The sequence below is a fragment of the Poecilia reticulata genome, chromosome 3 (assembly GCF_904066995.2).
Source record: "Poecilia reticulata chromosome 3, P_reticulata-male-v2, whole genome shotgun sequence".
In the NCBI taxonomy this organism is placed as follows: Eukaryota; Metazoa; Chordata; class Actinopteri; order Cyprinodontiformes; family Poeciliidae; genus Poecilia; species Poecilia reticulata.
Genome location: NC_088832.1, coordinates 20,976,236 through 21,091,367, shown reverse-complemented (window position 1 = coordinate 21,091,367; position 115,132 = coordinate 20,976,236). Strand labels below are relative to the sequence as shown.

General features: G+C 39.9%; 7 protein-coding genes across 15 annotated transcripts in view; 5 read left to right on the top strand and 2 right to left on the bottom strand.

The window, feature by feature from the left end:
- Positions 1-2,090: 2,090 nt before the first annotated feature.
- On the top strand, positions 2,091-36,857 carry LOC103462873 (chromodomain Y like 2). The gene is made up of 7 exons (XM_008405901.3): positions 2,091-2,460; positions 20,668-21,274; positions 26,510-26,727; positions 33,333-33,505; positions 33,586-33,796; positions 33,905-34,048; positions 34,141-36,857. The coding sequence occupies exons 1-7, from the start codon at positions 2,437-2,439 to the stop codon at positions 34,297-34,299; spliced, it is 1,536 nt and encodes a 511-aa protein (XP_008404123.1). The 5' UTR covers positions 2,091-2,436; the 3' UTR covers positions 34,300-36,857.
- Positions 36,858-39,195: 2,338 nt separating this feature from the next.
- Positions 39,196-41,991, bottom strand: cmc2 (C-x(9)-C motif containing 2). Of its 5 annotated transcripts, none has more exons than XM_008405902.3 (5): positions 41,693-41,991; positions 40,349-40,409; positions 40,079-40,149; positions 39,930-40,001; positions 39,196-39,815 (listed from the first exon to the last, which is right to left on the bottom strand). In XM_008405902.3, the coding sequence occupies exons 2-5, from the start codon at positions 40,383-40,385 to the stop codon at positions 39,735-39,737; spliced, it is 261 nt and encodes an 86-aa protein (XP_008404124.2). In that variant the 5' UTR covers positions 40,386-40,409; positions 41,693-41,991; the 3' UTR covers positions 39,196-39,734. The 5 variants fall into 5 exon arrangements, with proteins under 5 accessions (XP_008404124.2, XP_008404125.2, XP_008404127.2 ...); XM_008405903.3 differs by having other exon boundaries at positions 41,854-41,991; XM_008405905.3 differs by lacking the exon at positions 40,349-40,409 and having other exon boundaries at positions 40,079-40,187; positions 41,854-41,988.
- A 592-nt stretch (positions 41,992-42,583) lies between these two features.
- On the top strand, positions 42,584-45,989 carry cenpn (centromere protein N). 2 transcript variants are annotated; one of them, XM_008405907.3, is made up of 10 exons: positions 42,584-42,950; positions 43,110-43,155; positions 43,806-43,865; positions 44,241-44,314; positions 44,400-44,573; positions 44,646-44,747; positions 44,922-44,976; positions 45,080-45,189; positions 45,307-45,430; positions 45,726-45,989. In XM_008405907.3, the coding sequence occupies exons 1-10, from the start codon at positions 42,780-42,782 to the stop codon at positions 45,818-45,820; spliced, it is 1,011 nt and encodes a 336-aa protein (XP_008404129.1). In that variant the 5' UTR covers positions 42,584-42,779; the 3' UTR covers positions 45,821-45,989. The 2 variants fall into 2 exon arrangements, with proteins under 2 accessions (XP_008404129.1, XP_008404130.1); XM_008405908.3 differs by lacking the exon at positions 43,806-43,865.
- Positions 45,990-46,866: 877 nt separating this feature from the next.
- Positions 46,867-56,720, top strand: atmin (ATM interactor). Its single transcript, XM_008405909.3, has 4 exons — positions 46,867-47,274; positions 50,199-50,324; positions 51,272-51,471; positions 51,571-56,720. Exons 1-4 carry the CDS (start codon positions 46,972-46,974, stop codon positions 53,330-53,332), a joined length of 2,391 nt encoding a protein of 796 aa, XP_008404131.2. The 5' UTR covers positions 46,867-46,971; the 3' UTR covers positions 53,333-56,720.
- Positions 56,721-57,827: 1,107 nt separating this feature from the next.
- LOC103462880 (uncharacterized) lies at positions 57,828-60,537 on the bottom strand. 3 transcript variants are annotated; one of them, XM_008405915.3, is made up of 3 exons: positions 60,411-60,537; positions 60,068-60,267; positions 57,828-58,694 (listed from the first exon to the last, which is right to left on the bottom strand). In XM_008405915.3, exons 2-3 carry the CDS (start codon positions 60,173-60,175, stop codon positions 57,921-57,923), a joined length of 882 nt encoding a protein of 293 aa, XP_008404137.1. In that variant the 5' UTR covers positions 60,176-60,267; positions 60,411-60,537; the 3' UTR covers positions 57,828-57,920. The 3 variants fall into 3 exon arrangements, with proteins under 3 accessions (XP_008404137.1, XP_008404135.2, XP_008404136.1); XM_008405913.3 differs by having other exon boundaries at positions 60,357-60,535; XM_008405914.3 differs by having other exon boundaries at positions 60,068-60,303; positions 60,411-60,535.
- On the top strand, positions 60,522-65,843 carry LOC103462879 (protein phosphatase 1 regulatory subunit 3E). 2 transcript variants are annotated; one of them, XM_008405911.3, is made up of 2 exons: positions 60,522-60,606; positions 61,023-65,843. In XM_008405911.3, the coding sequence occupies exon 2, from the start codon at positions 61,286-61,288 to the stop codon at positions 62,168-62,170; it is 885 nt and encodes a 294-aa protein (XP_008404133.1). In that variant the 5' UTR covers positions 60,522-60,606; positions 61,023-61,285; the 3' UTR covers positions 62,171-65,843. The 2 variants fall into 2 exon arrangements, with proteins under 2 accessions (XP_008404133.1, XP_008404132.1); XM_008405910.3 differs by lacking the exon at positions 60,522-60,606 and adding an exon at positions 60,757-60,885.
- A 26,211-nt stretch (positions 65,844-92,054) lies between these two features.
- gse1b (Gse1 coiled-coil protein b) overlaps positions 92,055-115,132 on the top strand; it is a 182,426-nt gene continuing 159,348 nt past the window's right edge. Inside the window, exon 1 of the mRNA XM_008405919.3 lies at positions 92,055-94,956. Within this exon, the coding sequence (XP_008404141.2) occupies positions 92,446-94,956 (2,511 nt within the window). The 5' untranslated portion in view covers positions 92,055-92,445. The remainder of the gene's footprint in view (positions 94,957-115,132) is intronic.

Below are 115,132 nucleotides of genomic sequence, written 5' to 3'. Positions count from 1 at the left end.
GTTGCAAGACACCGGCCCTCGCATTTCATAGACATAGAAGAAGCACCAGTGCCAGGTACTGTAGATTGATGATAAAACTTCTAAATCTCTGCCCTCCACAATGTAACAATAAACATAATGTATTGGAGCATAAAGTACCTGAGTAGCTGACAGTTTTGAAGTATTTTCTGTCATGTTAGTATATTAATACTTTAGTTTGATGAGGAAAAAAAATACTGATTTTAGTTCATACTTTCCACATGTACGTGAGAAAGAGTATTGTTTTGCTTATATCCAATAGAGTACAGACAGACAGATTTGCAGTTATTGTCAAATGAAATGTAAAAACAAAACAAAAACATCAGAGAAGCTTCTCAAATTGTCTTCAGATTGTTTTAGCAACTACTTTGGAGGTTGGTATTTTGACTTTGGTCTCATACGGAGAATTAGATACGTGTGTTTTGCAATTCTGGAGGCTTGTAAAGTAGGAGTATAATATTTTCTGCAAGCTTATTTGCACAGGTTTCTGTAGTGAAACCTGTTCAGCGTAGTGAAACAAGTTTGTTTCTCCTAGACAGAACATTTCCTGAAACCCGCTGCTGCATTTTTATTATTTTTTTTAACTATGTCAAACGAAATAGGTTCGTGTTAGGATAGGGATTGGGATTTAGTTTTTTTTCATAATTTATTTATTGGTTAAGGCAGAGTGGAGAAGAAAGTGTAAAATATATAACAGCTCTAAAAGACAAGTCAAATTGCTTTGTGAAATGACATACTTAATACCTGCCTAAAAGTTATTATTTTCAAAAGGTACTTTTAATCAGACAAACAAATCTCATTGGAAGACACATTCTATAACTCTATAATGAACATGACTGATAGGTATTTGCTGGGTGATCAAGCACAGTGACACCAAAAGTCAATAAACATGGTATTGGCACTTTCGGCAGGAAATACGGGTGCAAAGTCCTTCTTAAAGATTAAATCATCATCTCCTGATCTCCACAAAGCTTGCCAGCAGAGGAAAACATGACATGCTCGAAAATCTCCTGGGAAGGTGTCTGCACTGACTTTAAACTTTAAAACAAACTGAACCAACATCAGTCCACGTGTAGAGAATATCCCCCAAACTCCTGAATGGGCTTGCTTAGCAACTCTCTGTAGAAATGTGATCGTACCTATTCATTGTACAGCTTTTGGAGCTACATGTTTTCCTTCCACTCAATTTTCCATTCCTGTAAGGAGCACACTGTGAACCCCCAGCTTCTTTTGCAGTTATTGATTACAGTTTACCCACCTGGTGGGTGTTACTAGCTGCATGTTGGACTATCTTCAAGTCACCAGTCCAGCCCATATTGTTGGATAGAACATAACATGGCCATAACATTCTCTGTATTAAACATCCTTTATATTGTCATATGTAATCTAATTTTGTGATTAATTAAAGCTGAGATTTTATTGGGTGTAAAAGAGTTTCACAGAGTGAAATCCACCCCCCTGTGATTTTCACTTGTTGAATTGAATTGCTGAAATAAAATAATTTTTTATTATAGATTCACCTGTATGAGCTGCTGAATTTTGTACAGGTATGTTTTAAAATACGAATAAGCAAATAAAAATTAAAACAATCTTTGGATATTTTATTTTATGTATTTTCTTTCTCTTAATATATTTCCTGTACAATCGGAACACATAAAAAGTAATCATAGTTCAGTTTTTTTTATTATTATAGAAGGTAAGGTAAGGTAAGGTAATTTTATTTAAATAGCACATTTTCAGCAACAAGGCAATTCAAAGTGCTAACAATACTATCACACCCCACAAACCCCCAGTGATCTCACTCATATCACTGAAATAAAATGACCAACATATTTACATACACTTAAAATAAAAAAAATGAGATGGGAAATTTTTTAATTACTGATGCACATGTCACTGAGCCAACATGGGTGGTCTGGTTCCCATTTGGCCACCAGTCACTGCACCCAGCATAGTTACTTCAAAAAAAAAAAAAAATTAATATCAGGTCAGAAAAGTGTACAGGTAGAGTTAATATTAGGAAATTATCTTCCAGCTGCTGTGAGTAAATACAGAACATCTAACATATCCCCCGCTGAGTAGTTGGACTGCAACAGAGCTCGGATGAGCTTGGTGCATGCAGACCATCAGTGCTGTGCATTCTTTAGCCGGGGACTAATTTCCAGACCTCCACTTGGGTCTGGGTAAACAGCACCGCCCCGATGGTTGTTTGTTTTAAGTGTGGAGCGATCCGTCGCACAGCGCCGGGCTCGATTGACACTGTCTGCTATCTGCTACTGCGGATTGCTCAGAATAACAAGGCTGCTCGCTAATTCCCGTCTATCGGGGCTTTCGCCGAAACACCGAGAGAGTAGGGTCCAAAAAAAAAATCCAACAGGGCAGGCAAGAACGCCGCGCCGCCGTTGTCCGCACCCCAGAATGGCTTCAGGAGATCTTTACGAGGTAGGATAAAAGCACGTCCACGGAATATGCTCTGTAATATTGACGAATAATGGAATTAGGAAGTAAAGGGAAGGGCGTCACGTATGTAAAAAGCGGTGTCCTAAGCCCTTTAACAGGCGAAACTAACCCTCTTCACGCTTTACAAACACGGGGTTGGCTTTTTTTAATGCTTCTACTTAAAGTCGCTCCTGATATACTTTAGCATGATTCTTGTCGGCTGTGGTAAATAGGATGTAATAGAGGGGCTGAACTCCTCAGTGTGTCGCCGAGTTGAAAGTCGTGGTAAAGTGACAGCAGCAGCGCTGAGCGGACGGGCATGGTGAGCTACCACAGACTGAGTGATGGGCTCTCAAGGTGCGCATATAACATACCAAAAATGTATTTTGTCATGGCAGTGTTTATTGGTTGGGTGAGTGTCTGGCGAGATCAAACAAAACCAGGCGGCAGTTTACATTTAGCGAGCGCTGAAAAGTGGTTGGAGTGTGCGGCTGGCCGATGTCTGTATTTGTGAAATAGTGACTCTCGCAGCGTGGGGTGGAAAAGTTGCCCCCAAATTGGAAGGTCACGCTGCCCCTTCGTGCGCGGCAGCATCACTCTGGAAACGGTGCCAGAAAATACCCAAAGTCCTGGCACTTTAGCCTCATTATCCTGTTATGGTGTCAGATGTTGCAATTCACAGAGATGAAGGTTTGATTACACGATGACGTCCTTTTAAGACAAACAAGCATGCCTTTTCCATCGTTTATTAGCCTGTATGTGATGTGGTGCACATTGTTTAGACTTGCCTCAAAAAGTCCAGCAGATAGCTGGGGCTCTCCCGATTCTCATGTAGATAATCTCTTAACTCCATAGAAAATACTGCAGGATGAGTTAAGGACAATAAATTAGATCAAAAACGCTAGGTTATAGTTTTCACCTTGCTATTTTTTTAAAATGTGCATTTCAATGTGTGTTTCATGTATGAAACCGTAGAAAAATACCACTTTGTTCTCAGTTATGTGTACTTTGTTATCCACTTTTAATGTAGACGAGATCAATTCAATTGTAGTTTATTTTGTGAAAAAATCTTTGCCTCAGTGATGTGAGCAGTACTTTTAATATAACTTTCATAGTTCTATCTGCGAAAATTAGATAGCTTCTTGCGCGACAAACACTGGTTTTGATGGTTTTTGATAAGAAATGGGTATTATTTTCATTAGCCATATGAAGTATGCTTTTTGTTTCTCTGTTTTTAAATGTGTGATTTAACCAAATGCATGATTTAACCAACGCACTCAAAACTAACTGAGGGAAGGTTTGGTTTGAGTTGTTTCTGTTCCAATATGATTTGTTTAGAATGAGAATATTCTGGAAGTGTATAAGTAGAAGACATATGCGTCGCAAAATAAACTAAAAGTATCTGGGTCACCAATAACATAATTTTAAAAATTTTACTTTTAGAGCTTATTTAAAATGTAAAATGCCTATTTACCATTACATCTAAAATAATTTGGAATATGATGAAAATTCATAATCCAAAATTGAATTTATATAGATTAAGGACACAGAGTGAAGTACGGCATATCAAACCTTCATTTCTTGTAACTTTTCAAATTATGGCTTTCAGTTAATGAATAGTCAAAATTCAGTGTCTTAGACAATTTAAATATAATTGAAATGAACACAAATATTGAAATGAGTGACAAAAGCATATATAACTTTCTCACAATATAATTTTTTTTTTCAAATGTGTCTGTATATTTAAATATGTGCGGCTAATCCATATAAGTTATATTCCCTACCTGTCTGTCTGTCTATTATTATAATTTTATCGATTCTACAATATTTATCAATATTTTTTTCCTCAGAAAGTAGCGATTTTTCATCCTCGAGTATCGATACATTAAATCGTACTTTGAGTTTTAGGTCAAATCCACATGATTTAAATGACAGCTATCACACGTGACATTTTTTTTACCCAGTTGCACATGTACATTAAACTGTTATAATTAATTAAATAATAAAATGAAATTGAAAAAATTACACTATCTAATATATGTGAAAAAGGCGGCAAATGTTATTTTTCTTCATAACCAAATACACAAAGCCACACAATTAACATTTAAACAAAGCAAATGCATAACAGAAACATGTATTACACCATCAGTTCAATTAATTCAATCCAAGTCTATGGAACAGTCACAAAATGGCACCAAAATCACCCTGTCAGTCTAAACTCTTTCAGAAAAATCTTAAAAATGTATAGTATCGTATCATTTGCTGAATATCATGATGTATATCATACCGTGAGCAGAATATTGCTCATTGCATTGTATTGTGAGATAAGTGTATCGCTGCAGCCCTACTGTCTATCTAGTTTAATTCTGTGTCTCAGTTTACTGCGGACAACACAGGGGTATTTGAGGCCAGGTTTAGATGCTGCTCTCACAAACATTAGTTGCAATGCTTACTTTTCCTTTAAGCACTTCTGGGAGAAGCAGTTTTGAAAATTCCTTGAGGGTAACTTCCACTTGTGTATTAGGCTAAAGAAATATTTTTTCTTGCACTAAGAATGTGCCTGAAAGCCTGTGTTGCTTGGTAAAAGTTGTTTATTTTTATGGCTAGTAAAAGACAGTGTCCATCCAAAATGTTGTGATTTATTTTTTTATTTGACTGGGAGTTTGTAAAAATAATAATAATAAAATAAATTAAAAACAGCTGCTGATTATTCCAGAGTTGGATGAGTTCTTTGATTCGGGACCATACTTCTGCAAGTATGGTTCCTTCATTGAAGGCACCTGATTAAAATAAATGTGTCATTGGGAGGCTCGTGTAGGTCTTGTTAAGAGGCTGAAGATATAATTCTTTCGCATGTTCATTGAAGCACAGACATATAAAATGTATACTTATATTAACCCTTTTGCAGTACTCGCACACACGTTTGTTAAATGCCAGTTTTAGTACTTAGCCAACTAATCCCACACTTATATCTGGGTCAACAGCTGCCCACCACCTCTCACTTACTTCCTCTAATGCTAAATGTGTAAACTACCAGGTCAACTAGTTTCCCCTTGATGTTCTGAGATCAAATTAAAAAGTAGAGGTGACTGAGCATCCGGTGTGGCTGCCCCAAGATTGTTGACATAGCCATATTGTTCAAACCATAGAATCATTCAAATATTTGCTAGATTATTTGAGTGTTTTTTTTTTTTTGGGGGGTGGGGGGGTTACCTTTCCTTGAAAGTTATGTGAGATACTAAATAGTTTTTAGTAATCCTGTTTCTTTTACTGCATTCTGCATGTTTTATTGTTTGTTTGGGAACTGGTTTTGTGATATGCGAATATACATTTGACCTCAAACTCCCACTTTTTTCAGTCTGTAAACACAAAATGTATTATAATGTATTTGTTTTCCCCACGTAGTAAATTTTCATGTTTTATTCCTCTGAAAAGCAATGGAATAAAATTGAAATTAGCAGATGAGACTTGGGGGGGGGGGGGGGGGAGCACAAATTTGGCATAAACTAATAAAAGCTTAATTATTGCATTTTTAATACTTATATAAATAGAGAAGTAGGCCTGGGCGATATGGTCTAAAATCAATTTGATAACCTTGATACAGTAACGATAAATGGACTTTAACACATTTTATCAACCTCCCCATCTCTTTCACTTCTTGCTACAAACTGGATAGGTCACATGACTCCAACTTACAGACTGTACATGTAGTGCAGCGTCGTAAAAGGACATGAGCATAGCCTATGTTAGCTATGCTTCGCTTCGTACAAAGGGTCTGAACCCCTGGCTATTGAGAAATGATTGCTTGCTGGAGGCATGGACGTGGTTGAAGTCTTATATTTTACCCAGTCACTAACATTTGTCTGTGGCTTATGACCAGGTTGATGCTATGAAGCTTACTGGAAATTTCCCGCACTATAAACAACCATCCTCCACTGCGAAGAGAGAAGTGCTTAGCCAAACAAAATGGCTGTTGATGCCAATTCAATATTGTAAGTGTTGCCAACACGGACTGAACAGCTTTGTTCACTTCTTCGAAAACTACAGGCAGACAATAATCCTGCAACAGCACAGAAAATTAACATTATTTCTCATAACCTGTCTTTCTCTTTGCTGATTGGACCGAATACTGGAGGAATCCTATTCAGTGGGAGAAAGCCCAGATGAAGCATTGAAGAGAGATTAGAATTGAGCGGAGACTGGCAATGGCCAGGCTAAGCCTACCTATGCACCTTTACACAGCCAAAATGACAAATAAGACTTCTTTTTGTTCGTTACAAATACCAGAAACACCGACATGGGCAAAATGATGGAAGTCATTGTCAGAATTTTTGGTGTCAGTTAATTTTGAGTTCATCACCAAGGCTTATAGCGGATAGTGTCCTTTGAACTAAGCCTTCTTTGTTGCACATTATGAAAGGCTTTTAGGTCTTTTTTAATTTGAAAGGTCCTTATGTATAGCTATGACTCACCAGCAGAAGCATGAACGACGCTGCTGTCTTGTATCTTTTTCTACTTTAAGAAACGATTCATGAAAAAGGCTTTAAAGTGTGTACAAACAGACTTCATAATTTCACTGTTGATACTTTATTACTCAGGCATGTGTTTTGTAAATTGTTTTGGATGAACATATATATTGTTACTTTAACACGATATTTTTTGTATTTTCGCTGTACAAAATGAATTCTGTCTTGCTACAGAAGTGAGATTTTATTTCTGGTTTTGTCATGTTTTTTTCTTTACCGTCACAAGGATTCATCGCTTGTTTCATTAATATTACAAAGGAGCTTATCTGATAATGCCATTAACAAATGAACATAATAATGCATAATAATTGATTAACATGCAATGATGCAAATGCATTTCCAAAAGCACTAAGCCAGTGGGGTCCGTTTCCAATTCTCGAGGGCCAGTTTCTTCCTCCAACAGAGTGGATTTAAATGGTTGAATTGGCTCATCAACTCGCTGTGAAGTTCTGCAGAGGCCTGGCAAGGAAACATCCTTTCATTCAGATGTGTTGAACCAGAGAAAATATCTAGATTATATTTGCCCCAAGGTCTGACATTGAACACCACTGCTGTAAGCCCTTCATTTGAGACAGATCAGTGGCTGCTCATTTTTTCCCCATAGTTGTGCTTAGAACCTCTTTACTTGTGAACTTTACTTTAAAAACATCCTTTAGCTTTGTCAGTGCGTCCTTGTTAAATTAAGTTATATAATTGAGCACTTAAGTTATATAATTGAGAAAGTGCAACAATTTGTCAAAGTTTTTCACTCCTGCACACTGTAGAGAGAACTTGGCCCTTACCTGATATGGCACATTTTCAGTTGTTGCCGAGATTTTCCACCAGACTACATTTTGCTATAAAGTTTGCCTGAACAGCAACTTTGGAGGGTAAAGGTGAAACCTAACTTTCCAAAAGTACTCCTGTGTGTGTGTTTGGTTTATGTTTGTTCCACATTGTTTATCTGAATGGTTGATGTTTGCTATTTGACTTTAAAAAATGCACATATACTCAGATGGCACATATACCTTGCCTGACCTTTCAAGTCAGGCAAGGAATAAGGTGGAATATTTTGTACAAGAACATCTTGAATCAACGGAACTCCTCAAAGGAGATTGGTAAGCGTTAACTTTGGGTCATTAGCTGTCTTTTTTGAGCTCTGTCATTACAACGGCTTCAATAAGATGTAGTCAAATGGATGCAACTTAAAGACTGAAGGAACTGAGATTAGCCAGGTCTTGAGAGAGAGATCATGGTTAAGAATTTGACTTGAACACTTTGTTGTCACTGCATGAAATTTGGAAAGAGTTCAATATTTGACTTGAGACGATATATCCAAATTCCATACCGAGTGTCTCATGTTGATTTTTTTTGTTTTCTATGTGGAGTACTCCACAAATGTCACTTATGAATTTTTTAGCCCATTGTGAAGAGGCTAGAAAAAACAAAACTTATTTCACAAAACATACGAAAAAATATGAGATTTATTTTGTGTTGTCCTTAAATGAAACTTGGAACACCAGTATGCCATGCCTTTTCGTAGAGCTTAGTGCCATGGCGAGCATGCCGTTCTGTTTGCTGCAAACATGTTAAAATAATTTTTAGATCAGCACCATAAATCAAATTCCAGCAGTTATAGCAGAATTAAAGTATGCAGTACTTCAGTTGTAAATGACTGTTTGGGTGGGTGGGTTCTCTGGTAGGATATCCCTATGACCACCACCATTAAGCCATGCATACACATTTTTATATCCTCAACTCAATACTGAGCAACAAATGTTATCCTAATATAAAGCCTTGTTAATTTTTATCTAGCGCTCTGTATGGATACTATATTACATGTGCTGAGTTGTGCACTGCAGCCCTAATAATCTTCCCAAGACCTGGTTGAGATGGTGTACTTTATGGCTAGTTTCAGTGCAGTCTAAATCTAGCATGAAGAGGATTCTTCTAAATGAGATTTAACTTGGAAAGCTACAAAATTGACTTTTGTAGCTTTATATCATAACGTAATGCCTCCATCTAAAACGTACAAGGAGTGTTGCTTTCACTCATTCATCCATGTTTGAGAAATCCTTGAATCTCCTGTGGCAGCCATTCAGAGATGCCTATAAACCCCTATTTATACAATGTGCCACCTATTTACCTGAGGCTCCACCTTGGAGCTCAATCCTCGGACAAGTTTCCACCCCACAGAGCAGTCCTCCCCTGCAAGAACAGAAAGAAAGTAGTTCTTTCTCTCATGGATGCATGAACAAAATGACAATCTCTTATTGCACCCAGACCTAGGAGTTCTTGTAGCTTTTTTCACACATCTTTTAAACAGAACCTTTTTCTTGCATGGTATCTGAAAACTAGTATATACAAATGCCATAGTTGGGGGAACCCTAAAAACTTCAGTTCTTGTGAGGTATGAAATGCTGTGGCAGGAAATAACTTTGCTCTGGTTCTTGCCATCTCAAGTAAAAGAACTAGTTTCTGCTTTTGAGGAGCATATTGGGGTTAAGACAGGTGGAGCAGCTCCATAAGGTCTATAAGCACACTGCAGACTCATTTCCATACTTAAACATTTGCTTGTATTCAGAATAGAAATCAAAATTACAGAGTGATCAAGTAGGCATAACTTTATTCCTACTTGATCTGGAGAAAACGCACCATTAATCACAGCATTAGTCATCTCATTTGTTGAGTTCTGTGGCTCACAAAGCCAAAATCTTAAGCTAATAAAAAAGCTTTGTGTCATCTCGACAATTTCTCTCCTTTGGTGGGTGGTGTAAATCAGATTTTAACAAGAAAAAAATAAAACTATATTTTGAATAATGGACCACAGCAAAGTAAGTAGTAAGTACATAAAGTTTATTTATTAAGCTATTTTCACTGACAAAAGTCACAAAGCACTGTTCAGCATAAATCACAATTAAATTGCACGACGTTTAAAAACAAGCATCAGAAGTACAATAAAATCCTAACAAAGCTCTCCTTAATTCCATGTAATAAGTTCTTAACTGATTCAAACTGTTGTATTTTGTTAAACAATTTTAGGAATTTATGTAATAATTATAAAAAGATTTTATTTTAGCGATCCTGCTGAAGCCCATATGCTACTGGTGGTGTTGATCCAAACCAGAGTAATGACTTCCAACTTACCCAGGTAGATATGACCAACATCCTGACATGCACTGACTGGAAATTAAAAAAATAAATCAAATCAAAATAAACCAGAGGAAGCTTTTAAAATTTGTCCTTAGTGCTCATTGTGTTTTTTACGTGGAGCTCTACCCAGTGGTAGAAGATTCTTCAATGAATTGTTTTCATCATTTTATGACCAACTCCATCAAGAATGGCTAAGAATTATTAGAACGTCTACATTTAGCATTTTTTTTGCTAATAAGGATTTCAAGTAGCTTTTCAGTTTGTTTGCTTATTGGCCAAAATGAGTAATGCAACAGGTGACTCCCATGGTGCTTTCTGCTAATCGTTTGCACTATGTCTTTGCAGCAGGGAATATGGGTGTTTTTCTCAGTGTGAAGAATAAATTATCATTTGTAGATTTTGACCTTTTCTATCTCCAGTATGGCCAAATATTGCACTAACGAGTTACAAGGGACCATTTTTCTACAGATGCGAAATATGCAGAAAGCTTCATATGCAGGAAGCCTCATAGTAGTGTATTGTGGAAACATTAGAATTGTGTGTTTTCTTTCTCTTACTGTTTACACATAAACAGTAAGAGCCTAGTGACTGCAATTGTCTTTTACGTTTGCTTTTGTTTTTGCAAAAGGGATCCATATATATATATTTTTTTTTTTCCACAAATAAGCATTTCAAAGTGCAGTGTGCATTTGTGGTCAGCTCCCCTGACTCTGTGTTTAGTGGAAACAGATGCAGCCGCAAGATTTTCAGGTCTGTCTACCAGCTTTGCCAGCATTTGAAGAAATTTTACACACATTCTCAATCTTCCCTTCAGATCTGACCACTTGACACTTACTTGTTGTAAAGAAGCATCCACACAGCATGATGCTGCCTCCATATTTTTGTTCTGGTGATTATGTGTCTTCTATTCCCACCACATAAAGTGTTTTATATATAGGTCAAAAAGGTTAGTTTTTATTTCATCTGACCAATGTCCCCACTTCCACATATTTGCTGGGGCCAACCGCCAGATTGAATTTTTGTGTTATTGCAGGTTTTCTTTTTGCATCTCTTCCCATTGAGACATTTGCTCCGTGCATGCAAATAGTTTTCATGTCAACTCCTCTCAACTATCCTACCTGTGCATGGGAAGTAAATCTCTTCACAAAACTAAGATTATACTAAGATTAAATTACACACAGGCAAATTGTATTTGCTAGCTGGGTGACATCTGAAAGTAATTAGTAACTCCATGGTCAAGTGCAAGAAATCTTATTGGTCTGATGGGGCCAACATGGAGCTTTTTGACACATCAGATAAGACACTTAAGTTTGGTGGACACCAAACACTGCACATCACCACAAACACACCATCCCCACTGTGACGCATAGTGGTGGTACCGTCATGCTGTCAGGACGTTTCTCGACAGCAGACCCCGCAGGCTTATAAAGGACTTTAATTTGACACGTTTTCCAATATTTTTGTAATAATATTCATAAGAAACATTAACAAACTTTTCCAAATTTTATTAGAAAGCAGAACAAATTGATTATAACTACCTAAAATAAAAGACCAGTCGTATACCTAATATTTTTTCTTGGTTGTAAATTAAATAATATTTTGAGATCAGGCTTTGAGTCATGGAATATTTCACTACTGAACGAAGTTCAAACAACTCACAGTTGGGTAATGGCAAGCATGAATCACCAGTCTTTGTGCTGCTTGGACACCTTGTCACTGATGAAACATTAAAATGTGTTAGAGTTTGATTGAATTGTTTCTCGTCTGTATTAAACAGATTACTGGCAAGTTCAAACTTCAATTTCTGAGATTCCCTGTCAGCAAATCAATTTGTGCAATCAGTACTAAGTAGGCTGAGGTTTTAAATAAACAAAAGCAGATCTGCTTCTGTATTTTCAGATTCTCTTTGTTTCTGGCTTTTCACTTGGTAGTTTAAATGTTCATCCAGGTTTCAGCTTGAAATGCTTCAAAGGGCAAACACTGGGATTGCATGGCTTGACCTCATGCTGTCCAAATGGATTTGTAGTTTAACTGAGGGGCCGTTATGGAAAGTATGATACAATAAACTACCGTATTTTCCACACTATAAGGCGCACCTAAAAACCTTCAATTTCCTCAAAAGCCGACAGTGCGCCTTATAATCCGGTGCACCTTATATGTGGACCAATATTGAGCCACAACAGGTCTAGCAACTACGGTAAGCAGCCGCCGACTTCATTTTCCCCCGTAGAAGAAGAAGTGCGCGGTGCATGCTGGGAGAGTTGTCAGAATGCTGTTTTGTTAATAAAGTTTGATAATACATTTAAAGCCAAGGGGGAGGGGCGGGGGAAGAGAGACAGAGACTGCGGTGGCAGCGTGTTGGTTGGTCTGTGTTACCCAGAAAGCAGTTGGGCACAATATCGCAACACCGTGAGTGAAACAATGACTGGGGCAGCCTACTATATAAAGTACTGGGGACCACTTGTTTACAATGTGGATGTGTAATAATAGAGTACGGAACAAACTGGCAACCCAAACTGAAGCGTCTATTCTATGTGCCTTATAATGCCTTATATATGAAAAAAGTTTTAAAATAGGCCATTCATTGAAGGTGCGCCTTATAGTGCGGAAAATACGGTAGTCAAAACTGTAATGCTGCTCTTGAGGATTACATGTCTGTTACAAACTCTTAACTTTTCGTAAAAGAATCATCAATATTTCTCATTGACAATATGCTCATGTGGCTGACTTATATTGCCTTTGATTAGTACGTCAGGTCAACCTGCTACCGGTCTTGCTTAACTTTAATAAGCTGTGGTGAAGAAAAAATACATTGTTTGACTTTTAATGTTGTTTTAGCACAACTCCTGTCTTTTCTTGTTTTAATTGTTGATTAGATGCACACTTATTCCGGTTTTCAACTCGCACAGTATGCTTAATATTTTTTCACAATAATTGATTATAATTACTGTAGATATCAAAATGCATGACGTCAAGTACTAGGCAATTGGATACACAGAACAGTAGCAGTGAATACGTTTTCTTCACGTAAGTCTAATGCAACACTGAAGTTGGCCGTAATGACAGTTGCTTGATGTTTACGTTGTTTACAATAATTTTGCATGTAGGGAGAAGCTACTTCCTTTTCTCACAAATTTTAGTGCTTGTTCAGTAGGGTAGTGTAATGATTGTGGTCAGAAATGTGTTCAGCTACACATGTAACCACACCCACAAAAAATATGTCAGCTATGTATGTTATGAACCCCATGCATCTATAATGGACTTTTTGTAACCTCTTGATTTGGGGTGAAATTTGTGCAGGTGAGATATGATAACATCAATAATTCCAGCCATATTTCACAAATAGATTCTATTTGAACTTTTTCTAAACTGTTCTTCCAAAGTGTGGCACACTTTGTTTATGAACATTACTCTGTTAGGCTTCTGTGTGACATTGGATCTTTTCTACTGAAGTTCTTGGTTTTTCCATATTTTGTCAACAAAGCTTTTTACTGCTTTTACTGTGCACAAAGCATCTGAAAGCATAAAGTATTACTACATGCATGTCACATTTGAATAAAAGAATAGACTGAAAACTGTCACCACAGGAATGGAAATTGTACTTTTCGTTTTATCATCCAAGTTGATGTAGGAAATAATGCAGAGATTTCAGAAAATCAATTCATCTGAACATTACAAATTTGGGATGGAAATACTATGCATTTATTCAAGAGAATGAATAGAGAATGAGATCTGTAATCCAAAACCTTCCCCAAGTGCTAAATACTAAGTCTCACAAAAGAGCATAAGAGAAGCCAGTGTTTGCCACATCAGTCAGGAATCAAAATGCAGAATATGCTGAGATATATCCAGAGACAGTCTGACACGTTTTAGCAGGTTTAACATGAAGACAGGTACAGTGAATTCTATAATCTGGAACAGTGTTCAGGAAAAGTTGTGCCAAACAGTTATATATATGCATTTATATATCTCATGGTGTACCTTGAGTTTGGATACCAGTCTCAAGGTATACCATGGTTTAAAAAAAATCTACAGTTTTCACAGTATCATTGTTTTCAGTAATTCCATTCAAAACCAAATAAACCGCACATGACGCTAACATGTTTGGTCCTAAAGTTTGTGGTGTACAGCTACACAGCAGAAGCAGCACACTACACACAAATCGATTTCACTCACCAACACTTAGATGACAGTCGGAAAATCTCGCAAAACCTTTTGAGACCAAACGTGACTTCAGAGTAAACAATATGGCGGACTAAGGAAATGTGATAGTTCATCGACTATATTTAACAGAGAAAAAGCAATAAAAGATGTCTCCAATGTCCACTGGACACTCTGGTGCACCATGGCAGTTATTTTATCTCCGCTCCACCACATAAAGGACTCCACATTAATACACACCAGTCATAGTCAATGAGAACTTTACACTGTCTCTGCATAACTGCCATGCGCAACACCTCCACATCACCATCTGTCTAAATTAGAATAGATCTTATTTTTGCCAGACACCAGAACAAGTCCGGAGTCGATCTTCAAAAATCACACCACTCCAACAGGAGAATGCACAAGTACAGAATCCGTATTTTCAAAATAATTCACCAAGATAGACTACGTTTTCTCAAAATACTAGCCACATTAACAAAAATATGGGTACATTTATACTGTCAACATCTATTATCTATGGCTATGCATACACGCAAAAGTATATAATTCTGAAACCTATTAAGTCAAGTTCTCTTGCTCAATTCAGTGTAGAAGTGTCAGAACACATGAAGTTGTCACTTTGAAAGTTGAGAACTGCAGTATTTTATGATGACACTCATCCTTTTTATCACTGGCTTTATCATACAATCTCTCGTTTCCCACACATGCTTCCTGGAGGACTTCTGAGGTTCGCAGGGGAGCCGAGTCTCACATAGTGTAAATTACAGCAGATCCGTTCATGATCACCTCATCAGCAAAGTGTGCAGCAGAACAGAGACGCATGCAGTGTAAATCCAGGCTTAGAATATGTTTTAAACTTTCAAATTTATACATTCATGATAAACGACCAGATTAGGATTTTTCACTGCCTTTTTGGTTCTGTTGGTACATTTACCCAATACTAATCTGTACATATGAATTTTAGCATCACTTTCTGAATACAATGAAACCTCAAAATATAAATCACATTTGGTTGGACAATTACTACAATTACTACTCGTATCTTGAAAAATTGTATCTGTAAACAAGTTAACTCATTAAAAATATTTAAGCATTCTGCTAGTTTGTTAGATCAACCAGCCATAGCATACCCAGCATCCAGTCCCTATATAACAAGCAATAGATGATGAAATATTAATGAAACGCAAAGAATAAACACAATGAGCACTGTGCCTGTGGGACATCCACCTGTTTGACATGAATACAGTTGAGATGTTGTTTTATTTTTATTTTATTTTATTTTTGAAGGAAAACGGCTATTTGATTAAAACATCAAGGAATATATCAAGATTCCATCCTACATTTTGCACTGGAACCATAAACAATCATTTAAAAAGAAACTGCTTTCTAGAAACGTCCAGCTGCCTGCATTGACGTTGGACAAAATGACTTGGCTCACCAGCCCTGTTTTAATTCATTCCAAAGGTACTCAATCAAGTTTAAGTCAGGGCTTTGTGCAAGCCACTCAATTTCCCAAATCTGTTCATCCATATGTCTGTGGAGCTTGATTTGTGCACCGGTGTGCAGTTACGTTAGAGCTAAAATACAATAATATACACACATACAAACTTTAATGAAGATGCTGTTTTGCTCTCTGTGATACTTTTTGTTTTAATCTTGTATGACACACCTTTAAAAACAGAGGCAGGAGACATGTATGCACTAAGGTGGCATCACATCGGTCAGCAGACGTGAGCTTTTGCTGAGCTTTCCCAAACTAGAACCGTTTGTAGTCTGTTAACGTGTTAGCTAACAGCTGACAAGCATTCTGCTAGTTTGTTAGATCAACCAAATAGTTCATTCATGAACCCATTATCTAAACCCGCTTATCCTGGCAGGGTTGAGTGGGGGCCTTTTCATGAAGGTCCCTGGGAGGTTGGAGGGCATGTGAGCCCTCTTAGGGTTCAAAGAGTTTTATTCTCCAGATAAGTGACAAAACAAAGGCAGTGACAGATGAAACAAAGACCCATGTAAGCTCTGTGGTACATTTAGGACCACTAACTATCCTAGAAAAATGCTTTTTAACTGTGAGATGAAGCTGGAGTACCTTAAAAAAGCCCCACATGTACAAGATGAGCACACAGGAATTTAAATCTGTAATTTTCTTGCTTGTTGGGTGACAGTGCTAACCACAAGAGCTCTAGCAGTTCTTGGTGTGGTTTCTCATGCTGTTATGATTTTTCTTGTGCATCAGATCTAAGCTAAAGGATTTCTTAAAGCTTCGAAGAATATCTCAGAAATGACTCCAATTTACACAGTGAATTTGAAAGGATGCCAGATAAAGATGTGTGAGATCTCTAGCGATTCCTTGCTTAAAGCAGAAAATAAATGGTTGAAAATATGTAGCACCTCTTTAAGCAGTAATTGCTTATCACTCTAAATATCACATCTATTAGATTATGGGGATCTTGGTCCTAACTCCAGAGAAAGGAGAAGCTTTGATCATGACAGAAATTAGCTCAGAATATTTTTCCCAAGAGAAGGATGAAAAGATTATTTGGCTTGAGAAAGAAAATTTAATTATTGGACAGCCACACAGAATTTCTTTCAAGTCTAAATTAAAGAATATAAAAATCTGATATGGTGACAAACAAGTAACAATGACCAGCCTGGTAAACACTGGAAATTAATTAGATAATTGCTAAGAATATTGGCATTTTTTAACATCATTTAAAAAATCTCTCATTCGTCGATGTTTTAGCCTGCTTCTAATTGCATGAGGGTAACCATACTAAAACTGACCATTTGAAATATTTTTTTATTGAATATATAAGCAACCTTCTAGTTGTGAACTAAGTTTTCAGCATCATTTACCTTTGCGATTCTCAGGAAAAGCTCCTTGTAGGGACTATCAGAGCAGCGTGAACCCATTGGAGGGGGTAGAGAGAAAGTCAGTCAAGCTATGATGAGCTGTCACAGCAGCGTATCCATCTATCTCAGATGTCTGGTGAAACATCAAGTGAAAAAATAGGTGTCTGTAGTGATTCTCCATTCGTTTTCTTCATGATTCCGCAAAAAAAAAAAAAAAGAAATCAGTAAATACTGACCTAGTTACTGCTGTAACTACAGTTCCCTGAGGATGGGTGTGATGGGTTTGGACAGACATCACTCTTTTTTTAGTGTTTTTCAACTATTAAGCCCTCTTCAGATTACATGGGGCTACATGGTATTGATTTCCACCTGGAAAATTTGGTAGGTGTAATTTGGGGCATGAGATAAATTGCTTCAAACAAAGCATTTTAAACATTCCATAAATGTAGAATCAACCATAAAATGACCATACTCTTACAGTAACATAATTAACATGTCATCTCTGAAGGTTGCGTCTGTTAGGATTTTGGCAAGCACATGTTGGTCTTATCAGTTCTGAGCAGAGGAATCAGCAAGCTGCACACTTTACAGCACAATAGCTGATCTAAATGTCTGCCAATGGAGTAGAAGAGATGGGGTCCAATATGTGTCACCTCCACTCATTCACATTCTCTAGAAAATCCAGTCGGCTCTGGTTCTGTATCAGTTTGTATTTGGTTTTTCTTTAACAGTTTTTTCAGAAGACTGCTGGTAGCTTTTTTCTGAGTTGTCTTGCTGCAGTGAAAGGCTGCAAAGATTTGATTAGCTAGGTCTCTTGAATAACTTTTTGCTCTGGTGGCACTAATGTGCCTAACGCATTTTTAAGGTGCACCCAAATTTTCATCTGTTTTTAACATTGAATTTTTACAGGTCCCCCCTTCATGTCCAATCAGGAAAGGGGGGAGACACTTTTTGTTTTATTTAACAATGTAGGAAACATAAAGTGTCCTTACCATGCCCAATAAATATCCTTATACACGAGGTAAAGATAAAGCAAACAAAAACACGTGTAATACGTGATAAAAACGTATTAAACACAAGCAGATGAGAAAATGGGTAAATAGAAATTCCAGCTGAAGAGGATGTAGCAGTGGAGCTTCTTCAGCTACAGCTTAGACTGTCATAAAGCGTTCTGCTGCAGTGATCGTTGCTTCCAGCAGGCCCATAATGAGAGAAAATCAGAGGATCTCCGCTTGTCCTTCTCTGGCCCTGTGGGTCGATGCACATTTATGGGTCGGCCCAGAGCTGTCATAATTTAACCAAAAAGTATGTTGAAAATAATTTTTTAATTGATATTCTTGAAAAACGTCCAATAAAGTCTCTCAGCCCTCATTTGTATGCTTTTCTAACTCATGCCGTGGTTCGTTCTGGATTCTTTCCACTGCTCTTCATTTCAAAGTGCTGATGTTTGTGTTTCATATAGTTCTCTGAGGTCTTTTCTGGTGAGATTCTGCTGTAAAATGCTCTGTTACTTGTGGTCTGATATTAGAGAAATGATAGCGCCTCACAGCTTTTCTGGGCTCCAGTGTGCTCACTTATCTTTCCTTGTCAGAGGGCTAGCTCTTATCTTGAAATTGGCAGATGTTGCAAAATGTACCTCAACATTTTGTCACTTCCCGGTTAGACTCATAATGGAGTACAGCAGAACATTTGTCTGTGTTTGAAGGGTTTTAGTAGATTTGTAATTTTAAGAGGGTATTACTGATATTTAAGCTGTTTGTAAGCAAAAAAAAAAAAAAAAAAGGTGCAAAGATCAGATCCCAGAACATGCCCTGTGTAATGTAACGTGATTAAATGGAGGGCTACTTCCCCCCTTCCTGGTGGGTGTGGTGGGGATAAAATATGTTAACAACATAGCAACTTTGATAAAAACAGTTTTTTTAAGTCTGCTTGATTCAGATTTGATATGCTTGTACCACCTTTTGCAGGGAATGATGTTATAATGGAGTCAGTAAAACCAGAAGGTGACTTTACATTCTTACATTCAGAGTTTTTGTCTTCTAAGGATGGAAAGGTGCAACAGATGATGCTCAGAGCTGTTTTTATTATTCTTCGTATTGCTTTCCTCTTCATAGCCAAGCAGCCAGCTTCGCATAGCTACACAGATGTCATCGCAGTCTTCAGTGGTGGACTGGTAAAAGCTCAGCAGGTTTAACTGTTTCATTGCTGCACCCTGATGTGCTACCTACAGTAAATCACTGCCATCGCCTTGGTTCCCCCAGACAGTGTCTCTGTGACATATGTCCTCCAGGAACCTGAAAGATGACGCTCTCTCCTCAGTTTCTGTTCATATGGAGTCATACAACATCCTGCCTTTGTCTCCTAAAGTCTACCTATATCTATTTGGCTTTGCTGGTGTTGAGCAGCAGGTATAGAGTGCTGCTGTGCCAGTTCCTGAACCTCCTTCATGTGTGCTGAGTCATCCCCTCCAGTAATAAGTCGCACCACTCTAGTGTCATCTTGGAATTTAACTCTCTCGGATGTGTCAAGCATCAAGGTGAGGAAGCAAAGTGGGCTTGCTTTACCAGCTCGTGGGTAGCTGGTGAGGAAGTCTCTAATCCAAGCTTCAATGAGGATAAAGGAGATATGTGTTTAACGGTCAATTCGTAAAAAAGTATCCTAATGTAGTTCTCTTTGTGTTTTTAATTAACCACTCAGTTCATCAGTGTGCCTGGGTTCTCTGTATATTAGCTGGGTTAGACCAAGTTTAGGCAGACCTTATGACAAAGTGAGTGTCGCAGATTCAGTGGTTCATCGATCTGACTCTTCATTTATCAGCATCTGTCACCATACCCAATAACTCTTTTCATTACACCATAAAATAGACATGTTTATACCAGGACATGCCTTACACAGAGGAACATAGACTTGCTGTGATTAGCCCCTAGGGTTGGCCTGGTGCAGAATGTTCACATTATTTATATGTGTTGTCTGTGTATTTATTGTCTGTTTGGGTAATTGCTACACATTAGCTAGCATCAAGGATTACCAGCACCGTTTGGCCTTTCTTGTTTGTCAGCCTAATCAGCAAAGTTCCTCAGAATAATGCTTTTGCTTTTGCTTTTGCCTTTATGACTAAAGAGGTAGCTATGCTACCAGAATTTTTAAACTTCCAGAAGCAGCTCACCGTTGGTTCTAATGATAGTTCTGTCCCCCTCTGCAAGGAAGTGGAGGGGCAGATTGTCTGTCTCTGCAGTGCTCCCCAAGCTATTTTCATCTTGGCGAGATGAAAATAGCTTATTTTCAATATACTCATTTGTGTCATAATCCACACAAAGAATTCGTTTTTTTGCATCAGTCATATTGAAATATTAAATACTTTGATAACCCTTTGCTGTTCTCCAAAGAAGTTGCTGTTGTTGCCAGCCTAATATTAGCACCATGTGATGGGAAATGTAGTTTTCATGCACACATGAGCCATCTTGAATGGTTGATGAAATATTTTAGCCAACCTTTTCTTGTATCCAACCCTAATGTGCTTTATCTGTGCTCCCCTCAGGTGGAGCGGATTGTGGACAAGAGGCGAAACAAGAAGGGCAAGTGGGAGTACCTGATCAGATGGAAAGGTTACGGGCGTAAGGAGGACACCTGGGAACCGGAGCATCACCTGCTGCACTGCGAGGAATTCATCGACCAGTTCAACAGCTCAAGATGGCATTCACACAAACGACCCAAGGTCCCAAAAAACCACGGGGAGCCGCTCACAGCCAGCCAGCACTCAGCTACAGAAAACTCCCGGGCGCGGTCTGAAGCCCGTAAGAAGAAAAGGACTAGCGGACCAGCCGTGGGGATGAGAGTTGGACCCGTTTTAGGAATTGGAAGTGGAGGGTCGGGACTCTCTCATAAACAGAAGAAAGTAGGCGCTGGAGCTGGGAAACCTCCTTTGGGGGAGAGAATGAGCAAAGCCATGACATACAAGGCTCATCCATCAAGTGGGCCTCACTGTGTTGCCCTGTTGAGGGTTCCTCATAATGGACTTCAGAACGGAGAGATGGAGCCTCTTGTGTATAGCACAGCACCGAGGTCACATAGACTGCCTTCAGATAGGGGGGAAACAGAACTAGGACAAAAAGATACCACTGGATCACAGTTCACTACTGAACTAGGTAAGATGTTAACTGAGCAAATTATAAGGTATGCCCAGATATTAAAAAAGAAAGTTGATGTGTGACAGGTTTCACAAAAGAGTCCCCAACACAAACACAACACTGCCCTGCTGGTGGTTAATGCAAACAAAAAGAAAAACTGTTTGCCTATAAAGTAGAGATGTCATTGTCAGTGGCTAGTGTCCTGCATGTTATCGATGTTTCCCTTGTTCAAGGCTCCTGAAGGAAGTTAATGGTTCACTTCCAGGTCTCTCTGGAGCTTGACAACATGCCGAGTCATGTGAATTAGATGTGTTGTAGCAGGAAACGTTTAAGATGTGCAGAGAAGCCCGCTGTTGAAGAATGGAGATGGAAAGCATTTATATAAAGTTATCGCTCAATTGTAGATCCTTAAATGTTCACATTAGTTTCAGCCGCTTACTGTTTTATATATGGAAATTAATGCTAAAAATGGATTCAGTAAATATTAGCCAAGTAAAAAACTGTCCTAAATCACTTTTAGTAAAATTGTGCTTTTGAAATATGTCATTCTTTTTTCACACAGTTTTACATAGTCTAACATAAAACATAAATTAAAAGTGTTAGTTTTTTACTGAACTTAACCTTTTCCAGGAAAATAAAATGGTTAAGCTCTGTACTTTGACAAATTACACCTAGGAAAGATTGTGGCGAAAATATTAAGCATCCATTTTTGCAGCTGCTGGTTTTTCGCTTTATGTCACAGTTCATCATCCCCTTGTCATTAATGATGTACAAAACACAGGTGGGTGTAATATTTTGACAGATAGCTCACTCCACCAATTACATTCAAAGATATGGCTGTAGTTAGGTTCACAGGCTTTTAAAATTCCCTGGGAAAGAACTGGTGCACAGAAACAGGATATATATTCACCAGGATACATTCAGAAAATTATGAGAAAGAATATGTGGGCACTGATGCTTGTTGGTAGTATACTAAGGGTTAAAATCCCCACGGTGATCATGGTGGAGCTGCAGAAATTCACAGCTTAGGTGGGAGAACCTGTCAACAGGACAACAATGCAGCTCACAAATCTGGCCTTTAAGGAATAGTGGCAAGAAGAATGCCAGTGTTGAAAGAAAACCTAAAAAGTCCAACTTGGAGTTTGTCACAAACTATGTGGAGAACACAACTGGAAGAAGGTGGTCTTGTGAAAGGACACCAAAATGTGGACATTATGGTCCACATGCAAAACGGAAAAGAAAAGTAACTCTCCATATCAGCCTAAATACACCATCCCAACAGTAAAACAACAGCATCAGACATAAGTTTGATACTGTGGGGAGAGGGAAAGCTGGTAAGAGTGTAAGAATGTGGACAGAGTTCAAATACAAATAAGTCCAGAAAGAAACCCGTAGCAGGCTCCAGGAGAGTCGAAACTGTATGACATGCCTTTCTACTATAAGCTTTATGATTTGAATGAAGCTCTGCTGCTGTTCTGGAGTTCTTTATCCCTTTAACTGTATTGGTGAGTATTTTTTCACAAAAAGTACAGAGCACAGACTGCTTTCTCTGAATGGTCCAGAAGCATGGTAAAACATTGCCAGCTAATTTAATTTGGGGGATATGAGACGTTATTTCTTGGGTTTCTTGAATTAACGTCATTTTTATTATTTTGTTTCTAGCTGTCAGGACAAAAACACATATTTTAACCCTTGGAAGAATTTCCCTCTAAGCATTTTCATGCCATCAAGTCTCAATTAAAGGCTTTCCAGAACTGTGTTTAGCTCTGTTGCTTAAAAGTTGACCAAGTCAATACTTTTCACAAATCTAAAATGAAGAAAACTTTAACATTTATATGTACCCAAGTTATTAATCTCATCCCCTCTGTTTGAATCCAACTACATGGCATGAACGTCCACATAGACCTAAATGCTCTGAGTAGCCTGATCGATAAAGAAGCTGAAAATAAGACAGAAGTAGGTTATCATTTAAAAAAATCCTTTAAGTATCACATATTTTCCTCCAATTATTGCAATTTAAAGCTGACATTTCTAAAACGCTTTTTCTCTATGACAGAGTTTTCCTATGCCATGATAATCGATGTACTGTATGATAGAGCTTAGTGCTGAATACTTTAGCAGCCTCATATTTATAATGTAGAGAGTTGTGGTTTTACACACTGGGGCTTGTTAAAGCTCCCAATGAGAGGTGATAACACCTTTTGAATTGGGTCACAGTCCAGGGTCTGATCCATGGTAGTTAATCATTACTGCTGTTTTGAACAAGTCTGTTTTTTGATTTAGCAAAAAATCTGTATCAACAAGGATTCTTCCTTTTTTATTATTATTTGTATTGATGTGTAAAGGAGAGTCTGGACAATTTGTTATCTTTCTATTTCTTGGTGCTTTAACTTTGAAAACAAAGAAATAAAGTAAAAACCTAGAGATTGGATTTTTGGGGAAAAAATGACTAAGGTAGTTAATTTCCCAATTAGTGAGATTTCCCCTCCAGGCCCATCGCTAACCAAAATGTATATAGGAAAAGACATCAGTTCAGGCATTTACCATCTAGCTTATTTTCCCTTTTAATCATGGAATCATAGCATTAATATAACTGTCAGCTAAATAAATTTTCTCTTCAAGGAAGCTTAAGAGGTCTCCTTTAAGATCAAATAGTTTCCATATCGTTACTCACCACAATGTGAACTTAAACATGCTTTACAAAGATAAATATTTTAACTGTCAGGTGTTTATCCATTTAGCATTCTATTTATGCTAACAGCAGGTTCACATTATTATGTTGTCTTATAGCAATCTGTCACTCTGACAGCCACTATACATCCTAATCTCCTAATCCTCAGAAGAATACTTCACTCATCTCATTCAACAACCTCAGCTCCGCTCATTAATCCTCTGCAGTATGTAAACAGTGCCACGCTGTATATATTTGGTTACCAATACTTGACACAAACGTTCCAAATCTTTAAAATCACAACAAATGTTTATTATCAGGAATGAGAATAGACATTAACATATCTATTTCTCTATGAATATCTAAATGGAAGCTGGACATTTAGATATTAGACAAGTGAGGTGTTAAAAAGAGCATGTTTATGGAGAATGTCCAATATTTTCCTTATTGTTTTTATAAGGACTATTCTCACCCAGTCTTTGTCAATAATCTCATAAGTTCTCAAAAACTTTGCAGCTTCAAAATAAATTCTCATGGGCAATAAAATTTCATTGGTTTTGGTTCAAAACTTAAATCCACTAAAGTACATTATTCACCAATTAAAGACTCTTCTGGAAGCACACTACTTTTGCCACAAACTATTGAGGGACCAGTTCACCGCCAGCTGAACACAACCATTTCCTTAACAGTGCTGTCAATTTTAAAAATATTCTTAAAGGACTTCAGAGGTGAAATCAAATCATTATTTCTTATATAAAAAAACAGGTCTGTCAAAAACATGCTTTTTAAAGCCATCCTTCTGAATGTTGGATGAATTGGCAGTGCAGTGAAAAGGCCTCACCTCATGGGTTGTTGTGAAGGAAGTGGTGGTTTTTTTTTTTCTGAGTGACTTTTTGCTCTTGTGCTATTGTGTACTCCCACATCATGTCAAGATGTTCTTGGATAAGACATGTATTCCTTGCTAAACTTGTTCTTTGTTTTGTTTTTGGTTTTTTTATGTCATAAGCTGAGGTTGTGCTTTTGACGGAAAACCTTTGCTCAGTGTGACTGCGCTACAAATCAAGGTTGCAACTCTTAAATATTAATGAAATCAGGCTGGAATTCACTGAAGCCCTCCATGAAACCTCAGAGAATGAACTGAGAAAAAGCCTTCAGATGATGCAGACGTGCTATGAAGTTCATTCAGAAGTGACACAGTTTCCTCCCAAGTTCTTGCATAATGTTAGGCTGAAGCCGAATCCCCCAGATGTTGTGTATTTGAGACACAATGAGATCTATGTTATGAAAAAGAAAATTAAAGAGAATCATAATGGAGCTGAATGGATAAGAAATAACATATGAAATTGGATGATTCTGTTCAACATTTACATTAAAATATAGGACACCATGCAACACATGTGTATCCGTCTAACATATTTGGACTTATGAACATTTAATATCTATTTCAACAACAATAAAAAAAATTAATTTACATAAGCAAAGAAAATTCAAAATATTAATGAAATTTAAAAGAAACTCAATATATTACATCTGCTCCACATGTATTCCCACTTAGAGTAATTGAAATTACACACAATTTTATCACATCAGGTGCATGTGATAGCCCAAAATATACCAGTATTCCACCAAGGGTTGGCTGGGAATATAAAAAGGCAGAGAACTGTGTGGAGTTGAACCCCAGATCTTGATCTAATGGAGATGCCATGGGGAGACTTGAACCAGGCTGTAAACTCAAAAGATCTCTTAAAAATCTCACAGCTAATAGTGAGGAGTGGGACACTGTTTCTAAGACTAATGGTAGAGACTGTAGGTCCCTATAAGAAGCATCTCATTGAGGTTATTTCAACCAACTATATTACACACTAGGGAGTGTTATCTTTTTTTCCCGGTTAGAAAACACACTTGGTGGTTGGTAACTCTCTTTGCAGCAATCCCTCTTCCTAAAGAAGCATGAAGCGACAGGGGACGGTTTATTGCATTGTGTCATTACTTTGGTGGAATACATCATTGTGAGTGTGCAGGTGCTGACAGTTTCTATGTTAAAGACAAGTTTGAAGCAGGAGTAGCTCCTTTTGTGGCTTCATCTAGGAGAGACGCAGTTAAATATATAGAGGCTGATCCAGAAGTAAAATACATGTCATGAAAAGACAGTTACTCACAAGCAATGCTCCTTCACTTTGTTTGTCTAAGAGATAAACTCAACAGAGGGTGAAGTAAAGTTCAGTAGAAAAACAAATGGTCAATTTTTGTCCTTAAAACTGCAGGTTCAGATAACAATGATTCTTTATTTTATTTTATTTTATTTTTTCTGAACACAAAGCTAATTTCTGCTCCAGCGTAGATGTGCAAGCGATTTTTTTTATTTTTTTATTTTTTATTTTTTGTTACAACAAAAATTATTCTGTGAACTGCTTTTTTTTCTCCACTAATTTGAATGTGTTTGACAAAAATCACACGAACAGAGCTGACGTCACACTGAGCTGCAAAAAAGAGCAAATGGAGTTTAATCATAAGTTGTCAAATACAAACTCCCTGAGAAGGAAATACAAATGATCTTTTCTGTCATCCCTCATCCGTGTCAGGCTCCCCTCTCGCCAACGGGAAGATGCATCTGCACAGCTCAGTAAAGAGGAAGTTGGCGGAGGAGAAAGGCTACGTGTTTGACAAGCGGCTCAGGTACAACGTGCGACAGAACGAGAGCAACTGTCGATTCAGAGACATTGTGGTCAGGAAGGAGGAGGGCTTTACGCATGTCCTGCTCTCCAGCCAAACCACAGACAACAATGCTCTAACGCCAGAGGTGAGAGGAAAAACTTTCTTCCTTTTTCATTTGTCTTGTCCCTCTTGGGGGTATTGTTCAGTGTTGTATTGGTCAATAAAGTTCAAGGCAACTTTTAAATGCCTCACATTTAGTACTGGGTTGCATTTAGGAATAATCGCTGCGCTGTGATGTAAGCTTATTTCTGCAGCACCATTCCTACAAAAGGCTGTTCAAGGATAATGCATCAGAGAATTGCAGTAAAAATAAGAAATATGTAGAAAAGCTAATCAGTGCCACATATTACAAAACGGATTTCTATCCATTGATTTTTTTTTCCACATTTCGTCAGATTGCATCCATAAACTTCAGTGTATTTCACTGAAAATTTACTGGGTAGGCCTACACAAAGTAGTGCATTTCTGTGAAATAGCACAAAACTACTTATTTTGCAGATAAAAATCTAAAAAGTGTAGTACAGTTGCATTCCTCCCTCTTTTCTCCGATAGCCCTCCCTAAATCAAACCTAGTCCAGTCAATCACATTCCTGAACAGACACCACCTGTGTGTAGTTAGTATGAATTCAGTTGTTCTCTCCGGACCTCAGATCTTTGCCAGAGAATATTCATGAACAAACCAACATAGAGAATACCAAAGAACACACCAGACAAGTCAGGGATAAAGTTGGAAAGTCATTTAACCTGTTAAAATCCTTAAGACGTGGCCACCCACAAGAAACGAGGCGAGAGCAATAATCAAGAAGCTCATAGTGGCTTTCAAGTAGTTGCAGAGATTCACAGCTGAGGTGGGAGCATCTGCAAATCTAAGCGGTGTGAGTTATTTTTTTGCAAGGCACCGTAACCACTCCAACTGAGGTTTTTAGGTGCCAAATCGAGAAACAGCAGTTTTGTGTGACATCCGCCCAGTGTGATGGTGTCAGCTGCATAAAGCTGCCATTAGCGTACTTCTGGAAAAAATGTCTTCTGCCTCCTGCCAAAGCCAGCTTCGAAAAGTTTGCTATGAGGGCTACAGGCCATTTAATCCAGAGTTCAGCCATCTGTTTTCACAGAGGCAAGATGATACTTGAGCAAGTGAAAAGACTACGCTGGTGATTCAAAGAGGAAAGAAGCTTGCAATTGCCTTTTGAGAGAAGTGCAGACCCTAAAGAAGATTTCCAGTGTTTCAACTGATCTGTTCAATGCTGCGCATACATTCAAGTATTTCCAAGAGGACCACTCTGATTACAAAGATATATATGTTTAGTTTTTTTTGCAAATTTCCTTAGTGCAGGAGCATCTTTAAAAGCAACAAAATTTTTTTTTTGGCAAAGACTGAATGCATTGCAACCACTGGTAGCGGGGTCTCCCTATTTTTAGAAGCATTTCTGATTAGGTCTGGTGTACCAGCTGTGTTCTCCCTACAGGCATAAAAGATGCAAAATCTGCACCAAGCTGCGTTTGCCTGTATTTTCATAGTCTCCTCGATCACCTGCTGACGCTACGTCAGTTAAACTCCCTTCACAAAATCAACCTGGAGCGACAGTTTGAACAGTACAACCTGCCTCCAGAGGTTTCTCCCTGACTTGATCTGGTGTCAAATAAAGAAATGACTCTCTGAACACTGAGGATAAATTCTCTCAATGAAACAGCATTCAGTTCTACAAACTGAATTGTTAGTGGCGGTGAAAGTAAAAAAATATATAAAAAAATGGATGAGTGGCAATTCAGGATATCAGGTAACGGCTTTCCTCTCAGCTGCTGCACACGTTGTAAACTGGCTGCCTGCAGGATTCCACCAATATGAGATTGGATGCTTATTTCCACAATCAGTCGGCAACAAGCTGCTGCCTTTCCTGTGGATTGATTAGGTTACGTGTTTTCTAGCCACATGCCAGCAACTCTTAAGTTGTCGTGGGGTTTTTGATTTTGGGAAATGTTTTACGGCAAAAGTTTACACATACAAGTTAGTCTATTCTTGAGCCTTTATCTCTTTCTTTTCATTTTCAGCATTGCTTTAATACGCTATTCTAGAGCTCAGGGTTGGGCAGATGATGATGCGGTGGATCACAGTCATCCACCTCAGCCTGATAACTCTGAGCAAACGGGTTTTTCTGCTGCTCACATGTTACTCTGAGCCTTCACACAGGACTGTTCTCGCTTTGATGCAGCGTTGTGGGCAAGGCGGCCTGTACCTCACAGGCACTCAAGTGGCCTAAGCGAGGCTGTGTTTATGTGTGTGTGTGTGTGTGTGTGTGCGTGTGCGTGTGTGTGTGCGTGTGTGTGTGTGTGTGTGTGTGTGTGTACTTTTATGTGTGACAGTAAGCCCATAAGATGTGGGCTTATCAAACAGCTCTGATATGTCCTTTTGTGCTTCTCGCTCTTTGAAGCTGCAGAGACAAGACAATCTCTGGATGTGCTTGCTGAATGGGTTCACTTTAGAAAATCTGGAAATTTATCCCGGTACATTTTTCCCAAGCGCTGCTTTAGAGGAAGAAAAATCTTTCCGAGGCCTTAAGTCGAGCACTTTTTCCTGTTACAGAAGCTAATACGTCATAGCATTCCTATTTTCTGTGCTGCTGCAGAAATCATTGCTTTTAAAATCATTTCTTGTGAGGTTTTAAGGTGGTTTGACTATTACTTGCAGGATAGATATGTTACTGTGCTTGTTGGCAAGTCTGTGGTCCTCAATGAAAATGATCTTTGGAGTACACCAGGGATCCACTCTTAGAATCCTCCTGTTTTCTTTGAACATATTGTCATAGCATTCATTTTCCCTCTTATGCATCTGCATATCTATTTATTCCCTTCTAAACTCAATTTTACATACAATATCAACTGCTGGATGGGACTGAAGTCTTAGCTGTAAAGTCGGACCTATTCTTTTAATTTATTTTTTTCCAATAATCACTTTATCATGTCAGTTGAGTTTTAAAAAATGTAAATGCAGCTTTTGAGTGTCACGAAGGTCAGTTAAAGTTAATCAAATAATGTACTGTGTCTTGAGATAGTGATTCATGCAAAATTTAGACTGTTGTGACTCAGTGTATCTTTATCTGAGCCAAGAAAGCTTACACTCACTACAAATGGCTCCAAAGGCTGCAGCCAGACTTCTTTCCAAAACCTTTAAAAAGAGACCACATTGCTAGAGGACCATCAATAACTACTCTGGGACCTCCTTTGAAGAGTATCTCAAATCTCCAAACCTGTCTCCCACCTGGCTAAAAAGGTCAGCTCAGCCAAAACTCTCCAGGCCACACCACACATTCAGCTGAGGTTGAGGTTTTTCGGTCAGGGAATTGATTTTCCTGAGTCTCCGATATGCAAACACATGTTTATCTTCAAAATGTATTTTAAAAATGTAGTTTATATGCAGGTATCCCATGCCTTATATACAGTAAGCTATGTTTTGCATGTGTTCTAAGAATTTTTGTTTTTCTGATATTTCATTTTGATTGCAAGTTTAATTTGCTGCTTTCGCTTGTTTGTCCTCTTAATTATTTTTAAATCTTGCATAGCACTTTGCGACTTCTGTTTGGAAAGGTGCAACATGAGTACTTTATTAGTAGTAATTGTAATTTTGTTTTTCTTGTAAACTAATATTTTAAGACGACCTCAAAGCGATAGATCTGGTAGTCTTTTCTACACAATATGCACCAATTTTACAAGATGTTTTGAAAGCCAGTTCACCTGTGTCTATTCAATAAAACATACCCTGTCCCTGGCCACATACACACACAGAGCAAAACTCAAAGCTGCTGCAGCACCATTAGGGGTAAATGCTTGGTTAGAGTCTTTTATGAAAGTCCTTCAGGCAGTGGAAGTATTTCCAATCTTTGATATTTCATCTATTCACTTTGAAAAGCTCTTCAGTTGCTTTGGCAATGGTTGCTGGCAATTTGGCTGCTTGCTGCGTTCCCCATTGCCATCTTAAATGCTCACCAAGGAGGTGGGGGGCGACGGGAGATTCTGAAACCTAATAGATACTTCCTGGTTATTATTATCGCTTTTTTTGTAAGTGTAGCAATCTTTCCTGTTTTGTTGTTATTGTTGTTGTTTTACCCTTCCTAATGTCAGGTCGGAGTCATAAGCATCCCCTCATGATCAGTTATTTTGAAAGTAAAGAGAGTGAATACAAAAGACTTTCCTTTACTGACGGCGATGAAATGCAAAGTCTAAAGCAGCGGAGACGATTGTTTGGGACGTACATATCCCTGAGTTTTCACTTCCAGGAAGCTGTTGTTCGTAGTTTCTGAATCGGTGCCATATTTGTTTGTTTCCAAACACCCTCAAGATGTCTCCTGGCTGCACTTGAATGTCACTTCGACAGCCCTCTTCCGTCTTTCACACAGAGCTGATCCAGCATCTGTTCGTCTTTGCTTCGTGTTTGTGAGCTGGGTTTTAATTTGTCTCGCTAAAATGCCATCATTTGTTATGGAACAGAGAAAAGCAGCTGTTTTTTTCCATCACTACCAGCAGGCATTACGTCAAATCAGATTAATTTCCTGTACACTCGTGCTACTGCTGAACATAAAGCCTCTTCTGTAACCTGAGTTGTTTTACAAACCATCAATCTGCATTCATCATACTCTCGATGTGTTTGTCAAGAGGGACAGGTCTTTACTTTGTCTGTGAAAAGGCTTACATCCCTGCAACATAGAGAAAATATAAGCTCAGACTGAGGTCACGATCAATTGGACAGGACAGATTATACGCTTGATGAGACATGGAGAATTAAGTTCAATTTGAGGTTGGATATTTAATATAGGTCAAGGGTGATAATCTGATTAAAACGCGTTATCAGGATGCCGATTGACTTTAGATGGTGAAGTGGGTGGGGGAGGCAGTTTCTAGGAAACCAATGTCAGCCCACTCTGGTCTTGACTGCATGAGACAAAGGCCAAAACATCCAAGTTGATACAAACACTTCTATTCTCACTTTAAATGATTTCTGGTGCTTCATTTTAGCGTTTGTGAACTGCAAATTTGTTGTATAAAAATCTTTTTTTTTTTTTATTATCTGAATATGTGTTCGTGTTAAGTAGGGATGTAGTTTGTTTAAGCTACAGTACAAAACGAATGACTTGCGATGTTGACATGGTAAAGTCGGCAGCTGTTAGCAGCGAGGCTGTCAAACAAATGAGATGCTGAACAACTTGGCATGTAAATATTTTACTCACACTCCATCCTGGGAGAATATTCAGAGCTAAAAGTAAAGTCTTTTTCAGTCTGAGATTTTTTATTTTTTTTTAACAGAAAAAAAAATGCAAAACATCACTCAACTGTTGAGATGAAGGGAAATGTGGCTCAACTGTAAATGAAAGATATATACTGGAAGATCCCAGCAGAAACTCCATTCAGATTCTAATATGCAGCCCAAATCACATAAACGTCTACACAGTGTCTTACAAAAGTATTCATGCCTCTTGAATTTTGTCGACCACAAACAAATACATCCGAACACAGCACCTTTTGAAGTTTTGCGTACAAAAAATAAAGAGTAGTACTTAGTCTCCACCTTTATTTCACTTCTTATTTCCAGTTCCTCTTTGCAGAATAGCTCAAACGTAGTCAGATTGGATGAAGATCATTGATACACATCGATTTTAAAGTCACTACAGATTTGCAATTGAATTTAGGTCACTTTGACTGGGTCATTCACCTGACACATCAATGCTTTGTTTCCTGAGCCCTTCCAAAGGCAATGGGTTGCACTGGATTTTTATATAAAGGCGTCGGAGTAAGTGGGGCTGAAATCAAATGCATACTTTTCAGTACAAAAATGTAAACCGTGTAAAATAATAATTTCACTTCCAAATGACGTACGACATCATTTTGGTTTATCAGATCAAATGCTTATGAATTGCACTTGAGTTTGTTGTTGGGTGACACAATGGAAAAAGCTCCGTTTGTGTCGATGCTTTTGAATGGGAGTGTAAAGGCTTTCAGGTCGCCCACAGATTTAAATCAAGAAATGTATTACTTCATCTTTATGTTGCTACAGAGAGCTGACGTGTCGTGACGACTGAGATGAAGTAATGTAAACCGGTGAGGAATATTTTCCTACTTGCAGCAGAGCTGTGGAACATCAACAGGTCGACTGTCGTAGCTTTTATTGGACCTGTGGCAAATCCTTAGCTTCAGTGTCTGCTCCCTGGCTCCACGCAGGTAGACCATTTCCAGGACCAGACAACTTTGTCCTGACAGTCTTTTGGGAGTCCTTTGTCAAATTGTCTGTAACACAGTCTTATGTTCCAATTTAAGATTTTCTTTTCTTTTTTATCCTTTTGTTATATTTTCTAAAAGGAGCAAAATTTGTAAAATCTTCTAGCTCACATCTCATTTAAAGTTATTATTTACTTTAAATAAACAAAGACGAATTAATTCACTTCATTTTCGCACCAAACATTTCCTGCCCTTTAAATTTGAATTCTACTACATTTGTTGTCCTCATTTAAATAAGCCAACACACGATGGGATCAGCCTGCTATCGGCTTGTAAAGACCATTGTCTGCCAATATTGCAAACATTTGTCACTTGTCTGTTTGTTTACACCTCTACAAAAGTTTCTGCCACTTCACGTTGCTCCCTACTTGAACAAATTATACTACTGCCTGACAAAGTTTGACATCTTTCCACCTGTCTCAACAGATCATGAAGGAAGTCTGTCGAGCTTTGGGGAATGCTGCTGCTGATGACAGTAAGCTGTTACTCCTCAGCTCTGTGGGGACGGTTTTCTGCAGCGGCCTGGAGCCCTCCTACCTCATAGGGCGTCTGTCCACCGACCGCAGAAAAGAGAGCAGCCGAATCGCAGAAGCTGTACGGTAAGACAGAACCTCAGTCTTTTCATGATACGCACTAGTTGTGGACAGAATCCGCACTCATCTCTCCGGTACCCCTTCAGGGACTTCGTGTTGGCGTTTATCCACTTCAAGAAGCCGATTGTTGTGGCAATAAACGGGCCAGCTTTGGGTTTGGGGGCATCCATCCTGCCTCTGTGTGACGTAGTGTGGGCTAGCGAGAGAGCGTGGTTCCAAACGCCATGCGCGGCCCTCCACCTCACCCCCTCTGGATGCTCCTCTTACACCTTCCCTCAGATTCTGGGCGTAGCTTTGGTGGGTCTTCAGTCTATTTTTTATCTAAATAAACCACATGAATAGCTCATTTTGATAAATGTAAGGATTGCATGACGCGCTGAAAAAACACCCCTCCTCTAACTGCAGGCCAATGAGATGCTGTTTTGTGGAAGGAAACTCACAGCACAAGAAGCATGTAGTCGAGGTCTGGTGTCACAGGTTTTCTGGCCAACCACATTTAACCAAGAGGTGATGCTGCGCGTTAAGGAAATGGCATCGTGCAATGCTTTGGTAAGGCTTAAACTTAAAAAAGAAACTTGTAAGCCTAACCTATTTGCGATGCATAACCCTAATTAGCATTGCTCTTCTTTTTGTTCCCAAAGGTTTTAGAAGAGTCTAAATGCTTGGTGAGAAGCATCCTCATCTCCGTGCTAGAAGAAGTGAACGAGAAAGAGTGTCAGATGCTGAAGCAGCTGTGGTGTTCAACCAAAGGGCTGGAGGCGCTCTTCAGCTACGTGCACAATAAGACCAGCGAAAAGTGACCATGCGGAGTCTGAAGGACGAATCCGGGTCTGAGACTGCCCGAGCAGGGATGATCGAGAAGAGGATTTCCAACGCTACCGAGGGTCTTTGGTTCACTCCATCAGAGAAGAGTTTCTGGACTTTTGTCTACTTGTCTCTCTAAAGAACAAAATAAATCCCATCATCATCATTTTTTGTACCAGGGCTTCTTTTTGGACCCACTGTGTAATAACGTCCATGTGCTTTATGTAGCAGTAGGGGCCGGGTGAACATCACAGAGGGACTGTCGCCGAGTAATCTCACTGCAGATGATAGATAAATCATATATTATTAATATATTCATATATTTATTTCAGATGTATAAATTAGCTGTTTTCTGTATTTGAGCTGCATTTTTGGGGGATTTATTATGCTCACCTATGTCTTGAGTTGAAGGGTAAACCAAAGTCTGGTTAAGCAGTCTGTTTGGTTTTTGACATGCACTTTCACATTCACTCCCATGTATGAAATCTAAAAAAAAAAAAACCTACTGCTGCTAGTAAATCAGTCTGAGGGATTGTTCAAGAGTAGAGGTCAAGAAGCACCACAATTTAATAAAAATGATTAAAAGATGCCTAAATTACCTAAATGTGGATCTCAACAAATAGACCATGATGATTCATACCTCTCAGAAATTTTGAGTTAGTTTTTTTTTTTTCATTCAACCAGGCAAATGGGAAGGATGCATTTATTTATTTATTTATTTTAGCAAAAAAACAGCACAGTCCAGTTTTACTTACACCATTTTCAAACACAAAATATTATTTGGTATTGCAGCAATTAAATCCTTTTTTTTAACTGCTGACCAGCAGTTAGTTTTTTATATATATATATATATATATATATATATATATATATATATGTTTTCACTGGTATTTTAACATGTTTTTCTTGTGATGAGCTCTAAAGTTGGAAAGCCTCCATCCCATCTGTGCCCTTCTCCTTAGCGCCCTCCACCGACTTTCTCAAAGACTACTTCCAATCAGAAGAAACTTGTTGGTAAAATGAAAACATTACTTGAAATTTAATTCTGCCTCGGGTATAAATTATTCTGAGTTAAGTTGTGCAAAGTAATCTTTAGTCAACATGTGTCTTCTTTCTTCTTTTCTCTTCAGATTGTGTAATCCTGAGATCTATAAATTCTAATTGTTTGAAATGACATCTACCAAACTTAACCAACTTTTCTGAATCTGAAAAAGTAACGATAAATAACACTAATTTGTCCAATTCCCTCATAGCTGCACTAACAGTATCTTACTCCTATAAATTATTTGTGGTGTTGGAACTATCAGTTAAGAAAAATAGTGCTGGTTATTGGGGAGATGTGAAAGGTTTTTAATTGCTTGACACTCAATAACTAAAGTATTTTTTAGGATGAATAAAAATGTAAAAAAAAAAGAAAAGAAAAAAAAATAATAAAAAAAAATAGCTTTGTCTTAGGATGTCAGTAAAAAAATGTCAAAATTCAACATTTGTCACTTGAGTCAGCCTGGTCCTGATCTGCATGTAACAATGGAGGATTTCTTTGAATCTGATATTTTGCAAAATGTATTATATTAAGGGATCTATTTTGCTTTACCAAAGTGTATGTAGGTCTGTGTAAGTCGTTTAGTAAGAGATGTCAATAATTTTACAGTGAAGAGGTATTTGCATGTAATATATCGTATTGTACGTACTTCAGGTATGTTTTTGTAGCATTGTAATTATTTTTGTATTTATTTTAGATAACAATAATTAAGGTGGTGAGGTGTCATGTGGCTTCCCTTTGCTTTCAGCAGCACTGCGGCACTTTTCATGCGTCTTGGCCTAATTTATATGCCCCAGAGGTTAAACCCTCGGATAAATTCAGAGTAAAAACTGATTTAAAAAAAGCTTTTGTGTTGATTACTTTTATTGTAATTGATCAGATGAAAGTTTATTTCTCATCTTTTGTGTTTTGCTGAGACCTATGGAGGAGAGCAGCTTGAGAAAATGAGATTTGTTGGATTTTATACATAAAACTGTGTTATTTAATGACATAAAACTGGTTTTGCTGTTTTGGTTATGGATTGATAGGAATTATGCAAGATTTCATAGTTTTTTTGTTGCTGTTTTAGTTTGGTTTTTTTTTTTTTTTTACCAAATGACAAAAGCTGAGTTTAAATTCTTAAAGCGAAGAACAAGGACATTTTCCCAGAATTTGTTTTAACAAGTAATCCCTGGGGGTTTGTAATAACTATATCTGACTGTAAGTACAAGATGACAGACTATGATAAAGATAACAGCTCTGAGATTAAGCAAGCAGGACCCTCATGCTGTGACTACTGTGTCAGTGAATGCAAAATCACTACATTCTGGTGACTTTCTGGCATATTGATTCTCTGAAATGAGGGTTTATCTATTTATTTCTTTATTTATTTTGTTTTATGAACGTATCCAAACTTGTCCACGTTTTTAACAGGACTTCAGATCTAAATGTTCATGTTTAAACGGCTTGATAATTGAAGACAATCGGTTGTTACTTTTGCCCCATCGCTGATCATAAATGACCATATTTCCACCAAGTCTCTGAGTTGTGTTTATTATTCTTAATCATGTGTGTTTGGGTGTGTTTCATTCACATTTTTTCCCCTTTGTTTGTTTAAAAGCACACCTTGCAGACTATTTCATATGTTTTGGTATGGAAGAGGATTGGGGCCACTGAAAAAAATAAATAAATCTGACTTTATTCTCAGAATTCTGAGAAAAAAGTCAGAATTCTGACTTTAATCTCAAAAATAGTCATTCTGATTTTAATCTCAGAATTCTGACAAAAGTTTTATTAAGTCTCAGAATTATTTTATTCTCAGAATTTGTTTCTCAAAAAAAGCAGAAAAAATTCTGACTTTTTTTCTCAGAATTCTGCTATTAAAGTCAGTTTTTTTTTTCCCAGTGGCCCTAATCCTCTTCCGTAGTTTTGGTGCTAAAATGCAGAATCAATATATTTACAGATCCACCCAGCAGTTTTTGTTGCATGTTTTGTTTTGCATTTTTATTGGTGCATTGCTGCCATCTTCTGCTATGGATAGTGTGCTAGACAAAATTCAACCCTTCTTTTTTTGTGCTCACCAAAGGTTTCCTTTAGCTTTCCTACTCCTTACTACAGTGTGTTGGATTGCTTCACATAAACTTGTGTGTCATTTTGTGACAGGTTTTAGTTTTTTAGTTCCCCAGGTCAACCTGGAGGTACAGTCTTTCCAGGAGAGCAGCGCCAGCCCCGAGGCCCTCTCTCCCTGAGGGACCAATCAGAAGCACCACTTTGGCTGATGTTGGGAAGGTTTCCAAACCAGATGCCTGAAATACCTACCCCGCCTTTAAGGTAGTCTTGTCCTTGCAGTCAATCTCCATATTTCATGAGTAGATGAGATATGGAGATATGATTATTTTTGGCCATATCTCTCTTGACAACATCAAACCTGTACTGCACGGTGTCCAGAATGTGGTCCGTGGGTCATTTAGTGAAACAAATGCGGCCCTTGCAGCACAATTCGTTTATGTACATTTAAAAGAAAAATAATTGATGCTTAAATTTTCACTAATAAAATCTCAAAATTGGAAATGTGGGTTAATTCACCAAATGTTTCTCTCTTATTGCCAGGGTCATTTTTAATCTTGCAACAAATATGACCACAAATGTAGTTTTACTCAAAAAGCAGATTTGGATCTTTGATGAAACTTGGCTAAGTACTTTAAGCATTTTCAAATAAATGCTTTCTTTTTTCGTCAACTAAATCTGTGGCAAATGCTTCAGATGGAAAAGCCAAGAGAAAAAAAATGGACAAAACATATCTACTGCACATGTTTCTCCAATGTATCATTCTCTCTACTTTACATTTATTCACAAAACTGCAAACATTTCAGCTAACCCTGCCGAAGCCAACAACTCACTCCCAACATAGACGGAGCAACCTGCTCTTTTCTCACTGCAGACCATTCCCGACTTGAATAATCCAGAGATCTGAAGCTACGAGCTCAAAGGCTTTTCCAAGAGGCTTTGTTCGAGGGAAGAGGCCAGAACAAGGATAATTGGACTATACTTATGATGGATCCTATAAAGGGAACCAGTTACTCAACCTTGCAGGTAGGTCTTGAGTAAAGTCCTGTGGGTTCTAACTAGGCAAAGTCCAAGCAAGCCGTGTGGGAATCCCACCGCGGACGGGTTTAGTTTGATGTCATTTGGTCTGTGGTCTGATCCCCGACTGCCAAATTGAACGTGGCGTAACCTTTAATCTGTTTGGATTTTGAGAAAATTCTACTGTTCTCATCTCGGACACACATTTTTAACATGGCACGGGGTTTGATTTTTTGTGAAATGACAAATACACTACATAATACTATTCCTACCCATTTTATCAAGTTTAGTCAATGTCAGACCTGACATTTATCAGTGCCATCACAGGACTGTCTCCCAGTTGTGGGAGGAAGAGGTGAAAATGTCAAAACCATTACCTGTGAAAATGGTTTTTATTTCTTAAATCTTGCTGACTCAAACATCATCAGCTAAATATATTTCACACGCTCAACAAAATGTAAACGGTAGTGTAAAAAGATTGGGAATAGTTTTACAAAAAAGGGTTGCCATGTGTTTTAAAATGCCTACAAAATGTTTAATTACATGGATGCAAAAGCCTAATGTGTCAATGATCTAAAGATCTGCAAGAATCAAATAGGTTTTGCTGAAAAGCATCTCAATTGAAATTTTCAGACATATATCAGGCTCTAAAGGGTTAATTAATCTTACTCATACGGGAGAACGTCACAATACTGTTTTTCCACTAAAATAGCTGGAACCATGTAATATAAATATATATGTCAATGGACGGGACAAATGTGTTATTGACTGAATTAGTTAATGCAAATTTGAGTTTTGAAATGGAGAATTTCACATTTTATTTCAAAACAAAAAATCTGGAAACATAAATCCCCATTCAACAAATTTTCATAACAATAACCATCTTTGTCAGCGGGCGCAGAGAGAGACTCCTGAGAGGTGTAGTCAACAAGTACGACGACTGGAACCATCACATTAAAATAAAAGTTAAAAAAATATATATAAAAAAATTCTAAGATCAATTAATTAGAGAAGAAAGAGAAAGACGGTGTTTATCTGAAAAGCTAGACGTTTCTTTCTCCAACTGACCTGCATGTTTTGATATCCTCTCTTAGAGCAGATTCCAATATCTACTCTGTAATTATGGAGGTAGAAGCTCGGCACCAACAAAACAAATGACACAGCTGTGCAACAGATGATGGTGCGATCAGCTGTAAATGATATTATAAAGCCCATTTGAAATGTACAAAGAAACACAACCACCACTGTCCCCCTGTGTTGACAGAAAACCAGTCATGGGAGCCTTGTTCTCATGTTCACTTTTATACCCAAATGTTTGTGGATGTATTAAAACTGCTTGGGTCCTTCCTTTATCCTCTTTCGCATTTCTTCTCCGTGCTTCTTGCTGCGCTCTCGTTTTTCCAATCGCTGTGAAACGAAAGGAATCAAGAGACACAGGAGAAAATTATGAGCAAAATAAAATGAATACCATGGCGCTTTTTACATACCGATTCATAATTAACTAAAAACAAACTGACAGACCTCTTTCTTCAGACAGTGACGCATGGCACGGTCCGCGTCATTACATGTGCCAAAGAACTTCATGACGTTGTGCTGATGGAGACATGAAGAGATTACGTGGTTTAGTTAAGAAACGGGTGGCGAGAAAACAAGGTAGAGAAGCGGCTTACCTCTTTGTGGCACTGTCTCAGGAGGCTTATGAGTTCATTGCACTCATCTGTGTGCAGGTGAGGTGAAAGGTCAGGGTGCATTCTGAGTTAAGGAACCACTGCAGCAACGCTGAAAACAACAAGCAAAGGTGGCGCTAAGAATAAGACAGCACATCTGAAGAGCACCACAAAACCTTCCTAGTTAGTACTCTGGAGAAGCATGGATGGTTCTCCTCACTGTTTCCAGCGTTACATTAACCACAGTACTGCCAGAGGTCATCTAAAGGATACTAATGCCACCCCATCCCTCTCCGTCTTGCTCTGTCATTGTGACTTCCCTGTGGACACTTACCTGCAGAAACATAAGACACAAACATGCAACACTGCGTACAGCAGGGGTGTCAAACTCCAGTCCTGAAGGGCCGCTGTCCTGCAGTTTTTAGATGTGCCACAGGTACAAAACACTTGAATCAAATGGCTTAATTACCTCCTCAGTTCTCCAGAGCCTTGCTAATGACCTAATTATTCTATTCAGGTGTGGTGCAGCAGATGCACTTCTAAAAGTTGCAGGACACCGGCCCTCGAGGACTGGAGTTTGACACCCCTGGCGTACAGCAAGTCATCAAACGGAAGTGAAATGGGAGATATAGCCTCATCCTAGTCAAAATAAACACACGCATATTAAGCGTGACTTTCCTCCGTTTCACGTTTAGCATGCTCGGATGTGACCCTGATGATAACCCAGACCTTCTGGCAACCCTTAACGTTGTTTATTGTAACTCTCTTGTCAGTTCAGCTGCTATCCACATCGTATTCCACCGCCAACAAGTAACAGTGCCGTGATCAGGCAACTCGTACAAAGAAATCAGTACGTGCTGAGCCCCCAGTGAAATAAGGCTCAGCAGGGAAGTGCACCCACACCTCCAAATTGAGCATGGTTGCTGTAAAAATGAATAAAGTGGAAGGGAGGGGAGGGACTTGGGAGGGACGTTGTAATGAGTAATAAGAAGGCAGCAGCAAATTTCTTGTCATCATATTACATTTTTTTTTCTAAAATTCCAATTAGCCGGACAGAATAAAATGATCATGGAAGTGATGGAAGACTGTAGAGTGGGCTTATTTTGGTGTGAAAGAGGGCTGAATATGAAGCCGAATGTCCATCACACATGCATGAGAAAAATGACAGTCACTATGAAGAGGCAGTTTAGGTGTGTTGATTGATGTCAAGATTAATCAAAATAGAAATATCTGACAAACATATTTTTGCGATAAAGTGACATTAAATGGTGGTTACCGTAGATCTAATTACGTCTTAATTCCAAGTATTACTAGAAATGCTTGACTTTTATTGTTGCTTACACAAATACATTATATTTGTCCAGAGGAATAGTTAGTTTTGATCTTTTAACTTCTATTCTGACTAGAAACGCAGTCATTAATCCATTGGAGATTATTATATCCTAAAACCTAGAACATACCGATGAAACATTTTGCCCATCTACATTCATCGTAGAGATTTATAGTAGTAAGGGACCGGAAGAAATGACAAGGGTCTCTAGAAACCGTTTGTTTTAATGCTGTACATCTTGTAAGCTATTTGAAGACACTGAGCACTGTCAGCTGAATAAAACTTACCAGAGGTAAAGCTGTGTCTTCTGAGAACCTTCCCAGCACACTTCGACCTAATGTCAGGTTAACTAATAGCTAGGCCTTAGCTAAAGCAACACGCATGCTTACATTCACGACACAACATATCAACACGCCAGAAACAACAAATCTGTGACTCGATGCAATACCTGGTCTCGTTAAACTATCTATTATCAACGTTAGAGCAGAAACAAGTACAATCTCCTTGAACGACATGGAGCTGTAGGGCATTGGAGATTCTCACAACGCTTTCATAACTTTTGGCACAAACACTGTGGCGGAGCAAACAACGAATCATCGTCGGAGTTTATTTAATTTTGACCAATCGTGTGCGTTTTATCAAGAAAAGGCGGGACTTGTTGGTTCAAAGGTTTGGAGGAAATGCAAGAGAACTATCTACTACTTGTATCCGAGTTTGTTTTTTCATGCTACATGTTTAGATAAAACGCAATATTTAATTTTGCTTTGGCGTTTGAGTTTGTTAACGTTAACGTATTTTTATTTTTAAAACTTTATAAGAAAGTCAACATTACAAAATGAAGTAAACAAAGGACAAATGAACGTAGTCAACAATGAACAATAGGCAAAGGCCAAGTCTTTTAATCATATCAAATTAAACAAAAAGCGGAAATTTATTGTTTACATTAGTTTTTACATTATGGAAAAGTTGCGTGGTCTCGCTGCATTCATAATTCAATAAAAAAAAAATTAGTTTTGAATTACAAAATATAAATTTATCAATATGATTTTTAGACAGTTAAATATGTAAATTAATCTAAATCGGTCTGCCTATTTGGTATAAAAAACAATATTGTTTTTTGTTCAACCTTTTCATTCGCACTGACTTTAGTATAGTAGAAAACGGGGATGTACTACTACTCCAACTCACCAGAGAGCGCTAAAGGACACCTAGAAGGCGTGTTGTTAGTTTCTGATTGGTTGATTCATCCTGCCTGTAGCAGAGGCGGTTTGTTTGGAGTGTTTCAGTAGCTCACAGTTGCTAACACGTCTCTTAAACAGTACAAATACAGTTTTACAGTACGCCGGTTGGGTTTTAATTGTTGCCTAAGGAAATATGGATAATTCGGTGAAACACTTACTGCAGCGACTGATTCGACGGATCCCTGCTTCGATGCTTAAATCCACGCTGGACAAATGGGGGCGTCTTACCGCAGAAAACCGAAAATCCTTAGATTTCACTCAGTCAAAATGGACCATAGCCCAAGAACTAGTCTCCATTTGTGAGGTATGTTCAAGCTTATTGTCTTGAATAAGGTGTATGTGTATTCGTTTATGTTTTAAACACATTGTTGTGCGATTAACAGCACCTATTGTATGTAAATGTGATATTAATTCAAATGAACAATAGATGTTACTGTTTGTAATTGTTAATTTTTCTTAACAGGAAAGTGAACTGACTGTAAAACACATCACAGAACTTGAGATGATATGTAAGTACAGTTCGTAAACTGTGGTTTTGACTTTGCGATACTTTTTCGTGTATTATCTTGCAGAAACCTTTGTAAAAAAAAAAAAAAAGAAAAGCATACAGATTTTATTAATGAAAGAAAAATCAAACATATATATTTTTTTTCAGACACCTCTGCTTCTTCTCCTTTTATGGAAATAGTGTTTAGATGGTGCATAGTATTCATAGGGAACTATAATTTATTCATAGAGCCATTCATACAAGCCTGTTGTATAATTGTACCGATGTTTGAAGGAAGATGTGTGTCTTTTTAAAGTTGTTTTTTCTGGATACAAACTTACTTAGTTCACTTTAATTTTTTTAAACTCACTTTAGTTATAATAGGACACTTTTTGCTCATTAAAGCTAATTTTAGATTAGACTAGTGATGAGCTGTTCAAGATCGGGAAGATGCTTTTATTTGACAAAAGAAAGTGAAGCAAAGCGAAGCTCAAAAATCCTGTCGTCATAATCAGCACTTCGGTACTGTTGTGTAGAAACATTATTTACATAAAGTCAAAGAAACATAACTTTTGGCAGTCTGAACAGTCTTATCCATCTTCATTGCTGTTAGTTATTTAATTAATGGACTACAGTAAAACTTAATATTTAACTTTGGTTTCATTGTCTTAGATATCACTGAGAATCCAAACCAGGGAATGTGGCACACCTTCCAGCTTGTGGATCCTGAGGGTAGGTCAGAACATGATTATCCACCTTATAACTTTCAAATATTAAAACCTGAGTTTGCTTTTATTTATATAAAAAAGTGGAACTGACATTTCAATTATTAATCTGCTAAAATCTAGGCCATAATGTGCACCAGTATAAATATAATTTCAATATCACATATTTTGTATTTTTGCATTATGTTTATCCATAGTAAAGAAATATCAGTTTGGGCATGTTTTGTAAAATATAGCTCACCTCTTTAAAGATGAGGAGACATTACAGTGTGACCATCAATTTGGAATTTTACTGCTGAAATGATTGTTGTTCATATTTTCACATCCTTTAAATGAGATTTAACCGCTTTCTGTTTGTTTGTTGTTTTTTTTTTGTTCACAGACGACGCTCACTCTGTGGAGCTAATGCAGTTTAAGGAACAATTCAAATCCCATCTCAGTGAGCTCAAAAGAAATGTGAGCCTAAAAAAACGCTTTTGCGGTGGCATTTGTCTTTAACCTTCTATTTGAAATATCAATGTCTTTTTGATTTTGATCAAAGGTGTCGGTCAAAATTAAGAAGCACACAGACGAAGCTGTTTGGATCCGAGTTGCCTGGGGAGACGGCTTGTCTCGGCCCAACCACCTGAAAGCAACATATGTTGTTCATTATCTCCAGACCCCTTATGTTTTTGTTAATGCTTTGTCTTCAAAGCATAAGCCTCTGCTCTTGCAGGTGAGGCGAAAAGCAATTTTTGTGTGTGTATTTTAAGTACTTTCCATCTTCTAAAAGTTATTTTTGCTGCAGGCCTTGACTTTGTCCACGAAACATCAACAAATTAAGGCTGCTAACCTGAGTGGACAGAAGCTGACCGCTCTCAGGGACCTGCTGATGAGGCAGTACCAACAAGTAAGCCAGCTTCCTCTGATGAGGTAGCAAAACACTCCAGTAGTTTAAGTTTAATGTTATTTATTTTATTTTTTTTGCCGGTATCTTATTTTAAAGGGTTAAAAGAGTCGTTTTTACCACAAATTGACGATTCTGTTAGAGAATCATCTCATTTAACTTTTTCTCTTTCTTTAGGTGTTTCCAACAAAGTATCCCAGCCCTCTTCCAGAGAGTGACCAAAGCATTTCAAGTATGTTGAGTGGGATTATCTCCAGGCAATTTATTTATGTTGGATGTCTTGCTTTCTTTAACATTGCAATTTTGCCGTTGCGTGCTTGGTTGTGTACATTTAGAGCTGCGCATTGAAAAAGTGCAAGCCGAGGCATCAGCAAACAGACATCGAATGGCGGGAGAGACCTTCGGCGACGGGACGTTGCCTGCACTACAGTCTGCAGTCTTTCAGGTAAAATGCACAATAATTGAATATAGTTCATGGTTTGACACAGAAATGTAGTCTTGCTTTTATTTGATTTTTTTTCTGTTTTCTTTTTTTTTTTGTTGTTGTTTTTTTTTCTTTTAGCTGGAAACAAAATTCAAAGACCCCACTAATGAAGCCATGACACAACGGGATGAGCCATTCATATGTAGTGTTAAATTTTCAAGTTCCAACCTCCTTGAATCACTCAGACATTGTGCTGCATCAGGTACTAGCCGTGTATTGGTCACAGCCATAAAGAAAATGATACATTTAATATATTTTGTGAAAACTTTTCTCAGCAAATGCAGTTCTCTAAATATGTCCACAAGAGGGCACACACTTATTGTAGAAACCACCAGGCTTGTTTGACTCTAACTGAATGAGCCGCATCTTGCGTTGATGAACTTAACAGATTTTTAGAAACAGGAAGACTTTATTTTTATTTTAAACGAAAACAAGTTGAGTTTTGCAGTTTTCTAGTGTCAGCCTAACTCGCTCTTGTGTTTTCTTCCACTTTGCAGGAATTGCCTCAACCCCCGTCACACCCTTGTTGTCGTCTATTCCTCTAAAAGGAAGGAATTATTTTGTCATTACCGACAATGTTCCTACTGCTTAATCATAACTGTGCCAGACACAGCCCTGATTTTAAATTGGCCCCTACTGGAATGACTCACAACTTTTCCCACACTTTCAGGTAACTTATTGTCCATAGACAATTTACTTTAAATCAGACCATTTTAATAAGTTTCTCTTTTTAAAAATAAAATCTTTCACTTTTTTATGCACCTTATGTCATGTAAATCGGGATTTTTAAAGCTGGTGTTTTTTTTTTTACTTTATGTTGTCAGGGGTTAGGACTGTACAATTAATTGTTGCGATACTCTTAGTTAAGTTCTTGAAGATAATCTTTTTAGTACACCCTGCATAATGCATACATATTGTATAGTAAAAGTCTTTATGGTCTCCTTTTTTAATCGAAACATTAGTTGTGCAGTTTTGGAAACAAGTTGTCTATTAAAATTGATTTCTTTTGCAAAAAATTGGAATAAAGTCATATTTTTATTTCATATCCAAAAGAAATAAATTAACACTGCAGTTTTTTCTGTTATGTAATGAAATTTAGATGTGATTTTGGATTTGAAGTTTTGTTTAAGTGTAATATAAAAAGGCATGGTTTTAAAACAATATGTCCTGTAATACTACAATATTAACGTATAAACCAGATTTGGTTCCAGTGATGAACTATGCATTGACGTTCCTTTATAGTATTACACCATGCATCAAAAATCTATTGTTTTTTTGTAACTCAAGCGTGTTGCGAGTATTGTTACCGTTGTTTCAATTGCTTCGTCAGACAAGGTGAAAGATGAGGCCAACAGTAGCAGTTGTACACGAGAAAAGTATGGGTCGCTCATGTAAAGTTATTAAATAAATAAGCAAATGCTTTATTAAAAGCATTTTCAAAAGTTTGATTATGCAAAAAAGTACAAAGTATTAATGAAAACTTGAACTACAAACTCATATTTTTCTAAATAAATTATTTATTATTTGTTTGGTTAACATTTATGCTTTTAATTAGGGTCTAACTGAAAAAACGTCAGTCCTACTTTACAAAACGGAAGTTTGGAAGTTGTCTTGGACGTGACGAAGCTCCGCTTTGTTAACGTCATCGTAGTAAGTGGTGATTGGCTGAGACGCCTTTCAGTCAAAGCTGAGGGGACGTTTACCCCATGCTAAGGTCCCTTTCAGTCAAAACCGAGGGACGACATGCCCCTGTTCATTCAGTGCTCCTGCTGGGGGGGCTCTATGCGAAACAGAATGGACTGTCAACACAGAAACATGGCCGTTTCTGCAACGGCCAAGGCAAATGGCAGGCATAACTCGGCGGCAGGCGGCGTGAAATGCTGCGAGGAGCCTGTGCCGCAGTGTCGGGAAATAATAAAACCCACCATCATCGAGCTGACCAAAGAAGTTAGGACGAACATCCTCTGCACCGTGGAAGGATGTGGCAAGATTCTCCCCAACACACCTGCATTGAACATGCATCTGGTAAAGTCGCACCGAATAAAGGTGAGTAAAGCTGTACAGGTAAACATCCCAATATAGCTTAACTGTGGAAATAACTGCAATGCTAATTTGGCTAACTCGTGATGGAGAACGCCCCAAAACTGGAAAAACGCAAGTCATCCAACTTCGAATTAGCTCATTTACAGATGAGTAGTGACGAGATGACAAAAACTATTCGAGCTTTTTTCCAGTTTTATGAGTAATGCTTATGTAGTGACAGTTTGCCACTGGCTGGTTAGCTACATTTAAACTAGCTGTATGTGCTATCGTGTGTTATGGTTTATGTAGTTTTTGTTTTCTTATTGCAGCCACTTTAAGAGAAAAATAAAAATCACACAAAAAAAAACTACCTGCCATTTTTTTGTGTAATATACTTCATCTTACCCCAGTAAAATGCACGTGTATGGTTTTGCTGGTAGTACAAAACAGAAACGCCAGCATTTTGTCATTATTATACTGTTGTGTGTTTGCTTTTAATGTTATAATAGGTGTCTTTTATAAACATGACTTTTAAAAAAAAAACTTTTTACTTTCACTATTTTATGACAGTATGGTACAAGACAAATAATTTGAGAAAACAATTGAGCTCCTCCACCTCCTTCCAGCGGTCTTGCCATGTGCAGGAATGCCATCTTTGGGTCAGAAATAACCAATCACAGCTAGAAGGAAGGTCTTAGCCTGTTAATAGCCTTTTAACCAGGAACTTTGTAACTAACTGGAAAGGCTTAATAAGACATGGTATGAAAACCATAATAATAATAAACAATTTTTATAATCATTTTAGCAACAATTAATTCCTTTCTCAATAATCAATCAATGAAACCTTATGTTTCCACTGGTATTTTCAGCCAATCTCAGATGTTATGAACTCCAAGTTGATAGGTTGGAGGAGCTCTTTGCCTCCACCTTAACATTTTGCGCTCTCTGCTGATTCTCTTCAGGGCAAGGGTCACTTTAAAGTGTTGCTGCTACGTCCAGTCTGAAAAAATGTTTAACAAAATGTAAATAATACTTTAAATCTCAAAATGTCGACTGTATGAATACTTTGGAGCTGAACTCTATGTCACCAGAGAGTACAACAATCCTAGCCAAACAACAGAGCCAGAAATGTGCATGATCAGCCTTTTATATTAAAATCAGTGGGGACTAAGAAGGCCTGTTTTAATGTGAATAGTTGGCACTCTGTAAGGTTTACGTTGGTTTGATAAATAAAGTTGAAGTAGAGACAGTTTAAGCTCTTGGCTTAAAGTCAGACAAACGTCCTCACTGGATCGGACCTTTCTGTGGGTGGCTGTAATTCACTGTCTGCCCTCCATGAATGAAGTTCCTTTCTGGCAAAGGCTCCCCTTTGTCCAGTGACAGACTAAGCTCTTTGTTTAAAATAGGTGAATGTGAGAATTTGAATTAGCTCTTAGTAGCGAATGTAGGCAGACTGGAGAAGTTTTTTGTTTTTTTTAAAGAACCAGTAAACTCACTGGACTTACCATGAAAAGGCTGCGTTAGCCATATAAGCATGACGGACGGTGAACATTGTGGGTGTAGGCAAGTCTGGAAAATCATTAGATCGACTTCACTGAACCATTGTTTTGTTCCTGTTTATCACAATCCATGCAGTTAGCTTTAATTCCGTTGGTGTATCTGCATTGGATTTTCAGATGAAAGAAAGGAGCAAACTCTGACATTTAATTTGAGTGAAAACTTGGAGGCAGATCAATACGCTCCTTTGTGAAACTGCTATTAGTGGTGGTGATGATAGTCCAGTGGTGATGAAGTTCTTGGATGCTGCTGCTTCTCACTTTGCACTTCTTTTTTCTGAATTATTCATGACTTGAGGCTGCCAAACGGAGGCCTGGTGTTGGTATTTTCATTGAGGTAGCTGGAATGTTTTGGTTTGGCCATCTCTCTTGCCATAGAGTAGCTCCAGACTATTATTGCCACTCATAATTGTATTTTACAGTTTCTCAGAAGAGAGAAATGATCTCTGCAGTCACTACGTAACAGTTGTAGATCAGCTAGCTCTTTTAGCTACATGCTGATGACAAATATTTTGACCTTAAGGAGGCTTCAGCACTTAACCATAAGGTGATGGATCCAAGGCAACCAGCAGGAACACCAACAGTTCTTCATCTGGGCTTTTTGCTCTCTCGCTTCTCGCTGATAAAGCAGAGAGCCCTTTAATCATCATCCTCAGCTTGTCTTCTCCCTCTAGCGTTTCACCAGATGGAGATGACCTTGGCTGCTGAAAGATGACAGTATTTGTTGTGGCAGTGGTGCTGCCTGTTTATGATGTGTCGGATTCATTTAGTGGAGCTTCCTGGGGATATTAATCTGTTTTACTCAACATAACAACTGAGGTTCTTGAAATGCATTAAAGAGAAGTCACGGTGGCAACACATCTTGAAAAAATAATAAATGTTTTATGTGTGGGCACTTTAAATATTTCTGCTTTCTTATCTGTTACGGCTAATGATATTGTTTTTCAAGTCACTCTAAAAAAAGGGTCTTCAGACTGTAGGAAAAGCACACAGAGTCACAGCAGCCCGGCGCGTCGTCCTCATGCTGGTCAGCAGCTTCGTCACACTCTGCTTAGGGATGTCATCCCGTTTCTCAACAAGCATTTGTGGCAATTCAGTCAATGTGCTCACAGTGTCATAGAGTATTTATTGTAAAGAAGCATTGTTACAGCAATGAAGTGATCAACCACACACGATTTTAACTACTTTTTTTTTTTAACTAAGTGTATTTGGTTTAATTTTAACTTCTTGTTGACTTTGCAGTTTTGAAATGGCTTTAAATCACTACTGCATTTGTCGAATCAGAATCAAAGACTTGTACATCTTTAACGTGTAAAAAAAAAAAAAGGCAACCATTTTAAATGTCTTTGTTTTTGTTGTCTTTCGGCTTTTTGCTGTGACTAACCTCTTCAGGATGGAATTGTCAACCCCACAGTCAGAAAGGAGATGAAGGGCTCACAAAAACTTTACTGCTGTCCCATCGAGGGCTGTCCCAGGGGCCCCAACAGACCTTTCTCACAGTTCTCCCTGGTTAAGCAAGTAAGTACTCTCACCCTAAAAATCCAATGATTTCTTAGCCTCTTTGTACCTTTCTAAAAGACTGTCTTAACCCATTGGTGATGTGAGACTCGATTAAAAATAAATAAATAAATCAAAGTTTCCTCCACTTTACACTAAACCCTAAAACAAAAACAAAAAAATAGCATGGTGCTTTTGTTCTTTCAGATGGTTCGATTGTTTAGATCAGTTGCATTTCAAACAATGAAATATTTGAGTTGTTTGATTTTTTTTTATTTTATTTTTTTTATTTTACCACAAACAATTTATTTAATATGTCTTCTCAGGTTTGCTGAAAACCTGAAGAAGTATCTACATCTGCCAGGTTTTGCAGTGACTATTTTAGTAACAAGACTTCCTTATGTAAATTTAATGTTCTACATTTACTAGGGCCTCATTATATGTGGTTACCAACTGCAGCTTGCCGTTATCATATCATACCACAGTGCCATCAAACCATCTGTCTAATATTTAGTAGGTCTCTATTAATCTGCCAACACATCATTCGTGTTTGAGGCACATCCTGTGAGTTTCAGGGTGGGCTCTCTGTGGATCAGGCATGTGGAGTTGCACCCTGCGGGTGTTTGTTCGCTTTGGGATTTATGAAGTCAGGCCAATTGCTTGGACTCTTAGGCATTTGCACTGAGTCCGTATTATATGGATAGTTACATTCTAAAAGAAAGAGGGAAAGAAACATGCCTGGTGCAGCATGTTGCCTTGTTATGGGAAGCTGTTGCCATGAGGGATTGTGCTTTGCCTTCAGCAGCATGTAGGTGGGTGGTATCCTCATGAATGCCAGAAGCAACGATTCCCCCAACAGAGCATTGTTTAGTCATGTAATAATCATTGTTCTTCCTTTTTCCTGTTGGTTTTGGTCTTGTTAATATATCTTTTTTTTATTATTATTACTTTAATATGTGTCATTGTAGCATTACATGAAGATGCATGCGGAGAAAAAACACAAGTGCTCCAAATGTAACAACGGCTACAGCACAGAATGGGACCTGAAGAGGCACATCGAAGACTGTGGGAAGACCTATGAGTGTACATGCGGCTGCCCCTATGCCAGCAGAGCTGCTTTGTTGTCTCATATCTACCGGACTGGTCATGAAATTCCTACAGAACACAGGCATGTAAAAAAAAAAAAGAGCGCAAATGGGATATTGTTATACTCACGGTTTATTGATTGATTGCTCTTCACCTAACTTGTTTTCTCTTTTGTTTACAGAGTTCCTCCTGTAAAAAAGCGGAAGATGGAGAAACTTCTGAGTGTTTCTGAAAAAGTGAAGGTTCACGATTCAACTGTTCAGACGACGCCCGCTGCTAAAGAAGCGACGGAGACGGCTCTCCCCTCTGATTCAGCCGTATACGTCCTAGAGCCAACGAACCAGAGCGCCAACCCCCACAAGGGTCTTCAGAAGTTGCTCCTCCCAAAACCCAAGATGGCTTTGGTCAGCGTTCCAGTTATGCAGCTGGCCCATCTGCCTGTCCTTCTTCCGTCCACCGAAGGTGGCCCTCTGAGGTCTGTAGTGCTTGCAGTAGACAACCAAGGCTCTGTGAGCACTCTTCAGCTCCTGCCACAAACTCCAGGAGCGGTCCTACCCCAGCTCGATGTGAAACGTTTAGCTTTCAAGGATTACATGCCCTCCTCACGTTCTAGCCAAGGTCCTATCAGCACAGGGGTTCAGGTCAGTCTGGATCCTGCAAGTCCAGACGACTGCGGCGTGGCAGGACAGTGCGGCAGAAGCACCTCTACAAACATACAGACGGACAGGTCCTACTTGTCAAAAATGCCTCCGGTGGCCGGAGACGGAATTGGACTGTGTTCTGCGAGCGAGTCCTCAGTTTCGTCCTGCTCCCAAACAGACATTAGTGTGAGCGCCCAAGTCCTCCTGCCAGTAAGTGTTGAAACTCAAACGTTCGTTTCCAGAGCCAAAGCCACATCATCAGTTGGAGCTCAGACTGACAGCCAGTGCCTGAGTCAAATTACTTCGCCCTGCTCATCTGTGCTGCCTTACAAAACTAAGCAGACGCAGACATATTTTGCAATGCCCCAGCTGGAAGAGAAGGCTCAGGATCAGGCCGCAATGTGCTCCGATCTGTTTGAGAACGACTCTCTCAGCGTTTCTACCCAAACGTGTGCGGATATAAATGAGACCCTCAACGCTGCTGGAAGCAATCTGTACGAGGACTCAAAGTCCGTGGGTGGTTTGTGTTTCGGAGTGCAGACGCACGATCTTGGTGGAAGCAACATGGCAGATAATCAGACCCAAACAATAACCCTTTTAAATGATCTGGAGAACATTTTGTCTGATCACCAGGTCATCACAGAGGCCTCTGCTGGCTGCGGGTCCGGCCCAGGCTCCGTTCAGGAGCAGCACAACGGAATAGACTTTGACTTTGAGGAGTTCCTTAACGCTGTGCACATTCAGACCCAGACGGAGGAGAGCGAACTGGGCGTCCTGGGTGGCGACACACCTCTGGGATCCCTAGACATTCAGACTCAGACTGATTTCCTCCTCATGGATGAACTGGACCAAAGTGAAGGACAGAGCCGGTCTCAAGCCAGCGATCTTGAGCTGTTTGACACTCAAACTCAGACTGACCTCGATTTCCTGCTAAATACTGGAAGCGGCATGCCCCTGAGCAACATCCTGCGACATTCGAGCTTTTCTATAAGCACAGAGTCCTCAGATACTGAAACACAAACCGATCTCGCCTCGTTTGCGGGAGGTCCTTCCTCACAGGCCCACGCGGGTCAGGGCGAGCACGGAAGGATGCTGAACAGCACAGAAACCCAGACCATGACCAGTCAGGCAGAGGGCCTGGGGCACCTCTTCCTGACCAGCAACGAAACACAGACTGTAATGGATGACTTCCTGTCAGCAGACCTGGCATGGAACATGGAGTCACATTTCAGCTCCGTGGAAACCCAAACATGCGAGGAGCTTTGTGCTCTCTTTCAGCACTCTGACAAACCAAACACCTGAAAAGCCTCACAGGGAAGTTTTTCCCCCGAGCCGCTTGCAGAACAGGGTTATGATAATACCGCTTTCTTCCAGAGGAATGAGTCTGTGTTGCTCTAGTAGCCGTTCGACCATTCCAGAGAGGGCGTCACTTCTGGAGCATTTCCAGGTCTACATCCTGATGCGGGGTTCCTGCACAGTCTGGAAAAATTACAGGATTTCATTTGACCATTTTGCAGGTCTGGAGAAGTATGAAAAGAAGAACGCAGAGGATGGGCAATGTTTGATTTTTTTATTTTTTTTTTTCCTGACTTTTTCTCATTTTTAATTTTCAAAAGGACATAAATCCAATTATGTTTCATGAATGCTGTGGCTTTTGCATTTGTTTGTTTTTAAATTAATTTCTTTCTTTGATTTACTACACAAGAGCTTGATGTACAATTCTAGCCATCCAGCATTCAGAAATCAAAAAAGGAGTAAGACATAAGACAACTTCTGATTAATGTTTTAATACAACAAAAAAATGCCACACAGAATCCAGTTTCAACACTGTTTCAGGATGTGTGGAACCTATAAATAAGGTTTCTATTCAAGATCTTCAAGGTTGATGATTTTGTGTTCAAACGTCCAGAATGCTATAAAAAGTAGAACAAACTCTGGAAATTTCAGTCTGGAAAAAGTATGAAGGTTCAAAAATGAAAAATATGTAGAAACCCTGCTGATAGCTTTGGTGCACTTTATTAGATCAGTGGGCGTGATTTATTAGCTCCTGTGACAGTTTACATATTTATTTGCACACAGAGTAACATGTTGTACGTGTCTTGTCTGAAATGCCATTTAAACCCGTATATTTCCACCGCGAGTGGTTTGTGACGTCACGTCTTTTACAGTTTAGTTTTTAAATCGCCAGGTGTTAAAGCTTCTCGAACTCCTTGCATCTCAGCTGTGTAGGATGCAACAACATACATTGTTTACATTTAAGAAAGCGCATGAAACCTTTACAAGGTTGGCCGCACAACACGGCTGTCTTCTCTGCACTTGTGCGTTTGACGGCTGCCCTCCTTGAAGTTACTGCCGGCCTGAGGAAGGCTGTACGCTCTGCTTTACATGCTCTAACATTTGAAGTTTTATGAACGACATGAGCGACGTCTTAAGTTAGTTTTCCTCTTAAACACTAAGTTCGCCTCGACGTAACCGATCCTTGCTCCAAGCAGGTAAAGTAAATTTAAAATATACAAGTATGCATTCATCTGTGGCACAAGTTTAAAAAAAAAGTAATTGTTGAACAGTAGTGAGTTTTTGCACACTTTTTTTTTTAACTTATTTTTATTGAAATGTGATTGTGATGTTTAATGTTGTGGGAAAACTAAAACTTTATTTAATTTTATTTTTTTGTTGCTTGTAGGTAAGCACTCCAAGTCGTTTAATGGGTTTGGCTGTCATTGTCTTTGACTTATTCATTAGCTGGGTGTAAGTTCATACAGTACAGTAGCAGCACTGTGTGCTGAAGCAATCATGTATTGTTACTGTGCAGTAAAAGGTGAGTTAGGCCTAGGATTAGCACTGTTACTGTATGTTTACCACCCGATAGAATGAAAGTAATATCCTTGAGATAACTTTTTAATTCTGTGTCTTGTTCAAAAGTGGCAAAATTACATTTCTTTTTCTTTTTAAATACTATTGAACATTTTACCTCACAGCAGAATTGATTATGTTTGTAAAAGAGAACATAACCTTATAGGCCTTTTTTGTTTGTTTTGTTTTGTCTGTGCCTTAATTCTGGTATTGACTTTGGTTTTGTTCCATAATAATTAGCTGCTTTTAGAGAAAACGCAGACTACGAGCATATTTACAACATCCATTTGTCCCTACATTGCATGCGTAATCAATTCAGGAGGAATGTTGTCAACATGGTTGCATGATGTACCAAAATATTTCTGATTGGATTTGATCATTTTGTCGCGTGAAATGATTGCTGTTCAGCATATGATTTCAATAATAAGTTTCCATCTTATTATTTAATGGGTAAGTAGTTTTGTTGTTACAAACAATTGGAAACTGAAGAATGCATAGAAAATAGCACAATGTCTAAGTGTACCATACTCATTTAAATTTTTTGCACATCCTAAATGATGATGGATATTTACCTATCTTAAGTTTAGTTTTTTGTCACATTGTAAATTTGACTATTTATTGTTTTGAGATCTTCTAGTTTGTGGTTTTTGAATTCAGAAGAACACAGCATTGCTGTTTCCAGCTTTAGTGGAACAGACAAATGCCTCGCTTTAAAAAGAATATGTTTAATCTTTTTTGGTCTTAATTGTCAGCAACAGTATTTTCTCCCTGTAAAAAGGAGTGCATGCACAATTTATCTTTAGAGGAATTCAGCTTCAGTTGCCTCAATGCGTAGTTATCGGTTGCCTTGATTATTTGTTGAAGCTACTCTTCAGTTGTCAATAAATATTGGGAAAAAAAATGTTGCTATCTTTTTTCAAAAGTTTAAAGAAGTCATAAAAAGCTTTGAGAGCTGCATGTTGACTGATGCACAATGGAAACCATACAAACAAATGATTTAAAATTGTTTTGTGCAAAAATTAGAATGACTCAAATTCCAATCTAGTCTAGAATTGAATATGCACACAATATTGTGCATATTCGATTCTAGACTGTTGGGTATTGCAGGTCTAGGTGAAACTCAACCTTTAAAAGTCTGATTTATTATGTTAGTAATTAAATACAAAAAGTCAAACTTGCAGATGTATTACACCCACTGATGTTTTTTTTTCCAGGATTACTGATCATTTTCATTATTTGGCTTATATCTAACAAATCCCAGAAAATCAGAATATTACATGATTCATTAATCATATGTAGAAATGCTTTGCACACATTGATGGATAGAAGACTACTGACTTGACAGTTGACCGGTTGTTTATTTATTGCTCCATATTAGCTCCTCTTTTAAGATGAATATTATTTATTTGCATTCTATTTGGAAATCAAAGCCCCAGAGTCATGCTTTTCAATATGTGGGCACTTGCGCTTAAAAAAAATCCTTCCTTATTGATTTTATGTAATACTTAATTTCTTTCTAGAAAACTACATTTTGGATAGTGGATATGTATGGATTTGACTATTTGAATTGAATTGTTGAAATAAAACTAACTACAACTGACAATAGCCTGAGTTATAGAAATAAACCTTTGACAAGTTGGATTAAAATAATTGTTAAATTGAAGGTGAAAAATTGAAAGCTATTTTCCTATAGTATTATGATAAAAATTTCAATATATCTTAACCAAATGTTCATGCTGATTTGTACTACCTAGTTGGCATTAAGAGGATCAACATGGCTTTAAAGTCTAGATGATTTTAATGTAATATTTAATAAAGCCACAATCTGAATCAGGAACTGAGTTGGACTTGTCATTGGATCTCTTTGCATTGCTGCCAGGTAACTAGAACAGCTGTTAAAGCACTTATGGGAACAATTTAGAGCAAAATGCAGCGTGGGCCAAAGGATGTGATATGCAGGTTTAGCTGTTTCTTGTTCACATTCCTCCTTTCTTTATCTTTTTTTTCTTTTTGTTTTGTTTTTTTGAGGTGTTTTTTTTAGGTTAGATTTATTTATTTTTTTATACATATACAAAAAGTGTTTTAATGCTCATTAAAAAAACATTACATTCGCCTAGCAAAGAAAAGCCATTTGGTTGGCAGGGTGTCCTTTAAAGGAAATGTTCTTTGTCTTTTCAAACATAACTGCAGATGGGAAGGAAACATTTTGAATTTATTTTGTGTTATAAAGGTATTTTGCAAACATGTTATTTTTTATGACACCTGTGTCGATTACAACTGCACCGTTACTGATAATGTTCCAGAATTTGGAAAATATCTTAAACCAGTCGCAGTTGAACCGTTGTCACTGACAGCTCTCGGGAGGTTAATTTTAGACCCTTTTGTTCCTGTTGATTATTGCTTGCAGTAGATATTAAGGATATGGAAAGCAGCAAACGTATTGCTTTCCTCCTACAGCTTGCCACAGCTTCATCATCAGCTGTCTAACGGTTAATGGTGATAGATGGTTCTTAAGCAACCAAATGTGGATGACCTATCCAATCCGAAAAAACATTTTTATAGTTATTCACCTAATTTACTAGTCTTGAGAGGCACAAACTGTAAAAATGAGTATTATTCTAATGCCTTTAAAATTGCAAACAATTAACTTTAGTGCATAATATTTCCTCGGTGTGCTTAAATATATATGCTATCATTATCCTTAATTCCCTCTGCAGCTCGTCTTCAACTCTCAACACAACTTAAAATAGCATTATATTCCACTGCACTGGGACAGCAGATATTGTGCTCCGCTCATCAGACACATTGGTGGTTTCAGATTGCTTTAACGCCGAAATTGGTAATACAATAGCCGTGCACACAAAATTCATTATAACCAACAGAAATAGTCGGTGTGGAGTCATCGGAAACACTGAAAGAGGACCGTCGGTGTATAATAAAACGCTTAAACTTTCCATGCATTTATTTGATTGAATTTGACCATCAATGATGAGACGTTTGTTTCAAAAGCCTCATGCAACACACAAAGTTCTGATTCCTAGATGAGCAGACTCTTGGCGGGCACCAGGGATTGAATCATGCCTCGTGGCATGTTCTTCCCCAGAGAGTACACCGTGGGATGCAACGTGTCCATTTTGGGAGATATGGATGATTTCCTCCTGTTTGGGACAGAAACACAACCACTGAGGGACAAGTTGGGGCTTTGCTGGCGTTGCTGATGGCTGTCAATTGAGGCTGAGGAGGACCTGGGACGCTCTAAGTTAGCCGTAGCATTCAGTCCTGTCCGAGTTGCTTTGATCCCCTTCTCGAGCCTGCAAAGGCTTTTTGCATCTGCCGTCTTCTTGCCTTTGTTGTCCTTCTGGAGTGAACTGATAGGAGGTAAAAATTTGAAGTTTTTGATGGGAACCATTGTGACGTCATGCCTAACAGTTTGCTTCTGAGCTTTCAAGGCTCTGCTCTCTGACGGAGAAGATTGTGTGGTGTGGCGAAGCACTGGACTTGTCTCTCGTGCCACACATTTCTTCTCCAAGAAACCCTGTACGGATTTCTGAGTGGCGCTGTGGCGAGGTGACGTTGCTTGATCTTGAGGTTCTAGTTGTTGGCTCGGCGATGCGGCTTCCTTTACGCTAGGCTGGCCTGCATTCGGCTTGCAGTGCTGCTCCATCAGGCTGGCTGTGCTGCCTACTTTAGGGGGCGTTCGGTTGATCCCCGAGGTGGCCAGGCTTTCAGCCTCCTTGTTCTTTGCCATGTCCTGGCCCTTCTGATTCATCATTAAGCAGCACAAAGGAGAGACTCTGTCCCAACCGTGGACCTGTTGTAAAACCAGATTTGAGATTAAACTGAGCAATAGTTTTATGTCTAGACATAGAACCTATGAAATGAATTACTCTTGAGGCTAGCAAAGAGAAATGATGTATGAAACTTTTCAAAGCACGAGTGTTGCCAGGTAAAGGTGTTAGTAGTGTAAATGCTTTTTGGTCATTTTAATAATTTCTTGTAACCCCTTGGCCCTCTCCTATTTAAATAATAAGTTATAGTTAAAATATATTCATATCTTTCAAAGGTGCATACATGTATTTCTATTTTTGATCTAATAATGGAAGCAATGGACAATTTTTTTTATATTTATCTAAAATGCTTTGAGATTATAATTAAATATGTATGATCAAAATAATATAATTAATCTTCTTTCTGATTTGAACAATTAATTACATTTTTACAGGAATTTATATTTATTGGGCCCGAGGCTTCATTGTACATATGGGGATAACAATTAGGGATTCACTAATTGTTCACCAGGTGAAATGAAAATGTCAACCAGGTTTAGTTAAAAACGATATTTATTTTTTGGAGACTCACAAGTCAGGCTATCACTTGGAATTTTTTAGATTTCTCTAGCCGATTTGGATTATGACAGATTCTCTAGGACTAAAGCAGATAAACAAGAAAAATAAGATCTTGGCTCGAGGTATGTAATCTGACAAAGTATTTTTTTAAAAAATGGAAAGAATTACAAAATTACATCTGCACCGTTTTGAGCACAACCACTGGCAGAAAATCCCCTTTCAGCCCTCTGGCTTTCATTTGTCTTGAGGAAGTGTTGAAGTGGTTTGAAAAGAAAGTACACCAAGCAGTAAGTACACAAAAAAAAGTCACAGACCTCTCACGAAGAATTGTAAAGGACTGGTGTTAGTGTTGGAAAATGATCATGCCAAACTTTGGAACTTAATCCAGGAGAAAGGTTGTTAAAAGGCTTGAAGTTTGAGTTTTAAAAAAAAACTAATAAATAACTAAGAAATCTGCTGATGCTCAGCAATGGAAAACTGGCTATTTTAGGTTTTAAGTGATTCTACACCAACCTGATGTTAGAGAAGTCACGCTTAAGTGTGGAAAGTCAATAAAACAAAAAATGTGATAAATCTTTTAACACAGATTCGGATTGGTTTGGGTAACGTTTTTCTCAGAAACTGTAATTTGAAAGTCAATGTATCATAAAGTTATAGTTTGAAGCATTTAGATGTGACGAGCAGAAGGACAGGGAACATGCGTTTTCACAGTCCTGTATAAAAATATACTCTTTTCAAAAAAAAAAAAAAAAAAGCTCTGATACACTTATAAACTACAGAAGTAAAATTACGTCAATAAGACAGACGGGGGGAAAAGCATAAAGATTACATTACTTACAGCATGTTCCCAACCGGGGTAACAATGCCACTCATGTGGCTCCAGATCTCTGATGAAGCTCTGCTCACTAATATCTAGGAGGGCATCGATATGTTTCCTCTCTGGCATCTCCAAAAGCTTTGACTCCAAGTCTTCTATGTCTATTGCTGCCTTGTCATATTTGTGTTGCTCCTCCTCGTCATTGTTAACTTGTGGTGCGTCTTAGGAGTTGATATGTGATAATGTATAATCAAGTGCTGTTTCGGTTAACACAAGATACAATTCCAAAGCTTTTACTAACCAAACTCACCAGAAACACTCACACTGACTCCTTTTAACATTTTGAGTGCGTCAGTCCACTAACCTCTCAGAATAGCATGCCGTTACTAGTTGTGTTTACTCCTGAACTGCAGCGGAGGAAGTTGTGAATGCCTTCAGAGAGCAGCGGTGTCGTCGTCATGGTAACGGGGAGAGTGTGACGTTGGGACCACGGAAGGGAAGGGGAACGACGCAGCAATAAACTCGGCAACTAGAATATATAATTACTACACCGACAGCATGTGAGTGGTGAATGTAATTAAATACAGTACTATATTTTATGAGTTTATATTTGCGCATGCGTGGAAATCTCTCGAATAGAGCAGAAAGCTCCTTAGAGGTGAATAATATTTTTGAGTTGCGTATGTGTTTGAGCGGAGCTGTATTTTATAACGTCGAAGTGAGAACGGGGAAGTTAACAGGGTTTGTTGCTTCATAAGGAGGAAACCATTTTGGTCAGTTGATACGTGAACTTCTGCACGTAGGCTGTTGTGTACGTCAGTACGCTCAATTCATTCAAGGTAGCTCTCTGAAAGGAATGCTAGCTTACTTCTTTAAAATGCAAGCGGCTGTTACTGACGATTTTTACTCGCTCTCTCTCTCTCTCTCTCTCTCTCTCTCTCTCTCTTTCTCTCTGTTTCTGTTTTTCATTGAGCAGAACGTGAGCTCGAGTTGCCATCTCCCGCAGCGGCAGTCCAGCTCTCAGCTGCGGAACAACAATCGCTCGGTTAATTGGTCCAGAGCTGCGTAGTGTCAGCATCTGACGCAACAGGAGCGCCTATCCGCGAGGGCGACACTGATACCTGAGCACTTTATGTCTTGACTCGCCGGGTGCACTTTCATCACGACCAGCTCGGTTCTGCAGTGCAGGTCGCCCTGGCGCTCAAGCAAAGCCCCGGTGTGTGCGTCCCGTCCGTGGAAATGCTGCCTCCGAAGAACTGCCTCCCGAGGAACTACAGCTGCATCGCGGGGCTCTTCGGAAGCCTGACCGCGGCCAACCCGAGACTGGAGGATGGAGAAGAGTGCGATGTGATGAACGGCTCGTGTGAACCCATGGAGAACTCGGTGGTGGACGAGAGGCCACGGGGCAGGGAGATTTTTCTCAAGACCCCGCAGAGCCCGAATCTCCGCCGCAGGTGCAAGTCGCTCCCTACGCCTATGGAGAGAGCAAAGTTGGAGATCGCACGCAGCAGAAGTCCGACCAGTCAGAAAAAGGTGCGCTTCGCTGACTCCCTGGGCTTGGAGCTCATAACTGTGAAGCACTTCGACGATGCGGACGACCCGGAGGTGCCGGAGCGCATTTTGGCGAAGCTGCCCAAGGCGACACTCCATCACCTGGACACAAAGTTCCCCCGGGCTACTGCGCAGTCCGTGTTCATGGAGCTGCAGTTCACAAACCCAGGCACGCTACCCGACTTCGAGCAGAAAGTCAGAGAGGTGAAGGTGCTGCTGGAGACGGTGCAAACGGACGACTTCACCCTCTCCGGCTTTGTGCGCGTCTTGAATCTGGCCTTTGAGAAGAGCGTCTCTTTGCGCTATTCCCTGAACAACTGGATAACCTTCATGGACAGCTTGGCCACCTACGTTCCAGACTCGAGCGACGGCGTCACTGACAAGTTCAGCTTCAAGATTGTCATGCCCACCTACTTAGATAACGGGGGCACCTTGCAGTTCGCCATTAAATACTATGTCGGCGGGCACGAATTCTGGGACAATAACAACGGGAACAACTACAAGGTGCGTCGCCATCGGCTAAAGATGTCGCCACCTCGGGAGTGGGAAAATGGTTGGATCCACTTTATCTGAGTGATGGGGCTCTGATTTTACGCACCCGATTAAGTGCGTTATCTGCGCGTAATGATCTCCGGGTAGACCTTAATGTAACGACTGTAGCCTGTTAAATGTTTGGATTCATTTCTTCTGTCATAATTAGCCACTAATGCTGTGACAGAAAATATTGACCCATGCTATTTCCAAACAGCTGCCCTGTTGTGATAATATTACATTGACTGGTTGAGCCTGACAGGGTCCCAGCAGGAGGGGCGGGGATGCTGTCTGATATTTCTTTTTTTTTTTTTTGCCTTGATGTCAGGGCTCGGAGAAGCTTGGTGCCCTTTGGGGGGTGTCATGCTCAAATGATGTAATATGCCACGGAAAACGCCAGCTTCAGGCTTTACAACTCACGTCAAGAAAAGTTTTAACATTTAGCTGCTTCGATTTTGCATTTTTGTGTAGCGTGCTTATAGATTTAACGGTAAACAGAAAGCCTTACTGCAGAGCTGTCTGGGTCCGGAGTCCCACAGTGATCTCCTGCAGTCTCTGAACACCTCTGCTGAAACGGAGGACAAAATCTAAATTAAATAATTTAACATAGATTATATAAACATCAGAGATATTAATATAAAAACGATATTTTATGTACTAAATAATAATTTCCTATGAGATTCTATCAAAAAAATGCCTTATTCTATTTGAAATATATGTTATTTTTGTGCAACATTGTCACCTTTTGGAGAAAACTAACTATTAAATAGTTATGAAGTGATGTATCCAGCCAGCATTTGTGTTTGGTCGCCATGTGAATCTTGCCACGGCTGGTTTGGAAACTGAAGACTTTAAAGTTTTATTTGTGACTCATTGAGGCTGATTAGCTCAAACATTCTCAAAGTACCAAGATAAGAAAAATCCTACTGGGGTTTTTTTTAAGATGACCTTGATATTGTTACCAGATTTAATCACAATTCATATTATAGTCATTTTTCCCCCCCTGATAGTAAATGGTACAGTTATTGCACAAACCTAGTTTTAAGTGGACCCTAGTGTACAATTGGCTTCTTGTCTGGAACCTACATGAGTGAACTACAGATGAGAACCATGAAGGCATGTAGCTGGATTTCAAATTAACATTAAGAAAACTATTTCAACTTTAGAAATACATCTAGGACCCATATGGACGCATCAAAGCTGTAGACAATCCCATTTGGGACCCATTATACAGCACAGGTCCTTCTTGAATGTGCTCCACATGTGAAGGGCGACGTTAGTTGGGTTGTAATTTGCCTTCGTCTTATTTTAATCTGTAGCATTAATTCGATATTATTTCCAGACATCAAAACAGTGCAATTCTTTTAATAGGGTTGTGTTTATACACGATGGGAACCACTTCTTCTTACATTGCTGTCTTGAAAATGTTTCTTTCCACCGACTACGCTGCTCCGACATGGTTGTTCTTCCGATCAGGAAAACGTATGCAGAGGCCGTCTGAGCAGTTAAGTTTACCTCACTTTATTTACGTACTTCCTCCTCTTCAGGTCAACGGTGGTGATGGAACAGATGGTATTTATAGTAATTATTTTTACATTCAAACGAAAGCGTTTTATTGTATATTCACAGATGGAAATATTTTAGATTCTTGATTGCACTGTTAGCGTTGTTTCCACAAGGCAGTTTTGTCTGTAGACAAAGTAGCTACTACAGATGCCTGCTTTTAAACAGCTTCTGCTGCTGTAAAGGTACTCGATAGTCATCACTTTGCAAGGACGTTGTCCCTCTGCACTTCACAGGAATGACCAATGTCAGCCGTTATTTATTTCTGCAGCCCGTCTCACCGCTTGTTTTTCATGCCGTCGTCACGGATTCATCTGATTCATGCTGTGGGTTTCTTCCCAACATAAATTGGTCCTGCAGATATATATTTTTATTGAATTCTTTTTAACTTGGTCCCCTGTGCAATGTGTGCACTCAGTGCTTATAGTGAACAATAGCTTGTAAATAAACTTGAATGCAGATACCCACTTTGCTCTTTCCTCTGGAATGATAATGCTTGAAACAACAGGAAGCAGAGGAAGAGGAGGAACACTCTTTGTGCTTTTAATTCCAGCTCTCTGAGTGTAGTCTGAACATCACCTTGGCCTTTATTTACATCCCCCGGGGCCTCAGTGGAAAGTTTTTCCACCGGAAGAGCCCGGAATGTGGATGAAGGCTATTCCTGTAACCACTTAGCTTGGGGTTCGGAGCTGTTCCCACTATGAGTCCGTCGGTGGTGTTGGTCTTCAACTTTTGACACATGTCAACACCCAAAGACTGAGGCTAATAATTGGCTCTGATGAGGTGCGAGGGAGACTCAGTGACATTTGCTACCACACATCTTTATTATGTACATAGCTGCAAATTGCTGTGGGTATAAAAGGTCTAGTCATGCCAGATTCTGTTGTACATTGTTGAAAACAACGCGTTGTCCGCCTATGTGTACTCGTTGGTCAAGTGGTGTAATAGAAGACAGCATTGATTTTCAAAGGTGAGATAACAAATAGATAGAAACACCAAAAAAATATGTATCCCAGCCAACAAAAAGTGAGTTTCTTACATCGAAGACTTCACCGCCACCTGATCGGATTTTCTATGTTAGAAAAATCTGATGAGGTTTCTTAACTTGAATGACTTTTCACATTCTCCTTTCTCGTGGTACTAAATTGTAATAAACGTGCACAAGTCAGTTTTAGCTCGATGTTATTGTTCTCGGTGCCTCCCGATCATAAAGTCAACAAAAGGGCCTGAGGTTTCATTAGACACTCACCTGTATGTAAACATCATAATTTGCATCAAAACACAGAAATATGTTACTGTGTATGTAATTGTGTCCGTGTTTCACGCTGAATGTCTTCCTATTGGTGTTCTGTGTATTTTTGAAGCATTTCCAATCCTTATTGGTGCAAGTGGTTCAGTCATTCGATGCTGCAAAATTATAGGAAGTTCTCTGAGTCAATTAGCACACACAAGTCTAATTGTAGAGCTGGAACATGTTATTATGTTTAGTCTTGCAATTGTGAATGTTGGTTGGATTTGCTTGATTTTTACCCTGATATTAGCCAGAATTTCAGTCACAAATCTGGAAAAAAAAATAAGGCATGTGCACTTTGTTTTGATGCAAACTGCTCACTGTGTGAGTGAGTATCACGGTTGATGGGGGACGCAAGTGAGGAAAGATTGTAGACTTTATGAACTCTGGACAGCGGCTAGGGACATGTAAAGTCTGAATAGGAAATGTCAGATGCACTTTGGTGCTCGATAGCTTTTTGCATGAATGGCTCATGATTGTAGCTAAGACTGAGATAGTCAGAGTAGGTCGAATGCAGGTAGAGGAGGAAAAGGGATGTGTAATTGTCTAAAAGTTTCTCTTTGGAAATCTTTTCCAGCTTTTAGCACATTGTGCTGCTCTTGTGTCTCAGTCCGTCTAATGTATTATAACTTGATGACACTGGTATTTTTATTATTATTATTATTTATCTTCTTTTATTTGCATCTTTTCAGAACTATTTGTTTTAACATCTACACTGTGAGTTTCGTGTCCTTTATTCTGTGAAAGTTCTATGTTTGCACGTTAAGCAGAAACGTACTGTCATGTCTACGTTTAGCTTGTAATGTAATTCCATATTTTGTTAAATTAATGCTTAATAAAAGCTTTTGTGATGGAAAACAATCTTTCTCTGTTTCTTGAGCTCACGGCCTCCCAACTAGAAGTGTAAAAATATTTCTCGGTTCTTCTAATTGACTGTATTCCCAAGTAGTTTCAGTAGTAGGTCAGTCAGACGTCTCATTTCAGTAGACCTGCTATTGGCTGCCATTCTTGAAGCAGATCTCTGCAGCGGGTTTCAGCACGACGCCATTATGAACCTGCCTAAGGACATGTCCTTGAATTGATTTCTGCTCTGACACCGCTCCTCTGTTTACAGGAAGGGGCGCTTGAATCAGGAAAAAGTGCAGGAGAAGGTGCCATAAAATGTGAGCAGCATTTCATAAAAACTAAAAAAACAAATGTATCTTATGTGATAAAGACTAATAGTACAGTTCTTTAACCTACAGAGAACTAAGGAAGGTGCATTTTGCTTTTCCTTGAACATTAATAAAGGTTATGTTGACAGAAGATAACGCCTCTGTTTATGAAAAGCAGAAGTACACGGTCAACCATTATTTCTCGCTACCTGTTCATGTGCACACACATGCATCAACAGCATTTCTTATCGTATATTTAAATTCTTCATATGCAGACCTTTTTTCTTTATAGCCACACAGAGCTTAACACTCTGAGGTAAACATTGGATTCACTGTCTTGCACCGAGGACACATGACGTGTGGATGGATGGGGTTCAAAGCACTGGCTGTGCAGTTAAAGAACTCCTACTGATCCATGGAAAACACGGCCATGTTGGATCTAACGTGAAGCATCCACACTTTTTATTCCGACATACATGTTTTTCTTGATCTGTTTTGGCAGTAACATATTTACAAATCCTCTATTTTTTTGCAAACTGGGCCAGTTACTTAAAATATGCTAATTATAACTTGAGAAGATCATACAGCAAACCCCATTCAAGAGTTTTAGGAAGACTTATATGGGCTGTCTGAATACATAAACTGTGCCTTAAGCTTATTGAATCTCTATCCTGTCTTCCTGATGCAGTAATAATGTACAAAGAGCCACTAAATATTGAGAGCATATACCGTGTGCCGTACATGGACAGTATTTCCAGTAGGCCCACATTTCTAAAGGGAACAATCCTTTTGGGGGGATCTCAAAAAACATTCTGGTCAAAAACTGTAAGACATAATAATTGAAGTGAACGAAAACAAAAAGTGTTTAAACATATATGAGAAGTAAATGTTTAACTTTTTGTATTGATTTGCAAAAATAATCTTACTCTTGGATTATATTTTATGTCTTGAGATGCAGCTGAGTTAATCATCCAGAAGGTAAAATAGCAAACACCTTTTACTAAAAAGAAAGTTTAATTAGTTTAAGTTGGCCTTGCTGAGCACCTGTAAAACAAACCAAGAATAATTGCATTACTGTTTGCGTTTGTGCAACAGATTAAGTCTGGGTGTGTTGCACCTGGGTTTCTGGAGTCATATTTAGAACATGGTGGTTAACATGTTAATCTGTTTGTTAACCAGCAGAGTGCCGTCACTGAGCGGTCTTGGCTCAAAGTCAAAGGAAGCTGAGTGACGGCAGCGTTGAAGGCTTCCTGACAGTTGGTGAGTGCTCTGCGTAGCAGCTTAATCCTTTCAGCAACCAGTGAATGTGGATCCATATGGCCAGTCAATGAAAACCTGCTGTGAAGCTAATTTGATTCTATGATTGGACCTACTCAGCAGCTTGCTCAGTCAATCTTGTGATTCCCCAGGATAACGATAAATGTAGATCCATCCAGTTTCACCGAGAAGTGAAGCAGGAAATTAAGACATGCGCAGTTAGTTTTCATTAAGATGTGGCTCATTTATCTTTGTCTTTGATGTTTATCTCTTGAGGATGTGGTTGGATTTGCCACCATCAGCAAACCGTTTCACGGCAAGCTTAGGCTTTTTTTTTTTTTGCTTTTTTTAAAAAAAATCATTCTTGTATATTTTTAGCCATTCAGAGATGGACCTGTTAGTTTGCTTTGACCTTTATCTTGCTGCATAATCCACATTTGCTTTAGCTAAAAGTCTCAAACTGAGGGTCAGGTATTCTCATTCAAGATTTCCTGTTAAATTCCAGAAATTATGGCATCAGTTATAGCAAGTTGTACATATTCTGAAATTCTTTTCAGAAAAGCTGGGAACGCATTGAGGCTTCAATATCTGCATGTATCCAGGATCAAAAACCTCCAAATTTGGACAATTATTGAAAAAGAGGAAAATGCTCAAGCCACAGCTGTTAAGACCAACCAAATGAGTATAATCAAATCAACAACCACAACGTTTTTCTGTGCAGCCAGCCGTGATGAGCAGACAACATTGTCATGAAGTGCAACAACCAACAGCTGCTTACGTAACTCCTGTGTTCATGTGATGATGATGATGTACTCTTCACTGCCCCCCAGGCCTCGGCATTATTAGGCTGCAGCAATAGACCCTGGAACGCTTTTTCAGACCAGTGCTGCTTCTCTCACCTCACCTGGAGCGTCCGTCACCTCCAATATAAGGAAGCCACTCCAGAGCACACAAATGAGTTCTGTAGTTTTGAATTTGAATCCTTTCAAGATGAGGCGTTCACAAAGATAAAAATAGAAAAACGTATCCAAAGATGATGATTCAGAGGCAGCCGCAGCCACACGGGGTCAGGCCATAACCTGGTCGAAGTGAGCACTAGATCTGAATAATTGATCTGCTAAGTGATCGTCTGCTGCTATGGAAAATTCATTATGTTGTTTTGAACTCACCGTGTGTGCTTCCCTAAAACCATGCGTCGTCACGTCATAACATTCACTTAGACACTCTCACAAAGAGGGAAAGACAAGACGGGACAGGAGTCTGACTCTGTCTTCTTCAAGCTTTCCCAACCTCCCTCTCTGCTGAGCCCACTGTTACTCATCCGTCTACCTATTTTATCACAAATAAAATGCAATGTGAACAATCTTTATCTCTTAAGTCGGGACATATCATGTGTAGTTTACATATATACTGAATAATTGTTTTCCGTGAAACACAATAAAGTCAAGCATGCGCGTAAATCCAATACATATTGTAAAAGGAGCAGCTTATCTCCTAAACCTCCCAACTATGCTTTTAGACATGTATAATAATTCATGAGGACATCATGAGATATTAATAGAGACGGCAGCCTTAGTTTTGTGACAGGTAGTTGTTTGTGACAAAGGCAGATGTGGTGTTCTCCATAAGAGCTTCTATCTCTCTGAAACTCACCGCTTAACGTGGAATTTATTTGCCTTCAAGCCAACCTTTGGTAAAGCTGTTGCCATGAACCTCCACCCCATCAGAACTCACCTCATTCTTGCAATGATGTTTGGATCTTTGGCTTAAAAACTAAAATAAAATAAAAAGGAACTCAGCAAATAATGTTTTGTTGCTTTATTTATATCCTCCACAATCTGTGGAGAGCCTCTCAAAGAATGAATCAACTAACCTAAAAAGGTTTGTTTGTGAGTGAGTGCCACGGCTTGTTTCGCCACAAACCATATTTGGATGTGTTTCAGGAAAATTAGATGGAAATGCTTCTGAGGGAATACTTTCTCAGCAAAACAATGGCCCTCAGCCACTACTGCATGCCACATTTCAGACTGATATATTAAGGGCCGATGTAAGGTTGTTAAGGGACCTTAAGCAGCATTTGATTTGGAGTCCCTTTTGATGTCAGGAACATCAAAACAAAAGTAAAAAATATATATATATATTGAGGGAATTCATATGAAAGCATGTCTGGGAGGCTCCGAAATGGTTTGGGGGTCCTGTAGTGACTTACTTTGCTTAGAACTTGTCCTGGCTTTTGGTGTATTCCTTTGATAAAAGGATCTGTTTAATCAAGAAAATAATAAAATCAATATCTAATTACATATACACTATGGCCAAACTGTTCTCTTCTTTAAACTTTAGTTTTTCTTGTTCTTAGCTATCCCGGGTTTTTTTTTTCTGCGTCCAGTTTTGTATTGCTTTTGACCTGAGTGATCATGTTTGATAGCTGTTACTCTTTCTTTTCCAGTGCGGACAAGTCTGCTGTTCCATTAAGTTGATGAGTGTGACTACTGCAGCCACAGTACATTTTTGCACAGTCAAGAGCAAATAATTCTGGGCCAGAGGCGCGCACATAAATTATCCACCGATCCTGATAATTTTCAAGAGTAAACCAGCGATAAGCGAAATGACAAACTGAGAGAATCGGGAACAGACAGAAATAAACAGGCAGGAGGCAGATTAGAGTGAAGGGCACGTACGGAGGAGCTGTGAGTTTGAGCTATACTTAACGGACTATTATCAGTCCCAAGCTGACAGGTCTGTCACTGCCACTCAGAAAATGCCATCAACAGGAGCCACTGCCGAGGTTTGCAAAGAGGATTTCCTTTTCAAGTAAGATGTGATTATTGAACATATCTGAGTGATTTCTACTATATCTGCTTGTGATGAATATGATGAAATGATCATTTTGTTCACACGTCACTTACCTTGGCGTTCCTGGAAGCACCAACCCAAGAACCCTACTCTGACTAACACTGTTTTAACTCAGACTAGGACTGATCTGGTGTTCTTTATCTTCTGCAGTTTTAGCTTCAAGTATGACAACATTTAAATGACGTCAGTAACTATAGATCAGTTTCATCTCCAGCTATAGAGACCAATCTCCATCTACTACTGATCTACTTTATTTCATGTTTTATTTCCTAACCAAAAACAAATAAATCAACACGGACAGTACAGAATTGACCAAATCAAAGTGGAGATGATTTCTTAGGACCTCAGGACATTGTGCTATGTTCCATTTAAAATCCCTACAGCAGTCTCTGTTATGCGTTTATGCACAAGGTTGTGCAAAAGGATCCATTACAAGTTGAATGGAGAAGGTCACCCTCAAATACACTCAATGTTTCTTTCTAAGGATGCTTGTCTAAGAAGCCCTGGATGTGCAGCTTTTTCTAGCTTTGTATCTCAGGTGACTTTAGATGCTCATTTTTGTCTCCTCCACCGGCACTTTATCACAGAGAATGATGTCAATGACTGTCACTCCGGCTCTCATTTACAAAGGAAGGGAAAAAAACAAAAACAAAATGAGACCACTATCCGCCGTTGCGAAGCACAGCCTGGCGCGTGAGTGATTCAGCAAAACGTGACCGCTGTCAGTACGGATATTTGTTAGTGGCTATCCCTCCCTGCAGCTGGAGCCTCTGTGTATCCACCAAGCAGCAGAAGCGATCCACGAATGTGAAAACACAGTGAACTTGTTTGATGCATACGCATTTGTGTGAGAGGGTGTGTGTGTGTATATTTAGGCTGTCCTCTGCACGCGTTTATACCTTTGGTAACCCGAATCATATCCTTTTCAGCCTTTCCCCTGCATCTCTGTGAGCCCTTGTTGCCTTTGGGTGTGCAGGATTCACAACAGGTCTCATAAATTAACGATGGCGGTGCACTCTCTCACACCTCTCATCTTGTCTGGCTTCTACCCCAAAGCACTCTCCGGGTCTCTCTCCGAGTCTCCCTCACAGACACGGGGAGGTCACATGGAGCCAGTGTGTGACGACATGAGCTGGAGTCTTGCTTTTGCAGAAAAGAAGGACTTTCGACGATAAGTCCAGTTTTATGGTATTTTTTTAGTTTTTATTTGATGCAATACGTGGACGTGTGCACAGCTCTGAAATATACATGAGGAAATATTTCAGTTTATTTCAGGGCAGGAAATGGCTTCAGACTCTTAGGTCAGCTGCTGAGCTAAACCTCACACTCCACTGAAGAGTTCAGTTGTCTGAGTATAGTTTTGGGTTTTACCTACGTTTATAGCACAGATGATTAAAAAGAGGGATTCATTTATTTAACATTTCAAGATGTATACATCCTATTTCATCAAGTACTCCAAAACTTTAAAAGGTATTTGAACAATTTCAAGTTTTTAGAGTCTTTTAAGTCATTTTTGCTGTTTGCTAAAATAATGATTCAACATGGACAATAGCAGAATTACATCTGAACTGCTTTGAACACCGATTGATAGAGCTGCATCATGCTAAAGATAGTTTTCCATGTATTTTTTTTATTTATTTATTTTTTTATTTTGTGCACACGTGTAGAAGAAATGATTTCAGTGTGACGAGTCAAACTGATGATCTTCATGCATATATGCACCCAGACTCCATATGGCGTCTTATCTGGAGAGGAGATTCAGGTTCTCTGCTGCCCTCTGGTGTTCTATCATCTGAAAATTTTACTTCCCATTTGATCCAAATCATAACAACACAAAATCTATACACCATCTCAAGAAAAAGGACAAATCATTCATCATTTTATATGCAGTTGATAACATTACAATGATAACATACCAAATTATAATACCAAGAACGGTAACATAATTTTGTCTTTGTTTCGTTAATTTGTCTTTCTTTGTGCCGAAATGAAATTTTGTTGTGCTTCTGTACAATAACAATAAAATAATTTTGATTCTAATTGTGAGAACTGACATTCACTGAGGGCAAAAGTAACTTGTTTCCATTGCAGTTTATGTCACTACAAGTAAAAAGATGTGAAAAGCCTTAAAATAAAGCAATCTCGGTAACACTTTATTTGAAGGGGGGTGAATAAGACTGACATTATTCAAAATGTCTTCGTTATGACAACATGACATTAACCAAGAAATCATTACTGATATAAATTTGTTATAAAAGTATTACTGATTGTACTTTAAAAATTAGGTAACTTTATGTTATTAAAGGTAAAGTTTAAACACTAATGATTTCTTGGTTAATGTCAAGTTGTCATAACAGACATTTTGAATAATGTCAACTTTGTATTAAAAGTGTCATGATTTACCGAATGGCGCTTTATGACAACAGTCATAAATATTCATGAAGGCTTATTCATGTTCATGACAGGAGTTATGTCATGTTTATGAAAGTGTCATGTCAGTCTTATTCACCCCCCTTCAAATAAAGTATTACCGCAATCTATTATTGTAGTAGGACCATCTATCATTGAAAAACAAGATTTAAAATTCAAATCTTTATTAAAAACACAATGAACCGTATTTCCTGTCCTCCTTCAACAATTCAACAGGTACACTATGCGTACTCATAGTTAAACATTAATGATGTTAAATTCATATTTTGTATCACGGGCTGTTTTCAGCAAGACATTCCCAAGCCAAACTTTGAAAAAGGAGTCAGTATTGTGACTGTCCCAGTAGGATGAACTTTTAACCCAATAACAAAACATGGGAAGCACCAGAATAAAAACATTTCTGCAGAATGGGATCTGAGCTGATGACAAAAATATATCCATCCAGTCCAAATATTCATTCATTCTCTTTTGTAGAATTACACATAACCTCTTTGATTTCCAATGATTCCCATCCTTTGGTGAATAATTTTACCTAATTATTTCCAGACATTTTTTAAATATACTGATTAGTACAACTTGTTTTCAGACGCGCAATTAAATCCTTTTAAAACAATGTAGTTATGCTGGGATTATTAATAAGTCTTTACTGGATTACTTGAGCTCCTGTTCAAAATCTAAAAATGTGTCTCATTTATCCGGCTATATGCCACATGTTCAAGTGAACACAATCCAGAAATGTCTTCCCGAGACACGGGCCACTACCTCTGTCTCTGTCCTCGTCTTTGACGAGCAACATCACAGCCTCAGTTTGTCTGGATTTACGCCTGCCCTCCCTCCCAGTTCACCCTCTCACACTCCATCTGGTCCCTGCAATCTTCGCGTCCCAATCTTTCTCTGAATGCATTAGCTCGAACATCGTCTGTGTAGGAGGATCACATTTAGAATCCCACCTGCTCATTTAGTCCTTCTTTCAGGGGGTATGTGTCCCCCCACCCCCCTTCACACACACAAGAATAAATATGAAAACAAATCATTTGATCGTCACTGCTGTTTCTCTTCATCAGGCTTCACATAGCTTTTCTTAGATAAGCTGACACTTCTCATCCTGTCGCCCTCTCTGCCTCTCCAAGGACTTCACTGCTGCCATGGTGACCAGCTTCTGCATCGCAGGTGCGACCCCGACCTTGTGGGCCAATTAGCCTTTCATGTCTGTGGATTAATTATACCTGTGTTTCTTGTTGCCTGCAGTGTGTTTGTGTGTTTTCTTATTAAAAATAACGCTTTTCTCTGGTTATCTAACACAGCCTAGACTTGAGGTAGAGGACATTTCTGTGCCCCGTTAAGATTTGGCAGGTGACAAGCGGAGGACTTTAGATGTTGAATGGGGAGTAAATAATCAGACTCTTCTGGTTTTTGTTGTTTTAGTTGATCAGCCATCAGAATAGAATAGAGATCCAAATCAAAACATTTTGGCACAAACTCGGCCCCACATCTACATCGTCTCCCACATTTTGTAAAGAATAACTGAACCATGCACGTCAATTTTACTCAAAACACATATCAATATTGTACAATAGAACTTAAGAGGACAAAAGAAATCTATATAAGAGCTAAAGTGCCTTGCAAAATTATCATACACTTTAAATTCTTCAAGATATTGTAAAACAAGCCACGCAGTTCAAATATTTATTGTTTTTTTTTGTGATAGATCAAGACAATAAAATGATAGTTTGTAAAGTAGAAGTATGATGATGGGCACTGTAATTTCTAAAATGTTTTTCAAATACACATCTGCAAAATATGTCATTCGTATATCCAGATCTGTTCACTCTAGTATCTTAGAATAAAAGAAAATGGCAACCAACTGGTTTCAGAAATCACCTATTCAGAAAATACTGTTCATCTGTGTGTAATTTGTGTCAGCATACATTCAGCTGGTCTTCAGAAGTCTTACAGGTTTGTGAAAGAATATTAGAGAACAAAGTATTACGAGGAACAAGAAACGCAAAGGACACAACTGCAAACCTCTGACATGGAATTTCTCCTATATTGAAAGCTGGGCAAGGAGGAAACGAATTACAGAGGCAACCAAAAGGCCCATGGTGACTCTAGAGCCTGCTAACCAATGCTATTATAATAGAGATATTTGACCACTCCTCCTCATCATATGGTCTCTCCAGGTCAGGAGTGTCGTGGTCCAGAATTCAAAAACAACTTTCCTGGAGTCTTTACTTGCGTCTCTTCGTCACACACCTGAATCAAGTGAATGGCTTGTTACCAGGCTTCTACAGAGCTGCATGTCACGCTGAAGAGGGAAAATAGTCATTTGATTGTGGACGCTTGAGCGCTTGTTGATGAGAATCTTTCTCTCTATCTAAATGCCAGCCGAGTTTAGCCTTTGCACTGTGTCCCTCCCAAACAAGAAGTTGGAAAGCAGACGGTGTCTAATGCATGGTTTTCAAACCGCAGTCCTTGGGGGGCCAGTGTCAACACATTTGGATCCTACGATTATGAAATAAGCCGAACTCTGTTTACCTTGATTCACAAGGAGGTAACTCAGCAATTAGATTCAGGTGTGTTAGACTTGGAAAACATCCAGAAGTTGCAAGAAATCAGGACTGGTGTTTGACACCCCTGGACTAACAGTTGTTATGCAGACCTCGTGTCCTCAGGATGCCCTTTGCTGCAGTTCTCTAACACAGACTATTGGAGAGCTTTTTTTCTCTCTTACAAATCTGCCACTTGGTGAGGTCATTATTGGACCTCATCTTGGTCAGGGGTAAGAAACATACACTTCTGCTGAATATAGAAATTTGCTCCTGAAGGTATCAACCTGTTATGTATTACTGATTAGAGATTTTGAACTACTGATCAACTTCAGGAGGAAAAGCATAAATTGAACTGTGACATCAGTAATTTGGTTAAATTGATTTAAAAAAAATCTCATCTTACTACACTTCAGTTTCTTTTCCTAAATTAGAGCTTCACTGCGAGATCAAGTTACTGCAACATAAGATTAATATCATGTCATGTTTGAATATAATCAAACATGACAGCTACTCCAGTGAACAGTCAAATTAGAAATTATACGTGAATGAACAAAAGACAGCAGACACATGAAAGCTTTGTGGATTTTAATGTCACATATTGGCATTGATGAGCATCCAAATGCAGAGATGAGGACTGTAGGTGTATGGTGACAAGCAAACAAACTGAATAAGCAATATAACAGACTGTTGAACAAGAACCGACATTCTGATACTCACTGAGAAAACTATACACTTTTTTTCCTGCAGAGTGTGATTTCTGGAATGCTGGATAGGTGAGGTAACGAGTAGATGGATGACAGGAACTCAAAAATAGATGATTTTTGAATTCACTGAATTCCTGAAATATATTTTTGAAACTAATGCAGGTGTGTGTTTTCTATGTGCATGTAAATAGACGCACAGAAGTCCGTTGCTTAAAGTTTACAAAATATTACAACATCAGATGATCCAAAATGGGCTGCACAGTGGCGCAGTTGGTAGAGCTGTTGCCTTGCAGCAAGAAGGTTCTGGGTTCGATTCCCGGCCCCGGTCTTTCTGCATGGAGTTTGCCTCTACAAATTGTCCCTAGGTGTTAGTGTGTGTGTGCATGGCTGTTTGTCCTGTGTCTCTATGTTGCCCTGCGACAGACTGGCGACCTGTCCAGGGTGTACCCCGAAACGTTAGCTGGAGATGGGCACCAGCAACCCTCCCAACCCCACTAAGGGACAAGGGTGTAAGAAAATGGATGGTTGGATGGATTATCCAAAACGTAAGTTTGACGAGTGATAGTTATCCGGGTGAACGGAAAATTTGCTGTTCCAATACTTGGCCACTTGATGGCAGCATAGGTTTAGTGTTTGGGCTTATGCCGCAGAACAGAGGTAGACTTAACAAGCAAATAAATTGAAACCTCATCCTCTGGGCCTTTGAGGAGTCTTGTAAGGCGCTGCATTAAAATGTTCTTATTGGCTGTTTCTGCCCCCCCCCCCTCTCCTCGCACCCCCCACCTCTTGTCTCTGTCTTTTGGGGAGGGTTTGTAAGGACTGCTGCCTATTAAAGCGTCTGTGAGAGCAATGTGTTGAAGAGGGGCCAGCTCAGCTCTCAATCTGAAGAATGTGTTGGCATATACAAGGGGCGCCACTGAAATGGAACTTTAATTAATTTACACGAAAAGCTGAACAATCGTAAAAGCAGACCTCAGCGCTGACAACTAACAGCTTAGGTAATCCGGGCTGGAACACAGCTTCCTTTAACCTGAGAATTAGACTTTTACGAGGGCTTGTACTTGAAGCCTATTCCTAAGTGTAAGGAGGGGAAGATAGCAGCTGAGTGTGTGTGTGTGTGTGTGTGGGTGTGTGTGTGCGTGCGTGCATGTGCGTGTGTGTGTGTGCCTGGGCGTCAGATGGTAGAGGTGGGCTGTGAATGAGCCTTTGATCTATCCAGCCAAGTTTCCCCTGTGGACAGCAGCTGTTATGATACACACCGTCTAGTAGCAACAGATCCTCCCAAGATGGTTCCCCAGCGCTCCTCTCCACTCTCCTGTCCTGTTTTCTCTTTATTTTCTCCTAAGGCAGTGATTAATGAAGGGGAAATGAAAACAATAGGCCTGCCAGTCTGCAGGCCGGTGGTAGCCCTGCCAACCTGACAGCAAATCAAAGAGAGCAAAACTGTAGGTGAAAGTCTGTGATGGAGCAGAAACAGTTTAAAATGCATTTTCATGGAGGTCTTTTTATGAGTTTAAACAAGGGAGATTTATTGAGCAATCTAAACTGATCATTATGAAGGTCGTTTACATACTGAGTATGGTTCTTGTTTGAGTTACATCTACAGAGAGAAAAATGATAATACAGTTTAGTGGGTACGTGTTAATATAAGGTGCTTTGTCCCAAGGAACCGCTTTTATCCCAAGTGTTTGTAAAAGATGGAGCCACTCAAGGGTTCATTCTTTCATATTTTATACATTTTTGTGACTTCTCTTTTGTAAATATTATTAGTTCAAATGCAGTATTTCAGACCTGCCATGCTCTTTTCTCTTCTAGCTTAGGCATGACTGGGTCTTCTGAATGGGCAAGGACCCTATTTCCAAATTAGTTACTAAGTGGCTTAAGGACTGGCCATGATTTTTGTAGCCCTTCCAAAGCTCTTGTTTCACTCTCATAAATCTATTTATGGGCAGAGGAAGGTGGCCTACAAACCAGACTCAATTGCTATCTAACCTTGAGATAAAAAGTTGTTAAACCTCTAAATCTGAGGGAGGTTTGAAAAATGTCCAGAAATAATTGTTCATTGTAATGGAATTTTGCAATAATTTCAATTATCTTACCTGTCTGATTAAATGTCACAGATTTCTATACACTGTACTTTATGTGTTGCGCATCTCCTTCAAAAAAAATTGTTGTGTATCAGCAATTTTGCTAAATGCACCTGTGAAGTTCTGCATGGCCTGCACCAGTCCGCCGGATTTGCAGATCCTTTGCATCTCTGTGCAACTTTTCCCTGTTTTTCGTACTCACTTTAGGGGTAGCATAAGCTGCGCCAAGCCGCAAAATTGTGCGTAAGCGATTGGATGGCCAGAAGTCTGCTTTCTTTGATATGGTCGTCATTTACATCATTCCAAACAACAACATTATAACCACTGCAGTGGACCAGCGGACATCCCACTGCTACACAGTGTGGAATCGCATGACTGTGAGTTTAATCTTGAGCAGCAGCAGCAGAAATACATGCACGCATGCTTTCGCTGTGTGAAACACTGGAACACTGTACCCTGAATGTGCATTTTAATCTTCTTTTGAACATTTCTTTTAAATAAACTTCACGCCTGGGTTTTGGTTTGCATCTTTTGACTGCACTACCTAAATTCACAAGGTCGCATGTTTAAGAAATAAAGTGGCGCAATCAGAAATTTGAATTTCTTTGATTATGCCTGGGCCAGGCTGCACAGTGGCGCAGTTGGTAGAGCTGTTGCCTTGCAGCAAGAAGGTTCTGGGTTCGATTCCCAGCCCTGGTCTTTCTGCATGGAGTTTGCATGTTCTCCCTGTGCATGCGTGGGTTTTCTCTGGGTACTCCGGTTTCCTCCCACAGGAAAAACATGACTGTCAGGTAAATTGGCCTCTCCAAATTGTCCCTAGGTGTGAGTGTGTGTGTGTATGGTTGTGTGTCCAGTGTGTCTCTGTGTTGCCCTGCGACAGACTGGTTACCTGTCCAGGGTGTACCCCGCCTCTCGCCTGGAACGTTAGCTGGAGATAGGCACCAGCAACCCTCCCAGCCCCACTAAGGAACAAGGGTGTAAGAAAATGGATGGATGGATGGACGCCTGGGCCAGCAATGAATTTCTAAAAGACAAAATAGAATAAATGGGGGAATTTGCCTCCATCAAAACCACAAGCTCAAGGTTCTCCATTACTGAATGTTGCTGCAAACATCAGGACCACAGATTCTGTGCGCTCACATTCCCACAATAGTGAAGGACAGACTGCAATGGAGATGCTCCAAACTAGGGTAGAAGAAACAACTTACGTGTGTCTGTAATGCTCTATTTATCGAATTATTGGAGTCTAAAACAGTAGATGACTAAAGGAAAGACAAGCATTAAGAGCATAAAGATCTGACTTTGATCAATCAGTTTTTAAAATGAATTAAATTTAATTTCATCGAGACTTTTCCCTGTCCTAGTATTCAATTCCTCATCTTTTTCATACTTTAAAAGTGCAGTTATACAATGACACTAAGCACATAAACTCTACATAGAGGTACAATAAAATGAAAAATTTACTTTAACTTTTCTTTTAGCAATTTTCAAAGGCGCTTATCAAAATACTTTTAAAATGAAATCTTGTGTTTTATGCTCTCTGGTTCTCTGTGTTGTTGAATGAAGGTTTGTGGAACAAACACACGTGCAGTGCAGTGTGGTCAGGACAGGGCCGAACCGCAGGCACCCATGTGAAATGAGTCAGTGAACAAACCTTTATTCCTCCTCTGTGCTGCTCTGTTATTAAACTACCTCAGCTAAACTCCCAAACTGTGGATAATTCACCTTTGCTCATTTATTCTGATGTGCATTGACACAAAAAGTGGCCGTTCTACCTGGACACGTCAGGCTGTTCTGTGACCTTAGAAGGAACTTTCTCAGTGTGGCCTAATGCCAGCCGAGGGGTCGGAGCACCATTTATCCCTGTGGTACCTGTCTAGCACGGCGATTGGGTTACCAAGTGTGTGTGTTGGGTACTTATTTGGCCATTCAACAGGTCAAGCTCTGCAGGCGTGTGCAAAGGTCAACAAAGATCCGTTTACACATTCACCTCTCCTTGAAGCACAAGTTTCAGATGAGGTGTGCATGTTCACATTTGCATGTATGTACACTTTTAAATGTTTGCTTTTTTTTTTTTTTTTTTACTCAAAGAAACCAAGACATTTTCCCCCTTTCTCCTATTTTTTTCCATGACAAACATCTCTTCCTGTAAAACGATCACTTAGTTCAAGGATGCATTATGTACAGTACGTTTAAAAGTCCACGAGGCGTCATTGAAGTGGTTGGTCCAATAGAGATGCGTCTTTCTCTCGTGAAGCAAGCCTAAGCATGACAAATGTGTTGTGAATGAATATCGTGTTGCTGCTTCACCCCATCTCTGTGCATGGAGCTCAATGCCTCTCTACTTCACACCCCAAATATACATCCTGCTGCACACACACACACACACACACAGCTAACACCCCCCCCCCCTCCCCCCTGGGGCATCAGTCAGTGAACCAATCCATCACAGGACATTTGTGTTGATGTGATGAGGTGGGGAAAAAAAAAGTGTAGCTGAGTGAGGAAGAAAAGGACAGATGTGGGGTTAAAGATGAAGAACAAGGCAATGGGGGAAACACTGTAAAGGGCTGATCACAGTGATGGATGAGGGAGAAGATGGTGGTTGATAGTTACCCTCCTTTTTTCATTAAAGTTTTTCTCAAGCAAGAAAAATGAATGTCTGAAAAAAAAAAGATAAAAAAAAAAAAGACAAAAAAAAAAACCTGGAGAGAGGGAGGCTAAAGCCGGTGGAGTTTAAAAGGAGTGGAAAAAGAGAAAAATCAAGACAAGCGAGGTTTCCCCTGCAGGGCTGTGTGGCTGGCTGTGTGCTCCTGTTCTGTTAGGCAGCCGTGGCTGGCTAAATAAACAGTCGTAATTGGCTGTGGAGCCCCACTAGTCTGGGGTTTCACTCGCTTTCATCCTCTGGAAGCTGCTGGGAAGCTGTGGGAGAGAGGTGAGGTGAGGCATCATGAGAAGCACACATGTGCTCAATCATGCGTGCTCACGGGGACCAGCGGACAGATGTGAATACGGTACATAGGTGAGCTCTGAACATAAAGAGGCCGTGGCTTCATTCCGTCCTCGTTCTGCCTCGACATAAATGTATGCCACACTGGAATGTGTCGGTGAGCTGCCGCCGTCTCTTCCTGCATTTCAGCTCAAAGAGCGCATTATGACCACCTGCTCAGCACGTCGGGGAGGTGGGGGGGGGGACACACCAACATGTATATACGCACACTTCCTTATGTTTCCTTTAACAGATGATCACTCAGATAAAATCAACAGCGCCGGTGACTGAGCATATTCAGAGCTTTAAGGAAAATGACAAAACTGAAATCGACACCGTGGTCCAACAACAAGGCACAGACGTTTTTGTGGTTGGTGGTTGATGAGGAAACACAAAGGGAGATACAAATCACGTCAACACCCAAACCGAGTGGAGTTGAGTAAAGTCAAGTCAAGATGAGGCGAACAGGTACAAATGGGAAAGAAAGCCAAAAGCCAATACTCTTTTAAAAAAAGACTTTTGGCTTTACTTTCAGCAAGAACTTCCTCTGATGTATAAACTCAGGGGAGCTCAATAAAATGCATACATATTTAAATTTTTGATTTTATTTTTTTTAAAAACCATTCATTCCTTTTCTTCAACTTCTCAATTATGTCCTAATTTGTGTTAGTTTCTCTAAAGATAAAATACAAAGTTTTTAGCTGTAACGTGGCAAGATGCGAAAAAGTTCAAAGTTTGAATACCTATTTAAAGGAACTGTAAGTCATAATAAAATAAATGCCATATCCAACTGCCATGTGGCTGTTTAAAGTTGAGACTTAAAGACAATGAATTATTAATTCCAGGCTTCAAATAATTTTGAATGAACTCTAGAGAATAACGCGTTTTTTTTTTTTTTTTTTCTCCTCTCTTTTCCCACGGCCAGGCTTTTCTACATTGTTGGTTCCATTTGGTGGGAACCTGCCAACAGAGGGTGTCCTATGAAAAGAGAACACCTATAAATACTAAAACTGCATTCTCAGTGCGATGGAAATGTGCTGTCTTAGTAAAAGAAAGTGGAATATAAAGAGACTCTCACTCTCACCACGCTGGCCCTTGTCCCAGAATGACTGGAGAGAAAGTATTGTGAAAGAGGTTGTCATGGTAGAGAACAGTAGGGCAGAAAAAAGGGAGAAGCACTAGAGGGCGAAGAGAGAAAGATTTGCTGTCTTGATTTCTTTTCTGCGCCTTGTTTTTTTTGTTTGTTTGTTTGGCTTGAAAAGCAAAAAGCAAAGCAGAAAGGAAGAGACAACATGACTGATCAGAAATTGCTTTATTGTGTAGCCAAAGTTGCGCTGCATACCCAGCACAGGGCTTATAAACAGCATTTGATATAAATCGTTCCAAAGAATGAACTGTTCTGCAACAAACAATGTCACTTGTTAAAAATGTTGGTGCTTTGCAAAAGTTTAACATTGGGATTGTTATGTTTATGTTTATTGCCCATGTCCTTTTCTTGCTGGACAAAAAAAAAAAAAAGAAACAAAAAAACTGCAGTCACAAATAATAGTGGTTTTTATCTTCAGTGTTATAGATTATAAACCCCAAGCCTCTACATGATGGCTGTAGAAATCATGCAATTCACACATATATGTTAATTGACTGTGAGAATGCTTCACATAAAGTTGCAAGAGTGAACGCAAAAGTGTTTTAAAAAGACATTTTTCACTGAGCCGGATCATCTCTCTTCCTCATTTCATATAGTTACGACTGCACTGAATTATATACCGTCTAAAACGTAAACGCAGACATTTTATATCTACTTTCTATCATTTTAAGTATTGAAATTTACTCTCTGAAGAGGATGTCTGTTTCCCCGCTGTGTTTTTGAGCATCTCCTGAAAATTAAAAGGTTCGCAGTGGGATCATTTTTGGCACAGGAGATTCCGATTGTGATTTAAGGAGCCGAAGGCGACTCCGGCCTGAGATCAGGACCCCAGCCTCCCTCCATCCTCACCGAACGTCTCTCCCCTTCAACTTGTCCGACTGCTGACTCTTATACACGGCTCCTGGCGCAACCTACGCACCCCAGGAATCCACGTGAGCCATGAGAGGATATTCTGTGTCCCAACATACACATGGGCGTGCGTGTTTTGTGGAATCAGAGTCTCCTTATACAAGCTGTGCATGTGTCAGGCACCTCATGTATCAGACAGCACCTCTGCTCGCTGAAGCAAAATGAAAAAGAGGTGACCGGTTTTCCTATATCTGGCTCATATATGCTGCTCAAGACACACACACACACACACACACACACACACACACACGCACACACACACACACATCCCACCCCCGCAACACACACACACACACACACGCGCACGCACACACACACACACACACACACACACACACACACACACACACACACACACACACACACACACATGAATAATTGAGTTCAAAGGTGGAACATGAAAAGAGCAGTTTCCTTTTTGAAAGTTAAAAAATGTACATATGAATATGGTTGTAAGGAGTTGACAGTAAGCACTCCCCTTTGGGGCAGAGAATAAGTGACTGGTCTGCCAATAAAAAACGCAAAGCCACACAGAGAGCGACAGAGGAAATAAGGACGTCATGGGATCGTTACTGAACAGTGAATATATCTGAAGATGTAGAGAGCAGACAAGGTGCAAGATTATTTAATACAGGCAAAAGTGGATGGCAATAACTTTTCCATAAGAGCTCCCTGAAGATGACATTTTATCAGCAATTCCCTTGCAGCATGAAAGAAAGAAAGATGGAGTGGAGAGAGAGCTTCTTCCGAAAGCGGCAGGCAGCCAACAACAACAGCCGACTCCAGTAGGTCGGCACAGGAAGGGGGAGGAGGGGGGGCAAGAGAGTGGATCTGTGAATGTGTGTGTTTTGAGGGGGGTGAGGGGGGGGCGGTGGGCGGTTGGGATGTGCTGTTAAAGCCCTTATGTGTGCACCCTGCTCTCCTCAAGCGTTCCCGTTTGTTGTCGGCGAGCCAGAGGGCCTTCGGCTGGACCCGGTCCCGTGGGAGTCGTTGCACGGCATTCCTTTCCCATTATTCCAGGCGTCTCTTTACGAGCAGCACCATCCCCGGACTCGGCTGGCCTTCCCTCTTGCCCCTGATGTCCTGTGTTTTCATCCTTGTCATTATTTGTTGGTTATTAGCTGCTGCTGCTGCCCAGCTGAATGATGGGGATGTGCCAGAGGAAGGGAGGAGGGAGGGAAGGAGGGATTCCACGCGCTCCAAAACCTTCCCCGGTGTTTTGAGTGTGCGCTTTCCTTCTCGTCATTAATCAAAACCGACGGCGCGTCTAGGTTTCACAAGGCCGAGAGAAGCGTTTTAAGTGCGTCTCGCCAACGCTGCCATCCGAACCCAGTGAGCAGGTGCTCCACGTGAATCTTTTACCTCTTCCACGCTGCTTTTGGTTCTCCTTGTTACCTTCTGTCCTCGGTCCAAGCTTTCGCACCGTCCTTCCTCCTTCTTCAGTCTTCCTCATCTGGGTCTCGGTGACCTGGCAAGGAAGGAATGCTCAGATCAGAATGTCATGACTTTAAAAAAAAAAAAAAAAAAAAAGCCTCCACCGGGAGGGGTTTGGGGGCCTTGGGCCTGGGAGGGACCTCCTGACTTACGGGCTGACTGACAAGTACAGGTGAAAGTGGTTCAGGTCGTCCTTGTGTCAATGAGGACAAACACAGACATTCAAACGCATACACACATATCAACAGGCTCCAGCCGGGCTATGCCTTCTGTGGGAAAGAGGGGAAAGATCAACCACAGCTGTGACTGGGTTCACTGCACGGGAAAGTAGATGCTTCCTGACCCAGAAGTCATGTGGTGATATCACATGACTATTTTTGATCTGCTTTGATCTACAGCTCTCTCTGTTTTGAGTTTGCATTGATTTTGCGTCCACATGGACAAAGAAGCAAGATGCAACGTCACAAGGCTCAACGACACGTAACCAAACAACAAAAAGCAAAACAAAGACTGAAGAAAAGGTGGATTGAACTAGAAGCCAGGACTTATTTAGCTTCTTCCTCATTAGCTTCTGTCCGAGTTAGATAACCCAGGCTGAACTAACAAATGGTTTGAGCAATGGCATACCCACACTGTATGGGTTTCTTTTTTTTTCTTGTACAGAGGAAACACATTCCTTAGCTGCACCTCTGACCTTGGAGAGAGTGAAGAGATCCTGCAGAAATAAAGGAATAAATAAATAACAAAGAGTCCAGGCTTTCCTCCAGATGTTACATGAACTCTCTCCCTCTTGTGTGAGCACAACATGCTTCATTTGCAGATAAAATTACTTGGCAACACTTTTTTTTTTTTTTTTTCGTTCTGGCATAGAATTTCGAGATGCCTCCTTTTTCAATCTAGTTGTAAACTTTGCTTGAAAGTTTTGGTAATTGGGAACCTACTCCCTGCTCTCTTTTACAGCAACCGAACTGCTGTTTCTCTGAGCGGATTCCCTCCTTTGCTACCTCACCGTTTCATGGCATCTACACCCCGACTTCCTCCATGGCAGGATGCTAAACTGTTGCTGGCAGCTAAACATTGCCGTTATTTTTGGCATCAAAATTATATTTCGCTTTCACACCCCATCCGCCTTATTCTTGTAACCCACGACAGTTTAGGTGAATTGTGTTTGTGACGTTCTTACATGTAAACAGATGGTCTCTTGAAAATCAAAAACAATAATAAAAAGAAATGGCAGAGAATCAACTTTTACACCTTCATCTTTAGAAGGTCTTTGGTTTCAGGGCCATTGTCAAGAGAAATACAAACAAGTAAAAGGTTTTAAGGTAGATGGTTCTTAGTGGTAACTTTAAATTCAGGTTCTTTAATGACGTTAGTTCTTGGTTCCTGATCTGGTGATAACCAGGAGCAGTGGAACTACTTGTTACAGGAAAAATGTTCAACCCATGAGCTTGTTGACGTTTTGCTGGCTTATGCGCAGCAACAGAAGTACCAAATCTTGCATGGAATATTTCCATGAGTTTTTGATTATTGAAAGACAAATATAAGAAATTCAATTAAAATGTAAATTAGTTACTCAAAGAAAATATCTCTCTACGGGTGATTTGCCCCTAAAACAAACTACTTTGCTGTAGTTTAGACTTTGACTGGACGACTCAAAAACTTTATTTTAGAAATAACGACGTCAACATTGTCCCAAACTGATGGCTAAACATTCTTCTTATTATTATTATTATTAACCGACAACAGAAATGATGGCTCCATCAATTATGACAATTTTCATACCTAAAGCCACAAAGCAGCCTCAAGCTTTTGTTTGGGAAGCTACACAAATGTTATTATTATTATTTTTTATAATAGTCCCACTGTTGGTTGCTGGGGTCCTAAAGCATTTGCAACCAAATCAGAGTAAAGTAATGATCTTAGTTTTGATCCACCAGGGACATGAAAGTTAGGCCTGTTTTACAGCAGCGATGCTGCCAGAAAGTTTAGCAGATAGTGTCCATACAGGAACCAATATTACAGTACATGCTTTTTGACATTGCAAAGTGCTCCTAGTCTTCACTGTACACAAACAAAACAAAAATAAAGACTGAATTTAAGAATGGATAGTTTTTTTTGTTTGTTTTAAATTTCAATTTTACATCATGATTGTCAAGAATAACGACAACACTAAATTATCTTTCCCTGACTTTGCTCTGTCTGGCAGGATCCTCCAAGTCAGTGATGAGGCAAAGTATTTGGGAAGTTACATCACTGCTGACCTGTCAGATGATAGAGACATTTACAAGCAGCATCGTGTGAAATATGTGCAAGCTAACATGCTTCTTCAGAAATTCTCCAAGTGTACTCTTCATAGGATATTGTACTCCAGTGTATACTGCCCACCTGTGGCAGCATTACAGAAAAAGCAGCATGGATGAACTTCAGGTCGTGCACAATGATGACATGAGGGCTGCGTAAGATGCCACAATGGAGGAGTACCAGTCAGATGTTTGTAAATGCCAGTGTACCAGCTTGTACTGCTGGGGTTTGAAACCTTATGTTCAGAGAATGTTTAGGTTAATAAACACAATCATACCCACTTTGACCAACCCTGTTCATAGCTAAGTTAGATTCTTCTCTGGTTTGTGGAATCACTGGCGCCTTAGTTCAAATGATAATGGATGATCGTTTTATTTTTATTGCTTTTTGTTGCTGTTCTGTCTGTTTTTGTTTACTATGGACCATATACGTACGTTATTGCCATGTGCACAGAAAATGAAGGTATTAGCAAGCTAATAACCAATTAAAATGAGAGTGGGGCGCACATTGGGATAGAATAAAGGCAAATCAATAAAGAAGGACATCAGAGGAAAAAAACATGACAGAAAAAGGAAGGAAGTAGTAAAGAATGGTGTAGCAAAAGGTCACAGACAAGTCAGGGCTGTCAGTCAGGCTTTGCATCATCAAGTTGCCTCGGTTGGGTAGAACATGCCAACTCAATGCTAGAAACAGTGAATGCTGCTCTGATGTTTGACTTGGGGGAGTATGCTTCAAAGAAATAACTACTTGGGAACTACAGTAAATACTGTATTCTATCAACATTCACACTATGACAACTGTGCTGCAGCTTAAAGACAAAAAGTCTTTAAGCTGAGCAGTCTTTACCGGGTCTTGGCTGGATCGTTGGCATCATGTTAGGAACAATGTAACCTCCCCCCTTTTTACACAACAGTTTTGAAAAGCTCACCAAGAGAGAATATGGCAGACGGTGTAAGATAGTGTAATGACGGTGTTTAAGGAGTCTTGGGTTTATTTTGTGACATAATACATTTTACACAAAACTAAGGGTGTCCTGATACCAGCCAAAAAAAGAAACGGTATGGGATTTTATCGTTCTGCATCTAAATAGAAGCAATCCATATAGAATAATAGAAAACCCAGTATTTTTATTCAGTAGTGCTTGTATCTCTCATGCAGCGCAGACACGATCACAGCAACAGAATTTGTCAACAGTCATAGATGACACTACTCGAGTAGAGGCGATGTCAGCTTAACGCCAGCACTTTTCATTAAAGACCAAAAAAGATATTTAATGCTAACCGAGTGCAAAACCAGTGCCACAAATGCATAATAAGACCAACCTCATTATGCATTTGAAGCAGCATCACAAAAACACAGAGTGTGTTATGATGCGTTAGTTGAGTGGACCCAAATGTAGACAGGCTGAGGCAAAGAGTTGATTTGAGGATTTAATGAAGAATTTAAAAAAAATCAGAAAATTTCCAACAAAAAATTCCACAGAGAGTCAGAGCAGAACAAAAAACTAACAGGAACTGGGAACAAAAGGGAAGTAAAAGAATTGAACAGGATTAAACAAGAGGAACCAGCGAGGTGGACTACTGGACAAGCAAACGATGGCTGATTAGAAACAGGTTGCAGGTGAGAGGGGAGAGAGAGAAAATGGCATAGGGGTGAGGACTAGGAAATAAATCTAACATGAATAACTAGACCTAAGAATTATAATCAATCTAGATTAGAGACAAGAAATAAAAATAAACTGAAGGACTGAACTAAAGTAAAACAGAAACAAGACTGATTGAATCAGAGAAAGAGACTATGAAACTATCAATCAGAATAAATCTAGAATCAATTAATCAAACCCCAAAACAACTCAGCAACCCAAGATCCTAACAGGGTGAGAATTGTCTCTTGCACGGAGGCTAAGAAACAAACCTATGGTTCCTTCAGACAACCAACCCCTTCCATTGAAGGTAAGAACAATCCTTTACATTACTGGAGAGACAACCAAGGGACGACAGATTTTTTTATTCTTTTTATATCACAGCCTTCACTGACGAGCGCAGGAACCAGCTCAGCATGCTTTCTTCTTTTCTTATTGGCGTTTCGGCAAGCAACTGATTGGTGTGCATTACCGCCACATATTGGAGCCTAGTATGCCCAAGTGCTTATCTTAAAAAAAAAAAAACAGTTGGCATTATCCTCAGACTGCAAATGTAAATGCACACTTTTAGAAATGTGCTGCAAATACATAGCACATTCAGAATCTCAAGAATCTTAAAAATTGGCATTTGGCAAATAGTAAGAGTAGAGGAGCTTCATGATTATCGCTATAATTTGTTGCTGTCCAGCCATGTTTAAACAGGCCATGGGAACCGTAGCCTGGTCTCACACTCCTGCATGAGGGGACTTTAAGTGTAAGCTGAACTCAACACCATAGTGCAGATGTGGTGAATTAAGTTCACATAAACACACTGCTGTGTGGCACAGCTGATACTGAAAACCAGTTGCATGTGTACCCAGTGGTGCCAGCACTTCTCATATGGATCTAGGTAACCATGAACTCTGCGTGACACCACATGTTCAGGATTTGGTTGTCATATTTGATATTGATAATAACGTCAAGTTAATTAAATGGGAATTGATCATTGGTTTTGTAAAGTTGTCGGTTTGTTCTTTAAAAATAACCACAGACATCTGCCTATCAATGCTGGTCTCAGTGGGAAGGTAAAGTTCAAAATTAGCTTTTTGAAATTAAAACTTCAACAGACACATGCATTTTAGCTTTAGCATGTTCCAATCTATGCGGCGCAGTGCTTCAAAGGTAGTCAAGGGGCATATTATTTAACGTTTTTTTATTTATTTATTTTATTGGCTCTAGTGCCCTTTATTTGAGAGTGGTCAGTCAGGAAAGTAGGTAATGAGAAAGAGGGAAGACATGAGGCAAGGGTCATCAGGCCTGGACTCAAACTTGTGACAGCCGTATCGAGGACTAAGGCCTCCATATTTGGGTTGTGCTTTACCCCTGCGCCACCACAGCACCATTTCTGTGAACGTTATAAAAGGTTCTTATGCTTTTTGGTGAGCCTTTGCTGCTTGATCAATTCTGTTATTTTATATGCGCAAAAGATAAAGTGTCTGTTCTTAATATTTCCTCGGACAAGTCCAATTTTCAGGGGGTCTCTGTGGTGAGGTGTGGAGTCCTGTGGTGTAACTGTAAAATAATGCCTCCCATATGGCCATGGGAAAAAACCAAGCACATGCAGTACCTTGCAGTAATGAATACAACCAGACCCTCGGACAGTGCATACACAAATTTTAGTAGTCGTATAATGTGAAATCAGAGCCGCTTGTGATTATCTGTATTAGCAATTTGCAAAGGTGACAGGAGGAAAACAGTTTTGGTGAATTTTGCCTGTATCTTTTGTCTTAGTTTTCATATATGCCAGTTTTTGTTTCAAAATGTATCCTTTATCTCTGCAAGCTGACTTCTGCATATATTTTTACAGATATGCTAATACTCTACCTTAATTAATCTCTTTTTGCACCAGAAGCAAAATGAACACCAGCTCCCTTAAACCTCAGGCTCTTTATTAGACACATTTTTACCCTCTGCTTCCAACATACAATTAGTAAAATAAGTGTTGGACATGTCAATGTTTTTCTTACTAAATATATGTGAAATAGTTCCAATGGCATAACATTTACTCCTAGAAATGTAACTATGTGTAATGAAATGTAACAGTACAAGGAATAAGTATACAACACATTGAGAAAATAGTGTACAAAAATCTGTCAGTATCTAGAAAGCATCGCTGTAGCTATATGCAAAGTAATATAAGCTAATTTAATAACTGCTGGACTATTTGTAAAAAACAAACAACAAAAAAAACCTTTGCAAAAGATCTTACTGTTGAAAACCATGCAAATGACAATCTTACACATGACTTTCTAAACTTCTGCACCGTCCAGTGAACAGCACTAGAGCAATAATCCATGAGTTTATGTTATATGAGTTTATGAATTATGTTATATGAGTGAAAATAACATAATTTCACCATAAACAAGCCATGATCAGGCACCCCCCAAAAGATCTCATATATACTTGACCAAAGAGAATATGTTGTAGAGCTGTGCATGGTGAGAATGGCCCAGTCAATCACCTGACGTATACAAAAATAAAATAAAAATGTCAACAGACATTTAAAAACAAATACTTAACTGCAGTATGCCACCACAACCCTCAGATAAAACCCATGACAGCTCTTATGTCTAATTACAGTGGCTTGTAGTGAATAACTGCATAGTCAAAATATATGAGCTGTGACTAGTAGAAGATGAGACAAAAAAACCCATTTCAGTTGTAACGTACCTGAACCTAGTCCCAAGAAAAACGTGAAAATCATCAGCATCTCTGATGTGTCAGAATCTGGCATATTTCCAAGGTTTGTCAGAGCACAACAGTATTGAAAAAAGCAGCGATTGTTCATTGTTAGACCTGTACTGTGTGAATTAAGAAAAGAACATGACATTTCAGCATTAAACAGAGAAGCTGAGTGTACTTGTGTCCTCTTTCAACTTCTTTCTAAGTGAATCATAACTCAGAATCAGTTGTACTTTGGAATAACTAATGATAATTACTTATCAATAACCCACAATCTAGTAAAAAGGTGAGACAGACTGGTTAGTAAGTTGCTCATAGTTCAGATGTGCTGAACTGCGAATTATGAACTATAAACCACTACATACATAATTAAGTAGATAAATACTTAATTATGTATTTGTATTTCTTCTAAACAGCTTTGTTTTCAGTTAAAATGTGCAGCATAAATGTAATATGTGGAAAAAGTCTTAAAGGATTTATTAATTAATATCACATAAACCTTTTATTACATTATTATTTTTTATATATTTTATTATATCATTAACAACGATAGATAGATAGATAGATAGATAGATAGATAGATAGATAGATAGATAGATAGATAGATAGATAGATAGATAGATAGATAGATAGATAGATAGATAGATAGATAGATTAGATAAGTAATATGTACTTTTTTACTGAGCCACGGTGTTCCAACTATTTTTGCTCATCACTCCTTGAATGAGTTTCATGATTGCTGCAAGAGTTTTGTCTGCAGGTGATGCACTGTTGTTTTTATTTGACAGCGTGATTCTAATCAGGAAATCTAGCATCTAAACTAGTAGTGGGGGGCTGGCTGGGGGTGGAGGTTGTCTTTGGGGTGTCTGAGCGGGTCCCATGAATCGGGGATGGCGCTGTGTACAGTGTGAGTGAGCTTGCAGCCAAAGTTTCACAGCGCAGGCAGGAAAGTTTTGCTGGATACGACAAGTGATCTCAACTTCTGTCATGCGGACGTTCAGGACAAACACGTGGACTAAGGACTTTAAAAAATAAGGACTGTCGTGCAGTTACATGGAAGTTTTGACGGATTTTCTCCTTGTCCATGCGGGTGAGAGCGACGCTTAACGGGACTGCTGGCTTCGCTGCTGCACGCTGTTTGTTTCAATGGACTGCCGCGGGTTTTATCACTCTGTAAGTTGGACAAAAACTACTGCATGCTCGGAGACAAGTGTTCAAGACGGAGTTATGACCTAACTTGTTGACGTTCTGCTATGTAGCCTAGCCTCGGGGGTTTAACAACAATGAACTCTCCCCGCGACCAGGAGCTGGCACCCTTCTCTCGCAAACACCGGCTCATGGCTGCATCGATGCCCGGTGAGGACAGCGCATTGCCCCGCAGCACTTCCAGGGCTGATCGGAACGGATTGGGGGGTCTTGTTCACTGTTTTATATGCGGGAGCGGGGTCACACCTGGGAAGGAGTTAAGGCTGCAAGTGACATATCAGAAAGAGAGGTCGCCTTTTTTCCCGTTTCTCCAAAATCAAGAGCCAGCCCCGGGTGCGTGTGAACTCAGCCCGGATGGCTGTGCGCTGGTGTGCGCCGTGTGCCACTGCTTCCTGACGGAGCAGTGGAACTCATTTGAGCGGAGCAGGACGCCCATCGAGAAGCGCATGTATTGGCTGAAGCGACCCTACCAGTGCGACTCCAGGCGGGTCCCACAAGAGTGGAACATCTCCTACGACCTGGAAAGGAGAATCAGCGTGGGCAGCCACAACTACGACGGAGGCGCAGAGTCTGATTTCTCATCTTTTTCTGAAAACGAGAACCTTTCAGACCAGGAGATGGATCTGGTGGAGAGAGTGGGCAAGGACAAGTGTCTGAGAGCGCCCGTCAAGTTCCCAAGAGACAGTAGCAGGAAAAACAATGTCATCAGTATTAAAAGCAGCCCGGATTCACAGCGGGCAGTGCGTTGCGCGGTGGGTGTTTATGACGCTCGGGAATTGCCTAAAGCTGAGAGTGTGCAGCCGGCAAGGCGCGGGGCTAAAATTATGAATGTCAGTCAGTCATCAGAGGCTCCGCTGAAGCCCCAAGAGAGAGTCCCTCAGCGGTGCTGTGGCAATTCTCTCACTGACACACCTGTGCGAGACAACGGGGTCATTATGCGCAACAGGCTCTGGTTGGAGGAGGAGAGTGTCAGACATGTGGAGCAGCGACAGATACAGCGTGTTGCCGACAGCAGCTGCGCTCCGTCCAGGCATCCATCTCTGCTGCATCGAGGGAGAGCCGAGAGCAACTCCAGCGCCGCGGCGTCCCCCGTCGCCCCCAAATGCAACTCGGCTGTTGCGAGGGAGATCAACTCTGACAACTCCGGAGAAGACGAGATAAACATCACAAGTGACGACGAGCGGGACATTCGTGGTGCCAAAGCAGGGCCAACGACTCAGCTCAGACCTGCCTCGGATCCTTCCGCCAGGAGGGTCTCCCATCACCCTGCAAGCTCCTCTCCAGAGGAACGGGTTTGTTATATCTGTGGTTCTGGGCTCAGACATGGGGCCCATTTCAAAATCAGTGTTCAAAAACAGGAGAGGGCGCAGGGAGAGCCCTTCTTCCCCTTCCTGTGGCTCCACTCAGCTCCCCGGGGTGCAGTGCCCATCAGCCCCTCAGGTACAACCATTGTCTGTGGCAGTTGCCACTCCTCTCTCATGCAGCAGTGGGAGAGCTTTCAGTTGGCCGATGTGCCCGTCCTTCAGCGCCTCTATGTCGTCCCCCTGAATCAAACTTCCAGTGCTTCCGGTCTCCATCCATCCCAACACAACATGCTTGACAGACGAACTCCAGGTTCCCTGGAGGTCACACCTGAACCAAAGCCCTCCCATGAAGCATGTTTCCTCTGTGGTCAAGAGGGCAGAGGGGATTTGAGGGTAGTGTATGCAAAAGCTGGCGTAGGGAAGTCCCGTGCTGTGATGTACTTTCCTTTCATTGGCTTGTTGCCTTGCCCACCCAACGCTCAAACGGTGAAGAACGGCCGTGTGCACTGCTGCCCACAGTGCCACTCTATTCTGCAGGATATCTGGAGCGCGTATCGACTGAGCCTCAGCGAAGACCTCATCACATCTGTCAGCTCCTTTCTCGTTCGGTACCATTCCTCCTTGTCCGCCGATGGGTCCGGCCCCGTCCACTCTCAGGTGGGGGTGGTCTCTCGCCACAGCAGCTCCCTGTCGGTGTGCTACCTGTGTGGAGCTGAGCTGAGTGCAGGTGCAGAGTACCAGCTGCATGTCAACCCCCCCAGTCGTTTTGTGGAGAGGGAGCCCTTCTTCCCATTTCTCACAGTTTACCCACCCGCACCAGGCGCTAAACCAGTCGATGCCACAGGCCTCGTGTCCGCCTGTAAGCTTTGCTACCACGACCTGCACTCTCAGTGGGCACAGCATGAGAGCAAGGCCCTGAAATCCTCCAGCCCTTCTACCTCTGGCGTACCTGGTGCCAACTCTCACCTGCCGAGCTCCCAGTGGGCCCGGCAGTACAGCTGTGAGGCCTTTGTGTGCTTCTTCTGCAGGCAGGAGCAGCACAGGCAAGGCAGGCTGTGCGCCGTCACTGTGGCCAGGCTACCTGTGTTCCTGTACGCGCCCCGCGGCCCTCGCATGCTTCTGGTGGATGATGGCAGGAGGCTGGTGATTGGTTCGTGTATGGATTGCAAAGCGGTGGTGCAGGTGGGACAGAGCATGCAGCAGGATGGAGCCATGCCGGGACATGGAGCCGCACTTGGAGAGAAGAGTGAGCCTGAACTGGATTCCCCAACACAGAGACACAAGGTAAGAAGAAAACGAAGTGGTGCCTCCTGGGTTGTGTAATTATGGTTTAAAGTAGCAATATAATATCAAAACTGCTCACTGCTCTGTGCAACACTTTATTCTTTCCTGGACAGAAGAGTAATTCTCCTGTGTGTGTCTCTGTCCTGCTGAAAAGAAAAGGAAACTAAAATATATATGTATATATATATATAATTTTTTTTTTATCAGAACTCACGTCTATAAACAAAAGAGGGAAACTATGGGGATCCGGAGGCCATGGCCGGTCCAGTGTTTGCTGCGTTCATGTGTTTATTTTAACAAGCATGACTGAGTATGTGTCACCTGGTGCTAAACAGTTTGTTTTAGTTTGAGCACACTGAGGAGCATTTTTGAGGAATGCAGTTTAGAGCTAACTTTTATTGTATTTATTGTGACAACGTTGAAAAATCTCTTTGCAAGGAGGTGAAAGGGTTGAGGTCAAGTTAATCCTTCAGAAATATGGCTGGATTTGCACCGCATCCACATTGTGGACACGGTGTGTGTGTGTATATCAAAAGAAGTTTGGCAGTAACTCATGCTCGACGACAGGCCATTACATCGCAGCAGTTGTTCGGGCTGTTTTCTTATTTTCCTCATTTAAATGACAAACTAGAGTCATTTTGGTGAGTTATAAACAACCTTTTTCATAAGTCCTCCAGATGGGCTGGCTCACTCAACTGTACGTGCACACACTTCCTCCGAGGTTAGATCATTCATTCACTTGATTTTCTTTTTCTTTCTACATTTTTTTTTTAAACTTCCCTCAAAGATATACAAATTAAAGCTCGAAACAGATTCCTGATTTTTTTTTTTTCCTCAGCAGATGATTTACAAAGCTGAAGAGTGTGTGGGTCTTTGTTGAGCACACCTTCTGGGCAGTCAGGGATGGGTGATGTGTAAATGAAGAGATGAGGAGTGTTTAGACAGCCAGCTGCTCCTATGAACAGATCTCTCATGCAAACAAACACTGACTGTCTAACCATGCCGGACATGTGAAGAACATCTGTGGACGCCATTCACGCAGAGCAGCCTCTGCTTTCACAGACTCACACTCTTCTGTGTGGAGCTGTCCACTTAGTTCTCCTTCTGCTCCTTAAATAAGTGTTGGACAGGCCGTCATTTTTATTGCACCCCAAATTAAGACTTTGCACTTATACGTTTTTGCTATGATCATGGGACTAGTTATTCATTCTGCCAGGGTTATGGGGATCATAATAGTTGGGGGGTTTCGATGTTGGGGGGGCTTAAGTGACCGCTTTGGACGTGTTTGGCCTGAATAAGCAGGTGACCTCATAGCTGAAAAAGGAGCCAGTGGTGTTGGGAAGAGGTGCTGCAAAATAGCCGCAGGGCAACAGGTGCTTCGTTCTTTAGTGCCATGCTTTTTGGCTGGAGAAGGTCTGTCATCGCTGGGGTTTGAGCTGTCAGTGGGGAGTTCCCATCTGGTTCCCTTTAGTGCCCTGTGCGCGCACATCCAGGGTTTGGTTTGGATCGGTTGAGTTCAAGTTGAAAGCTGCACGGCGAAATGTCAAACGGCTGCAGAGTCGTACCTTACCGAGAGATTCGTAAGAACTAACTTTGAAAAATATGAAGGTGGACGCTATTAAAGAAAGACACATTCAATCTTTGATTGAGGCTTGTAGTTAGGTTGATGTGGTCTCAGAATAAATGAAAGATTCGAAGACGGTGGATCATATTTCCTAATTGTTCTTATCAAATCCAAAGAGTAGCACAGAAAGTAACAGCTACTGACACAACCATCAGTTTATCATTTGTTTTCCTGCTCTATGTTAATTTAGTATGTTAAAAAATATCATCATTTCACGTTCAGCTGAAAATTATGTTTGGTTTTCTTAGAATTCTGTAAGCAAAACATTTTTTAAGGTGTTAAATGTTAAAATAGCAAAAGCAAACACTAAAGCGTCCATAAATGTGTATTGTAACTGTTCTGTAATGAGACTTGGATATAAGTTCTAATAGTAAAATAAATGATTTAGGTGTAAATGTGTTAAAGCAATAATAAGTCAAAACACTACTCAGAATACAGAAAATTGTTACTTAATTAGGGACTATTTTAGGTGTGCACCGATTGCAGTTTCTGTCCGATCGCTGATTACCAATATTTAAAAAAACAAAAATCGAACCGATTCCGATTTTGGCCGATACCATTTTTTTGTTGTTGCTCGATATAGCAAGAAAGTTGCTGAATTGGCAAAAGTGGGGTTAGTATTGTTAACAGTAAACGTGCAGACATGACCTGGTGGGCTGGTCTGTCAGTCAAACCTCTCTGACGGGAGAACAAAGGACAGTGGTTGATTTTCTGACCTTTGCCGAGGTAGATAAGATTGGTGGATAGGATCAGTCGGCTTCACATGTAAAAATCGGCCGATCACCGATCTCCCAAAATGAAGGAAATCTGCACCAATAAATCGGCTGACCGATAATTTGGTTCACCCCTCGATTGTTTGGATTACTTTCATTCCTTTCCTTGACTGCAATGTGAAACTAGTGTTACTTGATGTCACCACATCCCACTTTTAAATAGACAAACTATAAAACATGAATGGTGTCTTCATCTGCCATGCTACCAACTCTAGACTCTTTTAAGTTTACTTTAATTGTTTCATTCAAAAATCAATAATGCATATAAATATTTCTAATAGGATAAACATCAACAGAGCAGATGCATGCTGCTCTGTTGAATTAAACATTTTAAAGGAATAAAATATATTATTTGTTTAATATTCAAAGATGATTCTTAAATTAGTCCTAAGAGCAAACTGTCCAGGATTTTAATTTCTGACTGGCTGAAATACCATATTGTAAGCAGGTTTTGCACTTGAAAGGAAAATGTTTATTTTTGTATATTACAATGATATTGTGATATAATGATATATTTGTTCTCAGCATGTGTGATTGATGTGGATGACTCATATTTAGTCTTCATCGTTTAAAGAATGCATTTTATCATTTCCCAAAAAACACGTTGATCCCCTTACGATGCTGCCAGAACGGCAGGAGAAGCGAAATAAAAAAATACAAACAAAAAAAAATTTAGATGTGATGTCAGAAAGAGAGACAAAAAGCTGCCAGGATTAATTATTTAAAGATGGAAAAAAGAAAAGTAGTAGGAGAAAAAAAAAGATCTGTGGGGTTAATTGGCTTCAAACTGCAGCTTGAAGAAAATAAAAGAGAGGATTTTTTAATTTCATCAATTAATCATTAAATAAAAAAATCCAATAACCAATAACACAGCATGGAGTATCAGAAAGGACATTCAAAGGTGTTGTGGCTATGAATATGATGTTCACGTGTGAGTGCGTTTCATAAAAGCTGTTTGTATCGTGTGTAACGTATAAAGTTGCAGCAGCTGTGCTCCGCTCTCAGCGCCGCGGTCTGACAGACGGCCTCGCGTTTCAGTGGGAATTCTCTGGGATTTAAAGGGGTTTAATGTGAAAGCTGTTGAAGGTGGGTTTTGATTAGCTCTCAAAGCCTTAATCGCTCTCTTCCCGCTAGTCTGACTCTGCGCCGCATTCCTGACCACGTCTCAATGGAGAGGTCAGATCATTCACGGAGCAGATGAGACTGAGGTGTTCTGGCTTTTCTTGTCTTTTCTGTCATATCTGAGCCTGGTGGTTTAGCTACCTCCCTGTATACCAGGCTACCTGTGATAATGCTGGTCATAGTACTAGCACAACTCTCTTTAAACTAGATGAAACCTTCGGTTCTGCTCCAAAAAAATGCCCTTCAGGGTTTATGTTTTAACTGAAGTTGCATTTCACGCAAAGATAATTCTTAAATTAGTCCTAAGAGCAATCTGTCCAGGATTGACTATTGATTGTTGCACAGCACCAATCAATAGTTTGTTCCAGTGCAATGTGGTATCTTTGTCTTTTTTTTCAGTATTTACTGTTGTTTCGCTCTCGACTGAAGCTTAAATTGCAATCTTTCCAAGACGTTTACAGTGAAGTTAAAATGCGACTAAACACAAAAGAAATAAGGTCTTCATTGTCACTAAATGAACACTTCCTGGCAGGCAGCTGATGTTGGTAAATATTTAGGAGAGAGAGAGAGTGATCAACTTTTCTGCCATCCTTTGCTTGTTGGTGCAAATTGACAAAGTGTATAGTGGTGAATGATCTGTGAGAGAGCTGCCAGGGTAAGACTGTGTTTCATTTTATTTGAGCAAAAGGTTTTAATTTTGAAAGGAAAATACATCTGACATTGACTGAGGAAGTTGGGGTTTTTGGACAAATTTGGTCCATAAACAGACGAAAACAGATTGTCCTTCGTCATGAGATTTTGTTTCAGAAAATGAGAATTTTATGATCAATTGGTTTTGCAACCTCTTTAAATAAAGGTTAAATGGATATGAAATCATCTGCTGTTGCAGAGAAAAATGATTTTTACACTCCTATTACACTCTTGGACTTGTAATAACTGCTCCGGTGTTATGTCACATACAGGGAGCATTTGTAATATATAAAGATAAAATGTCATTCAGGTCTCTGTGCCTGCCTGTCTGTGTTTGCGCTGGTTGTAGATGTAAAGCAAAGTGCCACGTGGTTATATTTTTTTAAATTTCTGATTGTTACAGTGTTGTTTCATAATCATGTTGTTTCATAGTACAACTTGATTAAGCTATATTAAACTATATTAGTTTTTATTAACATTTTTGTGTTACAATCTATCGAAATAAACCTGTAGAATGACTCATTGCTATTTTCTCTCTGCTATATTTGTCAGATTTGTCAGACTGTATTACTCAGTATTTACAATGAACACTGATTATTTAATTGGGAAAAGAAAAACAAAGACACTACACTAAATTTACTCTGCTGCTACGTATTAAATGGAAGTTATTGTCTTTTATTTGCCTACTTAAAGGTCCAACATTTATCAATAGTTAGATCACACTGCAGGAGCTGCATTTTCACAGTTCCCCAAGAAAGCAAAACACATAACAAAGGACATTTCTTACCCTGGATACTCACTGTTTGAATTCCTCCAATCAAGTAGATGGTACAGAATAATAAAAACAAAGATAAATAGACAAAGGAACAGTTTTTTCCCACAGCAGTTTTCACAGTTAAAACTGACAATACATGGCATAAGATCTGTGAAAAAAAAAAAGCTGTTTGTGTTGTATATGTTTTCATATGCTTTTATTGTTTGTTTTTGTAATGCACTGATTGGATAACAATTTAATTTTATTACAAACATTTCAGAGACAATAAATCATAATTATTTTTGATAATTGGTCAGTCTCCCTGGAGCCTAAACAAAGGAGTTTTATGGCCGAGTTGTAAATTCTGATCTTCAATTGTAGTCTGAGAGGGGAGGGTGAGTTCAGTGTTTCAGAATCGTCTGAACCCAGCACCAGATCCTCAACCAAAGAGCAATTGCAGTGCCTTATTATGTTCCAAATTCAGTGTGAAGTTTTATGATAAACTTCATAAAATCCCATCAAGTCTATCTTCTTCATGGGATCGACTTCACTGCTGCTCTGTTCTCGATGACAGATCGCTCAAAAACCAGCGGGTTGCCAGTTCTGGCCCACGTTGTTGAATGTCTCGGTTGTTCCTCGCTTTGGATGTGGAACCTGGTGGAGTTAACTTGGTAAAAACCTGCCCCCTTGTTCTACGCTATTTACTTCAAGCAGAGGGTTTGGGCTCTTGGCTGTTCAGAAACAATTTCTTCCTGGAGGCGTGAACTTTATTGAGGTTTAAAATTTTACCCAGTTGCCCATGAGATATGTAATGCGCCAGTTGAATGCCAGAAATTGCTTGTATGCTGCGAGCAACCAGCCTCCACTGAAAAGAAGGAAGAGCCGAGCTGAACGAAGCGACTGTTAATGTTAATTTAATATTAATATTAATTTAATATTTGGAAATTCGTTCACCTCCTCCACTGCCACTGCTAAAACTACAAGCAGACTACAATAATAAAACAGCACAGAAAATTGTGGTCATTGCTCACAACGCTTTCTGTCCAGATTGGCCCGGTAGAAATCTACAAGAGGTAAACTTTCAAACTTTTAAATGGGAAAAAGCCCAGACTGTCTGAACGAGATTTTAATCAAGCAGAATATAAAAGGAGGCAATGGCCGGGCTAAGGCTGATTAAAAATGGTAATGCTCAGGTGCTTCTGTGGACATGTATGGGCAGTCCCCAATGTGGCCATCGCAGGTTTGAGTCTTGACCCGATAACCTTTGCCACATGTCTGTCCCTCTCTCATTACCCACTTTCCTGTCTGACCACTCTCAAATAAAGGCCAGCAGAGCCGATAAAAACCTTTAAAATAAAAAACAAAAATATGAACGGAAGTTACAAATTAACACTGAACATAAAGGTGGACGGAGGAAAACTGAAATCTGCCAGTATTACGCAACGTTAGACAAACATAAAGGAGTTTGTAGAGATTTGTTTGTACTGCAAAAGTATTGAAACCCCTTGCACTTGTTCACATTATAACCACAAACTTATATTTTATTGGATTTTATGTGATAGATCAAGACAAAGCATGCATAATTATGAAGTGAACAAAAAGACAATTTACACATGTTCATATTTATGTAACTCCTAAATGAACTGTAGTGCAACTAACTCCAGAACTATGTAATTAGTAAATAGGTTCAATATTTGTATAATTTCATCTCCAGCTGTTCAGAGCATTATAATCAGAGATAAAGTGGTATAAATGCTCAAAGCAGAGTGTGGGTAAATAAGAGTACACCAAGCTTTGAACATTTCTTGAAGCACTTATCAAACTATCACCACGTAGAATAACTGCAAAGCTACCAAGACGTGTTTGTCTATTTAAACTGACAGACTGGGAACAGAGTGAGTAAACCTAAGAGGCAACAGAGAGCTATTTACACTCTGAATCTGATCTTTATTAGCAAAAAGAAAGTCATAAGTCACATTTTATGTTTGTTAAAAGCCCTGCAGGGACACTGCAAAGTGGAAGAAGTTGCTGTGCAGTGAGTCGAACCGTTTGGGTTGCATAGAAGAACGATGAGTTTCTGCAATTTGAACTTTGGAACAAACTGAAGATTGCACTCAAGAAGGCTGGAGATCTTGTTTGTTGGAAAACTCAAAGAAGTTAGCCTAGAGGTGAAGCTTAGCATAGAACCTGCGCACTTTGCACAATTTGGAGTTGATCTCACCTGGTGGGAAGATGAAATGAACAGAGAGGAAAAACAAGGAGGGAGAGAGAAAAAGGTGGAGGTGGAAAATATGATGGAAAAAAAACCCAGCAGTAGTTTAGATTAAATAATATTAATTTGGTTAATATTAATTTTGTTTAAGAGTACTAACCAAAATACAAATGGGAAACTTTGTTCAGTTCTTTCAGTCTTCTTAGTAAATGCACAAAGATGGTGGCGAGGCAAACTGTAAAAAAAGACTCGTATATTTCAGAGCAGCCAAAGGTGTTTCTTTTCTTTCTTTTTTAAAGATTGAAAACCACCTACCATTTTTATACCACTTTGGTAATACAATATGCTTTTTCTGGGCATTGTGAGTTGTGGATGAGTATTCAGTCATTAAATGCTTGAATCTTTTTAGCTATTAACAAATGTTACACTAGTAAGGTGATGACAGTTCCTGTCACATCATCTTTGGTCATCCATGTGATAACTCCTGACATCTTCCTCCACACATCGACTCCACTTTTCTCTCCTAATCTATCGTGTGTGCTTCACTTCTCTTTTCCTCATCTTTTCCTCATATAATCATTGGGAAAAATGGACAAGAGCATTTCTAAGGAATTTACTGATCCAGACAGACATGGTGATACAGAATATATGAATGATTTTTAGTTATTTCATTTTATTCTAAGCAAAAAAAAAAAAAAAAAAAAAGCTTTTAGAAGCATTTTTCAAGCCTGTGCAGAGGCTTATGTTCTACTTTTTCCCCATATATGCACAATTCCCATGCTGTAGGTCTGTCCTGCATTATACCATTACACTGCCATCGTGCACTGAGGCATAATGCGGTAATATCATAGCATGGTTATGATGTAAAAGCTGCTTCTGTACTTTCCTGTACTCTTTACTCAACAGTAGTAAACCCAGGTTCACTGTGGCAATTATAGAGAACAGAAGGTAATACAACAACAGCTCAGCCTTCCCCCTGCCAGCTGCCATCTGGCCTTAACGCACACTTTACACATTGTCCTGTACATGCATATTTGCAGACTTGCACTCAAATACACATACATAAAAACAGTATAACCTCTGCTATTATTGTCATTAAGAACAGCTGCATGCATGCATGTGTGTGCTGTGCATGAGTATGTTTTTTTTGTTTTTTTTGCACGTGCGTATCTGCCAGGTGGTTAGAGCACTGGCAGGTGTCTGCTCTCTCTCTCTCTGTCTCTCTCTCTCTCTCTCTCTCGCTCTCTGGGAAACGCAGCTGCATTGTGCCACAGCTGCACATGTGTGTGCTCTGTGAGTATGTGTGGTTCTGCATCTGGACCCAAGCAGAGGATGTAGCTGCACAGTAGCTAGCAGCAGACCTATTTTCTTAACCAGGCATTTAGCATGTAATTTCTGCGCTTGGCTTCATTTTTCATTGCGATTAAGCGCTTTTCATTAGTCCTGCTCTTTGTAGCCCCTCCCCCAAATGTGGCTGCAGGTTTTCGTGAATGTGGGTTTTCGGTCTTTAGCTACTTTAACACATTATTTACTTCATTGCGCTTTGCTGTTGTGTCGTGTTCCTGCCCTCCTGTACTTGCCTCTGCTCTCCCCGACTCTGGTATCAGTCCAACTGGAGGCCAAAGACTAAATATACAGCAAAACCACCAGCTCTCACCAACCATTTGCCTGATCTCTTCACCTCTTTCTGTCCTCCAACCAAAGAGGAGCAGGAGATGAGCAATGCGGATGATCTTCCGGGAGCTTATTTTGGCAGAAGAAGACGTTCCCTTCTTGGATTTCTTCCTCTGTCTGTAATCATCCCCAAGCATTGGCCCTGACCTCCGCACACCCTCAGCCGCCCCCCTCGCCACCTGGTCTCTCGCATACTCAGCTTGTCCTGCCAGCCCCAGGACAGCTGGGAGGACTGAGACAGAAGGGAGCTTAGCTTTGTACGGACCCTCACATGACACTGGAGACTCTGATGACTCTGGAAGAATGCAGACGATATAGTTACTCTGACTCATTTAGCATTATGTGGGCTTTGCACTAATACACAAAACATCCAAATTGGAGTGACTGGCTTAGACTTTGAGGAGGTATTGCCAGGGTTTTTAACATTTGTCTTTTGGTAATGTCGATCCTGTTTCCTCGGTATTATGGCCTGGGTGACTAACCTCTGAACACATACAGGGACAATGAGACTTTTGAAATAGTTTCCAAGGGTACAGAGACATGACCATGCCATGAGTCACAAATAAACTGATACAGTTTATGTGCTGCAGATAGATCCCATGGATTCCATTACTCATAACTTATTCTGTGCTTTTTCCATCCTATCCCTTTCAAGTGTGCCATCTGCTGCGCTGACATGTTATTAATATAGATTTCAGCTGGTCATTCACCATGGCTGCTGATGTTTACAACTTATTGAAAGCAGACGTTGCCGCGTCCGATGCTACGAGGCTTGCTAGCGAGCTCAGTCAGAGCCATTTCCCGACATAGACTTGGGTTGTGTACAATGTGTTAGCTACGGTTAACGTGAAGACTCTAGTGTAGGTTTGAATGGCCTGAGCGATCTCAAAACATTTCTGTATTGTAGAAGTAGCTTCACGGTGTAACATCAAACGACTGTCTAAATGATAGAAATCTAGAGCAGGGGTCCTTAAATCCAGGCCCATAGGGAGACGCTTTTAGATGTGTCCAACATACCCGAGTCAAATGGCTGATTTACCTCCTCGGTGTGCAGCCAAGTTCTCCAGAGTCCTGCTAATGACCTCATTATTTGACTCAGGTGCGTCGAGGCGGAGACGCATCTGAACGCTGCCGTACGCCAGCCCTTCGGGTCTGGAGTTGAGGACCCCTGATCCGGAGCATAAAATGATTAAGTTGTTATGAGAGTCCATGGGCACAGAGGGGTCCTCGATGTTTTTATATTCCTCTCGTCTCCAGGGGGTTGTAAAAATAGCACTTGGCTCCAGCAGAAGTGTCAGAGGTCTTCTTCTCTTTCTCTCCACTTTTTCATTCTTTCTTATCTTCCCAGCTGTGTCACCTCTCTCCTTGTCTCCCCCACCACATCACTTTCTTCTCCTTTTCCCACTCCCCCCTCCCCCCTTTTTATCCCGCTCTCCTCTCATCTTGCTCCTCATCTTCATCTCCCCCTGTGGTATTAGTGGGGCCACATGTTGCTGGCCCTCTCCTGGTGGCGTGAGCCCCATGGCAGGCCCTGGCTCCAGGCTGACGCATAGTTCGGCGTGCGTGTGTGTGTGTGTGTGTGCGCGTGTGTGTGTGCGTGTGTGTGTGTGTGTGTGTGTGTGTGTGTGTGTGTGTGTGTGTGTGTGTGTGTGTGTGTGTGTGTGTGTGTGTGTGTGTGTGGATGAGATGGAGGACTGTAATGTGTTCCTGCATGCCTAACAGTGAGTGCGTGTGTGTATGTGTGAGGCCGCTAACACAGTAACCTGATAGTGGTGCGGCTGAGCTGTACACAGAGCGGAGCAGTGCTGTGATTTATCCCGCGGGCCCAGCAGATGGCTGCAACAGGAGTTTGTTTAAGTTTGCTTCAGAGCCGGGCAAGCGGCCAGGAGCATGGAGGAGGCTTGCCAGAAAAATGTTCACTGACTCTGGATGCCTAACCACACTGCTCTCCCCCCCCACCTCTCTCTTTCTCTCTCTTTCTCTCTCTGTCTCTCTCTCTCCTCAGCCTCCCCCGAACCCTTCCACAGCCCCCACAGTCCAGCACACACACAGACACACTCACACACACACATGCTCTTGCAGACTTTCTGTCGCTACTCTCCTTTTACCCCTCTCTAATTTCTCTTTCCTCCCATCTGCTCGACACACATGCCTTCATACATATGCACACTCTCCTCCACTTGCACACACACACACACACACACGCACACACACACTGGTTTTTTTTCGTTTGCTTCTCTGTTCTGTTGGCAACATCCCTGGTGCAGACATGATCTCACACCTCAGGAGGGGGGCCTAAAGACTGAGGACGCGTCCGTTCTGCAGGGGTCCTGTGACCACAACCATATGACTGGCACTTAGCCTCCCACACAAGATTAAAGATGGATCTCCTCAGCATAAACAGCAACAGATCAACACGTGAACAGTCGTCCGCAAGCTTACAGTAGATGACTTATGAAATAAGATCTAGTTGGACTTTGATTTGCCTGCACTGCCCCTTTTTTCTCTCCCGTGCAGACGACCCAGGCTCTCTGTCGAAGAAGGTGATGACAGTTCCTGTCACATCACCTCAGGTCAACCATGTGATAACTCCCGACCTCTTCCTCCACACATCAGCTCCACTTATCTCTCCTAATCTCCCTCGTGTCCTTCACTTGTCTTTTTTCCCGTCTTCATACATTCATCTTGCAAACAGAGTCAAGCAACGTAAGAAAAAGGTCAGTGTGACTCAGTCCATTGAAAAAGCGGACATCAAAGAAGAAAGAAGAACATGTGGTGGTGAACAGATGTTTTTGGAGAAGCAGGGTGTAAATTCGTCCATTTGCTTGTTGATAAGTTTGAGAGAGGAATGTTGAGAAGAAACTTTTTTTTTTGTCCTTCTATTACATATATATAAATCTCCTTCAACACACTTTAATCTAACACAGCAGCACGCTGACGAGGTGATTCAGCCTTTTGATTCAGGTGTGTTGGTACACATCTTAAAGATGCAGGGCACTGACCCGTGGGAACTGATGTTTGTCACCTTGGAGGAAGAGAAATTGTGCGAAAAAGATTCCTATCTTCCAACCTTTTCAAATGCTAAGGTTGGATTTTCTACATTTTTCACAGCAAAATGTTTCTGAAAACTGCGATTAAAAAATGACAGAGCTTTTTCTAAATCTTTACCAGGCATGCCAAAAACATTTGCAGCATCTTTAATGTTTCTGTGCTTTATTTATTGTTTAGTAAGCCTTAAATGTTACAATGCAAAGTTACAAACTTTGTGTTGTGCATGGTTTTAAGAGATTGTAGTTGTGTTTGTCTTTAGTATTGCTTTGTTGTCAGTATTTTTTGTGCTTTTATCTTCACCCACCTGTACACAATACTTCAGCACGGTTCTTTTCCTTCTGATTATTTCTAAAAGACCTGTTTTCGGCGGATGCTTCCTGTTTCAGTTTAAGGTATGCTTACATTCAACTAAGCGGGAGGTAAGAAAAAGCTGATACGTGGAGCATCAAATCATACACACACAAAGACCATTGAATGAGGTGACGTCCTCGCGTGGTTTTCTGTGAGTAATGACTTCTCATGTCCAACTTAATGTATGACTAATTGTGGTGCCTGTCAAGACCATTGTGCTTTGGCGCAGTTCAGAATTTCCTCTAAAACTTTTAGAGGAAATTTTTTCAACTCAGTTGGACATTGAGTCGTAATTGTTTAAGCGGCGTAGCAGTAAAATGCTTAAACTGCTCATTTCATTTGCAAGTTTCTTTGTTCCAATGTCGACTTTATGCTTGTATTTATCTATTACCCGTTTCATGTCACTGACATGGAAAAGTATTAAAATTTTTGAAGCAGTGAGAGGAAATTATTTGCTTGTGTGACAGTAGTAGGCATACCAGGAGATCTCTAAATATTATTGCTCTCAGGAGGGAGGAGAGATGTGTTTTTTTGTAGTAATTAGGATGCAGTGAAGCCAAAACAACAATTGCAGACATGAAGAACTTTTTATGACAAAAATGGCAACGAAACATACAACGATTTTTTGCATTTTGGAAAAGAAATCCGACTAGTTCGACTTATCTGTATCACTCGGACTACAAAAGTCTTAAATGCTGCTGTGAAAACAATAGCATAATGAACACATGTGTGATTGGTTACCATTATGTTCAATCATGATATTTTATTTTCAAAGAACTCATTTGCTAAACATTTAGGAAAAAGCTTCTCCTTATATTTAACTGCGGCAATGAATAGGGCCATGATTTTTGTGTACTTTTAAAGTTTAAGACAAACAACTAAACCAGCATGTGAAAAAAAAAACTTTTATTCTCAAAAATGTATTTGTCAATATTTTATAACTGGCTTACCTAAATCCCGTAAAAAACAAACAAACAAAAAAACAAATATCTGTCTGTATGTAGCGTGAGAGAGATGAAAACAGTTTCAGTATCTTGATAACTTTTTGCTGTTGCTATAGCCGATTAATGAAGCATATTTAATGTCTGTAAATTCTTCAACTAAACCCCATCTTGCTCTCTTCTTCAATAAAAAAAACAAAACAATTGTTGTGATGTTTGGTGCTGTTCTTCTCTGCAAAAGAGGAGACAGGTGAAGGGGACAATTTATCCGGCTTCTGCTCTCCTGCTCAATGGCCTCGATGGAGAGGAAGTGAGCGGGTCACAGGTCAGGTAGCTTAGCTGCCTGCTAATGAATATTTATCGGTCAAGGTTACAGTTGGTTGACCCATATGTTGCTCTCCTAGACTCATTACATTAAGTACGCTCGGGTTCACTCATTACAGTCACATGGCGTACACCAGCTTATGCCTTAAGATCAACATTGTAGCTTCATTAGAGAGACCCAACAAAACATTCCCATCTGAAGTCCTTAAAGAAACTGTATGAAGGGTCTAAAATAATTGTATTGTAATTTTTCTTACATACATTTAGATCCCCTAATTGTTTTCACATTCATCATGTTAAACCACAAACTTCAATGTATTCAGTGGGATTTTTGGTAGGCTGAAAAAAAATCGGCCTAACAATATGATAGTTAATTGTAATTTACATTCTATTGTTATCCTTTTTATAAGTTTCATGCCTGGGTCAACAGTATTGTAAGCAGCTGAGCCTCTAATGGAATTACTTTGTTACAACCAAAGCGATTGTGTCATCCCAATCCAAGGTTATTTAGATGAATTACGTTGTGTGTTGGTGCCAAAAACATGGTTGTGTCTGTGGGAACAAAAACAATTTCACATGTTAACTCCTTTCCTGTCCGTCATTCGTGTGCAACAGCTCCACTTTTTTGGTCCGGACCAGGTGGGGTTCCTCGGTGTCATTTGTCGTCCACCTGCTGGTTTCCCTCCCCCCCGAGGAGAGTAGTAAGCGAAAAATGTTCTACAGACTAGAAGCCTCAGACAGACTGACGCTGGCTGAGCTCTGATCAGATGCTGTTTGACTTCCACTCAATGTGGAACATGTGTGTGCGGGGTTGGACCGATAGCTGGCCTTGGATGGGCTCCCACTCCGCACAGATCCACAGGTGCCAGAGTTGTTCAAAGTTGCTGCATATGCTTGTGATTGTCTGAGAGAGACAGTGCAACGAATCCACACACACACAAACAAGAAGGTTTTGATGGACGGAGCCTCCTGGAGGATCTGTCATAATAGATCAAAGGTGTCTCTCTCTGTTGTTTTCTTGCTCTTGGCTGAGTCAGCTTTATGCAGGCAGTCTGAGTTGCTTTTATTGAGTGTTGCTGAGCCGGTCACTGGTCTGAGGCTGCAAGCATGGCTATGGTACTGCTGGATCTCTGTGATAGGTTGTTAAAGTTGACTGACGGCTCCGCTTTACAAGCTGCTATACATCAAGCAGTAGACCTGTTGCAACCGTGGGAACGCAGCCATATTCGTGTGTGTTTGCGTGTACGCGCGAGCGTGCGTGCGTGTGTGTGTGTGTGTGTGTGTGTGGGTGTGTGTGTGTGTGTGTGCGTCTGTGCACATTTTGGCGAGCAGAGCAGAAACCGGGTCTGCTGCTGAATGATAAGGCCTGCTGACCTCGTAGCCTCAAGCCTGCTGCGATGAGGTCATCTCAAATTACACCCAACCAAATGTTCCCTCTGTGCAGCAGGAAGGTTTACGGAAGATCCCTATGATTGATGACGGCTTTCTGACCAATCGAATGTCCAGAACTCCCAGACAAATAGACCGAAATGACTAACAAATGTGGGAACACAGGAAAGGACTCATGTCATGATGCTGTCACAATATATCTTGTAGCCTATGACGATTTGGGGGTTTTAAGTCCAAAAGGACCAGGGAAAATGTTTTTTTTTCTTTTGCTCTATCATAAAACACCACAATAAACAAGAGTTAGGATTTGCCTGATATGTTTTGGTCCAGATTGCCAAGTTGAAAATATCCACATCCATTAAAATATTAAAGACTAGTTTGGACAAAGTGTGTAGAATCAATAGAAGGAAAAGTCCATTTCCGCCGACTGACCATCTGTACACCTGGCGTGTGTCAAAAGGAGTTATAGTTGAGAGTGAGGGCCGTGTGGGGAGAGAGGGGCAGAATTCCTGTGTGTGTGGTATTGCGTAGCTTGGTCCTAAGGTAAATATTTGAGAACTGCAGGCACCACTAGGAGAGGCTCTGTGTTTGATGGGGTGAAATTGTGTGAGGCCGTGGATAACGTCAGCTAAACCTCGATGGATCGGAGTCCGAGGAGAGAGAGAAAGACAGAAGTTTAATTCTTATCTGAAAGCATTCTGACTAGTGCTACATAGAATAGTTTTTGTGTGTGTGTGTTTGTGTGCGCGCGCGCTTGTGCGTGCGTGTTTACTCTTATTGTGAAGATAAATGATTCATTTTGCTATACAATTTTCTACCGGTATCACCTGAAGGTGACTTTGTGACAGAAAATCCTGTTTTAAACAACCAGTTGACTCACTTTTCATTCTGGTTCTTTACGCCCTGTCTCGCCGCCATTTTATAATTTTTTTTTATGAGTAAAAATTTTAAAAGTTGAGTTGTTTGAATCTATGCAACCTAATACTTATTAGCCTATATGATCTAATAACCCTAAATAAGTTGAAGTGCAACAAAATATTTTCAGAATTCAACCGTGTTTATCACAGTGCCTCCATGCAGCCGTTCTATGACTTGTTCTATTGTTAATGAACAAACATTGTCATGTAGACCAACGGACACAGCAGACATGTCAGCAATAAAGCCGTCAAGAAGATTTAAACTGTTAGGTTATAACACAACAAGCAGTGGGGCACACTTCAATTCGTCATCTGAACATGGAATAAGGATGTCACGCATGCAAACATAACAAGACATGTCCATCCTCCAACCTGAGAGCACAACCAAGGAGAACATTAATTAAGAAGCAGCCAAGAGGCCCATGGTAACTCTAGAGGAGCTGCATGGGAGAAGAATCTGTCAACATGACAACTATCAGTTCTTCACTCTCCAAATCTGCCCTTTGTGAAAGAGTGGTAAAAAAGTAATCGCTAAAAGAAAGCCGTAAGCCGTCCAGACAGTTTTGCAAACATGCGCAAAGCCTTATTTGTGTCGGAAAATGTACTCTGCCACTCAGCGTGACCACACCATCCCCTCCGTCAAACATAGCGGTGGCAGCCTCATGCTCTGGGGATTATTTTCCTGCTGCAGGGACAGGAGAGCTGATCAGGGTTGAAAGGCGGATGGATGAAGCTGGATGCACGTTAATCCTGGCAAAAACAAACTTTCTAAATGATACCAGGGCACCACTCTCAAGGTATTTCTCTTCTGCCTGTTCCTAGGATCACATCAAAAAAAGGCAAAACCCCCTCACCCCCCCGACTTTTATGTCATGGAATAATTAATGAAGTTATTAAAATTTTCGGAACTATGCGTTTATGAGTTCAAGTGAACGTCTCACTTTATCCGTTTTGTCGAGGAAATATGATTCGACATCATAGGAAAACCAGTCCCACCGTACTCTTAGTGTAGGCTTCCAGCATAAGGCACAAAAGAAAAAAAAAATCATTCTTTCTTTCAGCGAGTATCTGATTAAAGTACTTTTTACTTTGTGCCCAATTTAAAAAGAGCAGGAGACACCTCCACCGAAGTAGACAGAACATTTTGTTCCCGGTCTTGATCCCCAATCTTTTTTCTTGTCTCGTTTCATTCTTACTGTCAACTCCAAATCTTCCTCCTCCACCTCCTTATTCTTCTCCTCGTCTTTCTCCCTTTCAGTGTGAAGCCAGCCAATGTTTCCGGCGCCAGTGCTGCTTCTTTATTTTCCCCACCGGAGGAGTCAGATTTATTGGCTCACTGTTTATTTTTCAAACTAATTTTAGTTTTTCGTTCCTTATCTCTCATCACCAAACGGTTGCTTCTCAGTAATCAGCGATGAAAGGTGGTCAATAAAAGCTGCTCATAGGGTCAAATCCTTACAGATTGTGCGTTTCTGCTTGTCTGCGTACGCGCACGCGTCTGGAAGCGAGCGAGCGTGTGTGCGTGTCCGTGCACAATCCAAGCACAGATGTTCTCAAAGGCTTTTCAGTTTTAGGCACCAGTTCTCCCTCTCCCCTTGCAGGAAAAAAAAGGGAAGTGTCTAATAAAAGGCGGCCGTATGAGACGGCATGAGTCATACGCACTGAAAGAGTCGGCTTCCATCGATCTCTCTGAGCGTGTGTGTGTGCGTGTGTGCGTGTGTGTGTGTGAGCCAAATGAGAGAGAGAGGGAGACGGAGAGGGGAAGAGAGTGAGGCAGGAAGCAGGGAGGGAGGCTGTGCCAAGCTGGAACTGAATTCCTGCCAAAAGTCTACTTGTTTGCTCGTCTGGCTGGAGCCAGAGGCTGACCTTATTAGCTGGGAGGGCAGCCGTCTTATTAAAACACATCTGGCGCTCAGGGAGCCCAAATAGTCCTCATATTGTCTTCCTGCTTGCTCCTGACCTTGCGTTACCTAGCAGGAATGCTGACAAGGGCTTCACGCATCTGTTGAGAGTTTCACCAGGGTCTTTCTCCTCCTCCCCTCTCTTCCACCCTTGCTGTCTTTACTGGCGCCTGCACGGTAGCTCTGTGGGACCTGTTTTTCTTCCTCCCCCCCTCTCTCTTTCCTCTTCCCTCCCACCTTTTCCACCCACCTCCCCTTAACATCACCACCGCTCCTTTGGCATAATGTCCTCATACCCCCCATGGAGATGCTTTTGCTGGGGTTTTTTTTTTTTTGCTGCCCCACCAGGTTGCTATGTTGCTACAGTTGTTCCTATGTTGGCTTTTATGTAAAAATGCAACTTGCTTTTGTGTAAACAGCTGTTTGATAGTTGTTATAAAGAGTGTGCTCTGTCTTATAGTCTATTTGGAGTGAAGGACTGTTTATGATATACCTGCACTCAGGACAATGTGTACACCAAGAAAACTTCTATTGCAAGAACCAGATTCTCTATGTGAATCTTTAATAGCACTAAATATAACCCAAACAAGTATTTCTAAGGCAATGCTGACAGGTGTTTCTGCTCTGAGAAGATGCCACGAGAAGGTGGGGTTATTGTTTAAAAGAACAAAAGGTGAATATTCAGTTCGCAGAGACAAAGTTATGGTTGAGTTAAATTCACAGCCCCGAAGTGAACCAATTCATATTTTGCGATACATGTTTCATAAGATGAGGTCATCCATAAAATGTTTTTGATTAGTGTATGAAGTCTTGTGTTGAGCTCCATATTTGGTATTTCATTGTTGCTTAGTTTTCCCTTTAACATCCAGTTGATTATCTACCTTTGTGTTCCTATAGAAACGCAGCCCATTCATACTGCATTTCTAATCGCGGTCATGTTGTAAAACACACTCCCAGCTGTAATAAAGGAAACTTGTGTGAAATAATTTTCATGTCTCCTTGTTAGGTTTTTAAAAAAGGAGGAATCTCACAGAATCTCAGAGTTTTCCATTAAGTTTCACTCTGAACTTACTGCTTTGTACTGTCTGCATCTTTAGATCTGGATGATTTGCTGGCAGAATTATGCAAAAGCTAAACATTTTTAGTTTGAATTTTTCATAGTATGACCCCCCCATGGTAATATCTTCATGTTGTCAGTGGTTGATCTTGACAAAAATAGGAATTACAAGGCTATCCGGAACACCTGACTGGACGGTGCATCAGAAGACTTGATCCTTCCCCAAACATGAAAGATTCTGCACGTTTTAATGCACGATCTTCGTTGAGTTTGTCCTTAAATCCTCTCAGATTGTAGCCACCCATTCGCATGTAGAATCCGTTCCACCTCACATTTGTTGGTTAAAGAAATTCTGCTTTTTTTGTCAGTTGAATCAAAAGATACTTCACATATATCTTGTATTCAGCTTGTTTCCAAAAGCTCATGATTTTGTTTCTGGGGAAACGATTTTTGAGCCCATTGCCTTTTCTATGTCAAACATCTCTAGTGCCGTAACCTTAACATCAAAGTCCTTTAAGTCATCATTGTTCTTAAAAAAATTATTTTGCGTCTTTTTACACTTTTTTTTTTTGCTTAAATGGTAGTTACTAACCTGGTAAAATCACCTGCTGGAAACCATTAAGGGACTGTAAAACACTGCAGATGGAGGTCAAGCGGCCATCTTTACGCATTGCATTAAATTAGTTTCCCTTCTGTGTGTCTTCACCAGTTGAATGATCAACTTGAGGAAACATTATTTGCATTTTGCAACATAGCAAGCACTCGTTACTTTTACCTTTGACCTTTCAGGGTCCTCTGGCTGTAGCATGCAAGTCTGGATCAGCTCTAGCTTTAGATGCCCTCTTTGACAGAGTCTCTGGAAACACACACCACTTCCTGACCTTATCACTCTGATAAGGTCAGGACAGTCAATTCTTTCCTATTGACTGTCGTCTATTTGTTAATTGCACGAACAGGTTGATAGGATTTAGTTTTGGTTTGACCGCTTGTAAATTATCAAGATTACAAACACAATCGATACGTTTATGTTTCTTCTTAGGTTTTTCATAAGCTGAAAAAAAAAAGTGTTTATGCTGAGAGGATCAAGCCTGACGCATCTGTTATGGAGTCTGGACTTACTCATCCAGCTCACAAACACAATCACTCTTTTCTTCTTTTCTTTTTATTTTTTTCTTCTTCTCTCTGCCCTCGAGCTGCACCGGACATCTTGCTTTCTTTCTCATTTGTGTTTATTTGTGCGTGCTGACATGTGAAAGCTTTACATATGCGCATGATACAGCACATGTGTGGTTTCGCTCTGTCTCCACACCCATCAGATCTGCCTGAGTCTTTTTTTTTTTCTTCTTTCCTTTAAAAGCAACTCTTTTCGTTCCAGTGTGGCACAGCGGCTGTTATG

Coding starts and splice junctions, on each gene's coding strand:
- LOC103462880 (XM_008405913.3), bottom strand. CDS start 60,387: ATGTTAAAAGGAGTCAGTGTGAGTGTTTCTG. Junction 60,268..60,356: donor AGTCAGTGTGAGTGTTTCTG/GTGAGTTTGGTT, acceptor TCAACTCCTAAG/ACGCACCACAAGTTAACAAT. Junction 58,695..60,067: donor ACCCCGGTTGGGAACATGCT/GTAAGTAATGTA, acceptor GTTTTACAACAG/GTCCACGGTTGGGACAGAGT.
- cmc2 (XM_008405902.3), bottom strand. CDS start 40,385: ATGACAGAGCAAGACGGAGAGGGATGGGGTGGCATTA. Junction 40,150..40,348: donor AGAGGGATGGGGTGGCATTA/GTATCCTTTAGA, acceptor GAATGCACCCTG/ACCTTTCACCTCACCTGCAC. Junction 39,816..39,929: donor GTCACTGTCTGAAGAAAGAG/GTCTGTCAGTTT, acceptor TTCGTTTCACAG/CGATTGGAAAAACGAGAGCG.
- atmin (XM_008405909.3), top strand. CDS start 46,972: ATGCCCCTGTTCATTCAGTGCTCCTGCTGGGGGGGCTCTATGCGAAAC. Junction 47,275..50,198: donor TAAAGTCGCACCGAATAAAG/GTGAGTAAAGCT, acceptor TAACCTCTTCAG/GATGGAATTGTCAACCCCAC. Junction 51,472..51,570: donor GAAATTCCTACAGAACACAG/GCATGTAAAAAA, acceptor TTTTGTTTACAG/AGTTCCTCCTGTAAAAAAGC.
- LOC103462873 (XM_008405901.3), top strand. CDS start 2,437: ATGGCTTCAGGAGATCTTTACGAG. Junction 26,728..33,332: donor ACAATGCTCTAACGCCAGAG/GTGAGAGGAAAA, acceptor CTGTCTCAACAG/ATCATGAAGGAAGTCTGTCG. Junction 33,797..33,904: donor AGATTCTGGGCGTAGCTTTG/GTGGGTCTTCAG, acceptor CTCTAACTGCAG/GCCAATGAGATGCTGTTTTG.
- LOC103462879 (XM_008405911.3), top strand. CDS start 61,286: ATGCTGCCTCCGAAGAACTGCCTCCCGAGGAACTACAGCTGCATCGCG.
- cenpn (XM_008405907.3), top strand. CDS start 42,780: ATGGATAATTCGGTGAAACACTTACTGCAGCGACTGATTCGACGGATC. Junction 43,866..44,240: donor CCAGCTTGTGGATCCTGAGG/GTAGGTCAGAAC, acceptor TTTTGTTCACAG/ACGACGCTCACTCTGTGGAG. Junction 45,431..45,725: donor CAGACATTGTGCTGCATCAG/GTACTAGCCGTG, acceptor TCCACTTTGCAG/GAATTGCCTCAACCCCCGTC.